At 47.5% G+C, this 144179-nt stretch overlaps 1 pseudogene; it reads right to left on the bottom strand.

Moving 5' to 3' along the window:
• Positions 1 to 62383: 62383 nt before the first annotated feature.
• Positions 62384 to 63520, bottom strand: LOC139055504 (ubiquitin-conjugating enzyme E2 Z pseudogene; annotated as a pseudogene).
• Between the last annotated feature and the right edge of the window lie 80659 nt (positions 63521 to 144179).

The raw sequence follows: 144179 nt of genomic DNA, 5'->3' as shown, positions 1-144179 counted from the left end.
TTCACATCAAGAGCTTATGAGATTTATACCCATAAAGTTTCGCAATTGATATCCATGCGCTCCATAGATTCCGTGGCCTCAGTGAGATGCCGCGGCGAGCCCGCTCACCATCAAAGCGCCCTTGAAACATTGTGCTCGGATGGGACTGGTTGGCGTTATGTGACTGCCGGTGTATGGGCGTTGCCACGAAATCCAGCCCGAGTTTGCAATCTTCGCGGTTAAATGTCTTTTCGAGCGCCAAAAAGACATTCTAGACAAAATCCAGAGTGATTTCCGGCGCCGGGGGTCGCTTTGGTCGGCGGTGCATGGACAGCACGAAAAAATTTCGGGGGGGGGCTGAAGCCCCATAAGCCCCCCCCCTGGCTACGCCCCTGCCAGCAAGTGCGCGAGTGCTTAGCAAATTTTGACCCTATAAGGTATAATCGCCGCAAACAGGGACACAGAAAAATATAGACGCTACGTTTCTAATAATATAGATTATTATTATTATTATTATTATTATTATTATTATTATTATTATTATTATTATTATTATTATTATTATTATTATTATTATTAACTGACATTTCATTTCACATATACACGCAATTCATACAGAGATGTATAATAAGATTTGATCTGCCCTGGTTATTCTAGTTTCAGTACCATACATGCATAGTACCGTGAGTTTCGTGACCTCACTTCTGTACCGTTATAATTTGGCTCCAGTGTAAAGATTGAGGAAGAGAGTAGCTCAGCAACTCTCTTAATCCATGTTCTACAAAGAAATAATAATACATTATTGATGGCAAAAATAATAAACAAATACTTTACAGATCCAACATCCATGCTGGAGCCTATGAGAAGCGAAGCTTTAGTGAACGGTTATTAAATTGTATGCAACTGAACTCAACGCGCCTAATTTAGTTTATTTTAATCCGATGCAATGATGATGGCTATGCACCACAAAAGATTCAACTATAATCTCGTGCAATCACTATGTTCAGGCGCTACACTGTTCACAAAAGCTACGCCCAAATGTAAACACCAGTTCAGGTGAATCCAAGCCATTAGACGTCGCCGTCTCGTCATGCCTTGTAGAAGTAAGAATAGTAAGCAGTGTGTCTAGAGAAAAAAAAATAAAAAGTATGCCTAAATGTAAGTACGGCTTTAATAAATGCAGTTGCGACCCGAATATTTAATAATAATAATAATAATAATAATAATAATAATAATAATAATAATAATAATAATAATAATAATAATAATAATAATAATAATGTTTATTGCCACACAATATACAAATCAACACAAGCAGGCCGGTCTAAGCCTTAGTTGGCTTGTAGGACCGTGCCAATGAATATGACAGACAAGGCCAAAAGATGTACGTAAATTGATGAGACATGAAGGAAAAAAATGTAAAAAAATAAACATAAAACGAAAGGCGAGAAATTGAAAAGAACAAGATAACATTTGTTTATCTACATATAACAAAAGTTGAAGAGTTAAATCATCATCATCATCATCATCATCATCATCATCATCATCATCATCATCATCAGCCTAGTTACGCCCACTGCAGGGCAAAGGCCTCTCCCATACTTCTCCAACTACCCCGGTCATGTAGTAACTGTGGCCATGTTGTCCCTGCAAACGTCTTAATGTCATCCGCCCACCTAACTTTCTGCCGCCCCCTGCTACGCTTCCCTTCACTTGGAATCCAGTCCGTAACCCTTAATGACCATCGGTTATCTTCCCTCCTCATTACATGTCCTGCCCATGCCCATTTCTTTTTCTTGATTTCAACTAAGATATCATTAACTCCCGTTTGTTCCCTCACCCAATCTGCTCTTTTCTTATCCCTTAACGTTACACCGATCATTCTTCTTTCCATAGCTCGTTGCGTCGTCCTCAATTTCAGCAGAACCCTTTTCGTAAGCCTCCAGGTTTCTGCCCCGTATATGAGTACTGGTAACACACAGCTGTTATACACTTTCCTTTTGAGGGATAGTGGCAACCTGCTGTTGATGATTTGAGAATGCCTGCCAAACGCACCCCAGCCCATTCTTATTCTTCTGGTTATTTCAGTCTCATGATCCGGATCCGTGGTCACTACCTGCCCTAAGTAGATGTATTCCCTTACCACTTCCAGTGCCTCGCTACCTATCGTAAACTGCTGTTCTCTTCCGAGACTGTTAAACATTACTTTAGTTTTCTGCAGATTAATTTTCAGACCCACCCTTCTGCTTTGCCTCTCCAGGTCACTGAGCATGCATTGCAATTGGTCTCCTAAGTTACTAAGCAAGGCAATATCATCAGCGAATCGCAAGTTGCTAAGGTATTCTCCATCAACTTTTATCCCCCATTCTTCCCACTCCAGGTCTCTGAATACCTCCTGTAAACATGCGGTGAATAGCATTGGAGAGATCGTATCTCCCTGTCTGACGCCTTTCTTTATTGGGATTTTGTTGCTTTCTTTGTGGAGGACTACGGTGGCTGTCGAGCCGCTATAGATATCTTCCAGTATTTTTACGTATGGCTCATCTACACCCTGATTCCGTAATGCCTCCATGACTGCTGAGGTTTCGACTGAATCAAACGCTTTCTCGTAATCAATGAAAGCTATATATAAGGGTTGGTCATATTCTGCACATTTTTCTATCACCTGATTGATAGTGTGCATATGGTCTATTGTTGAGTAGCGTTTACGGAATCCTGCCTGGTCTTTTGGTTGACAGAAGTCTAAGGTGTTCCTGATTCTATTTGCGATTACCTTAGTAAATACTTTGTAGGCGACGGACAGTAAGCTGATCGGTCTATAATTTTTCAAGTCTTTGGCGTCCCCTTTCTTATGGATTAGGATTATGTTAGCGTTCTTCCAAGATTCCGGTACGCTCGAGGTTATGAGGCATTGCGTATACAGGGTGGCCAGTTTCTCTAGAACAATCTGACCACCATCCTTCAACAAATCTGCTGTTACCTGATCCTCCCCAGCTGCCTTCCCCCTTTGCATAGCTCCTAAGGCTTTCTTTACTTCTTCTGGCGTTACCTGCGGGATATCGAATTCCTCTAGGCTATTTTCGCTTCCACGATCGTCGTGGGTGCCACTGGTACTATATAAATCTCTGTAGAACTCCTCAGCCACTTGAACTATCTCATCCATATTAGTAACGATATTGCCGGCTTTGTCTCTCAACGCACACATCTGATTCTTGCCTATTCCTAGTTTCTTCTTCACTGTTTTTAGGCTTCCTCCGTTCCTGAGAGCCTGTTCAATTCTATCCATATTATAGTTCCTGATGTCCGCTGTCTTACGCTTGTTGATTAACTTAGAAAGTTCTGCCAGTTCTATTCTAGCTGTAGGGTTAGAGGCTTTCATACATTGGCGTTTCTTGATCAGATCTTTTGTCTCCTGCGATAGCTTACTGGTTTCCTGTCTAACGGCTTTACCACCGACTTCTATTGCGCCCTCCTTAATGATGCCCATGAGATTGTCGTTTATTGCTTCAACATTAAGGTCCTCTTCCTGAGTTAAAGCCGAATACCTGTTCTGTAGCTTGATGCGGAATTCCTCTAGTTTTCCTCTTACCGCTAACTCTTTGATTGGCTTCTTGTGTACCAGTTTCTTCCGTTCCCTCCTCAAGTCTACGCTAATTCGAGTTCTTACCATCCTATGGTCACTGCAGCGTACTTTGCCGAGCACGTCTACATCTTGTATGATGCCAGGGTTCGCGCAGAGTATGAAGTCGATTTCATTTCTAGTCTCACCATTCGGGCTCCTCCACGTCCACTTTCGACTAACCCGCTTGCGGAAAAAGGTATTCATTATCCGCATATTATTCTGTTCTGGAAACTCTACTAATAACTCTCCTCTGCTATTCCTAGAGCCTATGCCATATTCCCCCAGTTCGTTAACAAACGTTCAATCGTTAACAAACGTTAACAATCGTTAACAAACGATTGCTGTGCTATCGTTTGTTAACGAAGATTTCCCTCAAGTCTAACTATTTTGAGGCAGTTTTTCGTGTGCGTATCATAGCCACGCACGCTTATATCGCCTTCCGTTTCTCTACCACGGGTGCGCTTTAAAACCACGGCGCTGCAATTTTGCTTTCCTCTCCTTGATTCTTAGAGACAAAGCAACAACGCGCGCATGTGATCCCATAGATGAGATGAACACATATATACATAGAAAATTATCAGTCATAGCTCTCGTAGTATAGCCCTCTGGGCCGTTTCCTTTTTTTTTGTTCTTTCGAAAGTAGTCCTATTAGGGTTATTATAATTACACGAAGATATTTCGCCCTCGTCAGCAGCAGTCCTTGAGATAGCTATTCTGGCGGCTAGCTCCCCACGCTATGCGTGCCGCCCTCGCACCTTTTTAAGCTTTTCCTAGACGCTAGAGCTTACTATTGTGCCCTCGCAACCTTGAGCGGTCGGAAAGCGCGTTTCCCCCTCTGGGCCGGTGGAGAAGGGAGGCTTCGTTCCGGCTGCGAAGTTTCCCCACATCTCAGAAAGATGCCTGGAGGTGGTCCCGTGCTGACGATGCCTTCTCGGTGAGCGCATATTTCCCCCCTCATCTCTTAAGAGGTTCAATACTTACAGGCATTTTTCTCGCAAACCATATTTTTTTCAAGGGAATTTTCCATGTCTCAATAATTTCTCTCGTCGTATTCTAGTGCTGATTGCCGTGTTATAGCTTGTTACCAAAGCTTTCCCCTCAAGTCTAAATATTTTAAGGCAGTTTGTCGTGTGCGTATCATGGCCACGCACGCTTATATCGCCTTAAACTGGCTCTTTTAACTACTACACGCAGAGACAAAGCAACAGCGCGCGCATTAGATCCCATAGATGAGATGAATATTTACAAATAACATTAGGGCTATAATTATATTCGAAGAGTTAAATATTGCGATGCAAAAAAAATGCTCAAGAGGTTAATTTTACTGTAGCTGCTTTAAGGAGTGTTTGAGCGTGCTTTTTGATGTCGCGTTAAAAATTTCTTCTGGCAACTTATTAAATATGTCAGGCACATAAGCATAGCGTCTGGCCGCGCCATACCTTGTAGCTGAACGCGGCACTGCATAACGGACATGTCTTCTAAGCTCCCTTGTTGCGGCACTTTTTTGTTTGAAAGCTGAATTCCAGAAATGTTTAACAACTGTTTCTATAAGTAATGAATGGAAATTCCGTAGACCAAGTTCACGGAAGATATTTGCAGATGTTACTATTGGGTAATTGTATGCAACATTTTAAAGAATTTTTTTTTATAATGCGGTCAACCCTGCATCTCCAACGATCAGAATAAAAGCCAAAGACTGTAATGCCGTACCTCAGCACACTGTAACCTACTGCATGTGCTATAATCTTTTTTACAGACAAGGATGCAATACTTTGATATTAAACAACAGCCACGCCACTGACCTCAGTTTAGAACAAATAAGTGATAAGTGATGTTGCCAAGATAAATTACTATCGAAATAGATGCCGAGATATTTCACACAATCCACGTATGGAATAGGCGCACATTTACAATGAACACAGTCTGACTCATGCAAGTAGAGAGGCATGTTAATAACAGTAGTCTTAAGTGGGGAGCGAAAACAAACAAGTTTTCTTTTTTGAGCATTTACAACGATTCCATTATTAGAGAACCAAAGCATTGCCTTGTAAACACCATTAATAATAATAATAATGTTATAACCTGAATCATATTTTTACTGCAACTTCGATACGAAACTTGAAAAAAATGCTGAAGGCACTGTAAGATATGTATAATACTACATGTTCGCTTTTCTTGTTTCTTGTATTTCTTTTGTCACTGATTTCAGCTGAGTTTCTGTTTTATTTTTGTGTGATAAACTTCACGAGCTTCTCATTTCTGTACATGTTGCCATTTTGACTTCGTTTGCCGACATGCCGGGCCAAGTCACGCAAGCCACTTGCTTGGCTTTGACGGGACTGCCTTTAGATGTACGATTATTGTAAGATGGCAACAACAACAACAACAACAACAACAACAACAACAACAACAACAACAACAACAACAACAACAACAACAACAACAACAACAACAACAACAACAACAACAACAACAACAACAACAACAACAACAACAACAACAACAACAACAATAATAATAATAATAATAATAATAATAATAATATTTATTGTTGCCATCTTACAATAATCGTACATCAGAAGGCAGGCCCGTCAAAGCCAACGAAGTGGCTTGCGTGACTTGGCCCGGCATGTCGGCAAACAAAGTCAAAATGGCAACATGTATAGAAATGACAAGCTCGTGAAGTTCATCACACAAAATGAAACAGAAAATCAGCTGAAATCAGTGACAAAAGAAATACAAGAAAAGAGAAATGCAGTATTATACATATCTTACAGTGCCTTCAACATTTTTTTCAAGTTTCGTTTCGAAGTTGCAGTAAATATATGATCAGGAAGATCATTGAATATTCTTGGGACATAAGCATACCTACTAGCCTTACCAAATCTTGTGTTGCAGTGCGGTACTACAAAACGCAATGTTTTCCGCAGTGCACGGGGAGCAACATATTCTTGTTTGAAATCAGGGTTCCAAAAATGTCTCACCACAACCGTTTGAGTGAACAAAGTTTGAAATGACGGAAGACCCAGATGTATAAATAAGTTCACATTGTCGGCCGAGGAAGAGTTATAAACAATGGACTTCAACATATTTTTTAGAATACTGTCAATTCGACAAAGCCATCGAGATGAGCAAAACCCGAACAATGTAATGCCATAACGTAACACACTGTATGCTAAGGCGTGCATGATAGTGATTTTTACAGGCATCGGAACAATGGATTTAATATTAAAAAGCAGCGAGGAAACACTTCTGAGCCTGCCGCAAAGATACGTCATGTGATCATTCCATGAGAGGTCACTGTCAAAGAAAACACCAAGGTATTTAATGGAGTTAACATATTCTACAGGGGCACACTGACACGATTGGCAAGTACGACAGTGTAGAAACAAGGGTAAATTTGTAACCGTTGCTTTAAGTGGATTTCTAAAACATAACAGTTTTGTTTTTTCTTTGTTTATTGACAAACAGTTGTTAGCAAACCAGGTCACTGCGTCGTACACACTCTCTTGAAGTAATGCAATTGCTTTTGAGTAACAGATATGTTTAGTTAAAAGGACAGTGTCATCTGCGTACTGAAATATCATACACTTCGAAACAGCTGAAGAAAAGTCATTTATAAATATGTTAAAGAGAAGAGGAGACAATATAGAGCCCTGAGGCACTCCAGCTTTCAAGGGTAGTTTGTTATTTATGAATAACTCGTTGTCTAAAGATATCACCTGCGAGCGGCCGGACAAATAGTTTTTTAGGAACTGGTAAAATGGACCCCTGAAGCCGAGCAGGTATAGTTTTTCAAGCAGGAGTTCGTGGTCGTAATAATAATAATAATAATAATAATAATAATAATAATAATAATAATAATAATAATAATAATAATAATAATAATAATAATAATAATAATAATAATAATAATAATAATAATAATTATTATTATTATTATTATCTTAAGCTTTTTCGCACATACCCACCACGGGGATTGGTCAAGAGTCGGTCATATCTTACACATGCGCTAAGTGAACAAAATTAGAAATCCATAATTTATATGAATACATTAAAGTGAGTAACACCCAACACGTTTAAGTAAACAGTTATTCTAACAGAACGCAGAAAAAGAAAGAAAATATGCAGACATATTTATAAATGAGGCAATGAGGCAAGCATGAAATGAATAATACGATGAACAATAAAATCGGTTTGATTCAACAATGAATTTCTCTATCCGGTGGTCGCATCGCTATCTTTATCACTATCGTCCTCATCGACATTTCTTTCTTTCTCGACTCCAGAATATATGCGGGCTCGCAGCAGGGAACCGATCGACGTGTCATCACCGGGCCAGCAAGAACGCTGCACCCTCCCCCGGCCATGGATTTCATCGCACTGCGAAAGTTTATTTATCCAGCCCCAATTAGGCAGAGACTGGGAGCGAGCGCATGCTGCCACTAATTGCGCATCTGCTTTCCACTTTCCTGTCCAATTAGGTGGTTAATACATTTCGCTGTGGTCGCGTGGGTCCTGTTGCACGTCCACACCACACGCGCTCGTTTTCTTGATTTTTCGCACACACACACACACACACACACACACACACACACACACACACACACACACACACACACACACACACACACACACACACACACATATATATATATATATATATATATATATATATATATATATATATATATATATATATATATATATATATATATATATATATATATATATATATATATATATATATATATATATATATATATATATATATATATGTATATGTATATGTATATATATAGTCAAGAAATCGAGCGAGTGAAGCGTCCCGCTGGGATTTCTCAGTAGAGTTTGTCTTTTGCATGACTTTGGTTTCGCTGCATTAACGGCAAACAACTAGGCGTAGTGGTTATACGTCATGCTGCGGTTTCTGCATCTGTTGAGTGAACTTGTGCAGAGCCACGCAGTGTGTGCTGTAAGTTATGAAAGCTGCAGCAGCAATCATTCCCCACGTTATAAAAAAGGAGAGAGAGAGAGAAAAAGAGATACCGTTATTCTACGGGAATAAGACGAAGTGCACGTTTTTACATCCTTGTTGAGAAAGTTACAGTAAGTTTTTAGTCACTGACACTCAGTAATTGAAAGCAATTAGCTATAGCCTTGTAACTTGTGTAGTAATTGCCAAAATGCCAATCAGGGGTTTGTAGAGAATCGTAAGAGAGGTAAAAATAGTATGTTTGAAAGGTGGTACACACTGCGTGCGTACTTTTCTTCTTTTTCGGCAAATAGAGAAAGCCCGCGAAGTACCAGATATACCACTGCGACTGCGAACCTGTGCGCACGGTTTAGCAACGCCGTCGAACAAGCAGTCTCAGCGGGAAAAGCGAGCCTCACGACAAGACTCCGAACAACATGCACTTGGCATTATTCACATAGAATATTCCGTCTATCTTGTTTTTTTAAACTCGGTGCATGATAGCTGGTACAGACTGCATACATATATGTGCACTGTACATATGCAGTGAGGGATTCTGGCCCACTTCGGCAACGATGATTATCTAAGTATGCGACTGGTATTCTCTTGATATGAAAACGAATGTATTGTACAGTCAGTCAGTATTTGTTGTTCCGTAGGTACAACTTATCCACTCTGTGCACTTTATTAGCAATCTACTTATCCATTGTTGTGTAATTGTTGATGATACGTTTTATATATTATGATGATTATTATGAAGAGCGGCACACACCCAGTGGTACAAACCTAGTGAACCAATTAAGTTGATCCGACGGTTCGTTTCAAGCCCGGTTCCCTCAGCACAGCATCCCGATGCTCTACGCACTGCAACCATGAACTAGCTGGATCCAACAAGGTTGGCTTGGAAAAGGTTATATATGGACAAACAAATATACTAATGATAGTTGGGTGAAGCTCCCCGCAAAATGCTCATCGCGTTAAACGTCATTACAACGGGAAACTTATTGGTTACAAGACGCATTCAATTAAAAGCGTGTAGGTGCTGAAAGTGCCAGAGTACAGCCCTGAACAGCGTGGGAATTCGTAAAACACATTGAAACGCATCCACACTCGAAAGTGAGGACCCCGCTACATGCAGTGAACAAATCCTGCACGAGCCCGTGTGCCGGTCATTATGAGACGTCACAGCTAGAAGCCCAATGAGCTGATGCCACGTAGTGGCATGACCTGTGCAGAGGTCTGCGCTTTCTGAAGGTCGGTACGAACAAATGGAAAGGGTCACCGCATGTTGCATATTTAGAGTAGAGAAGTGGACAACACGAACGCCGACTATCAACTGAAGGGAGCACTGAGGCGAAAAATGAAAGAAGACACAAAACTCATCTGCGCATGCTCAGGAATGGTAACACCACGTGTCAATCGGGTACACGTGCTGGTCTACGTGAGAGATAACTGTTAAGGCACTTAATCTCTTCCTTGTGTAAAGTAATCGAAGGCTGACTCACGCACGCACTTCCACCATTATAGATATGCCATGCCTCTACCATAAGACGCGTATCTTCATTCTTATGCCTGTACACTATCGCGCATTTATCTAACTCTGGCTTGCAGTTACAATCTCGGCAATGTAGCGAAAGATTAGAAGGCGATCCACCGGTTAACGACCTTTTATGCTCCATTAGCCTCTGATTGATACACCATCCCGTTTGCCCCACGTAGAACTGGCCACAGCTAAGGGGAATTTGATAAACCACACCCATACGACATTCAGTAAAACTGTTGTTCTTATTGTGCTTCACTGGACAAATATCTGTTCGTTTTTTGCCTTTAACCCGCTCCTTTTTATTCTGTACGGCAGCGCATATCTTACTTAGCTTATTGGGAGCAGTGAAAGCAACATTAACATCATATCTACTAGCAACTTTTTTAAGCCTGTGCGACACTGAATGAATATACGGAATAGCCACTACTCTTTTTTTGCGATTACTGCTCTCTGTAATTACGTCCGTCCCTCTCGAAACTGACTTCTTTAGGCGCTCAGCTACAGTGGCCACCGCTACACTAGGATAACCTGCTTCTAATAGGCGCCGGACCTGCGCATTAAAACTGGCGCTCATTTTGTGCAAGCAAGATCTTGTGAGGGAAGACTTAAGGCACGACATGGCAATTCCGTTTTTTACTAATTTAGAATGCTTGGATTGAAAGTTTAGCAACGGCTTCGAAGTTCTTGGGGAGTACTGCCAACAAACATGATTTTGTTCGAAGATCAAGGAAATGTCAAGAAACTGAATTACGCGTCGCTGAGGTAATTCCTTGGTAAACTTTAATCCTCCCCCATAAAGTTTAAATTGCTCACTTACCGAGGTAGCAGCAGAGTCTAATTCTTCTCTATTGCAGAAAATCAGGTAATCATCAACGTAACGAAATATCTTGATAACGCTATCACCTAAGGCTTTCTCTAAGCAGTTGTCAACCTTACTCAGGTAAATGTTGCTAAGAATAGGGGCAACCTTTGAGCCAATGCAAATTCCTGATTTCTGCAGAAAAACGCCATCTCTCCACCCAATCAGCGTCGACTTCAAGTACATTGAAAAAATTTCTAGAAAAGCTCCCGTGGAAACACCGCATCTGTCAATAAAAGCCGCCTCTAGCACTTGTTCTTTAATGCACTCATTTACGGAATTTAGCAACCCCTCATGCGGCAAGGAATTATACAGGTCTTCGATATCCATACTAAAAGCTGTACAATCACCCGGATTCTCCTCTCTTAAATAGTGAACTAGCGCCTGAGAATTACGTAGGCAAAAGGGATCTGAAAAGATTACTGAAGCTAGGCAGTTCTGTAGGTAACTAGCGACACAGACCTGCCACGTCCCTTTCTCTGACACAATAGCACGAAAAGAATTTCTTGTTTATGGGTCTTGGCCGAGAAAAACAGTTCTAAGGTGAGGGATTTAGCTTTCTTGACATTACAAACAAGCCTATCAAGATTATGTCTTGACAAGAGGTCAACCGCACGTTGCTTAACTACCGAAGGCTTGAGTTTGACTGGTTGCAAATTCTTTTCTATGGCTGAAATCGCTTTTTCTGAAAACACGTCATCTGGCATAATTACGAAATAACCTTCCGTGTCAGATATTACAGGTCTAAGTTTATGCTCCATAAGGTAATCAACTAACGGTCGGACAGGGTCAGGCGTCTTAAAATGGGAATTAGATTGTTTAAGGCTAGCAATGCAATCCGAAATACAGCGTGAGCGTTCTTCTTCCGGAACGAACCTGGTTATGCAGCGCGGTAAGCTTAAAACTTCAACGGGTTTTATGTTAGGCTTAAAACAGAGGGCCTAAAGCAAGGGTTCTTCTATGGTTATCACTTACTATGGCGTCTCCAAGAACCAGTACATTATTTGACGGTGAATTATTAGAAAGGTGTTTCCTCTTACTTTGTTGAAGCTCCGGAAGTTTCATCCTCCATAGGAAGTCCGCATGTTGCATGGCTAACTTATTCCAATCGTTGTAAGGGCGGTTCCAAAGGTGACCGTCTCCCAGGGCCGCGCAACGGACCCTTAGACACTCCTTGTAGAACCTAACTTGGCGCCATGATTCAGCGGTAAGAATAGCTCCAATCCTCCTGGCATGCCCAGTTGATGGTTGAAGAAAGCCGCACATCATTTGAACTTCCAATGGGACGACACGATTACGACTAAACCACGACATGCTTCTAGCGCGGAACATACATATCGCAATTAAGGAAGCTAACGAAGCAGGATTGTGCAGATAAGTAGGGGAACAAGGAAAAGGGCTCAGAGTACTAGAAATGAAGCTTAGAACGACAGAAAGCTGAGCTAGTTGGTAAGGATTCATAATGCAAAATTCTTCTGTCGTTGACGCGCTTCGCGGTAGACGAAGGCATATCTTGAGGGCTTGGGCTTGGATGCCTTGGATTGTATCCAGGCTAGTTCTGCGGGTGTTGAAGATAACCGGAACGCTCTATCGCAAAAGTCCAATAAAGAAGACCCTGCACAGTTACTGCATACAGATGAGATTGGCACTCCCGAGGTATTTCCTGCTAGGAACTTAGACATATGGGAAAGTCCCGTCAGACCTTTTCTAACCTAATTCACATGAGGGGTCCAGGAGAGATTTCTGTCAATAACCACCCGCAAAAATCTGACCCTCGTGCTGTACGAGATCAGCTGTCCATCGACGGATATCATGTATGGAGACGTTGACTTCCTTGTAAATGCCACCACTGCACACTTTTCACATTAAGTTTGAAATCCTTGTTCTCGAAGGTAGGATGATGTTAAAGTGCGCAGCGCGCTAAGCTGTAGTCGCAACAGGGTAGATGAGTTTATAGGCTGAGCAACTAATCACAATTTCTTAAATGACTTATTTTTCAACGCTGTGTTTTTTTTTACTGTGTTTTAATCTTCCTTTTTAACATCGTGCCTTTGCTCTTTTTATCGTATTCCACAGATGTTTTGGTGGTGTAGTTGACCGAAGCTTCAATTTGCAGAAAGGATTGCTTGAAGTTCCAAACAGGCTGTCCTATTTTGTAGTGCTCGGATGCCTGGTTATTTCCACGCTGACGCCTCTAGGGAGTATGAAACGCTTGAATATACAGTGAGCTTACTTGACTGCTGAAAGCGTTTGAAACCGTTTTTTCCTTGGGCTTGACCTCCTGATTGCTTTCGTTCGAATCTCTACTATTTATTCTATTTAGCGATGACTTTCGCATAAATATAGGTTTAGTCGAAACAATCTTCGTGTTCGAGGAAAGAGAATACCCCCCACGAAGTGCGCTGTGCAACGTGCAGTCAAGCATTTTTCATCGCGGTTCGGCACAAGCAATTTCGAATCATTAATCTTCGCAGGCGTGTCGTCAGAAGTCAGAAATAAGCTACCACTTTCGGTAGGCCACTGGAGGTTGCTCAAGCGCCCAATGCGGGACTTTGCGATGCCTTAAGGCGCAGTTAAGTGTTTACAAGGTAGCCATCACCGTGTGTCCGTTTTCGTTTACATCCACAGCGTTCCATCTATTCAAACTGTCAGTAATTTACGCACGCCCACTGAATAAGGTTACCGGATTTCATTTTACTGCGACAACAGTTAAGAACACGATGGCATGTTTCCTTTGTCGGTCCGTGTTTTATTATTCGCCTTTCAGGCATTTTCAGATATCTATCTATCTATCTATCTATCTATCTATCTATCTATCTATCTATCTATCTATCTATCTATCTATCTATCTATCTATCTATCTATCTATCTATCTATCTATCTATCTATCTATCTATCTATCTATCTATCTATCTATCTATCTATCTATCTATCTATCTATCTATCTATCTATCTATCTATCTATCTATCTATCTATCTATCTATCTATCTATCTATCTATCTATCTATCTATCTATCTATCTATCTATCTATCTATCTATCTATCTATCTATCTATCTATCTATCTATCTATCTATCTATCTATCTATCTATCTATCTATCTATCTATCTATCTATCTACTTACGCCGTCGAGATGCAGTCGCGGTCGTTCCATGACAATGTTCTTGATCGTCGTCACTTAAGATTCGCCATTTAGTCATCATCCCACCATCATCGTCGTAAAGGCTTCGGGATGCTCTCTAGTTGTCAGGCCATTGTGATACATTCGTCATCGCTCCGTTGTCCTCATACCGTTGTAATTTTACATAATCGTGATTTTTTTCTTCGTCATACAGTCGTCGTCATGGATTCGTTGTAACACCATCGTTATGGTGCAGTCGTGGTCGTTCTGTTGAAATTTAACTTCGTCATCCAATTCTCGTCATGCCGTCGAGTGTCACGCCAACGCCGTCAAACTGTCTTCGTAATCTCGCTTTCGCCGTTCCATCCACGACAATTCTTTTTCGCAATAGTAATCAAGCTGTCGTCATTCAGTCGTGATTAGTCCGCTGTTTGTCATGCTCCCGTCGTCCTTGCGTCGTCGTCAGGCAGTCGCTATCATGCTTCTGTCGTCGTAATGTGATCGTTATGCCAACGTGATCGCGCTTTTCGTCATCCCACGAGCTACGTCATCCGACTCTCGTCATGACGTCGTCTTCACGCAATCATTGTCACAGGGGCTTCGTGGTACAGTCGTCGTTACGTCATCGTTGCACTGCACTCATCATCCCATTGTCTTCCTACCATTTCGATGCCAAATGTCGTCACTGCGTGATAGATGATAAGGCGCGTGTCAACAATGCGAGTCACGTTCCTTCTCCCCGCGTGTCTTTACCGGTAAATATTGCAGTTGCATCAGCTGCTCCGGCGGGAAAGGGGCAACAGCAGCATACGAATCAGTAAATGACGTCACCAAACTTTATATATACACGGAAGACCTGCCTAGCAACTCGTTCAGTTCATTGCAAGATCGCTGTGGGTAGACCACGCAAACTTAAGACTCCCGAAGGGCAACGTGAATACCATGTGCGTTGAAAAGGGCAAAATCGTAGTGCTTAACAACGGCGTCGTGCTAATACTATGCTGGACAATAAAGCCTTTTATATCCCCGTCGACGGCATTTGGGTGGTTTTCTAACACTTTCGCCGGCCATCCCCGTTCGCAGGGTCGGGACGGTGAATCAATTTTTATCTTCGTCACTTCGGCAACGTCATTCCAGTTTCCTCACGTCGTCATCGTCATGCTATCGTCAATATACCGTCATCATTTGAGAACCGTCATCTCATTCTATTCATGCCGCCGTCGTCATACCACCTTTGACGTCCCATCTACGTCATTCGTTCGTCATTCCGTCGTCGTCACTGCATCGGTGTCATACGGTCGTCATACGGTCGTCTTACGGTCGTCATCCCGTCATGCTCATCAGTGACCTTGGCAAGCGAGTGGCATAGCTATCTATAGAACGATGGCGGAGTATGTCGCACACAGCCGAATCTATGGAATTCTCCGAATGAGCACGTACAGATGTTAAGTAAGCATGACTTCAGATAAATGATGTATCGCTACATAGCTCGAATGATTATCGCAGTACCAACGACAGTCATCGTGAGATGAGTTCTGCTGTGATCTGTTTTAGGGGCCGCAATAATATGTTGCGTCCTTTATTGCACCAAATAATGGCGGCTACCCTCCGTCTAGCTATAAGAACGTCACACTAAACAGCGTATGGACACCGGCAAATAAAGTAGCGCCCTGTGCCTAGCGACTGCCATGTCACACATGATCTTCATTTAGCAGCCCATCCTCGCTTAGCTCTTGCAATATCGAATCAAAGTATGCAAGTGCCACAATCCACTTCTTCGTAGCGGGATCAGAATCCCACAATAAAAGAAGACCTTGGGCACAGATAAATCTGGTCCCGTAACCACTGAGTGACTGCCATGCAATTTTACTCAGATCAAGCATATATATGAAATGAATGACTGATTTTCATGCCACTTCGCATTTCCTGGTGTCCAAAAGACTGTGGAATCTTCAACACGTACGCAAAAAAAAACGAAAAAAAAAAACGCTCGAGCTCCCGTTTCTCTGGGACCAGCTCATTTGCTTAGGACGACGCAAAATGCTTTTGCTGGGGCGCTAGCAACACAATGCAGTCGCAAAATTGAAGTGACTGGGGCTAACCGAGGACGTTGCAATCACATATCGCGTGCTCGGCGCGTGTCGTGCAGTCGCCGACCCCATTGCAGCGCAAATACTAAAGTGCACGTTCAAATTCTTCAGTAGATCGTCAAAAAATGCATAATGGTATTTAGTACAGTGCTTTATGTCAGCGGAAGGAACAGTCTTAAATAATATGCACGACAGACGCGCAGACGTAAGCACGTAGTGGCGATCAGACGACACGACGCGCCATCCGTACTTTACGTGGTTCAGCCAGTGTCCGCCAGATGGAGACTCCGCTCGATCCTGCTGCCAATAATTACAGCGACGCGGTAATCGACGTAAACGTCCGTGCGGTACAAATACGTGAAAAAAGAAGACCGACGGAGTGAACAAAAGAACAAACCCATTCTCGAATTGAGGCAACGAACATGCGCTCACAGTTAAAACATACAGGATGTCCCAGCTAACTTTAGCTATAGTTTAAAGATATGCCGATGCATTCTGAGGCGACGCGAACAAATGCGTGTTACTGACTGTTGTACGGAGTAAGTTACGCCACTTTTTTGTATTCTGCTGAAATGCATAATTAGTCAAGAATAATTAACCAACTTCGGAAGCAACTAAGTAAGACAAAGAAATTTCAATGATAAAGTTGTAGAGCACGTTGCAAAACGTCCGAATAAACAGTTTCTAACTTTCTATCCGTTAGGTGTTAGTGTTTTCCCGCTTACTGCAGATGCCCGCGAAATAAAGAAGAAATACCACGTGACATGCCCGTTTGCGCGTCATGATTGCAGCGCTCCCAACATTTTTCGTACAAACGAACACACCATCTAGCAGGGTGGGCTGCCGCTTAAAAGGCGATAGGGCAGTGACGCAGGCGTATATACGCTGTGCGATTCACGCCACCCATGTGCTTCCCTCGTGGCGGTTCATGATAGCGATAAGCAGGCGCAGCGACAGCACATCCAGCTAAGTGCCATCTTCGTTTTGTACTAGAAACGTTTGGGAGTGCTGAAATCACGGCCGCAAGCGGACATGTCACGTGGTATCTCTTCTTTCTTTTCTATTTTTTTTTGCGCAGGTATCTGCAGTAAGCGGGAAAACACTAATGCCTAATAGATAGAGAGTTCGAAACTGTCTAATCAGACGTTTCGCAAAGCGCTCTATAACTTTCTAATTGGAATTCTTTTGCCGAACTTCGTTACTTCCGAAGTTTGTTAATTAATATTTACTAATTATGCAATTAAGCAGAATACGAAATACGGTGTGACCGTAGTGAGGGACTGTGGAATAATTTGAACCAACTGGAATTCCTTAACGTGCACCTAAATCTAGAGTACACTGGTGTTTTCGCACTTCCGTTTACGTCAGGGGGCGCTGGATGTCTCAGCCCGCACATCGAGCTTCACCGCACAACTTTTTTGCAGTCGTTCGTTACACTAACAAGCCTGGATCTTCAATTACGTTGTGAGCCATCTCAACTGTTCCAGCTAAGCAATCATTTGGGCTGCATCAGCAGCCAAGCAGTCGAGAATCAGCCGCATCCGTCCAGCCATTCTTTGACTGAAGTGAAGCCAGAAAAAGAGAGAGAAGAAAAAATAAAGGTGAGGATGAATAAATTGACTTTCTGCAGGCATCTCACAAAACAAACAAATTTAAATTCTGGCTGCACTCCTCCCCCATCGGAATGCGATTGCCGCGGAGGGAGTAGGGGGGGAGGGGGGGGGGTTCGAACCCGACCTAGCCGCGCCCTCGGGCACACCAGCGCTACGCCATCTCAGAAAAAGTGAAGGCTTTCTCGCGATCGCATAGCTTCACTACTATAAACTCGTAACAAATAGTTCCATGGACCAAGAATGCCTATTGAAAGTATGTTTTGCCTTCATCGACAAGTGGTACGACGTCCGGCAGAGCGACCCGAAACGGAAAATATGTGGTCCATACGGCGTCACATGACCCTCTTGTGTGTACTGCGCCGAGGCGTGCGCTGGCATCTAGCCAACTATACTGCGCGTGTCCAGGAGATCGCCGCATTCATTAACGCAATGGGAAAGTTTACCGAAGCGGCCAGACTCTTCTTGTGGCCAGTGTGCGAGGCCTCCGGGAAACAAAGTCCCAGGAGGCACCCGCCGCACTGACACGCACCACTCGAATTGCTCGTTTCAGCTCGTGAGTACACACGACAGTTGTCGCATGTAGCCGTGAAAGAGTGCTATACACGGTGTACAAGGAGATGTGCCATAGAACGTTTGCTAGAAAAGGGAGGACATCGGTGCAAGAAGAGCCGACGTGGACGCTCGTACGGTCGATCTGTACACAAAAGGTTTAAAACACGCCCGATGGCGACGGCAGAAATGCGCCGGGAGTGTCCACATAATTGCTATGGAAATAAAAAAAATAAAGGAGGAAGCGAGAAGATAGAAGGAACGTTTAAGAGGAAGCTTTAGCTCGGGTGCTCCTATCTAAATACATGTAAAAGGAGAATTCGTTTTTCTCGGCAACCACTGCACCAAATTTAAAAACCATTTAAAACCATTTAAAAGAAAAAACTTAGAATCTAGTGACTGTTCGTTTCGAATTTTCGAGTTAGGTCGTCAATTTTTTATAAAAAATTGACAAAAATTGCAAATTTTCAGAAAACGAAACTATCAAGTTTACAACTCTGTAACTCAACAAGAAAAAATGATATCGCAATTCTGTGAATTGCATCTGACAGCACATCTAAAGCGGACAAAATTGATAGGTTACACATGAACCTCAAAAAATATAATAATATGTAATTACAACTTTTGCAGAAGCCTCGTAAACAATGTAACAAATTTAGGTAAGATGTAAAATGACATATAATCTTTGTCCGCTTTGAATGATCTAACGGATGCCGTTTACAGAACCGCGATATCTGTTCTTGATGCAGAGCTATTAGTTTGTAAACTTCATGCTTCTATTTTTTTCAAACTCTTGAATTTTTGAAAATCTTTCTAACAAAATTCAAGCCATAAATCGGAATTCTGCTTCCAACAGTCACTATAATTTATCTTACTCTCTCAAATGCAACAAATTTCATCAAAATCGGTCCAGGGGTTATCTCAGAAAAACGTTTTAGCGTTTTTACATGTATTTGAAGAGGCCGCGTCGGAGTTGGGCCCGAGCTAAAGCTTCCTCTTAAAACAAACAAAAGAAAATGATAAGGGTGCGGGGTGGTAATGTGACCTTGGAAGGGAGCAATACTAAAAAAAAAAAATCTGCTAGAACCCATCTACGATGATTGCTTAAGTTATGCGAGAGCATTCGCACGCTCCATATACATGTAGATTATTCGACATCCATTGAAGCCGATTGGGCGGAGCGTGAAGGTGCATCCGTTTCGCTTCGTCGCTTTTGTATCTATACGTACTCCACGCGCGAGCCTATACGAATGCGCGTCGATATCCTGACAGCCCGACGTTGGATGTGCTCTTTCGCTCTGCAGTCGCATTCGCGCATACCGCGCCCATTCTCAACTGTTGGCGTGTTTCCAAAGATATGTCTACTCGCTTACCATGATGCAGGCGCGGGTTGAAGTGCTATAGCAGGGGCTCGATCGGCTTTGTGAATTATTTTTACGCAGTTGTATCGAGCCATCAGCAACAGGGGTGTCCAAAAGAAGTGCTCTCGCATTTAAAAGAGTTTAAGCAATAAATGAACTCGTATAGTTGCGTTTGTGTTCCGCTCAGCGGAAAAGAAGATCCGACAAACAATGCACAGGGACTTATGTATAGTATAAATGCAAGCATACATTAAGTGGCGAGGATCTCCAGTAATCTGTTGCCCGACGCATATAGACAAGGACGTGTATTGAAGAGTCGGAAGACGCGAGTGTGGACCTTGGTTGATGATGCAGCGCATCAAGGGTACTGGCGCGAAGGGAAAGGCAAGGGGCTTCTTCTTGCAAGAGTGGGGCGACAGTGCCACGCTTTCCACATTTCTGGAGCGTTGCGGAGAAGGCGGCCGACCAGGAGAGGACTTGTGACTTTAGGACAATCTGTGACACAATCTTGTGACTTTAGGGTCTGTGAATTAGGACAGATTTATTGAACGTGGGCGCTTATTCGCGTGCGTATCATCGCGTGAGCACATTCCTGTCATTTAACAGAGATAGCTACCGAACATGTGATCTGCGGAAGAAGGAAAAGAAACGCAGGTGACATGTATTTGCAGGGTGTGCGGGTTTCATTTATCCTGCGACAGTAGCGACGCACCCTAAAACTATTTTTTTTCGCCAGAGAAGTAGGCCACGTGAAAATATATTTTCTTCATTGCATTTATCTTCGGCAAAGATTACTAGCAGTTTTTCGCTCTTCTATACTTACAAAGTTAAGTACTCACGTACGTACGTTGAAAAAATGAGCGTGTACAGCACACGTACGTGCGTACACGTTTGCGTGTGCACTTACATACATACATACATACATACATACATACATACATACATACATACATACATACATACATACATACATACATACATATATACATACATACATACATACATACATACATACATACATACATACATACATACATACATACATACATACATACATACATACATACATACATACATACATACATACATACATGCATACATACGTACATACATACATACATACATACATACATACATACATACATACATACATACATACATACATACATACATACATACATACATACATACATACATACATACATACATACATACATACATACATACATACATACATACATACATACATAACCCTCCGTGGTCGCTTATATATATAATGGCTACGGTATCGAGCTTCTAAGTACGAGACCGCGGGATCGAATGCCGACCACGGCGGCCACATCTCAGTGGGGGCGAAATGCGAAAACATCTGTGTACTCAGATTTAGGTGCAGGCTTAAGAATCCCAGGTGGTCCGAATCATTCCGGAGTCTTCCACTCTGGCGTGCCTCACAATCAGATCGGGGTTTCGGCACAAAAATCCCATAATTTATTTTGTTTATATGCATACATACTGTTACGAATGCATAATGGATTTATTTGCAATGAAAAGGGTAGAGAGGACATGGGACGGTCTGAAACAGGCGATGACTACAAAAACCTCGCGGCGCTTCTTCTTTCTCTTCTCCAGTGCGGCGTTACAATACATACATGTAGAACGTCCGGAGGCAATATACACGTGCATACGAGCACGTATACTGTTCACAAGTATACAGGTGGCACGGCGGCAATAATGCTGCGCTAACAAAAACGTGCGCACATATCTGACATTAGTACGTGGCTTTTCTTCACGTTTGCAAGGAACGTTTACCATAGTCATATTTTGTTTACTTAAACTCTGGTGAAGTATTCTGTGAACGCGCCGTGGTTGCTCAGTGGCTATGGTGTTGGGCTGCTGAGCACGAGGTCGCGGGATCGAATCCCGGCCGCGGCGGCCGCATTACGATGGGGGCGAAATGCGAAAACACCCGTGTGGTTGGATTTAGGTGCACGTTAAAGAACCCCAGGTGGTCGAAATTTCCGGAGTCCTCCACTACGGCGTGCCTCATAATCAGAAAATGGTTTTGGCACGCTAAACCCCATAATTTAATTAAAGTATTCTGTGGAGCATCATCGCATGTCCATTAAATTGACTTCAGCTCTTACACCTAGCTGTAAACGCAATAAATGAGCCAGCGTGATGTTTCGCGAAATGAAATTCATTTATGCTGTCGTCTTTTTGGCTATACATAGAAATTTCGGAGGCCCTAAAGCGAACAAACAGTTCATGTACTTGACGTGCTGGTTGAGCGAACAAGAACCAGTAGTGTGTACGAAATACATTAAATGAGCAATTAACCACTGGCCTTCTATACGTTCCCTTATTCTAATGTAACATGCAGTAAGACTCTACATTTTCGCCGTAAGCATGTATAGCAAATTAGCAAGTGTCGCTGTATTGATAAGCGAGGACGACTGCTAAGCCCATCGACGCTTGCAAAGCGAAAGTACACATTATAGAATTTGAATTTAAGTAAGAAATAATCGTATGATTTACGGCTCGTGAATCCCTATATGATGCAACGAAGGATGACGATGCAATAAATGTTTCATATTCACACGTCTGTCGTTAATAACTCATTCGTTTTACGTGGCAGTGAATGCTGCTCTACAGGCTTATTGCAACGTGTATTGCTATTTTTTTTTTGTAGTGGCCGTAATTTTAATGGTAACGTGTATGGCTTTTGTTTTACCTAAACGTAACGTCTAATAAAAGTAAACTAAAGAGGAGCCGTATCTTACACCGACAAAACGCTTGAACCAGGAACTTGCCGATGAAATTTGTCAGGGTAGACTGACTTTCCCAACAGTCCAAGTCAATCTCTCGCAAGAAGCCTTTTCTTCGCAGCCAGACAGTCGGGCCCGGTGCGATCACACGAACACTTACATCCCTTGTCCTCATGAGTGCAGACACACTTGAACAAATAAAGACAAACGCATGCACAGCCGTCGGTGGTAACAACCATGGCGTCTCCGAAAGGCGCCTCCAGCGCCGCGCGTGGCCGAGCTCACAGACTAATGGAATGCATTCCCCTGATGAATAGACTTCTCCCCAAAAGCACAGACGTAGCCTTCGGCCATCTCACAGGCCTTTCGCGTTCTTTATTTGTTCTCGGAGACGAGCAGAATTCAAGATAAACAGAAGAAAATGAACGCAGCGAGATGCAGAGCGCCACGGGCAATGCGGAAGGAGCGTGTAATGTCAGTAGCCAACTTTTGCCACAAAAAAGGATAAAAGAAGGGAAGTAAGACAGTAGAGCGAATGAAGACTGCTGGTCCGGCATTCGTAGCGGGTGCCTGGCTACCATGCGAAGGGGCGTGCAAGGATGTTTTTTTTTTGTGTATGTGTCTGTCTTTTGCTTCGTTCTGTGCTTGCCGTTCCCTTAGATGCAGTACCCTTCAACTCGGGAAGATTCCCAATCACGCGCGAGCAGTATTTATAGCGGCGCGTTGTTCCCCACGCAAGGCACGGGGCACTGCGCATAGTTGCCGCCGTCTGGCAACCACCTCCCTGGCGATGGCTGCGCCCTCTCACGGTCGAAATACTCTACTTGCACTGCGGCTCGCGCTGGGCGCCGCATTGTTGCTCCCGCTGTTTTTCCACGGCCTGCAGTTGAGTTGCCGCTGTACTGGAGCTGCTGCTGCTGTTCGAGCAGCAGCTATTGCTATACGCCTTCCGAACGGGGAGATCAAAATGGCGCGCTCGCGTCGTAAAAGTTCACGGCGGCGTGAACGGGGCTGACATATGCGAAAAGGGGACGGCGCCGGCGCCTCCTTCGCTCGTCGGCGAACCCGGTGAACTGAAAAGAGCGCGTGGACAGACGCCACTGCCTGATCAGCTAGAGTGCACCCCGAGGGACGAGCGTAGCAGGGCGCCCTCCCTGCCTCCGATGTCGTGCAAGCGTGTTACGCACCCAGTGTGTCGTGCCTTGTGTGCCTAGTTTGGGCGCAAGGGTCCCGGCGGGGTGTGTGCTTCAGCAATGCCAACGCTTTTAGCACTGGCCCAACATACAGCTACGGACCACCGCGGGTCACACACGGATCAAGAATGGTGTAACCCCACTAAGACGTGTCTCCGGAGCGTATTTTCGTTATGGCGTCGTACGCCTACGCTTTATCACGAATTAATTACGTTACATAGCGCAGCTCAGTCACTTTGACACGTCGCGCCATACGCAGAACATGAGCCCTATGGAGATGACTGTTGAGTCTTATATACCCGAGAAACATATAGTACGACTCTGGGATCCCTGTATAAAATTGGATATGGACTTCGCGGAAATTGGAACGTCGTTGAGTGCGATTTTAGAAAGATAGGACACATCGTCATCATCGTTATCATCATAGTTATAATCATCATCGTCGTTACTGCAGGACGAAGGCCTCCGCCAGCGATCTCCAACTGCCACTGCCTTGTGCCAGCTGACGCATTCTTATGCCTGCGAACTTCAGTATTTACTCGCGCCACCTACGCCCTCTGCCATCCCCGACTATGCTTCCCTACCCTTGGCACCCACCCATCCGCAGCTCTGATAGACCATCCTATATCTGCCCTACACTTTTACATGGCCTTCAAACATAAATAGCCTATATGGTTACATGATTATTATTGAACATTAGATCACTATGCGTAGCCCTTCGTGGATGCCTCTAAGCGAGCAACGTTCTTGCGTACTATATTAATAATTTATTTGCATGCATAGAAAAATCACGAACCATACAACTTGAAAAGGAAGGGGAAATATCAAATACAAGATGGCAAGGTATACGACATGACTTGATATCAGGGCATTGTTGCTGACTGCTATTCACGATAAGAAAGAAAAGTGTACAGACAACTAGACCTTACCCGCGCGTATACATATGCGACACCAAACTTGGAGATGAACAAAGAAGCCCCAGAAGAATCCAAGGATGGCGTAACGAGCGATATAAAGAAAAAATAATAGGCCTATTGTTAAGAGACAGGAAGACAATGGTGTGGACTAGAAAGCAAACGTAACTAGCGGGTATTCTAGTTGCAGTTAAGAGGAAGAATGAGAGTTCGGCAGGATAAATAATACCTAGGACAGATAACCGATGGACCGTTAGAGTTGCAGAGTGAGTGTCAAGGGAAGCGCTGTCAAGGACGGCAGAGAAGCAGCTGAGTGAGATGAAATTTGGAAGTTTGGAGGCATAAGATGGGGTCAGCTGGCGCAAGACAAGACAATGGGTATAATTAGAGATCGCGGAGAGAGGTATAGGCTGAAGATGATGGTGCAAGATAACAAAGTCCACATATCGGTAAAACGCACCGACACACACAGGCACATTTTATGCACGTATACGAAACATTATGCTTTCTATGCTAGCACATACACACACACGAGCGCGCAAGCACGTATGTGCCTGTTGTGCACGTATTCGGAAAGCTGTGCAGGTTATGTTATACCGGGTGTTTTTATGAAGACTTTATGTAATATAAATAAATACAGCAGTTTTGAAATAAAAAGACGGGTCCTTCGGGGGCATGCGGTAAGTGGTGGCGACCGCGGGGTGACGGGTGACACGTGCTAATAGTCGCTGATTAAAATAGAAATCTATTAATTACTTTTTAAACCCGTAGTTTCAGCGGGTTCACCGCAATTGGGAAATTGAAGCGAGGCTCGCCGTTCAAGCCATATCAACGTTTTCGACCTGGAAAGGTGCGATTACCCGCGGAACTGTGGCGCGAACGAATTTCGGCTAACGCGGGGGGCGCGCGAAAAACGGAGGCTGCAGCGAGCGCAAAGCCGCGCCCCTCGAGGCGACGTTCTGCTTACGTCACCCAGCAGCGGGCAGCCAGCGCTCTCTGAAAAGCGTGGAGCTGCAGCACGCTGGCTGGAGAAGCGCGTAACAAATACAAATACCGAAGGGGAGAAGCCATTTCTCAAATTTGAAAGATTTTGAGACCAGAAAGAGTGTTGCCAATCGATTCGGAACTCTTGTCAGTCTTATTTCCTTACATTTAAGCAAATTTTCGCTTATACTGAGCGTTGACATGCCGTTTCCTCTAATCCACGCACCATTCATATTTTACTTCTTTGCGTCTGAATGCGAACTCTCTGGCGGCGATTGTTAGGCGTTTGTACGAAGAGCCGGATTGCAAATGAGTACAGAGCCCGGCTTCGGGCATGACACCACCGAAAGATGAGACGAGTGCGTATGCTGCGAGATTTCGGTCGCATGCTCCACAAACGGGTCTCGCGGGCGACTCGTGACGCCTGCGAACGGCGTGGCTTCCGAGAATCTCAGCACTGGCGGCGGTGCTGAAGATCTCGGAGACCCGAAGGTCCCAGAGACTGACGTTTGCAGGAACCATGGAAATGAATTAGCTCGCGATGGAAGCGCAATGAAGCGCTGAGATCAATTGCTACACGCACGTGTACCAGCTCACAAATGTTTTCGCGAATGTCAGAACGTTGAAATATCTTGATTAAAATTCGGCGGAAGCACTTAAGACTGCTTACGTGTGGGAATGAGAAAGCATTGTACCGTTTGTAGAACTCGGTTATAACGCCGTGAACGTGCTGACGTTATAGACTCATAACGTGGCGCCACCTCCTACCCATTGGCTGCGCCGTCTTGTGCTCAATGGCGCGTGCGCTATAAGCCACGCCTTTAGTCAGGCAGATGGCTGCGTCGAGACGTGTGCAATGACGCACGCGATAGGCGCACCAATGTCAGCCAGAACCGCGGTGCTGCCGTGGCGTTGGGGATGCACGCTGTTCTCGCACCCCGGTGGCCAGGGTTGGATTCGCACCCACAATATTTACGCAAATTCTTTTTTCAAAGCCGTGAATATACTTACACTGTAGACAAAGTAAATCATTGGCTGTGAATACATTACAGGAGAGCTTTATAAGAACCTACCTGAGAAATTTGACGTCAACTTGAGTATTCCTGGCCCGTTTTTACTCTTCGCACCGTCGGCCGTTTTTGCATCATGTTTCGGTCACGCCGCCGACTACAACGGATTTTCGCGTAATGGGGCGTATAATGTTTTCGGATTAGTGAACGCGCAGCACAATATATCTATACATATAAGTGCGCGACGTACTTGAGGCTTGATAAACAACTGCCGTCTTAGCTTGCAAGGGGGCCACATTCTTTATACATAAAGCTTTAGACACTTCTGTCGACCCCCATTACTGCCCGCAGTGCCCGCATTTCTAGAAATAAGTCCGTTGGACGGCGGTAATTTGCTAAGCTATAGTGACGAGAGCACCCAAGCCACTTACTTCCTAGGGCGCATTCGCGCTACACCACGTGGGTATCACTCACCTCTCTGGTTTCATTTGTCGCGACCACTTACGATAAACTGACGTCAATCACACCAGAGTAAACATTGGCGTGTATACATATACGTGGCGATAACACAGCACGCGCGAGGCGTGGAAAGGCGCCAGCAAGGAGACCGGAAGAAAAGATAAAGAGGAAGCCTGTCTGCCTGACTCATTAGCTTCTTCCCATCTTTATACTGCGGGTTATGCAGGCAAGCATCGATGACTTGAAGCAGCCGCGATGGATCAACCAAAGCATAGCAACGGGAGAACCCCCTGCGAAAGGCATCAACAAAACGCCATCTTCCGGGAAGAGTGGATAGCACGGCGCAGCGCTTGCTTCATTATAGACGCGCGATGACGGAAGGCATTTCTTTTTTGCTGTTGTTATTATTTGCTCGGTGAAACAAGAAAGCTTCCTGAACGGGACCCGCGAAACTTCTTGACATATTTGCGCTGCCCCGCCGCGACAAGCCGCTGATGGAAGCCACTTGGCGGCTGTCACGCTACTGTTCTCAGGTTTTTCTCCTCTTTATAACTGCTTTCGTACAGCGCATGTACACAGCTAGACTGAGCCCCGCGTGAGCGTTTTGTACACCGTAGAGATGCCCCTGAGCAACAAAAACAAAAAGTAAGCTAAAAAAATAAACAGCTGTGAGTATACCCCCTCGCGTCAAAGCTATACAGAGCGACGTCGACACCTCCGAAATTCCACGTCCGCAGCCGCGGAACATCCAGAGCTTCTCCGCGTTATGATCCCTTCTCATTTTCCTTTTCTTCTTTCATCTAGGGTCGGAAGCAAAGCCATGGACGTGTAAAACAAATGAAAAGCATGTGATAAGAGTGATGCTCCCCCTATACCGCCTCTGCCTTCGCGTATCAATCGCCCTAATTTGGCCGCTCCTGTTTTCTCACAGACCGGCAGATAGCAGAGCATTCCCCTCCCCTGTTGGCAAACCCCAGCGGTTATCGGGACTCCGGAGCAGTGCTTGTGGGCACACATGTTCACACAGGCCGCGCAGCTCTGTGCGCGGCCTTGCGAGAAGAGAAGAAGCCTGTGGGAAAGCCAGTCGCGTCAGTTGGGAGAGCACTCTTCGCGTTTCGCCTTCGCGAATGGAAACGCGACAGGCGCTGAAAGGTTGCTTCGCCGAAGGCTTCCGCAAAACGAAAGCCGAAGCGCGCGCAGCGCTCCCGCTACGTGCGCCATTTTTCAAATCGCCCTCGTTAAAGCCTATGCCACTCAGCAGGGCTTCCATCGATACGTCAACAATGCCTGCACTACAGATCCCCATCGGCGGCTATCCCGCCTCTCCTGTTTTTTTCTGTCCCTCTCACCCTGCTCCTCAGTTTCTTCGCGGGGTTGTCGGGAAGGGCAGTGCATGCATGTCAGTTTGTGTACACGTCACGGCGGCGACACCCCGGCGTCTGCGCTGAAAGAAACGACCGGGTGCTTGCTCGGATCACGTCATACTCAAAACACATAAAATATGATCGGCGGATCGGATGACAGCGCTTGATTCTTAAGAAGCTCCCGTTGGCAAACAATATTAACGAGCATTGTCAAAAATGTGTGCGCAAGCAGGAGGTTCCATACGCCGCCGTAGCGTATCGTATGCACACGAAAAGAGAAGTGAAAGAAGAAAGCTTACTGGGGGATCGCGGTAGTTCGCGCGGGAACTCCCTCTCTCCCTCTCGTTCACGAAGAGCGTAAGCGGCAGCTTTAGCTCTTGCGCCTGGTTTTGCTGTTTTTGCTCGCACGGTATTCCACTGGCCTCTCCTCCCTCCGCTGACTCGTCGTCGCCATCCGTCTGCCTAGTTTCGGTTCCGGGAACGTCCGTTTCTCGGCAAATAATTACGCCGCAGCGCCTGTTCACTGTCCGCCGGCGTCCTCCCCTCTGTCGACGGTGTCCGCGGCAGCCTCATCAATACAGGATTTGCTGTTTGGAGATGGCCGATAGCGTTACTCGCTCGATAGAGGGCCTACAGCTAAGCCTCACGAGGGGAGCAGGCGACACCCGCGGCGCGCACGCTTTCTTCCTCTCCTGAGCGCCTCTGTGCGTGCGCGCGCTTCTGCTGTGGCTCCACGACGACGTCTGCTCATCGTGTCGTCTGCTACTTCTGGCATTTTCTTTTTCAAAGGTCTCGCGGGAAAGTGCGCGCCGAGGCGCCCCCTCTGGCGCTTTTGTTTTAGACTGCAGTCGCCTCGTCATAAGGGCTTCGAAGCTCATCCGTCTTAGTTCGGCCTTCTGAGACGTCGACGGAAGCGCAGCGTGGAGCAAGTTCGTCCATACTTCGCCCTCCTTTCTGCGCCCAAGCGCCACTTCGCTTCTTTCCTTCTTCCTACTGCCGTCCATCGCGTATCATCCAATGCTCCCTTCTCCAAACTCTGCGGGATATGAACACACGCTCACTTATGAAGAGAGTCGCTGCAGTGAGTTTCAGTAAGTAGCTGAAACGTCCGAGACGACGTGTTATCTTTTCTGGGAGCCAAACTCAGTGTTCTAGGTAAAACCCCAACCCCCTGACTAACGAGACAGCCAGTAACAGGTTGAAGACAGAAGACTTCGCATGGAGGCCGTTTGTAGCGCAACGGGCGATTGGACATCTTGGACTCGGCAGACATACTCACATAGTGAGCGAGTCAGCACTGTCCGTTCGGTTTCTGTCTTAGGAGCACTGTGAGGGCTTTCAGGACACACACACACACACACACACACACACACACACACACACACACACACACACACACACACACACACACACACACACACACACACGCACGCACGCACGCACACACACACACACACACACACACACACACAGAGAGAGGGAGAGAGAGAGAGAGAGAGGGGGGGTTAACCAGGTTGCACCTTATTTGCTGCCAATGGTGAAGAACAAGAAAAAAAGGAAACTTAAGGGAACATGACAAGAACAAGGCAAACGCACAGCAGCATTTACTGCGCAATCAAAGGCGGTCGCAGGGCCTAGTCGTCATCATATTTAAAGTGAAGCAGAGTTCTGTTAATTTTCCGTTCAAGCGTTGGCAGACTCAATTTCCATATCTTTTCTTTTGTGAAGGCTTTGCCTTCCAGTCGGTGTTTGCTGTCTTACGCCGTCAAAAGACGGAGCGCCATCAAGAATTACGAAGAAAGCCATATATATGCATAAATTAAGGAGCCCACCGGATGCAGTTGAGATTTGAGCTGTATATAACATACCGTTCGTTCTAATTCTAAACCTCACGCTTTATTCCATCTCGACGATGTACGCCAGTGAAGACAAGGTATACTGCAGTGACAGAGGGCTGTCCGAGCGATCCTTAACTTGATCACATATGTAATGTAATGGTAGTGTCATGTTTCCGCCAACGATAAAGACAGCCGTGACAACACGTTAGCGGACTAGCACGTTAGCAGACTTGCGCATGCTACTGAAAAAAAAAAAAGAACTATACGAGAGAACGTACGTAGCCACGTCACGCATGTAGTGCGCTTCGTCATAGCATAATTGCAATAAAACACACACAGCATGTTGGGTCGCACTAAGAAATAAAGGGGATAAAGAAGGTCGTTCTGATCACGTGTCTACAAATAACAACTGTAAGGTTTCTCTTAGCTACCCTTAACAACACGACCAGCCGGTTATGGCACCCGTATAGACTACGGCTGATGGTCTTTCTCAGAAGCGTGAGAACCCCAAATTAAACTGTTTCTCGTATAGTGGCAAATGGAACCTGCCGGACAATCGCCTCGATTGCCCGGCGCAATTATACTGCAAGAAATGAACCTCAAAAGCAACGTATGCTATATAGTAGTACGGAGGAAAATCAAACAAGAATCTGGCCCGTAAGAAACACGTTTTATCTCTCGCATATCGTTTATAGAGAGAGAGAGAGAGCCAGGTGTGCTCGCCATGAAACAAACCACGTACGCGGCGGCGTCTATACGCATTCGCAGATCGTACATAGCCGCGCGCTAATTGCCCCAGACGTACACGACTACCCTCGGACACTCGCTCGCACGCACTCACGTCCTCCACTCTCGGAGCAGATAACGCATGGTCGAGATCGTAGCGCGTACTCAGCCCTTCGCATAGTTTCAAGCGCGTCCACATTGCGTCGTAGGCGGCCGCATTATAAACGCTCTCCCTCGGGCACCTGCGGGCAAACACGCCCTACGCGAAAGAGTATATCGCTTATCAACCCCTAGCGATCAAAGCGTGGCTCTGAATGCACGCACACACACACACTCACTCGCTCACTCGCATGCACATTCACGCACATTCATTCGGCCATTCATCCGCTCCGTTCGCTCATACGAACAGACACACGTACGCACGCAACGGTTATACGTGCTTTCAAGGTTATACACGGACCGCGCCTTCGCTGAGCCCCGTACTCTATACGTCGTACGCACAGCTTCCAACCTGGAACGTGAATGAAACTTGGTGCGCCTTCGTTGTCGCTTTGTATATTTTCTTTCTTTCTTTTGTGTGCTTCTTCCCTCGGGAGACGATGCCAGGCAGGCCCTCCCGGGAGAGAACTGCCTGCCTCGGGCCACGGCTCGTCGTCGTCGCGTCCGGCGAGAGGGGGCGCTGCGAGCATTCAACCGCTCCTGAAAAAAAGAACGAAGGCGCCACGATGGTTTGAGCCGCCCGTCGCGCAGTGCTATGCTAAGTATGCACGCCCCCTAGAAAAAGAAGCAGAAGGAACTGTTGAAGCAATGGCGTCGCCGTCAACGCCGTCATCGAAGAACGCCCCACCTTCTCATCGGCTCACCTCCGTGCGCGGAAGGAACGCACTCGCGCTGGCGCCCCCCCAACCCCTCTCCCCCCAGTTCGTGCTTCAGCCCCTGCTCCCTATACTTTCCCTCCCTTACCTACACAGTTAAGTACGTCTGGCCGCAAAATTGAGGCAATCACGTCGTCGTCGTCCTCGCGGATGCGCCTGGTTGTGAAGCATGAGTGGGCGAGAGGGCTAGGTTGCCCAAGGTGTGTGCGTTTGTCTGTTCGTGACTGTATGCGTGTGCTTACGTGTGTACGCACAGTCGTCGTGTACGCTCCGTGCGCCGTCGTTGCTGTTGTGCTGCCGGCAAAAAGAAAAAAGAAAAGAGGAAGAGAAGCACGCTCCGCAGGAGGCGAGGGGAGAGCGAAGAAAACGGAGCGGATACCGAAGAAGACGAGAGGGTGTGAACGGCACCTCATTCATGGGGGTTCTCCCCTTCCACCCCTCTCTACCTCTCTCCGGGGCGATGAAATATGATGGGGGGCCGGCGGGGAGCTGCCACGCTTGTTTGCTCAACGAAGTGTGTGCTCGTGTACTACGGACAGGCGATTATACCTGTGGCACGGCCGTCTGCTGGCGAGGAGCAAACGAGAGCCATCGGCACCTTTCCGCCCCTTATACGCATATACTATTATACCTCAGGCTGGCAAGCGTATCGTACTGGCTGCTTGTTCCGCTGCTGTTGCTGCTGGGAGTACTTTCCGCGCCGTCTTCTTCTTTTGCTTTCACGGATCTTCCCATGTAACATTTCGCTCTTGCAATTTCAACGCAGCGCAGAGCTTCTACTCGAAGCCATATCAAAGTCTACGGCGTGTAGGTGCGACGAGCGTTTACAACAGGGACCCGCGCGCAGCTCAGTTTCGTATAGTGCTTACACAAGTCACATGTATATAAAGGGCAAGCGATATTCGCGTTGATTAGTACAGAGCCCCAGCAACTGACCACAGAAAGCTCAATAGTAGAGACCAGTAAAAACGTTCTTTCACGCAATAGTTCGCAGCTGGAGTTGGAACGAGCCATAATGAATCACGCAGGCAGAGGCGGAGGTATAGTACGCATACACGCCGGATTGTAGCCTGTGCGGCGGGGCGGAATAAAAGCTTCGTCACGGAGCCGCAGTTGTGCTACTACCGCTTCTTCGGCGAGGAAATCGCGAGCTACAGCAAGAGGTAGGCATGCAGGTTAGGCCCACACTGCACTGGAAGGAGGCATGCAGCGAGGGAGGCATTTCTGGGAAGCCCAAGCTCGCCTTGTCAGCGGGCCTGCACGTACTTACGCGAGAGAAACGTTTCGCGATAGACAGGAGGAGATGCGAACGTGTACCTCGAGGCGCGGATCTTGCGATGCCTGCGCGCCTGACGGCGGCGAAGGAAAGAAAGAAAAATACGAAGGACTCGGCTCACAGTTTCGCTCGGTTCTCACTTCTTCCCCCCCTCTCTCTCTTGCTCCGAAGCCCCCCTCCTAATGATACGTTGTGATCGCGCACGGAACGTGAAGGGTGTTCGAGGCTGGCGGACGCGTGCTGGGGCGAAGGCAGACGCGGCGGACGGAATTCGCTCGGGGCGACGCCATCGTCGCGGAACAAACTCCCCGCTGGTGTCTATACGGCGAGCCTGCTGCTGCTGCAGCGGTGCTGGTGGTCCCTTCGTTCCGTACTTGTTCTCGCTCTCTTTTCCCTCTCTCGAGCGTGCACGTACGAGAGCTCTTTTCCGACGCGTTATTCGCGCACGCCACTGCACGTAGAGTCCCTTCTTTCAGCCATGTTATGTATCGTACGGTGTACGGCTTATGGTTTCGACGAATGAAGGAGTGGGCAGGAGTGCGGGTGAGGTGGTGGCGAGGTCGCGGTTCTCGGCTCTTTAGCCAGCAGTGCGTACGCGCGAGCGTAAAAAAGCGCGCGGAAACCACCCGATTCGCCGCAAACGACTGGCATGGCCAGTAAGACCGTCCAGCCAGCTTTCAAACAATCTTCTAACACGCTCCCAAAAGCAACCTTTCCGCAGATTGGCCTGACGGATCGGAATGCGCGCGACGCGTTCGCGAAACTGTACTGCGTGTGCGATGCCGCTACCTGCGGTGTCATGTTTGATCGAGCAAAACGCGCGCTGCAGCCCGTCAAGGGGCGAACGAGAAGAATGCCAGGCCGGATGACGCACAGAACGTCGTCTTCCGTGCGCTTCGACGCGGAGGCGGTACGTCGGCCACCACGTGACGTCGTATACCCCTCAATGACGCCCCGCATCGGAGAGAAGAACTGGGGAGCGCAGAGGCCGACGCGGAGCCGTTCTGCCCGGCCCGCGTCCGATGCGACCGGAGCTTGCCGCGGACAACGTCGGCGGACCTAACTACGCCAGCGCCGTGGGTGGCAAGGCCGGGCATGAGTGGTGTGTGACGTGCGCTCGGAGAAGAAATCGGCGCGCGTCCGCCCAGCACGGTTCTTCCCGCCTGACCAAATCGCGGGTAGTTAAGAGAGGCTGACCTGTGTGGGAAAGGGGGACGGTGATGTCTTGCGTGCATCATGACCCCTTCGGTTTCTCGCGGTCAGGGGTGTGCATTGTTTGCCGGTTATGCACGACTCGGAAAGAAAGAGCGCTTTGGTGCTCGCTCACGCGTTGCTCGTGAAGGATCAGGCGTGCCTGGCCTGGCTGAGAAATATAAACGACGAAGTGATTGCGTTTCAGTAAGAGCATACGAATTAATTTCAAACCGCAATGATATTCTCTTCAGTCACAAAGTGTGGCTGCCCACAAATACATAAAAGTCGCATAATTTTATTTCCAGGCTCTGCTGACGCCATTGTGAGTTACGTCAAGGCGGCCGGATGATGCTTAACAAGTTCAGAGTTAATAAAGTATCGAGTTACTCTATAATCATTCACATCGCTTTTATTTTTTATAAAATAAACTGACTAGCTCGAAGCACATGAACCAACATATGCTTGGCTGCATCTTTAAGATAAAAAAGATATAACTGCGGATATCATGCTTTGTGGGAGTCGGCTTAAGCGAAGCTTTTGTCGGGGTTGGTGAGAAACACTGCTCTGAGCCACCGTTTCCGACTACAAAGCACCCAACCAAATGGCCGTCCGATTCGCCTGCACGACTCTGAACAAGTTCACGGCGGTGCACGAGAAGTTGGGAAATTGTGCAGCTTCATTTCTGTGGTGCCGGCACAAGGTGACACTCGAAAGGAATACCGAGGTGCAGACGCGGTGCAGACGTTATGTATTGGCCAACTAATGTGCGTCGAGTACGCAAGTTTGACGGTTTATATGTGCAGGTATGATCGGCTTCTGAGGCGTTAAGTGCACCCCACCGCTTACGTAAATACATATATGTGTGTGTAAGCGGGCTTTTAACGGCGCTTGCGCCCGCGTGCTGCGTCGTCTGCTGCGCTGCTGCTTTGCACCTTCACGTCTGGATCAAATTGGCACCGAAAGCAAAGAGGATGCAGCACAATCATTAACTAGTCCTGTATCGTTCCTGCACCTTTTGAAACGAACGGCGTGGTTCAGCGGGCGCCATTGCTGTACCGCTGTGCCGCTGAGAGGAATGGTGTATAGGGCGCAGCACCTCGTGAACTGGTTCAGGTGGTCCTGGCGAAGCGAACAGACCTCAAATGGGGAACATTTTCAGTGAGGAACGTTTCACTCAACGTGAGCTTGTGACAATACAACCTGAGTATCCCACGCATGCGCACGAGGGAATGACGACAACGCCACGGAGACCACGACGTGACGACACAGCAGTGACAACTGGGTGATGACCCAGCAGTGACGACGAACGCATAATAACGCATAATAATTGCATGATGACGCCAGCATGATCGGGCGTTGGATTGACGATAGCAGCACAATGCCGACTACATCCATGACCACGACGGAGTTACGACATTGCATGATGACTGCATAACGACGACTGCATGGCAACGATAGAATAAGGAGGGCAAATTGAAGATGACGAAATGATATTAAAATTATGGGGCTTTACGTGCCGAAAACACTTTCTGATTATGAGGCATGCCGTAGGGGAGGACTCCGGAAATTGCGACCACCTGGGGTTCTTTAGCGTGCACCTAAATCTAAGCACACGGGCGTTTTCGCATTTCGCCTCCATCGAAATGCTGCCGCCGTGGCCGGGATTCGATCCCGCGACCTCGTGCTCAGCGGCCCAACACCATAGCCACTGAGCAACCGCGGCGGGTGACGAAATGATTAAATGGCAAAGCAACGAAGGAATGACGATGATGACGGCATAATGACAGTGGGATGATGTCGATGGATTGACGACGACTCTTCTGGTTACCGCGTGTACCTGCATAAGGAGCAAGAAAGGTAGCATCCGTTGCTTTTTTTGCTTTATATGTCGTACCAATGGTCGCTTTCTCTTATACGAGTATATACGTTATACGAGTATACACAAGACCTCATTGTAGGAGACAGTTCAATTTCCTCTTGGTGGTGTAATCTTCCTTCATGTAATTGTCGCCTACTTGGCTCTCACTAATACTGCTTCACTTTCCGGCGAAAATGCAGCCTCTCTATCATTCTTGTTCTGCGAGTCCGAGTATAAGCGCTGCTGCGCAAGACGCGGCTGTCGATTAAAATTTCCAGCGAATCCGGCTTGGCCTCATTTCAGTTACTGAGTGAATTATACAGTGTTCCTCAACTACCATGCATGAAGACTTTAAGAAATTTCAGCTGCGTTACTCGAAGAAAACCAACCGCATATTGTTTCCAATAGAGTGGAGTAGCCGCCAGTAATTATTTCGTTACTGACATTTGATTCGGTAATTGCACTTGATTATCTAACTCGAGAAGTACTGCCCTAATTTCCAAAGTGTCAGTGAGGCATTTTTAGGCACCCCAGAATCACATCTAACTGCGTTGTTTTCAGCGACTTACTAATTGATATCATCACCTTGATAGTAGTGTGGAAGGAGCCCCAGCTTCGCGTCTTCAAACCAATTCTTTGCCCTCATTTCTGCGTCACACTTATTATCCGTCTCTTAACGCCGACTGACCACATTGATAACAAAAGCCCCTTGATAACGCAGCCGAAGGGCCGCTCTGACCATGCATGAAATGCGAAAGGCAATGTAATAAGCATAGAATGTTTAACAATCTCGGCATTTCTCGCACCGCATCGAAAGAGTGCGCGCGAAGCTATATTTCGCGCCAGAAACTTGTTTCGTACCAAAGCCAAATTAAAGCGACCGTTTTATTTTTCATGAAAGTTCATATGCGCTGCTAAAGCAGGTTTGTGTCAAAAAGTAAAAGCGAAATAAACAGACCGGTAAGCGGCCAACGTGTAGAGAAAAGGGAAGACCGATGCGTTCAATATACCACTTCTAAATGAGCCGAATTGGCAATCAGGCTGTCTGCACAAAAACAAAATAATAAAGAAGCGAAAAACATCAGATTTCAGTGTGCTCTTATAATCTATGAATTAGTAAGCTCCGTTGAACACCAACCTAGAGGACGTCTTCGAACAAGTCTCCTTTTGCAGCTCCACAGTACTATGTCCGTTTTAGCACATCTTCAGTGGCTTTCTTGATGGCCGACGCCGGAATTTCACGGCAGACATCCGTTACCCTTCCCTTGAACTAATCTGACGTCCGTCTCGATCATATGTAAGCACGATCTTTCACAAAACCCCAAAGAAAGAAACCGAGTGAAGGGAGGTCAGGTGACCAAGCCGGCCAATTTACAGGCCTGTGCCTTCCCATTTATACTGCGCATAAAAAATTCGCATCCGGTCAGCTACGTGCTCGGCTGCTGCTGTGTGCGGGTGCCCCATCTTGCTGATACCACAGAAGTGGAATACGTGACAGCGGGACTTCGCTGAGAAACTCATCCACCACTTATTCAAGGATTTCGTTCACGTAACGCTGTCGAGTTCAGTGTATGATTGAAGAAGATTGGACCGATTATAGCACCGGAATAGATTCCGAACCACATATTGAGCGACTACTGGTACTGGTGTCGCGATTGCGCTTTGCCCAGTGTATACATTGGAGTCCCTCCAATAGCGTGCATTATGCAAATTTACCAAGGCGTTTTGCGAAAATTGGCTTCATCTGTGCACATGATGTTGCTCAAAAAGTCTGATGACTCATCGGCTTTTGTGAGGACCCAATTCGAGAATTCTATAGACGATTCTACAGGTCTATATCTTCTAAGCATCGGTGCTGGTAAAGGTGGTGCGGGTGAAAGACCGTCATTTAGAATCCTCCAAACTGATGACCTGGGAATGGGCACCAATAGGTGGTCATGTCCGGCACGCTAGCATAAGGGTTTGAAGCCATAAATGCTAGAAGATTCGTGCGTATACGCTAGGACTTCAAGATGGAGTCTACCGCCGCTGTTTCTCGAAGCTGTCTGTTTGTCTCAGGTTCTCATAATTTTAGATGATAGTCGATGCGTTTGGCCTACCGCCACACTTCTATGACGGATACATATATTTGCGGCCTTCCTCTTATTGCCATTTGCAGATCTGAAGGCAAAGATCATGTTTACCTTCTGCTCAAAACGTCTGGGGCGAAACAAAATGCACCTTTACACCTGTTATCTGATTCGCTTTTGTAGTGATAGCATTTGTGGCAAAAAAAAAAAATCCGTGCACTTTATTTACGCTAAGACAACAGCTACCACAGCTTGTTTGCAATCAACACCAAACTCGACGTGTTACTTCGGCCGGGGCGCGGCATATAAGGCACTAGCTCGATCACGTTGTGCTTCTTTATTTCGTTCTGGCTAACTAAGAGGGAGCCTGTTCGAGGGCGCTGCTTTATGATCCGGGTGGGAGCGCAGTCACGTGGTATTCTCCATATTTCGCGGGGTTTATTTATCAGTCGGACAAAAAAATTAGCACGCAATTAGTACGTCGCTGAATATACCGCAGTTAGATGTCCCTTGGCTGAGCGTTCACATGTCTCATTTATACTTTGGTAATTAGGAAATCACGTCTCAAGGTAGATGATTAATTACAATTACCTAATTAAATCTCAGTAACAAAACATTTACTGAGAGCTACTTCACTCTACTGTAAAAGGTTTTCTTCGAGTAACCCTTTGCTCTTCTTTTAAATCTTGGTGCGTGATAGTTAATCGGGACACCCTGCGTATATTTGTGACCTTTGCATGCAGCTGATGATGTTTCCATCCCTAATAAATGTTGTAAATTATTAGAATTGTTTTTTTATGAGTAGTTAGCATTGCTTACTTGAAAGAGAAGCCATACTGAGACACACAATATAAACGGGTGTTTCACACACCATTGATAAAAGAAGGGATCTGCCGAAGGGATCACTGAAGTGTATGGGGTTTTTTCATGGTCGAAAAAGCACGCAAAGCAATTTGAACGTGATGAACATACAGCGACATATTCATTCTCTAGTCATAGGCTATCCATACCTTTAGAAATAATATTTAATTGACTACCTCCATCTTTTTCAAAAATATAATAATCTTGGTCTTGTGTGTATATTTAAATATATTGTGTATGTGCTTGGTGTTTAGAGTAGATATTTAAAACAATGTTGAAGTCAGAAAATACGGATGAAGCAGCCGCCGCTTATGCTACTAATGCAGTTGTCGTCCTACTGTCAGGATATGAAGAAATAAGGCAAAATTATGAGTTAAAAGCCATGCTCGTCTCCCCCAACAATGATGCAGTAAGCTGTTAGCCCCAGTAAAATTACAAGTGACAAGGTAGAGGAAAGTCAAAAGAAACCTCCAATGATGTGGGTCAGAAATCTTTGGTAACGACACTTTAGGTGTGTGTGTTGGTGGGGGGGGGGGCAGCCCGTATCGTCCGGGAGGGGTCTCAGCGCCCCTAGAAAAACACCGGAGAGGGCTCGGACCCCAGAGCCCCCCGTAGTCGAGGCCTATGTTTGTATGTATGTATGTATGTATGTATGTATGTATGTATGTATGTATGTATGTATGTATGTATGTATGTATGTATGTATGTATGTATGTATGTATGTATGTATGTATGTATGTATGTATGTATGTATGTATGTATGTATGTATGTATGTGCACATACGCAGCTATACGACATAGTCATGCCTGCGCGGTCGCGCGCGTGGACCTTCGCCAAGCATACTGGGGCGACACGAACGCGCGGGCGTCCATTCGCAGCTTGGACGTTCGTTTCGACTCGCGCGTCAATGGCATCCGGGTCGTCAGGAACAGAAGGCCTTATCTGCGCAGATTGCGCACGGGGTCACTCTGCGCGGTGTCAGCAACAGCAGCGGCCGGCATTCGCTCCCCTTTTCTCCCCGACCCCAATTCCCTTAACTTTCCCTCGGCCTTGCACGTATATGGCACAGGGACGCGTGTCGGTAACAGCTTGTCCACTCCGCACGCCATAAAGCGAAGCCCGCGCATGCAGTGTCGAATTTGGCACGCCGGGGGGACGAGAGACACGTGTGGTGCCGTCCCGCTTCCCGTTGTATGTCGCTGTGGTGACGCGGGTGCGCACACGTACAGGTTATACACACGCCGTTTGACGTGCGCATTGCGTGTGAGAAACGCGAGCGCCGCAGAAAACGCGGTGCTTGTATACATGTGTAGGCTCGGGCCAGTGTGTGTGCTCGGGCTCATTTGTGTTCGTTGCCTGCAGGCCGCTTGGTTTACGAGCTGCGCTCGTCTTCTCTGCGCATCCCTCGGGGTCGTGGCAATCTGACAAGAGTAAATGTCGAAATTACGGCGCCATAGCTGCAGACGGGGCCATCCAGCTGAAGCTTAACGAAGGGAACCCATATATCGGACACGCAGAGGCTCTCTGCAGTAGTAGTTGAAAGCTCTTAGCTGAACTTGCTGCGGCTGTCCATCCCTCCTTTTACTGTGTCATGTTCAGTCCGTCTCTTCATCCTCAGCATCACTCTTGCCATGTGGCGAAGAGAAATAAAACTTTGTGCACCATAACGAATGAAACTTGCGCAGCCTTGGTATACGTGGTAATTTTGTTCAGGATTTGTGCACAGCGCTGACTCTGAGAACAATGGCTCATGTTAACGTATTTCGTATGTCGCAGCGGGCAGTGCTGTAGCGGAGGAAGACTACGCTTTGTGCATCGCAGTTGTGATGCATTGTTCTTGAGATGATGGCGGTGCCCTCGGTTTTAACCCTCCGCTTTCACTCTATAAGATCTGAGTGGCAGGGAAATCCCTGAAATCCTGCCAATGTTTGATTTATTTATTTATTTATTTATTTATTTATTTATTGAATATGGCTCCGTGATACAGAACGGCAGATTCGAAATTTCATTTTTAAAAATTTTGTTCCCTCCGGCCGGTTTTCCGTGGTATCTCCTTCCGTCAGTGTTTGTGCAGTTCCAGCTACTGACGAATGATTCTTGCTTGCCTTGATAACTGGCCCAGTCCTGGTTATAACTCTCTTTGCAGGGGTGATTTCGACAGAATACTGTCATAACATTATACTCTCTGAATCGTAATTGTGAAACAGGGCATTGACCATAGTCAACACAAAATTACGTTTCGGGATCCTCAGGGAGATTGCGAACAAGGCATCCCTGCGAAACTCGAATAGTCGATCAGTTTGGACTATAGTCAGTGACGTGCTTCATTTTTGACAGCTCTGTATAGAACGACTTCGTCGCAAAAGCGGTGGTGCAGGGCTCAATCACCCCCGCTGCCGAATCAAGGCAAAATTTTGTTCACATGCGATGATTTCATTGCGACTAACCTCTATTGGTATGTTTGTGCGTATAACATGAGGCTCGTGTTTGGTATACATGCCAACATTACATGTCATAAATACTCCACCTATATTTTAGCCGAAGATCCATTTGACGCCGTGCGGTCTCAGCGCATCCATGCATTTTGCGCTCTGACACGGCGACATAAACGTGCACTGTCGTATTTGTACGTATTAGTGCATTATAGCACCCTCCAGTGCTATATGGTGCAAATATCGGCCGCGGCTATCGAAGTCTGTAATGGACACAGCGATACCTCGTCCAACATAGCTTGAAATGCGCCCGCTGTGCTTGACACGTGACAGTATAGCGCTTACCGAAAGCGTGAGACGTGACTGTTAGTACAAATGCACGTCCACCGAGAAAGTATACGGCTGACTGAAGATGGCTCTCCATCAAGCAGGGACTTTTAAACTTGCATGAAACACTGCGGTCGTAATTTACAGGAACAGGATCACTGCAACATTCTGGTTTAACGCGGCATGCGAGGATCGATCGACATAGTGTCATCATAGACTGCATCGCTGCATATCGAAGTCTACGCAAGACCTGTGAGTTTGTCAATGGCACGGTTGCATGCAACTATTGCAGACGCGAGCCTCTAGTTAGGTTTGCTGTGCGGACTTATTGACGTGGTAACTTGGAATACTATAATGCTACGCCACCAAGGCTGGGACACGAGAAGAACATCCATGCACGTAAAAACGCAGACACGGCAAGAACATAGAATGGCGCTGAGAGACATGAGCGCCTTACGTGCGCGTTCTAGTGCTCCTTTTGTGTCATCGTCTCGATTGCGCTGTATACTTCATATAGCATTCTCGAAATGCCTGTGGCGTTGCGAAATAGCAGGAAAGAAGTGATCTAGAAAAGGCAGGAAGGTTAACCGAACGAGAGCGTCCCGTTTGTTAACATGTACACTGCAGGGAGGGTATATAAGGCGAGCTAGGAAGATTAACAGAAGGGTGGCACTGTAAGAGCTTCCGATCTCCCGCCAACATGATCCAACGAGAAAGAACCGTGTTCATTCAAGTTCATTCCAAATTACGTACAGGCCGAAAGAGGCCTGTATTCTTATATAGCCCATCAAAAACAAACCACAGAGACGATAGTTATACACTCTGGAGCTCAACAAAAATTCTTTAAAAGTCAAGCAGTGGTACATGCGCAAGCGAAGACGCGGGAAATAAAGCAGGCACAACATCGCAAGATATACTGCATGCAACATCACTGGCACTGAAGTTCAGCAAAGTAACCCGCAGGGTTGCCAGCTCCCTCGTGGTGGATTTGGATTCAGGTTCTATATACACGTTGTGACGGCGGGCTTGTTCCCCCTGACCACTATGTGCTTGAGTGCATAATACTACTCTTTCCGATTCGAGTCAATGCGATAACGTAGTGGTGGTCTCTCGCGTCTCTCGCAACGGTGCGTGGTGAGTTCACCTCGCACTGCCCAATTTGCAATCGGACAGCGCATGGAGAGGAGGCCTACTTGCGAGCAATGTTATGATGACCCCCAAAATAGAACATTTACGAGAGGTTTTCTGTGTACGAGTGACGGCCGGCTACTCCAGCCGAGAGAGAGAGAGAGAGAACTAAACTTTTATTTTCCGAAACGGTAAACCGAGTCAGAACCCGGTTCACCCTAGGTGGGAGGATTCCTTATTCCAAGAACCCTCTGGCTTGGGCTGCCTCTTTGGCTCGGGCGACGAGACTGCGTTGGTCGTCCAGGTCATCGGAGGAAAGCTTGGCCTCCCACGTTTCGGTTATGGTATGGATCTGCGGTGATTTGGGGCGCTCTTCTTGTGCTTCTATGGGGCGGCTTTCTTTGGAGTCGTCTTGTGGAGCTTGTGAGGTAGGGTCTGTGGGTGTGCCACGCAGTGGGCAATCCTGGACCATGTGTTGCAGGGTGTCTGGAACGTCGCAATGGGGGCATATGTACGAGTACTGCGTAGGATACAGTCTGTGCATGATTATTCCGTGCACGTAGGTGTTGGTCTGTAGGCGGCGCAGGATGACTTCTTCCTCCTTGCTTAGATTCTTGTGTGGCAAAGCGTACGTTCTTCTGCTGAGTCGGTGGTGTTGCAGAAGCTCTGAGTACTTTAGGGCGATGTCATCAACGTTGGTGGCCGGCCTGGTGTGGGATTGCAGGAAAGCCCGGCTGGTATGCTCGCGGGCAGCGGCGTGTGCCGCCTCATTTCCTGTCATGCCCTGATGGCCTGGAACCCAGTCGATGTAGGTGTCGGGGAGCGGGGCGCGTGCGATGTGATTTTTTAGTATCTTGAGCGCTGTTTCTGATACGCGGCCTTTTTGATAGTTGCGAGCTGCTGCTTGGGAGTCTGTTAGTATTATTGCTACTTCAGGGCAAGTTGTTATTGCTAGAGCAATTGCCGTTTCCTCTGCAGTCTCAGGGGCTCTTGCTCGGATGGTGACAGCTGCAAGTTCTTTGCCTTGGTGATCCGTGACGCTTAGGGCAAAGGCGTTTCGTTTAATATACCGGGCAGCATCGGTGTACCTCGTATGAGGGTCTCTCCCGTATTTCTTGCTGAGTGCGCGGATTCTGCTTTGGCGACGCTCCTTATGATAATTTGGATGCATATTGCGCGGTATACTTGCAACGCTGATGCAGTCCCGGACTGCAGGTGGGATTCTTGCTTTCTGGTCTGTGTCTGCAATGTAGCTTTCACTGTAGTTGAGGTAGCGCAAAACTGCACGTCCGGTAGGTGTGAGCTTGAGCCGCTCTAGTTGGCTGATCTTATGAGCCTCTACAAGCTCTTCCCATGTATTGTGGACGCCGAGCCGGAGGAGTTTCTCCGTTGATGCCATGGGTGGCAGCGTCAAGGCTACTTTGATTGCCTTTCGAATGACGACATTGAGTTTTTTGATTTCTGCCGGCTTGAGCTTCAAGTAGGGAGTTCCGTAGGTGATACGGCTAGTTAGGAGAGCTTGAATTATGCTAAGCGTGTCGTGCTCCTTGAGTCCGCTTCTTTGGTTTGTGATCCTCTTGACGAGGTGCGTAACTTGTGACAGTGTGCGTTGGAGACGCGGGAGAGTGGCCGCCCCTGATCCGTCCTTGTGGATGTGAAGTCCGAGTACGCGAAGAGAGTCGACTGTAGGGATCTTGGTTCCGTTGAGCGAGACGCTAGGATCGGGTTCGATATAGTTAGGTGGTCTTCCTCGTGTCCGTGCTCTCAGGACAAGAAGCTCCGACTTTTCAGGTGCGCATTGGAGACCGCAGTCTCCGAGGTATCTTTCGATAATATCTACGGCTTCTTGTAGATTGCGTTCTTGTTGTCCAGTAGTAGGTGCTTTGGTCCAGAGTGTGACGTCGTCGGCGTAAAGGGCATGGCATAGGTTTGGGATGGCGTTCAGTTGTTTCGGTAGCTTGATCATTGCGATATTGAAAAGGAGGGGTGAAATAACTGATCCTTGTGGGGTTCCTTTGTTGGGTAGCCGAAATTTATCGCTGCGGAGGTTGCAGACGCCTACTGTTGCTGTTCGGTGCGTCAAAAAGCTGCTGATATAGTTATAGATCCGGGCTCCGCAGCCTGTATCTTCGAGGTTGCGGAGAATGGCTTCGTGGCTCACGTTGTCGAATGCGCCCTTTACGTCGATTGCCAGGATTGATGATTTGCGTCTGTGATCGAGGTAATCAAGCAAGTCTTCTTTGAGGAGCAGGAGTACGTCCTGCGTGGACAGATGCTGCCGGAATCCGAACATGGTGTGCGGCAAGTGTCCGTTGTCCTCGAGGTATGTTGTTAACCGGTCGTGCACCATGTGCTCGAGGAGTTTGCCCACGCAAGATGTGAGGGAAATGGGACGTAGGTTTTCGATGCGAAGAGGTTTGTTGGGTTTGGGGATCATGGTGACCTCCGAATGCTTCCAGGCTGCTGGTAGGTCCCCCTTTTCCCAGCAGTCGTTGTAGTACTGTAGCAGTGCTGTAGTGGCAGATTGCGGGAGGTTGCGTAAGAGCTTATTAGTTATTCTGTCCTTGCCGGGACTGGTGTTTCTAGTGAGTTTGGCTAATGCTGCGTGGAGCTCTGCCTGGGTGAATGGTCGATCGAGATCTGGGTTTGGTGTACCGCCGAACGCCTTTCGGGTGGCTGATGAAGTGGGCTTGTCGGTGCTAAGTTTTTGCTGAAGCTCACGAAGGAGATCATCCTCCGATCCAGCATGATTGTGGATCAGTCTGTGTAGATCTTGCCTCTGTTGCGTTTTGGTGCGATCGGTAGCTAAGAGAGCGCGTAGGAGATGCCAGGTTTTCTTGGTGCTGAGTGTCCCTTGTATGCTGTCACAAAAGGCATGCCAATTTTGCCTGCTAAGTTGCTCCGCGTAATCTTGGGCCTGTATGGTGAGAAGGGCGATTCGTTGCTTAAGTTTTCTATTGAGCTTTTGTCTCTTCCACCTCTTCAGGAGGCTTCTTTTGGCCTCCCAGAGATGAAGGAGATGCGGGTCGACTGCGGGGGTGTTGGTGCTTAGCTGGATGGTCTTGGTGTGGTTTTCTGCGGTGATGAGAAGGCCCTTGAGCCAATGGTCGATGTCGTCAATTGTTGTGTTGCCGCTGAGGTTGTCTCTGAAGGACTTCCAGTCTGTTAGTCGAGCAACTCCAGTCTTGTTTGGTTTCCGGTTGTGCGCGATGTCAAGTTGGATAATGTGGTGGTCGCTTCCGAGCGTCTCCGAGAGTCGACTCCACTCGGCCCAGTGGACGTTCGCTGTGAACGTAAGGTCCGGGCTAGTGTCCCTGGAGACACTGTTCCCGACTCTCGTGGCCTGCAATGGGTCGTTCCAGAGGGTTAGCCTGTGGTGTTGAGCAGTGTCGTGCACTCGCGCTCCCTTCTTCGTGGTGCTAGGATAGGCCCATGCTGTATGTGGGGCGTTGAAATCTCCCATTATAACAACTTGATGGCCTTTCGTGCGTTTCCTAAGTTCACGGACAAAGTGGTCGAATCCCGGAAGTTGATCACGAGGAGGGCTGTATATGCTGGCGATAAAGAGACTTTGCTGCGTTTTTCTGTCTGGTATGATCTCCACTAGGGTGCGCTCGATGGGGATGTCTTCTATTTCGTGTTCCTGCGTTGTGAGAGTTTTCTTGGTAAGGATGGCTGTGCGTTGAGTTTGTGCATGAGCGATGTATCCTTGAAGTCGGACGTTGTGGGTATTGGTTTCCTGTAGGGCAATTACATCAGGGTAGTCCAGTTTGACAAGTTCTTGTAGGTTTGCATACCGGGGACGGAAGGATCGACAGTTCCATTGCCAGATGCGCAGAGTATTTTGCGGGCTCTTTGTTGTGGTTTTAAGTGTCGCCATCATGAGGATCTTCAGCTTCACAGGCAGCATCATGGTTGGGTGAGATCGAGCGGGAGGCATTGCGACTGTTCGTGCGAGCCTTCTTTCTACCCTGCTCGGTCGTGTTGAGAAGGCTGTCGAGGTAGGACTTGGTGACATAATTGTTCTTTGCGTGTGCTATGAAATTGTTGACCTGGGCTGTTAGGCCGGTAACCTGGCTTGTGAGAGTGGCGACTTGATTCGCGAGGGTGGTCACTTGGGTGTTAAGGGTCGCAATCTTCTCGACGACAGGCTTGGTGATGTTTTCAATCAGGGCAAGGATGTTCTTTGTGAAGACGTCCTCGAAAGCCTGGAGGTGCTTTTGAACTCTAGCTTCGATAGCGGAATCAACTGCATCCGTGGTTAGCGCTGTAAATGATTGATTGCTTCCATGTTCATATTCTTTGCATCTTTGGAATAGTCTGTCTATGAGACTTTGTTGATTTTGTAGCTTGCTCTCGAGGGCTCTTACGGCTACCGCGTCTGCCGATGCGACGCTGGCACTGCCTGAGCTGCCGGCCACTTCAGCGTAATTCAGGCGTTTTCGGGAACGCGATCGCGATCTTGATCGTGATCTTGACGTGGGTCTGTTATTTCTTGCGGTGCTACTGCAGGCGTTACTTGAGTTGGCGGCGCGTGCACTGGCCACTTCAGCGTAATTCACGCGTTTTCGGGAACGCGACCACGATCTTGATCGTGACCTTGACGTGGGTCTGCTAGTTGTTGCGGTGCTACTGGAGGCATTACTTGAGTTGGCGGCGCATCCATTGGCAGCGCCTAGTTCAGGGAACTCATCGCGGTTGGAGCTCCATCGACTGTCTCGCTCTTGGATCCTGTTTTGCCATTGCTGTCTTACTTGGTAAGGCGGTGGGTTGGGCTTGAGCTTTTTCTTGCATTCTTTCCCAGCGGTTTCGTGCCCCTCTCCGCAAATCTTGCACGTGGGATGGCAGTCATGGTTCGGGGGTTGGTTTGTTTTGCCACATTTGTAGGAGAAATTTGGGGTTGGTTTTGGGCAAACGTCTTGACGATGTCCGAGGTTGCCACAGGTTCGGCAATACTGAACTGATTTGCGGTAGGGCTTGCATCGGTAGTCGCCGCTCTGATAAATGATGTTGTAGGGGACGTGTGGGCCCTCAAAATAGATGACCGCCGCCGTGGACTGTCCGAGCATGCGGGCGTTGAGGACTGTATAGCGTGCTGGCACTCGAATTCCGTCCATTAGTTCCGCACTGCAAGTCCCAGGCCTGATACCGTAGATAACACCTTTGCTGACATCTTCGGGTAGACGAGAGTTGGCTTTTACGTTGTAGATGTTGCCTCCAAGCTGTATGTTAGTGACCTTGGCTAAGTTTTGAGCGTAGTTCTTGTTTGCTGTACTTGCAATGATGAGGTTTTCTTCTTTTTGCATTTGTACTCGCATGTTGTCATGGAATTCTTTTTGCAATATTCCGCTGGATCTTCCGATTGCGTGAGTGACTGCGACGAGTGACCATTTGGCGAGTTCAAGGCCAGCTTGTGGGCGGTAGACAATCTTGATGTCGTCCAAAGGTAGCGGTGGCATTCTGGATTTACGCGGCGGTGGCGGCATGGCTGGCTGTTGTGTGGATTGGGTCACTGCGGGGGCTTTGATGCGCGTGATTTCCTTCTTGCCTTTCCTTTCCCATGTCAGCCATTGGTCGTTGAGGTCTATGGTTCTGCCGCTGTTTTTATCGTAGGTCCAAGATTGCGCGACGTCGGCTTCTTCCGCTGAGTCTGTATGCATTGCGCTGGTTTCTTCTCGTCGTTCGCTTGACGTCGCGTCCGTCGCGGGTGTTTCTTGGCTCATCTCAAAGTCTGCTTGTCAGCCGCAGCGCCTGCGAGCGCCGAGCCTCCTCTTCGGCTCACAGTGCACGTGCCACGCACGTGCGGCAGCGAGCGCTGTCGAACTCCTTCCACGCGCACCGTGTGCCTGTTGCACGTGCGACGGCGGTTCTCCCCGGCGGGCCGGTGGGGTCTCGCGCGGCGTTAGGCTTAGCAAGGCACGGGATGGTCGGTGAAGATAAAGCTCGAAATCTTGACCAAAACGCACTCACTTTTAAAGTAGGTGGTATCCGCTGGTTCCTTGCAGCTTGCCGATTCTGTCGGTGCAAAATGAAAGGGGTGAGTGGCCTTTCTGTAGAAATGAGCGCAAGACGCAGGAGCCCATGTGAGGCACGTCAGTACTCCACGGCCCCCTAGCGGAGACTCTACTCCAGCCGAGAAAAAAAAAAAAAGACGCCACTCCGGCTTTGCTTTTTAATTAAAGGCTACAAAATTTTATTGACCCCTGGATAGAAGGAAAGAACGCTCATTTCTTTTTTTTTCTCCCACCTTCTCATACATGCAATATTTTGCCTGTTTTCACTTCAACCATTTCAATGCCGCGTTAAAGAAATACGCCCGGTTCAAAGAGCAGCTGCTTCAGGAATTTAGTCTTGAAGTTGATTATTTCAAGTATACAACTCAGGGAAACGGGCAGCGCAATAGCGGCGCAAAGGCGGGTTAGCCCGAGAATAATTTAGCGCCTCTCCGACCTGTGGATGAACAAATGCGGCGGACGCTTAGAAGCCCCAGGCGTCCTTCGGAATAACGACGTGTCGTACGCAAGGGATGACTCGGCGGATTCGCGCGAGCAAATCGCATTACGCGGACAAAACCCCAAACCTCGTCGCGACCTTCGCTTGTGTGCAGTTAAATTTATCAGGCTGCCTCCGTCCGCGTATATAGGGTGTCCTCCACACGATCCGACTCGCCAGTTCCGTGCAGTCAGGAGTTAAATTTTGTCGCATAAAGTGCGATAACGCAGAGTAATTTAAGTCATATATAACGTATCAGCGTACTTTGCTTCTTTCTTTTTTTTTAGATATATAGGTAGAGAAGCTCTCGCCGTGTGCTAACGACAGATACTATTTTTCACGATGCTCGAATCACTGGTCCTGGCCAAAGGTTTCTTTGTCATATGGTGCGCTCGCTTGGGCAAACTACTTACCGCTCTTTTTTTTCCATGCAACGCCATTTCATGCAATTGAATTCCTCGTAACTCCGCACTGATGACAAAGCTTACTAAAAAAAAAATTATGGGGTTTTACGTGCCAAAACCACTTTCTGATTATGAGGCACGCAGTAGTGGAGGACTCCGGAAATTTCGACCACCTGGGGTTCTTTAACGTGCGTGCACCTAAATCTAAGTACACGGGTGTTTTCGCATTTCACCCCCATCGAAATGCGGCCGCCGTGGCCGGGATTCGATCCCGCGACCTCGTGCTCAGCAGCCCAACACCATAGCCACTGGGCAACCACGGCGGGTGACAAAGCTTACTAACTCGAATAACATGTGCACTTTTCGTGTGACAGGGTTGGTAGTTCATAACGATTACACGCGCATAAAGCTACAAGGACATTTAAGAGCACAATTCCGACGAAGATCCCCTTGTACGAAGTCGAGTTCTGCAAGCGCATGAAATTGACAGCCCTTCTGTCACTCTTCGAAAAGTGCCATCACTCTCACATCCAATAATATCGTATATAATATACGGAGCCATATACGTATGCATAATGCAAATTTTCTCTAGCAAACAATATATTAGCATAGTGTTTACTGAATACATTATTATTTCACTTAGCCACATGGATCAGGAGGCTGTAATTCATCGCTTGTAATAACGCGACCAAGTTTGGCGCTTACCTAACTAGAGACGCATGATTGGTCTAATAAACATGTACAGAATAGGACAGGATCGGTATACACATAGCGGCATGAATATTCTGCGTTGACCCGCACGCCTATAATTGTCTTGGGCGCTCGGGGCTGTAGCTTGCTTTTAATAAACGATACAGGATACGACACACTCGCACATACTAGATTCAATATATTGTATTCAAGTGCACGTTATTAAATGGCACTGTTTCACTACTCCACTTGACACAACCACGTCGCCCCGAATTACTCCACCATGTGCGGTCACTCAACTGTAACATGGTGGCGTGTAACCCAGGCGAGTGTGTTTGATCCAACGCAGTCGGCAAGCCACAGCCATGCTGCAGCATCGGGGATCATCAGCGCTTCAGCGAGTTCCCTGCAGGGGCTGTCGCTTCCAACCTCTTTTTTTCCCACAGGCCACAGAGACGAGCGAGACCGAGGGAGTCTCACGATCTCTCACACACTTGCGGCCGACGCGTGCGCACACAAAGCGGTGACGCTTCGGCCAAGGGAAAGGGAAGGTGGAGGGAAAGGTACAGCAGCGCACCACCGGGCGGTTGCGGCCTTGGGGCGCGGCGGAAGGGCAAACAGTTGGCAACAACAGTTTCAATTGTGAACTCTGACCCCCACCCAAGCGATGACCAACTAACCGTGTACGCGGCCGGGTCGACACCACGTGCCGCTCATTACGGGCCCGCCGCCACTGCGGCGATGTGTCACCGCCACGGGCCCGCGACAAAGAGCGGACCCCCCTTGTATGCGCGCGAAGGACGGTCGGTTCGTTCACCGTGCCAGAAGCAGCTCGAGTCGGCCTTTTACTGGCATTCGAGCCGACTGAGGGGGGGGAGAGGGGGGTTGATAGGGAACATATAGAACTAAAGGGGACAGTAGGGGAAGGTTAGGGAGACGGGGGGAGGTTTCCGAAGAAAAATGAAAGCGGGTAGCCCTGTTAGCGTGCGGAATCGAGGGAACGACGGGAAAAATGCATCGGGATAAGGAGCGTGCGGTCACCCTCCTCGTGTGTCCGCAACATGGCGCGCATTTTCTTATCCCGTTCGCTGCGCAGAGGTATGCGATTTTCAGGCGCGACCTTTCTCGTTATCTTTTCAGTGGGTATACCCTTATTAATCCTGAGGCGACGTGGGAAGATTGGAGAGCGAGAGGAAACATTGCCTTATAAGTACTTTTGTACGCGTGCTCGCGTGTAAAAGTTTTGAGAATAGCATATATATGGATGCCCCGTAATGCACATAGATAGTATACGTGATGAGAAGCAGGGGCATTCCTTGCATGAAAACTGCATTGGATGGCCTCGCAATCTTGTTTCATGCCACTATATACGCGTACGTTACACCAGAAAGGTGCTGTAGATTTTCGAGTGCCAATTAGAAAAATTTTCTGTGAAATTATAGTTGTCACTGTGTAAGAAATGAGAGAGGTCAATATATAACAATTAAAATTAAAAGAATAACGAAAATAAGTGTTCGACGGTTACGATACTCCCTAATGCGAAATCTGAGCACAGTTAAAAAATGTTTTCACTTCGCGATACATTGAGGGAAAGAATTTGACACCGAAATCACCGCACCGACTGGCAGTGAGCCAATGCCGTCAGCGCCTTCGGAGAGGGAGGGGCCGTATGGGGAGGCTGGCATGATGAGCGCCATCGGAGCCAGCTGCGGAAGAAGATGACGACGTACGCGCGAGCAGTGACACGAGCGCGTTAGCGCGGTCGCGGTGAAGCCGAAACTATGGATAATTTCTTTATAGGGTGTCGTAGGTTCAACGTGCATAGAAAACGACTTCTAGAAGGTCGCTTCCGCCAACTTGGATTAGCCATTACGCTACCTATCATTCTGTCTCTGGGGGCGTCGGCACTAGGACACTGTAATAGGAATGTATGTGATGCCATATATAATTTTATAATGGAAACAACGAGACTTCCATGCTCATTTTACTGCTTTATTTTCCAAAGCAAGAAACCAAAAATATTACCTTCTAATTTTCGGAACTATAGCGTGAAAATGATTCTTAATGATTAGAATTAATGTAATATCGCATTTTCAGTAAAAAAATCCTATTTAGGTATTTATTCTTTTTCAACCCACTGCCGCCCGATTCATGGCCAATACCCCGTAGTGGGTTGTGCTATAACTACAGGCACCAAACCAAACCAAACAAAGCTGAGGGTCACCGACGCTCAACCCAGGATGTCAATACGACGTGGTCATTGCATCCTGTAATTTTTGTTTTGTGTATTGCTGTTCTTCATCAAAGTCGGGCAATAAAGAAAAGAAAAACATAGACGGGTGCCTATAGTGAGAGCTGCGCTCTACAACTGGCAGGTATTACCCCAAAGTTGATTGTCTAAATCTAGCGACAGCTGCGTGATGAGACCTGCTGTGATGCCGCAGTTGTGCTTGACGACAAAGAGAAGACGACGATGGCATGGTAACCACGGCATAATCACGAGAAAACGACAATGATCGGATGGCAACGGAGGATTCAGGACGACGACATATATGACGAAATGACGACGATGGAGTGAGAACGAAAGCATCATATGCGAGAACAGCATATTTCTCTCTCTCTGTCCGCCTGCGTTCCCGCGATGCTTAGGTTTTGGCGGCGTCAATGGTTACACCACCTGCGAGCCTATAGCGCGCCTTTTGCAGGACCGATAAGGATTCCAAGCCGAAACGGAAAATTATGCAGGCGTAAGTTTTGTGGTCTCATGAAGGAATACGGTTAAAAAGAACGGCTGGCACAATTACTGTCAAGATCCACAACGCTAAGAGGATGATACAAGCTATGCCCATTAACAGACGCACACTCACTGCACTGTCGATCAGAACCAGTCAAAGTCAACGGGCCGCAGAGATAGCTTATGAATTATGGGCGCGAATAACTTTGGAGGAGGCGCGGGTGACAGTAAACAGGAAGCGGATATCTGACGTTTATACGAAATTGCGTACTGTAAGTCAATGTGTGACTACAGTGCGCACGTGTAAGTGTCCGACTGCTCGTCGAGCTTTGTCGAAGGAGCACCGTATTCGCTCGTGCACGCGCGCACGCGCACACACGCACACGCAAATCATGCACAACAAGCTCGTGGCAGGCAGGGGACACGCTTCATGCACACAACACGATGGCCACTGGGAGCGTAAGAGGACACCGGACAACGAGCCACGCCCAATGGCTGTGCTCCCGTGTAAGCATTCGCCCCGGCCCCACGCCGCAGCGCCGGCGGCGCGAAATCCCGGTTATGAATTTGATCTCGCATTACATCTCGCGATTGCTCCCCGACCCGATGGCGCGCATTGAACACGGCTTTGGCGCGTGGCGGGCGGCTGCGACCGCGTGCGTCGGCCCGACCCCGGAGCGGTGCCCACACGGACTCGAGATATGAGATGGTTGCGAGTGGGCCTACGACCCCAGCCTGCTGGCATTCCCCATCCCATTCCTCTGACTCCCTAGAGGAGGGGGGTTTCCCCGCTGAACATCCGCCGCGTTTTGTCTACAGCAAAGCCTAACTGCAGGACTTCGCAGAGACGAGTGGATGGAGTGGAAATCGGAGTGCGTGGTTTGGGATCGCGGGCTGGCGAGCCTCGGCAGGGATGCGCGTGTTTGCCATACTACGAACAAGGCGGGATAGCCGATCGAGAAACGAAACTTCGCGGCAGGTTCCAGTTGTTCTAAGCCGCCAGAAGATAGTTGAGGCCAGGACGAATCGGGCCGGTCTGTATGGATACAATTGGACGTCGGACTACAGGTCTACAAGATTCGGTAAAATTAGACCGCGTGTTGCATTTATGATTGCCTCTTCGTCATACTTTTCACTTGCATTTTCACCGCACGAAGGCTTTACTCCAACACAGAGCGGCCGCAATTCTTGCGTGTTAGCAGCCATATATATATACAAGGTGATCATTTTTAAGTTCTACGGGATTTTGAAAAATCGTCTGTGGCGTATAGCATGATTCCTGTTCTTGAAGATAATTATTCAAAGTGGCCGACATTACTAGAACGATAAAATCGAAGCACATATTAATTAATTTACAGCCCATCTTACAATTTACAAATTGTAGCGGTGGGAATTTGCAAGGCTTGAAATGAATTTCTAAGATGATCCCAGTTTTGAGATATTATTTTCCAAAATGTGGGACGAAATACATGCGTGTTACAGCGCCTTTTGAGATTCAATGAATAAAAGGGCGTCTTATTAAGTAAAATAAAAGGAACAGCAGTTTATTTTTACGGCGAGCTTTATGGCGCATATCTCGAAGCTGGTGTCATTCTGGAAATTTAATAGAAGTGCAGAGGCCTTGTAAACTCAATGGCTACAAATGTTAAATTCCAATATGTGCAGTACAGCAATTAAATAAGAACTTAATTTGTTAGTTTTTTTAATAAGTGTTTTGATTTCTCTCCCAAGAAATGTTCGCATGTCTGAATAATCAAGCTCAAGGATTAGAGTTATGCCAGATGCAACAGCCGCTTTTAAAATGTCCGTAAAACTTAAAATGATCACCCCGTATATCGAATCGTAGAGCACTTAATGCTAAGAGCCACAGTACCAGTTGTAAGCAGTTAGGGATTTCTAATTTTGAATTTCAAATTCGCTTAACGTGCAGACTGAGATTTCACCCTGATGTACAGGCCCCAATGTTTGTCATGGCTAAGGCGATACGCTTAGTATCATCAGTATCACTGACAAAAAAAAAAATTGTTGTGGGCACTGCCCACTGTCTACATACCACGCCGGCAGGGCTCGAGCGTACTTTGCACCAACACTGATGACAGAATTGTACTCTCCGGAATATTTGACTCGATAGTCTATACAGGAAGTCAATATGACTTTTTGTGTAAAGTCTAAATTGCTGATAGACGACCCGTAGAAAGCCTGTTTCACATGCAAGCGATCTTGGGTCAGAAACGGCGCGGCGCCCGTCGCGTGAGCAAGCCTCCTTTCCCAATGTCAGTTTTCCGAGCCGCGCGCGCCGCAGCGATCACGATCGAAACATATGGAAAAATTCGCCAGCGGCGAGAGTGGAAACCAATGGCGGAGCGCCTTGAGCAGTGACACGGAGGAAGGAAACTAGCAGTGATGTTAAGATTACGTGTCAGGGTCGGGGCCGAAGTGCGAGCGGTTCGGGGAACTCGCCCGCTCGAACAGACGGTTCTAGCAGACGACATTTGCAGCATACAACGTCCGCTGCAAGCTTGCTATATCTCGCGCGTTCTTGAACGAGCTGTTCATTACCCAAGTTGTGCAGTGTCCATTTGTTCGGCATGTTAAAATGAAAGAATTTAGAAACAAATAGAAGGATTCTTTGGTAAGAAATTGTGGATTGAAGCTGAAGACACTCGTCGTCGCAAGTGACGCGTACTTCCAGAAAGTAAATGTCGGCGTTGCTCGAATCGGTCATGTCCGTTGGTGCCTCGGAAGTGCCGCTGGGTTCGATGTGTCGTTTTCGAGTTACATCCCATGGATCCAAATTGTCGCGCGTGCTGTTTTCTAATTTTTGCTTCTTCTTTCCGCCCGCATAGTGACCCCATATTGGTCCGGACAGACGAGACGAAACAGCAGTTCATATTTTTCGTTCGCAGTGCATGTAGGTGTCTTTTTTCTTCTTTACAACTGCGAGGTAGCGCGTTCGTAGTTTTGTTTGTTCTTGTTTCCTCAGCTAAAATGTCACGTACCACGAACTCTACAAGGGCCGCCTTTCTATTCGGATGCCTAGAGGCGAAAAGGGACGCGAGCGTCTTTGAAAGCCGTCTATAGGCCTCTTGCATCCTGGTGGTCGAGAGGGCGCCCAAACGCCTTGCGGCATTCGAAAACAAGAGCCGTTGGCCAGTGGCGTAGCTAGGTCGTCTGGCACGGCGGGGCCCTTAGCTCTTCTGTCACCACCCCCCTCCCCGGGTGTAGTCGAGGAAGGCAGGGATATCGACAATTTTCGGGTGTCTTCAGACGTATATGACACCCCCGCCCCCCCCTACTGGCCCCGTGCACCCGGGGCCCACGGCCCCCCGGCCCCCCCTGTTGCTACGCCACTGCCGTTGGCAGACGTGCACGTGCTTCAAGCCCATGCAAACCGGGGAAATACGAACCAACCCATTCCTTCGCTTCCATATGACTGATTCTGTGTGCGTGTACTTAGCAAGACGTTTGAGCTGTTGCTTATAAAGAGCTGAAAGAGAACTAAATGGGAATAAGAAGCTTGTATTAGCAGTTCGACACTCACTATTTTTTTTTATTTCCTGCGAGGTTTGCAAGCGTTTAAGTGGAGCACGAATTCGATGCACCGATGAAACCCGCAGCTCAAGCGCGCCAAAACGTGGAATTGTGGAGCAAGACACCAATTGCAATGCATGCTCACTGTACTCTCATGTTGCTCGCATGCTCACTGTACTCTCACTGTACTCTCTGCACCTTCACCTGGAGAGGCAAAGCCGAAGGGTGGATATAAAAATTAATCTGCAGAAAACTAAAGTAATGCTTAACAGTCTCGGAAGAGAACAGCAGTTTACGATAGGTAGTGAGGCACTGGAAGTGGTAAGGGAATACATCTACTCAGGACAGGTAGTGACCGCGGATACGGATCACGAGATTGAAATAACCAGAAGAATAAGAATGGGCTGGGGCGCGTTTGGCAGGCATTCTCAGATCATGAACAGCAGGTTGCCATTATCCCTCAAGAGAAAAGTGTATAACAGCTGCGTCTTACCAGTACTCATGTACGGGGCAGAAACCTGGAGGCTTACGAAAAGGGTTCTACTTAAATTGAGGACGACGCAACGAGCTATGGAAAGAAGAATGATAGGTGTAACGTTAAGGGATAAGAAAAGAGAAGATTGGGTGCGGGAACAAACGCGAGTTAGTGACATCTTAGTTGAAATCAAGAAAAAGAAATGGGCATGGGCAGGACATGTAATGAGGAGGGAAGATAACCGATGGTCATAAAGGGTTACGGACTAGATTCCAAGGGAAGGGAAGCGTAGCAAGGGGCGGCAGAAAGTTAGGTGGGCGGATGAGATTAAGAAGTCTGCAGGGACAACATGGCCACAATTAGTACATGACCGGGGTAGTTGGAGAAGTACGGGAGCTCCTTTGACCTGCAGTGGATGTAACCAGGCTGATGATGATGATGATTATGATGACAATTATTATTATTATTATTATTATTATTATTATTATTATTATTATTATTATTATTATTATTATTATTATTATTATTATTATGAACATACAAGTTTCATTTGTAGTCTTCCCGTGAGCGCCCAATGCGAGGCGTTCCACTGACCTTTGGTTGCCATCGAGTGCTGGTTGTACCCCTGTTTTCAAGCAAATAACCGCATTTGCAAATGTAAGTCCTGGAACTCTTACACATTTCCACATACCCGGGAGCATCTCGTACCTACTGTATCCCCATGGCATTCTGTGTTTCATTATGGCCGCATTTCTCTTCCCCTTTAATCTCACTTTTTCCTGTGTTTCCGTTTATCTAACGACTTTGTTTATCCCTACACTAAGGTATTTATATTCTTTTATCCAAGGTATTTCCTGGCCCTGAAATGACACTGTCTGTTCACTGTTTTCATTGAATACCATAACACCCGATTTCTAACGCTAAATTTCAGGCCTAAATTCTCACTTCCCTGTCCAGAGATATTAGCCAGACGTTGCATATCGCTTTGCTTGTTAGCTAGCAATGCAATTTCGTCCGCATAAAACAAACCTGCAAGCTGCTGCTCTGCTAATGTACCCGCCCGTTTGTATGAGATATTAAACCCGACATTACTTCCCTCTAGCGCCCTTTCCATCCCCACCAGGTGCATCTGAACAGCCGTGGGTATAAAGGAAACCCCTGCCACGTTGATATCAACTTTCTTGTCGCTCCTGATCCCTTCCCAATCAACGCAAGCGGTATTTTCTAGGTAAATCTCTTTCAGAAACTGTATGCAGTCATCGCCTAAGCCTTCCCCTTCTAAATACTAGCGCACGGGGCGGCATTCCCGCTTAGAAAGCAAACTACACGACCATTGCCCGTCAGTGCGGAAATAAACGACGCCCGCGTACAGAAACTCACAAAATGTTCGAGAACACTGCGGCCGTTGCAGCGGGCTCGGCGGCTTCCGGGTTGGTTGAGGCTTGATGGCATTCGTTGTCGGTGTTCGACATGGCTCCACTTCCTCATTAGTGCGGCGCGTTATTAACAGGCACAAGTTGCGCGTTGATCCATGATTCCCGCATCCGCGGTGACCAACTGTGGAGCACATGGGAGCGAGACAACGAGATATTGCTCTAGCACCGCCACCTCAAACTAAACTGATCTTTTATTTCTTTGGTACCCAGCCAACTAAGCTCCCACGCCGTTCGTAGCATCGCCTGACCCTGTGTTCCTTCCTAGGGTGATCACGTCGATGCCGCTGACGCTTGAGTTCATTTCTTTGTTTCTTACCTTTTCTGTTCTTGCTGCCGCTGCTACCACCAACCCTACTTTTAATGCGTGCCGCATTCTTTGACGAGTACCCTAGAAATTTTGGTAGCAAAATCATGCATCATCGTGTCTGTATATAATGAAAAGAATTCACCGACGATTACGATTCTCCTTAAGGCGAATTTTAAGCGCGGCTATTTAGGTATTTTGAATTAGCGACATATAGGGTGCGATCTTGTACGCGTTCCAAACTCGAACGGAGGCGGTCCGTTCTTTCCGTCGCGAAATTGGCCGTCCGTTCCGTTCCGTTCCGATAGCAGACAACACGGAATGATTGACAGCAGATATCATTTCACAATTGACGTCATGGTGTTCGACACCGTTCAAACTGACCAAGCGTGTGCGGCTCGGTGGAACGGACCGCCTCCGTTCTATTTTGGAACGCGTACAAGATCGCACCCATAGTGGCAAAGAATTCTGTACGACAGGGTCCTCTCCGCGGCAGCGATGAGCCTCTTCTCAAGCAGCTCGTTTAGCAGCAGCGGCAGGCGAAGCATTTGCACTGGTTGCGTCGCTCATTGTTCAGAAAGAAAGCGCGAACATGGGAACGCGTGGCTCGCCCGAAGCGAATTCTGTAGCGGCGGCGGCGCAAGCGAAGTAGCGCATGCGCAGTGGATCCGCAGCCTTTGACAGCGCTTTTTTTCCATATATGGTATCTGTGGACGCGGATACAAAACATGCAGCCCTGAACGGAGGCGGTTCTGCGTTTGGGATTGGGCAGCACACATCGCGATCCACCGCTATCGAGCCGGTGCTGCGGCGACGCGCCATGGCGCCATCTTATAGTGGGTCACCACCGCGGAGAGGGGGTAGATTAGCAATTTAATGTTTCTTCTGAGGTGGTATGAGGAAACGGGTAAAGAACAGGGGTATTGAGTAGAGATCACGCGCTCGCTCACAGACAGGTTTCAATGTGGCCGCACAAGGTTGGGGTAGGAAATAGACGGGGACGAAACGCTACAACTGTCTTTCGAGTCACCGCCACGGCATTACACCAGGTAATGGGAGGTACAGGGCAAGAGTGGAAGCAGGAGAATGACAGCCAAGCGCAAATACTGCCAGAGGCGACAAATGCCACTGAGGAACGCGCGCCGCAAACGGGGAAACGAGAGGCGCGGCTGAGAGCCGTACAGCCACGCGACGCGGAGACGGAGGAGCGGGGAGCCGTGGATCATGCGTGAGGCGGCAAGGAACGCCCGCTGCCGGCACCGCGGCCGTGCCGCGACAGCGGGAGGGTGGAGTGGACAGCGAGGGTGGAGTGGACGGCGAGGGTGGAGTGGACGGTAGCGGCGAGAGTCACCGCAACGGCGCTGCGCGCAGGAAGGGGGCGAGAGGATAGGCGAGAACACGTGATCCGGGTTTGGAGGACACGGGGAGAACAAGGCTTGTGCCGTGCGCGAGAGATGGCGCGAGGAGCGCGCGCTAGAGCAGCGCGTTGGCCCCAGCTACGGAGATGGTTACGGCGAGGCACAACGGCGAGGCCGATGGCGACGCGAAACGCGGGAACGGGCTCCAACGAGCTGCGCTCTCAAACCTACATATAATTAAAGGCAACCCCAGTGGTTTTTCCGGCGAGGTGCTTAGCTAAAACAACTTTAGTGCCGTATAGCATATGCGTGGGGCGGGATGATTCGCTCGGTCGCGGGCGCCGGTGCCTGTACGCCGACACCGGCTTTTCTGCCACACGGGGCCCTGACGCTCTCGCGTTAAAGTATCAGCTGAGCTTGAGATGCGGTGCTGGGACAACGTCTCGTTGTTTCTGTCTCACGTGCTCCAAAACATAAATAAACAAGCGAGCAAGCAGGTAATTTGGAGTCTCTGTGTCATGTAAGTGCGAAAGTTCATGATTTTGACGATAAATGCAATCTTCCGAAAAATTAATTTTCGGAAGCGTTCATGTATTCAGATAAAAGACGTAGTGCTCGCGCCAAACTTTTGAACATATTTTGTTCAGTAGCAACGTTGCGACACATTCTAAAAGTTACATTGAAAAATATGATTAAGAAAGTAGTCCCAAGGCGGAGGTTTTCTCTGAGAAAGTATGCACGCACGAGAATGGCTCTCGGAACGAAATTAGTGCAGTGGTATTGCAGTAGCGTCACTACAGCCAAAAAAAAAAAAAACGCAGCAGCAAACCCTTTTAATAACTTAGCTTTCATATTGCACAACGATATATCTGCGAACACAGCCTGCGATCGTCGAAAATCTGATCTGCCAGTCAAGCCCGTCGGCTTTTATACATGAGTCAACGAAGTTTGCGTAGTAATCGCTGGTGCCCGCCTGTCTTCCAGAGAGTATTAGACGACTCGCATCGCGTATATACAATCAGAGCACACACGCTTTGAAGGCAAGAGAGAGAGACAACAGGAGAGGCACGACAGAGACGGAGTGTATAAGTGCCGGCTGGTTGCCCTGTGCTGGGGAAAGGGGTAAAGAGAATAAAAGGAGAAAGAAGAAAGAAAAACCAGAAAAATTAACACAGTAACGCGATGCTAGTGCTACAACATTCAGAGATGGTCGCACAATTCACAAGCCGTTAAAAACTTCAGCAAAGCCCTTAAGGCCATGAGTGCCGAAACCCGTCTGAACCACTGTCCCAGAACGTTTCCTTCTGTGAAGGGGTGATCGTCCAGTTTTTCAGTCATTTGGAAATGTTTTGATTTGTTTAACACCAGCTGCAGGAATGTGTTTGTATATTGGCGTGCTCGTCAACTACATTGTGCCTCCAGCTCGTCGCATCTTAATCAATGTGCGACATCCCGCTTGACAAATCGCGATCGGAGGTGCAAGGCGCTGGACACGCGCCGCGTCACTAGTTGCTGATGTATAGAATGATATCAAATACACCGATACGAGACTTGACGCTAAAATCACAGAAAGAGGGGGCAAAAAGATGCGGTTGCGATTCAACTTCGTCCCACATATAGACAGCACAATCCTCTAAAATAAAGCGCACATCAACCTGTATGTTTTTCCAGGACGAGGCAAGCTAGTTTGATAGGTATTTTTCTGATGGCAGCACAATCTTTCTCAAATATTTTACGCCTTCCAGTTACATGGCAGCAGATATTGGTGCCAGGCAATCAGAGTATTAGGGCGACTATGTATAGTAAAAGCGTTCCGTAAATTAAGAGGAATGATTCGACATTCTGTCGTAGGCACCTTGCCGTTGACGATAACTTGCGAAGTTAACCTGTCAAGTGGCTGTTGATGATAGCTGCAGAATGTTACTTGTTGATTCTTTACATCCCGAAACATGACAGTGGCAGTTGCGCAAAATCATCATTTCGAAATTTCTTTATTGGTCTCACACCAGTTGCTGGAACGCCGCTACACCCTCTAACGCGAATGATAATTGGCCCCACTTGGTTGCACCAGAAAGAACACGTGACAAGCCACTGAGCTAACCGCGATCTGAGGCGCTGAGGCTCGGACTCTCTTCGCTAGACTGCGCCGCATCCTCCTTTCCTTCTGGGATCCGACCAGTCCGGCTAAACTGCTCCTTCAGACGGTGGAGCCGCTGAAGCAGCCTCCGATGCTGGTAGACTCCCTTGTGGTGGCCGAACGGGTCCATCATGGCAGTGCCGTTCAGATGCATCTGATCGCCGACCAGCTTCTCATACCTGTCACAGTACTCGGGGAACGCCCTCAGGATTCTCCGCCTCAGGGTCGGCGGGCACGTCGAGCTACCCACGAGGCACGCCTCGACCGCGTCGCAGACCGCTACCCTGATGGTCTCGTGCCGTATGACGGCGTTGTAGCGGCTTGCGTCGCCGGGCCTCCGCTCCCTGTCGTACCCGACTTCGTTGAAGTACGGCTTCTCGCTCATCAGCGACTGTATCGAGATGAGCACGGTCTCGACGTTCTGCGTCGCGTTCCACGAAGGCCCGGGCCCCGTGCCCAGCACGCCGAGGCACACGTTGCCGCAGGCGTAGAAATTCGGATTGAAGCGCACCCTGCCGGCGTCGGTGGTCATGACGTGAACGCGCGGCGGGCTCACCGGGTAGTCGGGCGGGCACTTGACCAGGAAGTGGAAGAAGCCCCCTTCGTACGGCGTGCCCGGCGGCCCCACGATGAGCGCGTGCATCTTGGTGACGTTGTCCTCCTCGGGTTCGATGAAGATGCCGTGCGGCGGGCGAGCGTAGATGTGGGCGATCTCGCGCTTGACGCGGGCCAGGCACAGGGGCGTCGGCTCCTCGTGCTCGTGCGAGATGGGGTCCCAGGCGTGCTGGTCGAGCATGTACGGCAGCTTGGAAGGTCCGGATGTTCTCACGAGATTCATCTTCCACGCTCGAGGAGGCTTACAACGCAGCGCATGAACGAAGCCTGGGTCTGATTTACGCGTGGCAGCGGGAATTTTACTTTTAACGTCAGCTGTGAAAGACCGTTCTTAAACGAATCGTCGTCGGCTTCGTCTTTTCCTATAATGGATCGCACTGATCCGTGATAGCAGTGACAGTGACTTCTTCGCGGGGAAATCTATTTTTATTCTTTTCTCGAAGAATGACTGATGTTCCCAAATACAATGAAGTAGGAAAGAATACGTTAACACACAAATAATTCATTTGTTATAGGTGTGCTAAGCCTCCTAAGTGCAAACAAAGTGCTAGGTGCGGTGGTGAGAACGACAAAGAGGGAGCAGGGACGGAAGGGTGTGTGAAACTCACTAGGGGTAATTATTTCTTTACTATATACCCGTTCACATGAAGTTAAGCATCTTTCCTGCAGCATCTTAAATGGGTTCTTACAGATCATTTAAAGGGTCTAGCGATAGGTACCATCTTTGTTACGGATGCATCAAAATGCGAAGAAAAGTTGGGTATTGGCATTTTCTCCCCTGCTCTTTATTGGGCTTTCTCCCTCAGAATTCCTGATTTGATACTAGTGAATGCTTTCATCCTAGTAATGGGGCTGAATTCCTGTCAGTAATATTAGACCTGAGAAAACTAAGTCCACCACCTTCATCAGTAGTCATAACAACCGATTTGTTATCCTTATGTTCATTACTCACTGTCAATAGTGAATTTGACAACTTGCATACGATCCATCCTCTTGTGGCTGCACAAAATTAATATGACTTGTCTGGGCACCTAGACATGAGCGATTAGTTATGAATAAAATAGCAGATAGCCTGGCGAGAGCGGGCCTCAGTGGCCCGATTCCCTCGGTACTTCCAGTCTCAACATACATTTCTAAAGCTAGATTCAGGTCGTATGCAACCATGCTTGACGTCTTAAACTCACCTACAGCTAATTTTGCAAAGTACCGACACCTACTATTTCCTTGGCGCAGAAATTTGTTTCATACCCGTGAAAGTGGAGTTACTCTCACTCGATTACGATGTCGAATAACTTCCTCAAAATTTTATTATCAACACAGGGCTGGTCTGGCTTCCTCCCCGCTGTGTCCGTTCTCTGGTGCAGATGAGTCGCTTGACCATTTTCTTGGTTATTCTGTAGACGACTTAAACATGCAAGGAAGAGTATCTTAGAGACAACATTTAGAAAATTTTGAGTAAAATTCGTTATTCCGGAAATTCTTTCTCTCGAAGCCTCCTTCCCTTGGGCAATGTCACACGGATGCTTGCTCAGCCCAGTGCTGCCAAATCTATCGAAACTTCGCTAGACCTAGGGATATTAACGCTTGTTTAAGGTAATGGAGAAATTGGTTCAAATTTAGGGAAATTTCGCGCTGTGACGTTGAAAAAGCTGAACTGCTGACGTGAAGGCCGTGATTTTATTTCAGTCCCCGCAGACTACCTTCGCGTTAGCATGTAAAGGATGACTTGATCGTACAGCAGTGCAGTGAACATGACAATAAAACGACAGGGTGTAGTTGACCTGGGCCTTTTAACGAAGTGCTGCTAGCGCAATTTTGCCTTGATTACTTTTAGCAGTGTTGGCGATATCTGTACTCTGAATTAAATATTTATCTGTAAACGGCGAAACACTCACACATTATGTATGTATGTATGTATGTATGTATGTATGTATGTATGTATGTATGTATGTATGTATGTATGTATGTATGTATGTATGTATGTATGTATGTATGTATGTATGTATGTATGTATGTATGTATGTATGTATGTATGTATGTATGTATGTATGTATGTATGTATGTATGTATGTATGTATGTATGTATGTATGTATGTATGTATGTATGTATGTATGTATGTATGTATGTATGTATGTATATGTGTGTGTATGTATGTATGTATGTATGTATGTATGTATGTATGTATGTATGTATGTATGTATGTATGTATGTATGTATGTATGTATGTATGTATGTATGTGTGTATGTATGTATGTATGTATGTATGTATGTATGTATGTATGTATGTATGTATGTATGTATGTATGTATGCGACACCATTAAACAAAGCAGCACGGACACCACCTAAGCATAATTGGAAACATATACCTAGCACGAGAATGTGGTCGTTGTCCTGAACAGCCGACTATGCACGCGTATACTCAATATTACCTAGAACTGCCTATGGTCAGGGCAACATTGGGCAGAGTTCCAGTGTTCATTTGAATGGGCTAGCTTTGCTTTGTAGGAAAGATAAAAATTAGCTGCGCATTTTGGTGCTTCGGTGATAATGACGTCCATGTGGTGGTGCTAAGTCGTGCACAGCATGCAAAAAAAAAACAGCAAGAAAAGACATTCACATCATTTGCAGTGCTGTCGTGCAGTGGCGCACTGTTTCGACACTCGGGCATCTGTAAGAGAGGTCCGGAGCCAGTCTTACAATTCGAATAAGATTCCTCGCAATCATGGCACGTCGCTCCCGGCGCAAAACAATTTTGGGCAACAGCAAAGCCTGCACGGGCTGACGTCTTCTTCTGTTGTTATGGCTTTAACTATGAGGCCATGTTAGCATGACATGCACTGCGACATCATTTCGGGTTGAGTCCAGTGATTTCGTTATTTGACTCTCAAAACGAGCATAGAAATAAATACGAGCTAATGGCGGACTCATCGATGTGCGTTAAGTGCAAGTGTGAAGAGACAATCACTCATCGTCTGTGTCACTGCTCTCGCTTCGACAATGAACGTGAGACTCTCCAGTGTGCATTGAATAGACTGGACGACAGGCCATTTACAGAAGAAAAGGCCTTGGCAGTCCGGCTTCACAGTTCATCAGCCCAGAAACCATTCGACGCTTCTTCAGTTCATGAAGGCAACAGACCTTAGTGTCCGGCTGTAGACATGGTGCACCCAACTTAGTGCAAGCGAAAGTGCGATATAGACTCATGTCTGTTCTCTCTCTCTTTCTCTCACTTCCCCTTCCACCTCTTCACGTGTAGGGTAGCACGGTGTACTAGCCGAGTGCTACAACTTTATCTGTGCAGTCGTTGTGGGCAATTGCACGTGTGCTTGTGTCTACTGTCACTAAACACGTGTTGTCATAACTAGGCGTTGGCTGGTCGTACATAATTTCCATATAACCTCGTTATAGTGAAATAGTTGGGACCGCGAAGTTTCTCTTTGCTATAACTGTTAGTCCACGATATGCGGGCTCTCCATAACCAGGTTCTACTCTTAATCACGCGGAACCGCAACCGCGTCAAATTTCGTACTTCCTCAATTCAACCGCACACAGCATCTCAGTGTAGCGACACACAGATAATAAAACCAATAAAAAACTATTATTTTTCCCACGATTTGACCCTCGCGTTGTCGACATGCAGTCAGCGCACCCCAACATTCCCAGCCTGCAACCGGCGTCAAAGCCGGTTGACGCTTCGTTCGCTCACATACTCAACGCCCCGGGACGGCGGGCAGCCTCCACCGCGCCGAGGATGGGCAGCGAAGCCAACTTGTCCATCGCCACGGATTTTTTTTTTCCCCCGGATAATTGTTACACCACAAAACTGCTCACTGCCGCCACCAGCCGTATAGCAGCGCGATACAGATTAAAAAGGAAGGAACGAAAGCCGATGCCGCATTCAAGCAGAACGCGTGGCGACTCTGCCAAAGTCACGCGTGTGGGGGGCAAAGTAGGGATGCAAAGAGTGGGGAGAGTGTCGACATAGAAAAGGCATCGGAAAACATCCATCCATATTATATTCATAGCCATCGCCACCTCCCCACTCGAGGGCTATTGTGGACTTACAATGGCCCCGCAAAAACCACCACCGTCACGACCGCCCGATCGGCACTACGCGTTGACGGCAGCGGCGTTGGTGGGTGACAGCTAGTGCGAGCAAGGGCAGGCAGCCGCCGACGTCGCCACTTGTGATGCACCACTCTGAGGAGTCCTTTGAGAGCCCGCGTGTCTGTAGTGCGCGTCCAGACACAGCGCGGGGTGCTCGGGACTGTTAGAAGAAGGGGGACGAAGCAAGTTGGGGGACGTGCGCGTGTATGCGGTCGCGGGGTGGAGGGGGCAGGGGGGAGGGAGGGGGAGGTCTGCTCTACAAGAGGGGTGTCGCAACGGCTCGCAGACAAAGTGCCGGGAAGCTCGATGTCACTTGATGGATGGATGTATCATCCGTCCTCACCGCAAGTTGCGAGCGTGGAAACCAGTCGATCTCGTAATATATATATATATATATTTTCCTTTCACCGAACACTTATTTTTTATTCGACCGTTGTCTCTCTCCTGCTTGTGATGATACGCTAAGCGTTTTCGTTCGCTTTTATTTCGGCGTCTCCTTCACCATTTGCCGCTTCACGGTGGCCATCGGTTCTGTTCTTTACTCACTGACATGACGAGCGATTTTTTAAGCCAAGCAGGGTTCTTGCTGTTTCAGTTTATGTGCTTTAACGCAGTCCCCCGACGCGGGGACCAGCGGGGACCAATTCATTTGCATTCGCCTACGCGTAACGGGGGCGCTTTCGAGTGAAAAGCACTGAACTGGTCGCGATAGATGTGAAATTATACATTCGTGACGCTCCACTCGTTATAGCTCGTGCAAAAAAAGAAAGAATGAATAATAAAAGAAAGAATAGAAGGGCACAAAAACGAAAAAAAGAAGGCTGCATACTACAGTTCGGACTATTTGTTCTGTTAATGTGCTGAATAGGCTTAGTTTGAGTTAGTAGGACGGCTCCTTCGCTGAGGAGACATTTCTGAGTTATTAGCAAATAATAAATAAATAAGGAGAGAAAATGACTTTTACTTTATTCTTTTCACTGTATTTATTCTTGCCTTTGTTAGCACATTTCCCTTACTGCAAAAAACAAAGTCCTTATGCCCCATAACTCCCATATGCAATAATCGCATATGACATATGGGAAAAACAGATTCTAGGATTCGTCCTGCAGTGAACACAAATAGGCTGCTGCTGATGATGATGATGACGACGGAACATGTTGTCTTTCTTTTTTTTTCTTCTTCTTTTAGTTGGTCTGATTTTGGTGTGCGCAATGTTTGAGGAGGAAAGCGGAAAAGAAACGGCAAGGAGTGACTGTAAATTGGTTGGTTTCCACATTTTCGCTATACAATCAGCTCATAGCGCGAACAAAAGGAATTTATTGCTTGTTTGCTTGTTTATTGTTATCTCTGCGGATATCAGCTAGAAGTGCGTACGATTATGTGAGTGGCCATGAAACAGACATAACGAAAAAATTGTGAAAAAAAAATTCACATTCACGTCCAAAAATGTAAGCACAATGCATACATATATTTATTAAACTAGCTCGTTGAAAATAGAAGAGACTGCTTCATAAAAAGTTAAAAAAAATTATGGGGTTTTACGTGCCAAAACCACTTTCTGATTATGAGGCACGCCGTAGTGGAGGACTTCGGAAATTTTGACCACCTGGGGTTCTTTAACGTGCACCTAAATCTAAGCACACGGGTGTTTTCGCATTTCGCCCCCATCGAAATGCGGCCGCCGCGGCCGGGATTCGATCCCGCGACCTCGTGCTCAGCAGCCCAACACCATAGCCACTGACCAACCATGGCGGGTTCATAAAAAGTTAAGCCACTGATATTGATAAAACGATGTTTCTCTGGAACAGTATTACTTCTATGCAGAAATTGGTTGCTGCTTGTTTGATGTGCTTCTTTAATGCTATCAGGTTTTATGAAAAAAAGGCACTTTTCTATTTTCCGCTGGTGAAAAATTATCACGCATGGTGCAAGATCGGATAAGATAACAGCCCCCATAAAAGTATAGGAAATTTGCTATTTACATCCTATCGACTTCACTTTTTTTACAAGTTCCACTACAGCTTCCATAATGACGATGCCAAATTTAAATCTAGCTAGCTGCGCAGGACCAGTTTGATCCCGCCTGACCTATAGGCCACAATAATAATTCAGATTTAAATTATTTTTTGTTGAATAAACAGATCCTAAGTATTCTTTATATCCTGTATCCTGACCAGAAATGTTCTGAATGCAGTGCTATGAACAGTCGCATTGAGCAGATATGGATATCTCACGTTACGTCTGGTACAAACGGATATATCAGCCCATGAACGCTATATCATCACCGGTGCACTGTATACCATCTCAGCTGGCGAGACGAAATTTGTGCTTGCGCAAAGTAATGCCCTCCTGAACAGTGTACCATGCGCTAAGCCTCCCTGATAAGACCCTACAGCAAACTACATTAAATCGGCCGATGATGATAACGACGTTGACTTTCACTACAGTTTGTCGAAGTTGCACACGCGTTGTACCCTCCTTCTGTTGTCGTATATTTTCCGTTTTCTCTTCGCTTGTACTATGTCGTATCAACAAGGCTGAATTTCTAGGCTTCTGAAGTTTCACATGCAGACAGCATACAGTTCTCGTCCATTTAGCGCCTACTTAAATGTTGTTGCTGTGTTCCTCTTCTTCTTTTAATAATTAGGAGGAGTTGGTGTTACGAATTCATTCTGCTCAAGATGTGTGCCTCCGTACCCCGTGCTCCAACACGTCCCAAAGCAACAGAGAAACAAGATGTATGAAACGAGGAAGGAAGAGTCGCTTACGTGGAGTAAGAAACGCCGTGCTGAGGTTTCAGTCATTGACGTCGGTCCGCGTAACTCTTTCTTGTGCAGCACTTAGAGATTCCCATCAGTGTCCCCGTGCAATACTTTTCAATGCGAGACTCATTTATGTGGTACACTGCGTAAAAGGAAGACCGCAATTAATCACACACAGTCCAACGTATCATCTTTATTTTCTTCGCTGGATTCGACAGCTCAAAATTCTGCTTTAGGCTGGGGAAACTTCGAAGGCAGCCGACAGATGTCTTCCTTTCTTTCTTTCTTTCTTTCTTTCTTTCTTTCTTTCTTTCTTTCTTTCTTTCTTTCTTTCTTTCTTTCTTTCTTTCTTTCTTTCTTTCTTTCTTTCTTTCTTTCCTTCTTTCTTTCTTTCTTTCTTTCTTTCTTTTTCGGTTGAGCTCAGTTTTGGTCGAGGAGAGCTCAGCAAATCACTTAGTAATCAGTTGACTGCCGTAATTATTTTTAATCAATTCACATTTCATAATGTTTCTTTTTATACAGATGTGCTCTCGAAGACAAAAAGAAAACGGTGAACAAGTTGTTTCAATTTTCATTTATTTCGAACAGCGTTCTGGCTTTGCGGTGTTAATAAGAATGACCGCGAATGAACGATAAGAAGGTGTAGCGATATAGTTACACGCAAAGATTTATGTTAAATATTAGTAAACAGCAAGAAAAAAAAAGACAGTGAAAGGGCAGGGGAGGAGAGCGAGGCGAGCCAAGCACGCTTAATTGACAAATGTCCGACACAGACGCGCGCGAACGGAGGATATAGCTGCTCACGGATCGTTCGGCACGCGTCGCTCTGTGTTATTGCCGCGCATATGACATCCATCACCGCAACTTGTCGCCATCGCGGCGAGAACATGCGCACTCGCTTTCGTCGTCGACAACGCGCGTACATCGACACCCCCACCCGCGCGCATGCACACGCGACGGGCCACTCGACAACTCACGAGCGCGGGGCCCAGTGCGCCACTTTGCAGTATGACGCGGGGTTACAAGTGACACCGACCATCGAGCGGCAGCAGCAGCAGCAGCAGCAGCATCAACCGCCGCAGCTTGGGAGCTCGAGCACGGCAAGGACTGAGGCAGCGTCGGAAAAACCGACCTCTAACCATCCCTACATGCTATGTATAGTCTTCTTTCTTTGTTTCCTACTATTTTTCAGAGCGTCGGAAGCTGCGGGTCGTTCTTTTGCTTCTGCAGTGCGCCGGGGAATCAAGAGCAAGCAGCGCGGAGCACAATCAGGGCAATGCGACGCGGGGGCCAAACCCCTCCAACCCGGTTTGGCGGCGGGTCGCCCCGCAAGCGCGGCACGTGCAGCCGGAATTTTCCCAAAGAGGAAGACCGCGTGCTGCTGTCCGCAGCGCTTGCGCGTATAACTAGTGTGCGGTGGTGGTATAGTGGCGGTTGCACAGCACGCGCGGGTGCGGGTGGGGGAGGGGGTTGAGGAGGGGGGGGGGGGGGGGGAGAGCGTTCAGTCCCAGGCAAGGAGAAACCCCGCGTGGCGGGGGGAGACACCAGCCTGATGCAAGCGCCGCTCTCGTCTCGCGCACGCTCCGCGGGGCTACACACAGCCAGCTTACGTCGTGGGCAGAGCTCGCACGCGCGCTCTCGATGCGATGCGCGTCATTGTCGACCCCGTCTATAGTGTAATTCGGGCGCCGAACTCCCTCCTGGCGGCTTTCCAGCTAATTTCTCGCAGTTACACGCGTACGTCTCTTCTGTGCTTCGGCGCTGCGCACTTGCGTGTGAAGTCGAAGAGCGCGAGAGCGCGGGTTCTCGAGCCAGTGGATGACAGTTTCAGCGCCCTTCAAGTGCAAAAGTGCTCGAGTTCGTGTTTAACGATTTAATGCAGCAAACAGGGGTGTATACTCTGCTTCCATAACACTCTAGTGTTTGCGATTAAGGTACTTTGCGGTCAGCTGCTCGTCATATACGCACGCCTGCTTTCAAAGTCTGCAGTGTATATAGAACGAACCTGTCATTATCTGAACACGCCAAAAAAAATATGGTCGTATGAACGCGTTTGCCCAGACGTGATTGCGAGCCAGAACGTACACACACTGAACAATGACAATGGCAGACGATGGCGTTTCTTAATCAGGGCCAATCACTGCTATCTCTCCAGCGTCAATCGTTCCCTTCGATTCGTATTGCAGAACAGCAGTCTTCAAACATCTCAAACATCATGCGCACTCTACTGCAAGGAGGCTTCGCAGCACGGAAATTGAGAACACGGTAAATTTCCTCACCCCTTCGTCGCTCAGGCTGCGTCAAATTTATGAGTCGTATGTTCTGGGGCGTATTCACAAACTTAGTAGAATTTTTCTTGGCCCGCGGATGTCACGCTCTGACAAATTTCGCTGTAAATTATACATAAAGTAAACACAACGGTTTTCTGCTAGTTAGGCACGGACATAGAATAAAACGTTGTTCACGAGTGGCAACATCTTCCGACTTCAGCAACACCACCGCCATCAGTGTCGCATACCGATCCCCAAGCTTAACCAAAAGAACAAATGGCAAGCTCATTTCACTCGACGACCTTTATCCGGGGTGGCGTTGATACGAAGAAAGCGCGCTGTTGCCTCTGTGTGCCAACCCCCCGCCCCCCTCCCATCCTCCACCGACACCACCACGGTCCAGAACTATGTTCGCGCATGAATATCGCGTCTGATTTAGGGACGCACGCGGGGGCAACCCCGCGTTCGACTCTCGGCGCCAAACCAGCCGTACCGAACCCTGCAGTGCGAGACAGCGCACTACGGGTCGGCATCCAGACTCGTACCAGGGTTGCCTCGGAACGCATACTCGAATTACTTTCTGCGGCTGCCTGCATGGTGCCGACGGAGGGGGGCAACCCCTAGAGTGCGCATACTAGACGGCTTCGACGCATATCTGTCCAGGCTGCTGCTTCTGCTGCGATTCCACTTCTGTAATCTCTCTCCCCTTATTCTTCTCCCCGCAACCCATCTCTCGGCGTGTTTCAAGGGCGAATCATGCGCATCGATGAGCATGCGCATGGCTCGTTGCTCACGCGACAGACGCAGGGCGCTCTCAACAAGTCTGGCCCCCCACGCTGATGTAAGGGGGCCGTGTTGTAGGTGGCGCTGCGGGCGGGTGGATGTCGAGGCGTTTTTCCGGGCTGCTGGTTTCTCGCTAATTTCTGACGCGAGGCCGGAGGAAATGAGCTCTCTCTCTCTTCTGTGTTTTCTCTTCTTTCTTTCTCCTTGCCGGCATTCCATCTCTTATGTTGGTTTTTTCTTCTTTTTGGGTTGCCCTCCCCCTCCCCTCCTTTATTTTTTTTTCTTTCTGAATTATCCACGAAGGGCGCGTTATAAGAAAATGCTAAAAATAAATAATTGTTCGAGATCATATGAGAACGAAAAGCTAACTTTACCCCGCAGGTTAGAACACTTATGAGCAGCGCTGTCTCTGGCAGCGGCGTAATTTACATTGCAGCGTATAGTGGAGCAGTGTCCAGGCAGACTTGACGACCAAAAAGCATTTACAGTGTCGGACTGTTATTGTCGTATATTCCTGTTGCGTAAACAAACGGATTTTATTACGCTCGGTTCTCACCCTTTCTTATTCATGCTCTTTGGCGAGGTACGTTTTCACAAGTTCTTCCTCCTTTAATGAATCATCGACACAATGTGAGATAGATAGATAGATAGATAGATAGATAGATAGATAGATAGATAGATAGATAGATAGATAGATAGATAGATAGATAGATAGATAGATAGATAGATAGATAGATAGATAGATAGATAGATAGATAGATAGATAGATAGATAGATAGATAGATAGATAGATAGATAGATAGATAGATAGATAGATAGATAGATAGATAGATAGATAGATAGATAGATAGATAGATAGATAGACACACACACACACAGAGAGAGAGAGAGAAGCAGGCTTTAAAGGGGTTGGGACACCAAATTTCGAGGCTATAAAAAGCATGTTGTAGGCTGCTTCCGTATGCAAGGACACCCAGAACGAGGTATCAGACGCTGCAAACATTTCAAAATAATTTTAATTCAGCTCCAAAAAGTCATTAAAAACTCCTTCTCGTAGTCGAGACCCATCGCTAGCGCGGCAGCTACTACGTCACAGAGGAGGAACGAAAATATTGACGTCATAGCACACCAGCACAAAAACGTGACGTATGATGAGTAGCGATGAAATGCCGATTACGGAGCCTGCTGAGCCGAGCGACCGAGCATAGCCTCCACTATGACCGAGCTACAGGCATATAGAAATCCTTTCTTAATGCAAAGAAGGGGTGAGGCGTGCAGACACGGACACAGGAGGAGAGAAGTGGACAACACGAACGCCGCACGGCGGCCCGCGAATGGCAAACTGCGTGCAGCGAGTTGCCGTGCCTACGGGCCTTTGCACGTTTGAGTGTAAAACAGTAGCCGGCCGACTCCGAAAGGGACCAGGATATGCGGCGTTCGTGTTGTCCGCTTCTCTCCTCGCATAGTCGCATAGTCGGCAGCTCGGAGCGGTCTCTCCTTCGCTTGGGCCGTTTGCCGTTCGCGGGCCCCCGTGCGACGGCGGTTTTGCTCGCGAACGGCGAGATTTCCTAGCTGTAGAGAGCACGGGCCCGGGACCTATTTGTGCGGCAGCCGTACGGCGAAGCGGCCAATCAGCGTCCGAGGAGTGGTCACTCTGTGCACCGACGGCAGCTTCACCGCCTCTGATCGTTCGGCGCCGCCGATATCGTGGCTAGGCCTTTTCCGGTTCACTTCGAAGCTAAAGCTTACAGCGCTTCGGAATGAATCACCGACTCTCACAAGCTGCAATATTTTCTTACCGTTGTTGTCGCTCTTCGCAATAATTATAATAATCGCGACATGCACTTCGAATCGCCAGTTGACCTCTGCTGGCAGAGCACGCGTATGAGCGAGCAGACGATCGCAGCATAGTTTTACGTCACTATTTTTTGTGGCTCACGTGACCAAGCCATGTTGCGTTTCCTCCTCTGTGACGTCATAGGATCCCCCGGAGCCCAGAAACAGAAACCGAAATCGCTCGGTATAATAATGCTATTATTAAATTATTTATCGGATATATATGAATCCCGCTGTGTGTATCGTGCTCCCTGAAGCATGACGCAACGTTTGAATCAACAAACGCATGAACGAAAATTTTGATGTCTCCACCCCTTTAATGATATGCTGGAGATGTTAGCCTGGCTGTTAGCCTGGGTGGGTGATGATTATGATATATACAGTGACAAACACTTAACAGTACATTCAGTCACATATATAGATACACTATAGGGATATCTACAAAGTTTTGTTAAGGCTCGTGGCCCCTCAAGAACGTCAACAGCGCTTTCTTGGCATGTAGCGCACAGGTGGTGCTTTGCCATGGACCGAGAATGTGCCGTAGTGCCAAGCTCGAGTCCCGTTGAAGGTGTAGCGGCGCCTTCAAGGACTCTCTCTCTGGAGCGTGGTGTTAGCACTCGCACAGAACATGTCGCAGGTCTTCAGGAACGTCATATTCAGAGCACATTGGCGAGTCAGTGAGTTGAATCTTACACCTCAAGTAGTTTCTGTAGGCCACGTATAGTCTTATGCGATGAAGGCATGCTTGGTCTTGTTTATTGAGGTCTCGCGGCACGTATAAGTTACACGATGGATGTATTTTGCATAGGGTTCCTTACTGCTAGCTGGCATCTTCGCTGGAGACGCCAAGCGTGCGCAGATACCAGTGTCGCCGCGTCTTTTCTCGATAAAGGTACGTGGACCATTTCTCTAGAAGTGTCTCGAAGGCTGACCATGCTGACGAGGCGGACTATGACGCACTCCACCGTACCCACCGACCAACGAAATATCGCATCGACGGGCACGCATTTGGAACAACATAGAAGATAAAAGGAGGAAATTCAGGGTGGGTAACCAGACGCACGTCCAGTTTGCTACCCTGTATTAAGGTAAGAAGGGGAGGGGGTAAAAAACGAAAAGACAGACGAAGGGGGAGAGAGAAAGAAGACCTCTTGCGCTTACAACTGAAGGTGCACACATGATAGAAACGAGGCTAAATGACGTGTGAAAGTGTGTCTGAAAGTACGTAGTGTTACGAAGCCATTGCGCGAAGGAATAACAACGCTGCATGTGTCGCTCAAGCAAGTGGCACCACGCAACAGTTTGTTTGGATTTGTTTCCGTCTAGCCTACACATCCAGCCACGGCTGCCATCACAAAAATGCAAGGATGCCGAACGACCATCGGATTAACACGGACTTAACCAGCGCCGGATTAAGAAATTTCGTGGCCCGGAACTGAATTTGCCTCAGGGCCCCAGGGATGATGATTATTATGATGATGATGATGATGATGACGATGACGACGATGACTACGACGATGGCGACGACGACGACGACGCTCATGGTGATAGGTTAAGATGCCAAAATTCGAGTGTTGCACATTTTCCCCTTTGTTGACATGTTTATTATCAGATAAAAAGGTTACACGCATATGAACATACATACGGGGACTTCTTGCATCTTGATATCGCGTTTGCAACATTTCGGCTTTGAGAAATCGTGTTTTTTTTTTGTTCTTGTGTTAAGTTATTATCTAATGCTCATCGCCTAACGGACACGTCCCATACCGTTTAACCAGGAAGTTAGTTACAAATCTACGAACTTGTTCACCGACATCACTCAGGAAATAAAGACAACCGGCTATTATAGACCAAAAAACATTTTAGTTACAAATAGTCATTTTAATTTGCTCTGTATATGTGGTATACAATCTAGGCGAACAGCAGAAAGCCTAAGTATTAGTTGGAGGTGAACCCTTCTCTCTTATATGGGAGAAGGAAAGAGAGGAAGGTGGCTTCCGGGCACTGGTCGACCGAAGCACAGAGCTTCCATACAGCAAGGGCTGGTCGGCTTCCTTTCAACACACATCCTTTCCATTTAGGCTACTTCTAAAGCCTGTTCAATAATTCTTGTGGTATAAGGCTTTCTTGGAGGTCTGTTACAACTTCTAGCGTACAATCAAAGTTTTCGACAAAGCACTGGTGTGGAGCCCCTTAAAGTTGTTGAGGTGCTCGTCAAAACAACGTTTTCTTTTTTCTTTTTTTACAGGGGCTCCTAGCATTCATGGATGCGGGGCTTCGAGCACCATTGATCTTCATGCTCACGCAATCTTATTTTATCCCATGCCTCTGCTGCTGTGAACCACCCTTCCTTGGCAATGCCACATGTAACGATATCTGGGAACAAATGAGAGAAGATTGTTATGCAAAGAAAGGTTGATTCGCTTTTAATAGCTTCTCGAAAAGAAATGATGACTTTTTTTATAGTGAGCATACTAACCCGGAAAAAGGAACGGAACAAGAGTTAACTTAATCGTGGGACTGTAAGCGTTCACTTGAAACTAACGCTTAAACAGTCAATATTTACGTAACAGTTTTTCTCTTGTTTTTAATCTAGTGCACGATTTGTTTAAAGTTAAACACGGCGAACCAAAGCTCCTCCTCCTGACACTACCTTCACGGAAAGAAAGTGAAACGGAAACAGAAGCGTAATGGAAAGACAAATAGAAGGCCATTTGCCTGCCCATTTTCGTACCTCGTACCTCGGCTGTCCCACTCCCTTCACCATGAGAAACATAAACAAAGAAAAAAAAAACAAAAAAAAGCTCGAAGCGCGTCTTGTTGGCCCTTTCTCCGCTGTCTTTCCAACGCGCATGTGTCGACCATTTCGCTCCGGACTCTCCGGTTCTTCATTCTATTTCACGTCAGTCTCGTCGCCGCCCCCCCCCCCCCCCCCCCTCCAGGTTTCTCCCACGACGTAATGTCTTCGACGCTCGAAGACCATCCCTCTCTCTCCGCGGCAGCTAACGTCTTCGCATCAACCGTCGTCCCCACGCACTCCAACGCAGGCACTCCCGTCCACGATCGAGGCATCACACGCTCCCCAAACAGCGGCGCGTCCATCCGGACGAAGCGTTCACACAGGCGTGCGTCAGTCCGCAGACACAACACGGCGTCGCGGGCGCCAGACGCACACACGTACGCACGCACGCACAGACAGGAACACCCGCGGACTGCTCAGGGCGCCCGTTGCAGCTCGCGGAGACTTAATGAATAACTCATGAGGAAAGTTAAAAAATGGTCCGGTCTGTCCACCCCTCATTAATATGACAGGTTGTTTATTTAACGACGGGGAGACGCGCTCTCGCTGGGAGCGCGGCAGACGCAGGGAGAAGGAGGGGGGTGAGGGGAAGGAGATAGTGCAGGCGCTGTAGCGTTGCAGCAGGTCAGAAGAAAATTGCTTAAACCGCCAACATGACGGTGTACAAGGAACACAGCAGTGAAGTGGATGAAGACAGGAGAAAGCCGGTGGTGGCCACATGCGGAAACAAAGAGGAACTGGAACGATCGAGACGCCAAGCAGCCTCGAACGTATGGGAGAAAAGCCAGGGCGTGTTTCGAACCGCCTGTGCTAGCTCGCGCTCGCCGATGAAACGGCGCTGTAAGTAGTTATTTCTACACGAAGGGAAATGTGGAGAGGAGCCGCTGCTAGCCAGAGGCACAGTTTAACGAGACAGTGCTGCGGTTGGGAAACAGCGCGCCAAGCGAAAGAACGTATTAACCGAAGAAGTCTTTGACATGACGTACGAAGAGGAAGAACGGCAGCGAAGGTGGAAAGAAGGAGGGTGAAGCCTGTACGCAAGGCAAACAAGTCACACAAGAACGCAGAAGTCCAGTTCTTTGGAAAAACGGAGCGTGGTGGGAGGTGGAATGGTGTTCCTAGCTGCGGAGAGAAAGGGAAGGAAGACGGAGGGGGGGGGGGGGGGGGAGTGGCTGACTCCCACAGTATAGGCAACAGCGCCGAAGGAGCCCTCCCCCTTCCACCTTCCAGTCTATTGCCGGCAGGTCTAGGCGCCATGAGCTCATCTCGCCACATCACGCGCACTAACAAACTTCCAAAATTGTAAATGATGGATGACAGACGCTCCCGGCTTCAGCGCTGAGAGAAAGGGCCGCATAGCTGCGTGGCTGCGGCGTATGGTCCCAGCTATTTTCCATACTCTTCGCTTCACCATGCCGCATTTCTCGTCATCTCTCTCTCTCTCTCTCTCTCTCTCTCTCTCTCTGTGTGTGTGTGTGTTTCGCGCTTAACTTCTGCGCTTCCGTTCGGCCATACAACGCCTGGCCGGGGACGTACGTATAGGTACAATATCCGAATATTAGTTGTGCTTCGTGAGGTTGCACTCTCCGTAAGATAAAGCGCACAAAAAAAAGAGCATAACAGACATAGAAGTAAAAAAACAAAGACTGTGGTGAGCCAGGGCCTTCATCTGTCTGTATCTACCTCCCGGTTTTCAGCACCCATCGGCGGGCTGCCTTGCACGCGCGGAAGGTTGCCGAAAACCCGCTGGTAGCAGCTTTGACGGGGCATGATGTGGATCCGCGCCGGGAATTCGAAAGGAGGAGCAGCCTCGTTGCCTGTTTTCCCGTAATCTCACACTTTCCTACTCTTTTGACATTACAGGAATAAAGGACACGAAGAAAGAATAAATCAGTCGCACGCTTGTGTGAAATATATTTCAAAGCGCTGTTCGCAAGCCCTTGGGGGGAAACAATCTTCCGATTCGAAATTCCCGCTCAGAAACGAGATGTCAATAACGCTAGTTCTATACACGTTACGAATTACCTTGTCCTTTTGCCCATTCGGTTGGTTTATGAGGACAAGGTGTTGATGAACTTCAGTATGAAGGAGTGCATTCCTGGATTTCCGGCTAATCTATAGCCTGGCAAAAACTGCCGGCAACTGCCCAGTACCAGCGACACTAATCAATTGCCCGAAGGGATCTGACGCAAGTCATCCGGTTAAATAACACGAGGGTATCTGACAAAAGAAGGGGAACCGAGGGGCTTGATTTTGTTAATGATGACCACATAAAGCCAACAGAGAATGAAGCCAAGGAAAGCATCGGAGAAATTAGCTGTAGTTGAAAGTGCAATGTACAAAATAATGAAGAAAAGGGAAATTAAAGTGGACGAAAATAAGTTGTCACCGGTGGGGGCCGAGCCCGCAACATCCGCATTATGCGTGCGTTGCACTACCACTTGTGCTATGGCGATGGCTATCAATCCGTTCACTAACTTGGGTATTTATGTCTACTAGATCTACCCTAGGAGTTTTAGCCAGCGCCACTAAGAGCCATGGCGGGTGGATGTGGAACATCCTTTTTTTTTTGTGCCCGGTGGCGTCACTTAACACGTGATCTTAGGTGAGTAGGCACGTCGGTAATAAGCCCTCGCACGCTACCTAATGACATAAGGCTGCCAGATTCGAGGCCTTCGCAATGAATAAACGAGAGAAGAAAGGGAACCGAGGAGCGTTTGTTGGTCTCGTTCAGCTCGAGCCTCGATTCTGCCATATTGTGCACATTGTACTATCTGTACATATTGTATAAAATATAAAGTTTTGGACAGTCACTCCATTGCCACTGAAATGGAGCAGCTGAAGGCCTACTGCTTCGAACTTCTCCAATTAAACGCCATTTAACGCGACCTACCCCCCGCTAGACTCTCCACCGTCCCTTGAACAGAATGCGCGATCGGTTTTCTGCCGAAGCAAAGATGAGACTGAAGCAAAACCGTCAGCATTCGTAGCTCGAAGTGTATACAGTCCGCTCCGCTATTGGACCACTTGTATATGCACCACGGTGTGACGTGCACACATCTGCACCGCTGGAGCGATAGGAGTGGGAGGCACAACACTGCCCTGGATTCGTTGCCGAGTCGATTGAGCGCAGCGTAAGGAAGCGTACACGTGTCTTCCTCGTATTTAAAGACTAACGCACTGCAACTCTATGGAGACCAGCTAACCCTCCACGTCGATACCGCGACGATGGCGCTGACGGCGATGGCGCTGACGTGCCTCGAGCGGTCGTATGATTATTATGGAAATAATACGCATACACGTACGGGGTATTGACCACTTTCACGAATGAGTTTGCCCAAGCGAAACGAGATGGCGCTTACTGCGGCGCACCGCACGTTGCCTCAGCGAAACGCACGAATACGAAACCATTACCTCTTCTGTCCTGCTTCTGTGCGATCAGCTGTCGGAAATGCAACTTGGTTTTCACTAACGCACTGTGCTCCATTCATGCTGCAATATATGGAGTGGTGGAGCGAAGATGTGTGCAGTAGATGGCTGCGAAAACTGTGACCCGCATATTAAGGAATGGAATGAATCTCCGTGTCCGAGTTCACGGACCACTGCTACATAAGGACTACCTGTGTTGCCGGCTCTTCATAATGCACGTCTTCCCTCGACCATAATAAAAAAAAAATTCATTCATACTCCAACGTTGCAGCGCTAACCTGCAAGGACAGGACTTCAACCACTGAACGTCTGCACGGGTGAGTACCACTCGTTATATATACGGTGACAGATGGCGTAGCGCCGCTTCTTGGCATGAGGTAAGTTTCTCGCACGTTATCTACACACTCATCCACCCCAACTCGTCCGCGAAATTACGCCCACTATATCGTCAGCGTATCAACAATAAGTGAACGGGCGCACACCTGAATCAACGCACCGAAATATGGGGGACGGCTACTACACCGACAGCTAATAAATGTTCGAAGCTGAACGTTTCGTAACGATCCACGCAGTAAGCGATTGACTAGCGTGAATACGAATTTGCTACAAGCTGTTTTAACGTACAGAACATCTACGTTACAACCCTTGTGCCCAGCAAGAACAAATCTATCGCGACTCAGCACATGCACTCGCGAAAGATCAGGCAGAAAATAAACAATGAGATAGTGACCGCGTGGGGAACTCGATTGACTAAGAAACGTGGCAAGCCGCTGCCTGAAAGCATTAGCTAAATAAAGAGTGAAGAGCTAAAACACACCGGTACTCATTCAATTCATAGGCGGAAAGTTAGGATAGCTTTGAATACATTTTTAGCCCCGCTTTTATTACAAGCACCTCAGCGCTGCTCGCGCTGTGTGGACAAAGCGGAGTGAGCTCCGAAAGCGTTTATACATGTCCATTGAAGCTGTAGCCAAAGCTTCGAGTGTGGTCCGCGAGTCACCGTCTATGACATCCGCCGAAACATTGGCTTGCAGAGCGGCATCGGCGTCAGGCAGATCCATTGTAGACACAGAGGCAGCGGAGGGAGCTGAGGCAAGCAATGGACGCGTCACCACATGATGCAACATAGCAGCGCCCACGGAGCCGCCGTGAAAAGGGTCAAAAGACCTTTATGATCGGGCGAGGGGGAAAGGGCGTGCCGATTACGTGCCGAGAGCGTTTCCTCCTCTCTGGATTGTGCGAGCAGGCGCAGCGCTGCGGAAGGAGTTGGAGATGCGTTAGCTCGCCCTGCGTGAAATTTACGTGACGTCAGTGCACACGAGGTCGTCGAAGAACCACTGCGTGCAGCCTTTCGGTGCAGCAGTAACTAGAGTGCGTGGAAATTTCTCTTGGGTTCGCGAACAAGAGACGTGCATCGTCAGCCGCGGTGATGTACGTGTTGTGAACTATATTGGCTGTATCGGTTTTCAGTCGACGAACAGAACCGGCGTATGTGAATTTCCAGCGTGAATTGGGAAATCTTCCCAGTGTCTGACCGCTTAGCGTGGAAACTAAAAAATGAATGTACATGCTCGTGTACGGTCGACCCAACGCAACCCCGAAACATCAAAGCGCCAACAGTCATAAACTATTTACATCAGCCACCGGCATTATTCTCACGCATTTTAAGTCTTGTAGACTTGAAATCACAACTCCATGTCTACGCTAGTCAACCTGTGTGAGGCCGATGGCGTTACTCAACAAAGCGATCCCAGCTATTATTGGTGAAGCATGGTTCCAATGGTACATAGAAGCTTTGTGAAGAATTTCACAGCATCAGGTTTGCGGTCACTCAGCGCAAAATGGAAACAGAAAGGGGGAGGGGGCAAAGTGAGTGCTATAAAACTGAAATTGATGAATGTGAACCGACTAGCCCAGCAATCCGTACAACTGCTTTGTGTTTCGACATTGCCTTTTTGCCTCGTAAGGAGAAAGCGAAGAGGAAACGCGCTGTCTTCCGTCCAACGAAAAACCGTGGGGGGGATGGGAAGCGGGAGGAGGGATGCCACGTTGTGTTTCGGCAGCAAATGCGCATTAAATTAAAATTATGGGGGTTTTGCGTGCCAAAACCACTTTCTGATTATGAGGCACGCCGTAGTGGAGGAGTCCGGAAATTTCGACTACCTGGGGTTCTTTAACGTGCACCTAAATCTAAGTACACGGGTGTTTTCGCATTTCGCCCCCATCGAAATGCGGCCGCCGCGGCCGGGATTCGATCCCGCGACCTCGTGCTCAGCAGCCTAACACCATAGCCACTGAGCAACCACGGCGGGTCAATGCGCATTTCGCGACGGGACGCAAAGGGAGCTGACGATAGCGGCTCAATCTCGAGCGCCATACATTGAGGAAAGCGGGGAAGCAGCGTGGGAGGGAGGGGGGACGCCTCCGACTCCACCAACAAGTGCGTACTTTGCACGGCCGCGCTCCGTCGCGTGCGCTTATCTTGAAAATGATCTGCAGCCGATTGATACCTTTGTGCGCCATGTGTTCTAGCAGCTCTTGCGTTGAAGTGACAGACAGCACGAAGGTCACTTCGCTCCCTGGTGCTGCCGCGCTTGCTCACACCAGCACTTTGACAGCGAGTGTCCGCGCCAATAGAGCGTGATGTATGCATGTTTGCTTGCATGTGTTGACACCATTCTTGTTAATGCAGTTCGTAAGCGAATATTTCCAAGTTTATAAGGGTGATAAAACTATTATCCTTACTTCGTATAGCTGTTTACTAATTTCCTATCGCAATTGATGCGTCGCCTTGCGGGCGGAACTGCGACAGTTTGTTCGTGGGTGGAAGCCTCATTCAACAAACGAGGTAGTCGCGCAATTTATCTACAGATAACATTTTGAACCCCTGTCAAAGTAAAAAGCGCTACAGATTCCGTAACAGAACAGGGACCAGGCTGTTGGGTTCGGCATATCTTTCGGAACTATTCATTGCTGCTAAATCAGCTTAAAAGTATATAGAGAGAATGCTGCAGGTAAGGTCACGTTAGTGGAACTAATATTCAGAAATAGAAAACTGATGTCCGAGTTTGACTGTAGGCTCAAACACGAGTACACAGCGTCGTCTTGGGTGCTTCTACAGCCTCAACGCGGATGAAACTCCGGTCATGCCGACTTAACACTTCAGTATATGCGTCTCACAGAACTGTTCCCCGCGTGGAAGACGCCACGTTATACGAAACAGACCGCAAGACGCGATAACAACGATGAGAAACTGCTGCCTTGAGCGTATTATACCAGGCATACAACACGAAGGGTTCGCACGAGCCAGCTTGCCGACCGCCCGTAGATGGCGCCACTGCGTACGCAATATGGTGGCGCACATGATGAAACGGTCTATGCGTTACGTCCCCCCCCTTTTTTTTTCGCAACTTTATGCTTATGCGCAGCTGTGATGCAGGACGCTTTCTCTTTCTCTCACTCGTACGATCGCATGCACGAGAGGCCGCGGCGCAGATAACAACGAGCGTGTCAGATCGGCGTAGAGAGTCCACTGCGCGTCGCAGACGCATTGTGCTTCGCGCGCGCAGTTCCCGCGTACCGCGCCTCGCGACGCGCGCGGAATTCTTATTGGCGTTCTTGCGGGAGGGTTTGATAAATGACCCGCAATGCACGCATCGTGGTCGGTCGGCCACCGGACGCGCTCATATTAAAGCCAGCCGCGAGCGGGGTGCACTTATAGTGTGTGAGGGAGGACCCTCCCTCCCCCCTTACTTTCCCCTTCGCCGTTATTGTTTCCTTCCTTCGCGTTCATGTTGCGTAACGTGGTGGGACGTGATTAGGCGTGTGCGAATATTTGAAGCTTTCGAATAATCGATCGAATTTTCTTATTCCGTCTGCGCGTCGAAGAGTTCACATAAGCGAAACGCGAACATTTTTCGAATGGTTTTCGAATATTTTTGACCGTCAACTGTGCGCGATCAAACATGAAATTGAAGAAATGGTGTGAAGGATTTTACCCGTGCTGTCACGGTAGACAAAAAAAAAAAAAAGAGAGAGAGAGAGAAGTTACATAATGGAGCATGCTATACACCAATAGGGAAACGAGGCGTTTACGGCGGAACGGCTATCATTCGCAGACACCCAAGTGTCCTGGTCATGCGAACCAACTGCATATTTGTTCCTCATGCTCCACTGAGGCTTCTTCTGATAAACAACACTCTATAATGTTCAATACAATGGCAAAAGCTTTTTAACGTTGTGAATATAGAAGAATGTGAACTTAAGATTTATATTAATGACGAAAACTGTACTTGATTGTTCAAAAACTATTCGAGAAGTGCCCAATATACGCTCGATTCTTTTCTGGCACTATTAGACTTGCACTCGACTCGGTCTCATAAACCGTTGTTCGCATGCCCCTGGATATTATTGTTCTCCATAAAATGCTCGGTTACAACATAGCATCGCAGAATTTCTTATAAAAAATTATTGTAGACAACGATAACGCCTACGGGAGCAGCAAATGTATCCGGCTCTTCCGCCAACGTGGGAATGGCGGGCAGTATCAACTTAACTAGGTAGATCAACTTTAACTTCGTCCTTCTGACTTCAAACGGCCTTGTGACTTTAAAAACTAACCGGTTTGAATTAAAGATTAGGCTATACGCGCACCAATAGGTGGTGTCCAAATCGATGCCCAGGAGAAGCTAATCTCGAGCGCTGTGATTTTGCTAACGGCATAGGCTGGAAACGATTGTGGAGCCGAAAACACGTCACAGACGCCATGTTCTGGACACCACCTATTAGCAATAACATCGCATGCGCGCAGTCACTTATTGTCTCGTTGCGCTGAGATTACTTCTGGGAAATTTAGAAAGAAGATAAAGCTTAATACCCACAGATAACGCCAAAAGAGCGTCTGACGCCACGAGTAAGAAGACTAGACAGATCATGTGATATCTACCACTGCCATGGTAGCAACCGATCGCAGCGCCAGGCTTCCCCGCAATAATATTTGTAGGAAGTTCTATGTTTGAGCGAGTTATGGCGATTTTAGCAGAGCTGTAAATTTCCCGATAAAATTTCTCAAGAAACATTGGCCAAGTTCAATGTCTCGCCTTCATTTTATTTCACGAAGGATACGTGTGCCTCCATTTGTCGCTACTTCTGAAGAAATACCGAATAAGATCTTATTAGTGACGTATCCGGGTGATCAAACCTGTTTTATTTTATAAAAGCAGAGCAGGATCTTGACATTGAGGTGTCGTTTTAGAAAATCAGGTAGTCGCTTTCGCTATATATATACATGCAGACCGTTGCCCCTTGACTGCAGCAGACAGTTTAACGCTATAGTTCAAAAATATAACCAGCAAAACCTCCAGTAACCTTTAAAGTGTAGAGACAACTTCCCGGCGATTCTTCGCTATCACCATTTTAGGACTTCAGAAGTAGACGTTGCTGGGTTAGTCGATTCACATTACTCAGTAGACCATAAAAAAAAAAAACATGGTCGCTTAGCGCCAACAACTACAAAATCTGAAGAAATCAAATTAAAAACTTCATGTGTGACAACATCGACGGGTGCAGAACTCGCGGCACTCTGTGCTGCACTTGATTTTATTAAGCAGGAACCACCGCAACAATGGACTGTCTTTAGTGACTCGAAGGCCACCCTTCAGTGCATACAAAGCCCAATGCGCCACGGACCCAATGAACAATTGGCCTCAGAAATTCGACACATATGCATCATGACACATATCACAGCCATGACAAGGGACCCAACATAATCTTTCAATGGCTTCCAGGACATTGTAACATCAGCGGGAATGACCACGCCGACGAAGCCGCCCGATCTGCATATGAAAGTGGTCAACGAGTGTTCATTCCACTTTCGCGAACAGACGCTGCGGCTGGGCTGCGATTGATGTCCCGTGATTGTACTTTGCCCCTGTGGGACTCGACCGTTTACACCATGTGTCGTTTGCGTTCGTTGTCTCCGGTAATACGGATGCACCTCCCGCCTAAGTTACCACGACGTGAACAGACGATGCTGTACCGTCTGTGGCTAGGCGTTGCCTTTACGAACTCATATGGTTTCCTTATTGGAATGGCCAACAGTCCCACGTGCGACACATGCAACAGCGAAGAGACGCTCACACACATTATCTGTGCCTGCCCGCGATATAGTGCCCAGAGGCAAGTGATGTGCAGGGTACTGGACCAGTTGGACAATCCTCCACTATCAGAACTGAAAGCTTTAGGTCAGTGCTCTGAAAGAACATCCGCGTTGAAGGCCTTAGTCGCGTTATTGAGGTTCCTGCGGTCTACGGGGCTTAACGACAGACTTTAAGAACGCCGCCAACTACCACTCTATAGTGTACGCCCTTTGTTAGTGCTCGTCTCCCTTTCTTTCTATCTCCCCCTTCTAATTTCTTTCTCTTGTTATCTACCTTAACCCTTTCCCCCGTGCAGGGTAGCCAACCGCAACTACCTCTGGTTAACCTCCCTACCTTCCTCTATATTCTCTCTCTCTCTCTCTAGCGCAAACAAGGAAGGACGGGAAGGGGACAACGGGAGCTCAGGGTCTTCTTGCAAGGACCTCTTGCAAGGACTTCTTGGAAGGACTTCTTTCACCTAGGACTTCTTGCTAAAAACGGAGTGTCTCGGGCCGCCAGTCGGCGACATTACCCGATAAAAAAGTTGCCGACACCGGTCGTGCTCGCCGCGGGGACAATGCCGTCTCTCGCAAGGGCCACACACGCCCGCGCTTTACCATAGACCTTAGGGCGGGCGTCACGCCACAGGCTGGTGTAGTATATATGAAGAATGCGAGTCGCAACGCGTCGTGTATCGCGCGACCACGTGTCTGCACGCACGTATATACCGGCTTTTGTGTCGGTGGCGGGGCTCGCCGCGGTGCGGCATTGTTCCTCGAGCACGCGGGTGGCGGGTAACTTATGGGCGACCCGTATCGCTTCCAGAGTGGCCGGCTCCTCGCGTGGCTTTGACGTGTGCGAGGCATTATACACGCGGGCGCGTTGCACCGTCCGGTTACACAAGCGCGCGCTGATGTATGGACAGCTATACGCGTACAGCGCCGCTGCAGTGGCGTGAATGGCTGTGATGGATGGAAATGTCGACACACACAAACGCTGTACGGGTACGAAATAGAAACGGGAACGACCTGCCGGTCGGCTGAGCGTGCGAAGGCCGAAAGCGAGAAGGAAATAAAACTAAATAAAGGAAATGGCTGCGTTTTTAGTAAGCAAGTCTTGTAGAGCTAATGATAATTTAGAGCTTACGCGAGTTAATGACATCTCAGTTGAAATCAAGAAAAAGAAATGGGCATGAACAGGACATTTAATGAGGAGGGAAGACAACCGATGGTCATTAAGGGTCACGGACTGGATTCCAAGGGAAGGGAAGCGTAGCAGGGGTCGGCAGAAAGTTAGGTTGGTTGATGAGATTAAGAAGTTTGCAAGGACAACATAGCCACAATCAGTACATGACCGGGGTAGTTGGAGAAGTATGGGAGAGGCCTTCGCCCTGCAGTGGGCGTAACCATGATGATGATGATGATGATGATGATGATGATGATGGTAGAGCTTATGTAGCTTGAGTGAGAATAATACGTGGCTGTCACTATTTTATTACTGTGCTTTTTTATTATTTTAAAGGGTGAGCAAACGGGAAGGTGGGCCTCTTTAGGAACCGCTATTCATAATTATCTGATATACTACCTGGGCAAAAGTAAATGAGAAAAAAGAAAGCAACGAACAATAAAATCTGGGAACATACCAGACACGCGACCGGAAGTCGGAAGCTGGTAAAGAGCTACCACCGTGCGAGAATCAGCACTGAAAGCGCGGTCAAAAAACTTAGAGGACGCTTAAGCGAATAGAGCTACCGCGGCTCCATTGGTAAGAACATCGCACACGTAATACGAAGACGTGGGATCGTTCCCCACCTGCGGCAAGCTTCTTCATCCATTTTAATTTCCATTAATTTATAATTTCTTTAGTTAGTAAGTACAAGTAATTTCCCCTATGTTGTCCTTGCTGGCCTTGTTCCTTGGGTTCCTATCATATATGATAAATAATATCGGGGCACTCGGTCAAGCTCCTTTCTTCTCGTTGATCTCTAGACGTGGTACTTTATATATATTCAGGCTGTTCCACGTAACTTTAGACAAACTTTAATAAAACTGTGCGAATGCCACGTAGCTGGACAGAACAAAGGTAATGTTGTTTGCCGTCGATTGGAGACACCCAGATTATTTCATTCCGCCTGATTAGGTAATCAGTCTTGATTCATCAACTTCTCAAATGTTATAATTGCATGAAAAGCGTCAACGAGGAAAAGTGTCGAGCGACATGGAAAACTACCGATGCAGCTTTCTGTTGCTAAATGCATGCCACATAAATGCGTTTTTTTCTGAGCACGAGAGAACCCCGCGAATATAGGCAAAGTGCCGCGAAAGGCCAGCGGAGCGAGAATTATTTGTTTATTTCCAGGCTACATTCACGCTCGGAAAAGAAACCCTTATGGACCATGTATTCAGCAACAGAAAGCGGTATCGGCAGTTTTTCATGTCGCTCTACAATTTTCTCATTGACAGTTTTCATCTAATTAAAATATTTGTTAAGTTGCTTATTTAACTAAGACTGATTGTCTAATTAGGCGGAATTGAAAGCATAATCCGAGTATCTTCTGCAAGAGACGGCAAACAACATTACCTTGGTTCTGTCCAGCTACGCGGCATTGGCATATTTCTTGAGGTTTGGCCAAAGTTAGCTGGGACACCCTGTGCATATAGCGAAACTGACAGTGGTCGGCTCCGGACCACCATCAGTTACACTCCACACCTCAAAGAGGCCGCCTGACGCCTGTTCACTTAGCTCCTGAACAATGCTTTGCATTGATGTAAGCGCAGGAGTGAGCGAAGTTTACGTCACGGATCCGGGACCTAAGAAGCGCGACGTAATGCTAACGCATTCCTCTCGCATTTACCGCTAATCTAGCACAAGATTGTTTTATTATTATTATTATTATTATTATTATTATTATTATTATTATTATTATTATTATTATTATTATTATTATTATTATTATTATTGTTATTGTTATTTGATGCGACACAGATATTAAGGTACGTAGGGTGTACTCCTATGCGTACACCGGATCGAACGTGCTGCATGTATCTTCGTTCGAAGTGAACCACTAGGAATGCTTCAAATGCGCCAATCCTGTGCAAAATTGCATGCATTGCCGTTTCACCTTGCAGATCGAGTTTGCGCTGCAGGGGGTGAAGACCGTTCTTGATGCCCGATAGGAAGTGTACATCGACAAGTATATCGATCAATCGAATCAAAAATGAACTTCTCAAACAATTTAGGAAATGCGTATCGAAATACTTGGGTCAATAAGCCTGTGCGGCTAGCACCTGGTCCAATAGAGAAAACACGTATCACGTCAACCGTGTACATTATTTGCTCAATGAGTGTTAGCATTGTTTACGCGAACGAGCCTAAATTTACTAAGGAAGAGTTATTACATTTGGTTAGACAAGAAGAAACGCTTACGTGAGAGCTTAGACTTTCTCGTATACTTTTGTTTCCATTGGCACAGCGTTCCAAGTTATAGCTCCAAAGAACTCTATATCGTTCGCTGTATTATGTCGTGCATGAATACCCCGATATAAACGGCGCATTTCCTTTTACGCCACATAGAAGCAGAACAATGGCGAACCAACGAATAAACTGGGTCGCCAACAACTCCCTATACCTAAGCGCAGCCTAACCCTACCTGCAGCGTGCTCTTCTTCAGTTAGGCCAAAGGCCTTGTATAGATAACTAGCACATACACACTGCCCTTTCGTACGCAAGTCTTGTGATGAACATTATATATATTTTTTTTTTCTGAGGAGCGTTCCGAGCGCCAATGCCTGGCGCGGTGTGAGCACGCCGCAGGATCGGTCGTCCTCCTCCTCCTCCTCTTCCTCCTCCTCCTCCTACTCGTCCACGCCTACCCCCTCTCCACCCAAGCACCATTGCACCCTTATCCCAGCCAACCCACCTCGAAGCTTCGAGAAAAGTATAGTGCGTGCGCCTATATATGCGCGGTTGTCAGCGTCGCCGTTACGAGACAAGATTTGTGAGAGCTCGTCTCGGGCAACCACCAGGCACAGACCCCCCCGCATGGCACAATACGACTGACAAGTAGGCAGAAAAAAACAAAGAATCCCGAGGCACGAGAAAACAATAGTACATAGCAAACGGGAGATAGGACGCGTGCGAGCCTTCTTTGTGCAATATTTCCCGTTAAAGTTTGCGAGATTCGCACCGTGCACGCGATACTCGAAGCCAGTCTAACAGGGGTAAAAGAAAAAGAGATGGAGAGAGATAAAGAGAGAGCGGAAGAAAGTGACAGGAAGAAAAAGAATCGAGAATGAAGGCGCTCGTTGAGTTGGGGTAATTAATTGCGTCTTCCAATAACCAGGGCTAAAAAGAAACTCGCCCCCCTCTGTGATAGCGCCACTCTTGTTTTTCTTCGTAAACATTTCCCCCGGTTTTACGGCACGCCTCGAAGAGGTGTTGTTGGATGGTGTTTACTCGGGCTGCCTGTTGGCGCTTACCCGTGCATATATTCGACGAGCCAGCCTTCCTTGTGCGTGTATATATCCTCGACTCGGCGTCCTCTCTTTCTGCAGCTTTTTCATATCAAATACTGTTGCTGTTACCGCAGTTGCTGTTGCTTGTTGTCGCAGTCGTTGCGGTCATCGTGGTCACAGTCTTTTGTTGTTGTTGTTGTTGACACGGTAAAACGTGCTACTGTCTCCTTCCTGCCTAGCAGAAAGGTCTACCGATCGGCTGGCTCAGTCGGTATAGATCGTGAGACTTACCCCCGTATTCAGAAATGCATCTTAACTTGAAGCTCATGCTTGACTTGATTTAAATGACGCCTATCGTGAACGCCCCAAAAGGAAACGCAATGAGCGTCTTGGGCACGTTCACCTGAGGCGTCAGTTATATCAAGTCAAGCATGGGCTTCAAGTTAAGATGCATTTTTGAATACGGGGGTAAGTCTCACGATCGGGAGTTCCGAACTTCGGACCCACGTTGGGCGCCACTGTAGCGAGCATGTAATGCTGCTACCGGTGGTGATTGATGCATGATCCGAGGGCCCTAAGCAACAACGAGCTTTTTAATCGGGCTCGACCGCCATCGCACGCCCGGTAGGCGCATGCCGAAGGAATGCCGCCCAGCTGATAGAGATCACTTATGTAGCCTTATCCGGGGGCCAGCGGGGCGGTTATCGCGCAAATGATGCGCGCAGGTGCGTCTGATTAAAGATTGTGTGCTGTCACACGTGCGTGTATGTATACAGCGGATGTGGTGCGGCTTCCTCCTCCTTCCTGTAAGCTTATCGCCGTCTGAGGCCTTCCTCCCTTTAGACCTTATTTCTCGTCCAAAACTAATCTTCCCACATTACGTGGTTTCAATATATATATATATATATATATATATATATATATATATATATATATATATATATATATATATATATATATATATATATATATATATATATATACACATATATAATTATTGCCATTCAAGCACAAACTAAAAAGTTCACTAATTAAGAGTAATGAATTAATACGTCGTGATGAAAAAATACTGGCCTTAAGTACATACGACTAAGGCTACTATGCAGTCGGTACGATTTCTCTAGAGCTCTTGGGCATATTTAAAATCTTGGTCCAAGTTAACTGGGACACCCTGTATATGGGTGGATGGGATGGATAGATCACAGGATGGAATCCAGCGGAGGAGGATGTTACATCGGTTGCTTTGAATGGCCGTGCATTAGCAGGAGTGGCCACGATTTTCTAAACCGACACACTGGTTGTCACAGGGTGAGATCCAGTATTTCGTTACTTTCTTGTTCTTTGACGTGCACCCAAAAGCACGGTATGCAATATACGCTTTTATTTTTTCAGTTCTTTTTCACCAATTTCATCCCCACTAGAATGCGACCGCCGAGGCTTGGAGTCTGCTCAGCTACCGAACAAACACCACAGACACTCAGCCATCGCTGGAGATTGTCGGTCAAGATCGAGGAGAACGCGGGAGCCGGAGAATCAGAGACAGAGAGAGATAGATAAATGGAAACGTGAGAGCAGCGCCAAACACTACAGAAAACATTAAGAAATTAGTAGGTGTCAGCGACTGCTCCGCGGCTCTGAAATTACTTCCCGCTACAGACACACTTTCCTGCAGTATACACCGTCAATCTCTTTAAGAGGGCACTATGTACAGAGAAACACTTAAATGAGCTCAGACTGCTTTCATTTTCGCGTTAATTGGTTCAATAATTAGGAGAGAGAATGACAGCCAAAGTTCAATTTCTCGAATTTCGAGTGCGAACTTTCCAGCGCAGGCACGTGAGTGCGACGTCAAGATCTTCGAGCATGTTCTTTTTTTTTTCGTATTTCGGCAACGTTGGGGGCTGAGCAAAAGTCGCCCAAACTTGCCATCTTCTATCTTTTACACGTGTAGAGCACAATGTATTCAATTTTACCCATGAGCACTTAACGATAGGCCATATACCAGACACCGTCAAAAGCGTCCTCATGTGCCTTGCCTTTAGTGCGTCCTTTCTGGCTTACACCTGGCCTCTTCTTCGTGGTAATAGTAGTGGCGTTTTTTGTTGTTGTAGAAGGGTGATCTACTAATACCGACTAAATAATTTTTCTCCTTATAGCGTCCCCGAACCAGTCCTTCTTCAACTCCTCTTTTCTGCCATGCCAACAATGTCGTCTTCGTCCGATACAGTATACTGCCCGTTGTGGCTGCTAGAGTACGTACACCGACGATATGCTATACCGCTATAAGTGCGTGTTGCCCGCTAAGCCAGCCCACACATAAATAATCGCCAAAGCCAGCAGCGCTCTTGCACGCAGTGGTCAGTGCATCCAACTCACAACTGCACATTGTTAGTGGCGACTCGGGTTTGAATCCGTGTGGAGAAAGAAAGAGAAAATGCATTTATTTCATTTGTATTCAGATAAAAAAGAAAGCATACTCACACTTAGCTTTCCGCAAGCGGTCGAAGAAATATTTAACGTTCGGCTCCTCTCTTAAAGTTCTCCACGAGAGAACAAGGGCACGACTTCATTCGCAAACGGCTCTGTGCCCGAGATGTTAGCGCGGGTTTACCTTGCAGGTCGTGACGTGGTGACCTTGGGTTTAGACATTGCCTGGGCTACCCGAACGGGCTGCACGAGGAGCCACAGAGTATAGCCATGGATGTCTTTCTGGTGGCGTGGTGCACAGCTGACCCATAGGTGGTTCACTCGTATAAAGAGACCCGAACCGAGCTTCTCGGACATTCATATATAGTCTCCGACACGACAGAAACGCCTGTCGTCAACGTGCTGTCTTAGACCGCTTGCTGGCGGATTCGCTCAAACTGTATAGGCCACTTAACTATTGCAACTCTAAGCTTGAAGATACTTTTTTTGGCGCCGAAGCGACTGGGCATTTTTTTTTATTTATCTATAATTCTCGGTGCGGCAACGCGACGCTGGTTTGTGAAATCTCTGACACTTAAGTATATTACGATCATGTCACTCCAGGTGGTTGCTATTTAAATCTAACTAAATTGAATAAAATCGAATAAAATCATTTTATTTTTGACACGTTTGGTAACAGATAGTGGAGCTCCAGAAGAAAGCTACGCCAGACAGCTTAAATGAAGCCACAGCAGCTGCCTCCGCCCCCCCAAACACACTTCTTTTTTAATTAGCAGGAGCAGATGCATAACTTCAGAAACAAAGCTGTCGTTAAATGTAAGAAAATTAAAAGACAATATTATTTCTTTAAACAGTTGCGAATAATGGATCATCGTATGCGCGCAGATTGAGGCTTAACGCAGACAGTTTATACGACGTAATGAAAGCGTGAGGAGCGTATCTTAAAAGTGCAGTGACATGCACGACGCCATCGCTCCTTTAAAACGGTGAGCGTGTTCCAGCTTGATGTTGTAAATGGTATACAGCTCGGGAAATTCACTGTTTGTATCTTATCACCAAAGCCTTGGGATGGTTTGGTGTCTTCTACTTTGTATGAAGTGCTCCTGGCACAGTAAACTTTTTAGCATGTGATACAATTTCTCGTCGTTTCTCGCTTTTCATTCTTTCTTTCTTTCTTCTTTAAGGCCTTTTTGTACCCGCTTCCCATTTTCGAAACCATGATTAGATTCATTCTTTTCTCGTTGACACGTTGCACCTAGCGCTACGTTCGCAGCCGCTACGCCTAAGCATCCTTGCTCCCCCTCCAGCCCCTTCCTTTACTGCGTTTCTTTTCCTCTCTCTCTCTCTCTATTTGCTCAATAAATAAATTACTGTGTGTTCCTGTCGCGGCCTTTTGTCTCCACAGATCCTGCGCAATAACTTGCCACCGCTATAAGCATGTCTCTGCCCTCCTGTCCACACCGCTCGGTCCCCATAGGGACCATATATCCCCACCCCGCATGCTGCAGAGGCCGTGCCCTCGTTTCTTCGTTCAAGTTTGTTTTTCTTATTTCTCCACGCGCGCGTGCGAACGAAGAAGCATGCTCGAGAACCTTAGGGACACTTTGCGCGTCGCACAGCTATAGCTGCGTTAGTGGCGACGGGGGCGGGTTCCCTAATTTGATTTGTAATTACGTCAGGCTCAGGGATTAAAGCCCCGGTCCGAGGGGCCAGAGCGCACGTAGCGTCATAAACGCGCGCTGAGTGGGAGCCCTTGTCAACGAGCGCGAGGCCAAAGGTGCGATCGACACTCGCTCGCACTTGGGGACGAGCTGTCGAGCGGCGGCCACTCCCGAATTAGGGATCACTTCTCCCTCTCACCCTCTCCCCTTCATCCTTCCTTGCTCTCCCTAGGGCACGAACGCGCGGTGTGTCGTTAGGGAAGAGCAACGTGTACAGCGTTTGGCCGCTAGCTCGCTCCGTCCGTACGCACTTACCGAGCTCCTTCGGCGCAGCGCCGTAATGTGTTTGTCTTCACTTAGCGTTGGGCGCCATTATTTCCCGAACGGCCGTGGTGGGCTATACCGTGTTGTCGCTTCGAGTTTTCGGTCCCTCCCCAACGGGTGTCTTAAATTTTTTATCGCACTCCTTCGCACGTGTTAATGCGCTAGCTTGTTGTTCAATCAAGTGATTTGCACTCCCTCGGAGCGCAGTAGCAGTTTCATTATTTGTTTTTATGCGATATATATACAATGTGGTCTAAAGTTAAAGGGTACACTTGAGCGTAAACACGAGCTAATTTCTCGCTCTGCCAAGTACTCAATAAATAGCCCCAGCTTTGTATCACATGGATTGCAGTTCGTCAGGCTGGCACGTTTAAGCCCACACCCTTCTGCACTGACGTAGTGTCGTCCGGCACTTGCAGCTATGGCACCATAAAAGTGAGACCGGCATATTAGAGCGTTCCAATTAAGTGTGGACCGCACTGTAAACACGTGCCCTTCATGAAATCTTACATCTCTCGCGACAATACCACCTACTTTACGAACATCTTCCGTGGTACAATTCAAGGTGCGTGCTTGGCGGTTTCGTAAACGTTACGGCGTCGTACTTGACAGTCGTGAAACACTAACAGCGGCATTAAATAAATCTATAGTGCGTGGTATCTCAGTGGCTATATAGCACAGCACTGCTGAACTCGGGGTCGCTGGTTCGATCCCGGCCGCAGTAATGGTGTTTCGAAAGTGGCGAAACGCAAAAAAAAAAGGATACGTACTCCTTAGGAGCAGGCAGCTTTCGATCCGCAACGCCGCGAGCATAACCGAGAAAGATCTCGTCTACGCCTATGCTGCAGCCCGGGCACAAGAACAGGCTCGTGCAGCAGAGAGCCAGCAGCAACTGCGTACCAAGGATCCGGCAGCCTACCAAGCCGTCGTTTAATGAACCGTCGGCATTAACCCAGTGACAAATACTGGGGCCGCACTTTTCTGCTTGGCTGGTTAACCATCTGTACGGAATGTCTGGGCGGTGATTATTTATCTTAGTCGAGGCGTACATATAGTAAACTCCTTCAAGTCAGCTTATGGCTTTAAACAGTCATGGCTGTTTATGGCCAACCATAGAGTTTCAAACCAGGTCACATATATGTGGCCCTGAAAAGGCCACTTAAGCAGAGCGTCGGTGCTACCGATAACATCAAAAGCTGTTTTGCCGCCTGATCCATATGGCTACGCATAAGGGTGCCGTAGCAACGAGGTAATACTATCGACCAGCCGTAGCAACGAGCCGCAAAAAGAAGTTGTTCCAAAAGCTTTGTTTTGTAATAATAATTTGTATTAACTTTTGGCGGCCTTTTGCTCGCTTTTTCTTTCTTTTCCTTTCAGTAAAATTGTGCTACGATAAATTGTTCTAACATTAAAAAATAAATTAGCTGGTCAAGCAGATATCCAAATAAGCTGTACTTTACATTTACATGTGCCTGTTGCGTTGCGCAAGGCTTCAAATTGTGCGCATTTTTATGTTTACTTCAGTTTACTGTTCATTACCTTTCCTTTCCTTTCTTTTTTCTTTTTCTCGTGACATCCAACAGTAGCCACAGCGTTACTTTCGTAGGTAAAAAAGGAAGGGAGAAACAAAGCAGCATGTAAAATTGACGGCCACTTAAACACGTAAAATTAAAAAAAGGAGATGCTAACGTCACCGGGCTTCGCTTCATGACCCATGTGCGCACCAAAGTGCGTGGCCACACCACAGCGCGCCGAATTCATTATAATCGCACGACAAGAACCAGGGTGGCCTTACATTTATCACCTCACAACGGGAGGGGAGAACAACTTAGGCTCATATATAGCGCCCGAGCATGGCCATAACGTCGAGAGGACTCTCCCATTCAGCCCCGGGAATCGAAGTACAGCGAACGCAATTTGCATAACCACAAAAGGAGGCGAACGAGCACCACCCAGCGTAAAAATCGAGACCGGTGTTTGTGACCGCAACCGGAAAAAATTGAGCCAGAGAGAAAGGCGACCGCAGCCCGCATGGTGGGAGGGCATGCTGGGGAGGAGGAGGCAGGACGATAAATGAATTGGAAGAACGGTATAAAGGTTTGTGCACCACCGCAGGAGTGGGCGAATTAAGGGAGCGAATTCGCTTATATAACACCGCAGCCTTCTTTTAACGCGGCGCCCTCTTAGCCCGCTGGAGAGGGTGACCACCGGTTTGAAGTGGGAGTGTTTAGGTAGGACTGTGAGAAAGAAAGGGCACAGGGGGAGAGGGGGCGGGGGGTGAAAATTGAAAAGGCAAACGTGGGGTACTAACAGCTCAGCTGTTGTATATATATATATATATATATATATATATATATATATATATATATATATATATATATATATATATTGATAGCTACGTAATTCAATAAAATAATTTCAGTAAAGGAAAGTAAGGTGGCTGTAAGCGGCAACAGAAAGTAACTATAGGATGCTGGTGGCTAACAATAGCAGGTAAAAGATGAGTGTTGCCGCGCTGAGCATGTTGATCAGCTGGGCGGACGCCTGGGATTCATAAAAAGAAAGAAAGAAAGAAAGAAAGAAAGAAAGAAGGAAAGAAGGAAAGAAAGAAGGAAGTAAAGAATTTTAATGAAATGAGAAACACTGAACAGGAGGAACACCACAAGGGTATAGGGGTGTTCCAAATCTAGGGGGTAGACACACCAATATAAAGAAAACTAAGAGCTCGCGCAGCCATGGCGCAAATTCTTTCCTCCCGTTCGCCTGTTCTCGATCCGTTCCCGCGTGGAGCGAATAAATATTCGTCGGTTATACGCCGGCTATAAATGGTCCCCCTCATTTGTCATCGTACCGCACTGGCGGCTTGATCTCGTCACTTGTCCTTGCTTCTTTTTCTTTCCTGTGTTTATTAATTTATAACCGTGCTTACCTCCTCGTCTCAGCGCCTGGTGGGACCTTCAAACAAGAAGCGCGGGCGTATTGCCTTTCAAACAGTCATGGATGACGTAAGCCTTGTCGGAAAAGAAGATCAGTAAAAATATTTAAAAGATACATGTAATGCAACAATAGGGAGAGAGAGAGAGAGAGAGAGAGAGAGAGAGAGAGAGAGAGAGAGAGAGAGAGAGAAAGTGGTTTTGCGGTTGTGCAGTAACGATGACCCGGCCGCGAAGATAGGAAGGGGGAGGGGGGTGGGTGTATGTGGGTGGCGGGGCGGCTTCCGACTGGTATGTATTGGAGGGATGGCTGGAGATGCTGGTCGCTACCGTTGTAGCGGTCTGCGCTTAGAGCGTGCTGCGCTCTCGCCGTTATTATACATCGCGTGTCGAATGGCGAAATAACGGGGGAAGAGTCAAAGAGGAAGGGGCGGGTGGGGGGGGGGGAACTTGACTGATGACTTCGTTGAGAAGATCCAGAACACTGCCGCTGCCCGCCGCGACCCCGGCCCGTCAGCGAGACGCGGGAGTGGTGGCCATGTAGTCTACATAGACCCTTGCTGTGCGTGTGTGTGTGTGTGCGGCTGTGCCGGAGAGTCCTTGACGCTACGCACCCCTGGCGCGCGCGCGCGTTTCGAAACTATGTGTACAGCGCGTGGTATACACAGTGAGTATCGAGAGATGCAGATGCTCACGCGGTGCGTTTTTCCCCTGCAACACTCCATAACCTCCTCCCCCCGCCGTCCTCCCCTAAAATCGCCTCTCACCCGGCCCCGGCCCCTTCCTCGATTCTTTGTCTTGTTCCAGTCCCCGTGCGTAACATTTTCTGTATAGCTTCGCGGTTGCTGGCAAAGCTCGAGGGTATCCATCAAACGGAAATGCCGCGAGAGGATTTTCTTAGCAGTGCATCGATGCTTCGGCGGTGAGCCCATGGAAACTGTCTGTTGTGTTTTCCTTGTGCGTCCATCATGCAGTTTTGAGTGCTGCCTGTTGAACGCTCTAAAAAGACGAAAAAAGAACAAAACGAAAGAAGCAAAAGGAAGGAAGTTATCAACATCCCCAAGTCAATAAAACCAAAATTTTTACCCACTGTGAGCGTTCTTCAAGCCCCAGTACGAGGGGTGTGCTACCCTCAGCACCGTGAGATTGTTAAGGATATTTAGCAAGTAAACGTTTATATATTATATATGACGTACGTATACTGAAGCTTCTTCTTATAAGCAGGCCACGTGGAAACAATAAATGGAAAAGAACCGTCAAGTGCAAACAGGACCGCGATGTTGTAGCGATGCCTTTTCTGATGCTATATTAATTTCTGGTCAGAGCGACGCTGCGCCCCCGTTATCACTGGCATCAACCGGCCATGCATGACGGATAAGAAGAATGGCATAGAATCGAGCGGAAGGCATCGCTACAAGATGGCGACCCAGATGTCGTAAGTACGGCTGCCCTGACGAAGGCAAGGCCCGTTTTATAGACTAGTTAGTTTAGAGGTATTTCTTGTTCGACCACCCTTCATCCCTGAAAGGTGTGAGCCACTTGATTCTCAATAACTGTGGACCTCTGTAGGAGTGGGCGAATTAAGAGAGCTCGCTTATCCACTCTTATACGCCAACACTCCCTCCCCACACACAATCTTCCCAACTCTATCGTGCTTTCTTTTTTGAGATTTTGAGCCTGCTGTTTTCGCATCGGCATGGTGGACAGTGCCCTGTGCAACGTTTGCGATTGCGACCAGACCGTAGCAGCATATCCTCCTCTATTGCCGTCCTTATGGCGATGAAAGAGAGGATTTGATTGTTCTTAAGCTGACTGGATGACACCGTTTACAGAAGGAAATACATACAGACCATAGACTGGACCGTCACTCGCACATGAAGCCACCTAAAGCACTGCTTCACTTCTATAAAGACGTCTGGCTTGTGACACCGGTCTCGAATTGCGCAGTGAACACCGGTTGCGTACGCTCGCACGGATAGACCTTCTTTTCCCTTTCATAATTTTCCGATTAGAACCGCTTGCCACTTCCCAATCGCAGAGTAGCAAACGAGCTGTAACATGGTTAACACCCCGTCCTTTCCACCTCCTTCGGAACCGCTGCGCAGTTTCGGAATGTTAAGCATCGTAATTCGTTTACTTTCTTTTTCTCTCTCTCACTTCCACCCGAATGTAGGCCCACCGACAACACAACGTATGTCACTACTTTAGAACGTTTGCTTGTTTCGTTGACTTCGTGATCATGCATGGGATCCTCTTGCCGTCTACTATCATGTTTAACGGTGAAGGAACAGGAATGACGTGAGGTCCCCTCTGTACATTCATAACTGTCACTACTGCCGCAATTAATCGATAAAATTAAGGCGAACAAGCTCCGGCCATGAAACCATTGTCGGAGCCTTGTCATATGAAACAATCAGCAGTTAAATGAAGATTGGCAACAAGCCTTCGGATAAATCACAAAGAAAGATCTCGCCTGATCTCGCGCAAGTGGCACTCGGTAAATTTATTTATTTATTTATTTATTTATTTATTAGAGCGCAGCTCTTTGGCGTCCGTTCCTGGATTTCGCGTCGTCGTCGTCGTCGGCGTTGTCGTCGGCCTCGTAACCAGCTCCGCCCCCCTTCGCTGGAGTGGGAGACGAAGGACGCGAGCCGCGAATGGCGGAGACCAATGAGAGCGGCCCCTTCAGTGACGTGCGCGCGCGATGCTGGTGTCATGCGGACCCTCCTTACGGCTCGATACGCACTCGTGTCTGGTCTCAGCCGATCCGCTCGTTTCGTACTATCGTCTGCTCGCGCCACAGCTCTCGCCCGCGCCTGTTTGGTTCTGTTGGGTCGGTCTCGTTCGCGCTTGTTTTGGTTGTTATTGTGTGAGATTGTTTCTTAATCTGATTGTATGCGCTATGCGAATTGTATAGTACTTTCTGGAAGCCATGCGGCACCAGCGATCACACTGGAACCTTTGACGAGTCATGTATAAACGCCGGCTCGCTTGATCCGCAGATCAGATTTTCGACCATTACCGACTCTGCTACATGTCTCTCCCAAATTCTTTGCTTCAAAATATCGCGAAATGGAAACACGTATAGAGCTGCGCTCAAATTTCGCATTAGGGAGTATCGTAATCGTCGGATAATTTTTTTATTTATTTATTTATTTATTTATTTATTTATTTATTTATTTATTTCATGTGCCCTCTATCGCCGAACCATTATAGAGGAGAGGTGGGAGAACTGAGCAATAACTTTACGAAAAATATTACAGACGCAGCAAAGTAGAACATATACGAAAGCAAACAACAAAGGCACGTAGGGTTACATGTGCCAAAGATAACAACAAAAAAAAAAAGACATCAATGAATCATACGCTACACGAGTGGTACCACGATCAAAAAGCTTCAATCAGGGTCGCTGCTACGAAAAATGGAAACAGTGTGCCTGTAAAGTGAGCAGTCGGTTATCGTCACGATATCCACAGGTAGATGATTCCAGTACTTCGTAGTGCTTAGTAAAAATGAATTTAGAACAGTATTAATATTGCACCGAACGTAGCAAACTTTATTTTGACGGTCAACGCGGAATGAACGGTAGGCAGGCGTCGTGGGCATTTCGTTGTGTAAAATGGCAGGGTAGTGAAAGACTTGACAGCTGTTGCAGTTCTACTGTTGTTGGAAAGGATGAATCGGACAGCATTATTTTCTGCTAGTTCGACTGCATTACTTAAGTTGGCATGATTTGAATCCCATACAGGCATGGACGTATTCTACTTCGCACCATACTAGCGTTTAGTAAAGAAGTAATTTGAGAGAAACAGGAGTATTTCCGTAGTTGCGTCGAAGATACCCTAACGTGCGATTTGCGTTGTAGTGTACTCGGGGCATGTGAGGTACACGAAATAATGGTTCTGTTAGTTCTAAGCTTGGAGAACAGTAAAGAGGTCACAGATTCAAGCTGCATGCTGTTGATTGTGTAGGTTGAGTGGCTGACGCCTCGGCGAGAGAGGCAGATTTTCTTTTTTTTTTAGCACTTAGTTACGTTTAATTCTATGCGCCACTTTTCACACCAATTGCGATTGCAAAATTTTCAAGATCCGATTGCAAAATTTAACACGATTTCCAAGATCCGACTGCAAAGTTTACAAATGTCCCCATCAACCATGCAATCATCATCATCATATTTATTTATTTATACCGAAGCACATCCGCCAGGGTAGCATTAAAGCAATAAAGGTGGTCTAAGCAGTTTTTTCGAGCAAAAGCATCAATATTGCAATAAAGTGTAACAGGGCACAATCAAGCACATTGTGCTTACAATGTGCCTGATTATGGCGCACATAACTCTACGTGGGATAAAATGACGCTGGGCAGGTCGTTGATTTAGATTAAGAAAAGCAATGTACCTAACGCGGACCTTTGTAGAACGTTAGAATTAACCTAGCTATATAAACCGTTAACTGAATCGCATTGCGATGGATTAGTAAGGTTAGTTCTGATCAGCAGTGTTGAGTGCAGAAAGCTTCAGCAATTAGTATACTTGATGGCATACACTGTCAAATGCCTTAGCGAAATCCAAGGAAACACAGTTGGATAGTGAAATTATTGTTACGTATGGAGTGCCAATGATGCCTAATTAGAAGTAATAAGTTTCACACAAAAATGAACGTCGACACTTGCGTTGGGCAGGAGTAAAAGAGGAGTTATGTTCCATAAAGTAAAAGAGATGGGTGTACAACTCATCTTTCGTCATTTTAGAAAGGATGCTTGTTAGGAATTATGATAGGGTGATAGATTAAAAGCGACTGTTTGTATCGGATTTCTGGACTGGAACTATATACTCTACTAATTTTCCATTGATACGGTAAGATGCCATGATCAAAATATCGCTAGAGATCGAGAGAGGGAGAGAGAAGAGAGAGAGACAAAAGGGAAGGAAAGACAGGGAGGTTAGCCAGTGTAAGTACCGGCTGGCTACTCTTTGCTGGGGAAACGGGTAAAGAGAATAAAAGGTGAAAAGAGAAACAAATAAAAATAAATAAAATGAGAAAAATCCACACAATAACGTTATACTACGCGTTGCAACTAGATTTTAGCTAAATATACGAAAGCTTATAATTTTGTTTGTTTTAGATTTTTTTCACTGATGTTATCCACACAGGATGATGTGATTTTCAGATTATCAATGATTTTCATGAGACCGGTAGGCTCAACGCCGCAGGATAGCATCGGCAATAAATTGCTATATACATGCAAGCTCATAACGCCCATAAGAGTTGAACGTAGAAAAATTCTTAGAAAAATCATTGTTGGATGCCAATGGGCACTCGACAAGCGCGATTGGTAGACCGTAGTTATTATACAAAGATATCCGACAGTCTTTGTTTCCATTTATAATATTCCAGAACAGGGCGCCGAAGGAGCACACGCTTATTGGTTAGATTGTTGGACATGCATTATGCAAAACACGTCTCAGTTTTCTTGTACACTTCGGTGGTAAAGTATGGCAAAATACAGATCAACATAATTGCTAGGTTGCTCATCAACGACATCGTAATCTTTCCGTGGTAATCGTGAACGAGCGTAGGTTTTCCAGTGTCGCGTATGAAAGACAGTTTCATTTCAACATAGAGTAAAGAATGATCACTGAAACCTGAATAATGCGTCGTTTCGGAAAGGCATTCTTGGTTTGTCCTAAATACCAAGTCTGCTCGCGTTCATGCAGTGGTCTTAAGGGAATGGACGGTAAAAAGGCCGAACCTCAAGGTACGCGTAATATATTTCGTTGGACTTTGACGAACGCTGACCAACGGGGAACCTTCTAGGAGAATCTTCGAGGTGCGACGCTTGCAACGACGCCAGCGGCGCACCTCACCAGGCCAGCGTTCTCAGACGCCCGTTAGCTGCTAGGGTAGCTCTTTCTGGTGAGCTAAAGCACTTTCATCGCTTGCTGCGTTACACCAAAATGACGCCTCCCCCCCATGTATTGTTGAAACACTTACCAAGGAGTTCTAATGAAATGCTAGATCTTGCTGTCAATGCTTTGCGCTTCGGGCAGACCTCCCAATTTTTTGCTTAGAAAGTACACGAAAAGCACCACGACTTTCTCCATAGTTATCTCTGCGCCCGCTGCTGATGGGTGCGCCAGTGATAATGTGCCAAAATTATGAAATCGCGACGTACTAAACGTTCATTACGGGCGAACGTCAACCGACCGCATCTCCGATACGCCAGTAAGACCTTATTTATAACACCAACCGAAACGCGGAACGCGAGCGAGACACTTTAGCCCTCACGGACCACTTAACAACGTCGCAGTTCAGAGGCACAACCCGGCTCCGAGCACCGGCAGAACGGCAGTGCCTTTCCGGCGGCTTCATTCAGAGCCGCTGATTTAAAGCCCAGCGCGGAAGAGAATTACGACTTCGGTCACCGCGAGCCGCGCCGCCGAAGTCGCACGGAGTCCACTGACCAGAGCAACCCTATATACAGTCACGCAAAGGGTCCGGCGCCGACATTTGGCGGCGGGCGAAAGAGACAGAGGAGCTGCATCGCTACAGGGTCCGCATAATGACTCCATTACCCCTTTTTTCTCGCGTTCCGCGCTGTCTGCCGCTGCTCGAAATCGTTGCCGTAAAGGGCTCCGCGAGCCGCTTGGGGCGAAGCGGCCCGTCCGGTCAGCAGCCTTTTATAAATCACTTGAGCCGACAAAGCTGGGCCGCTGAGTGCCGCACAATGGATCGCGGCCTCCCGGTCGGGAGGACGAGCGACTCTCTCGACGGACAGTGTGTGCGCGAGCACAAGGACAGGCAGGCTCCAGGCGGCGCATATACGTTACAACCGCTGGGTAACAAAGTGAGCGTACAAACACGCGATACTCCCTCCCACTACCCTGGTATACAGCAGTTCTATAGAGGCAGAAACGCAAACAGGCACACACTCGCGCGCGAGAGCTCAGTGCTACAAGATATCGTGCGGAGAGAGAGAACAGTCGGGACGATGGTGTCAGGCGAGCCCCCCTCCATCCCGTTTCCCGCTGGGATCTTAAGCACGGTTTAAAGAGACTCAAGATTTATGTGCTCAGGCGCGCCTGGCTTCGGTGCACGCGGAAAGGACACAAGCTCTGCGTGTCGCCCAGCTCCTCTTCGGGCTTGCGCATTGTCGCACGGTTTGGGACCCCGCCGCGTCTCTTGTGTCGCGCCGACTTTGGCGCGGCGCCCGTTCGGGTCTCAATGGGTTGCGAGGGGGAACCGAGGCCCGGAAGAGTTGCGGCGTGGAGGAATAGAAACAAGGCGCCCGGGTTTGTCTCGGGCAGCGTCGTTGTAACGGCGCGAGATCGCGAATAGGCGCAACGACCTCACACATGCACGCTCGCTGTATACAAGCACACGGCACACGATGCCACGCTGCCAGTTCTGAGAGCTTCTGTGCGCTTCTTCTATATCTACCAGGTTATCTAGAGTCCAACGACCAGCGTGGCCAAGTCGCGTGTTATAACAGCGACTTTTAATATTGCAAATAATTTCTTATTTTTTTACTAGTCCTTTGCGTTGACAGCAAGGCGTCATATGTCTTCGTAATTCATTGCTCTTAGTTGCCATGCAATTATTAGGGGGACAAAGAGTACATCAAAGACGGGGCAGTGTTGTTGTTATTATGTTAATATCGTACAATCTTTCAAACAGCAAATTAAACAAAACAGGAGCAATTGCATCCTGAAGGCGGAAACAACACCCGTTGGCTTGGAGAGGAGGAAAATAAAGGAGGTGAAAGAAAAGAGACAGACACTGCTCTACAAATCCCATCGCGCTTAGAAAAAGTTTATGAGCACAGCGAGCGAGTTAGCTGATGCTTTTCTTAGCCCGACTCGACGCGCAACCGCTGTCAGAGTATGTTACATTAGGCCCTTGGTGCGACTGTAAATCTATAGCTTTATCCAGGCCTTACTCTATATCTAAAAAAGTGCGCATCTGGATCTCGGTGGTGTGAAAAGACCTGCTTGTCACGTGCTCCGCCTCTTCCCTGTGTCGTCATCCATCTTGTTTCTATATATTTCCCTCTTTCACTTTCCCCACCGCGGAAATGCTGGCTAGAGTAGTGTGCGTGCCTCTGTCCGACCCATCTCTGGCTTTCTTATCACCACATCTTTTCTCTCTCTCGAGTCGAGAACACAGACACGACAAGGCTTCGTTAAGACATGGTTACGAAGCGCCTTCAAACGTAGTCCCACAAAGTAAACGAGGCCGCCACGTATACGGTACGAGACACTCTCGTTCCCAAAAAAAAAGAGCCTCGAGATCGGCCCGCCAGATGCTCGCGACGTCGTCTCTACATGCCACCGTGCCGCACACCCGACGCCTTGCAGACACAAGCGTGAATAGTTCGCCGACACACGCATTCCGGACGAGGTATACGCGCCGGCTCGTTTGAAGCGCGGCATTTCGCCCAATTCGGCGGCGCCAAGGCGATCCTTGTCGCAGGCGCGCCAGGCCGATCGCCGCGCGACTTGCGGAGTGTCTGCGTATGGTATACGTGCTCAGAAGCTGGCGTGTGCAAGCACGCGTGCTGAAGGATGTACGCCGCGCACCCGACCGGACACGGGCACGAGATGAACGAGAGAAGCGCGTGCGGTCAGCCTCGCCGCGCAAGAACGCCGCGGGCGCCCACGGGTCTGGCGCGGTGTGGTCAGCAGCAGCAGCAGCGCGAGACACAAGAAGCGCGCGTGTCTTTTGTGCATGGCGCTCGTGGTTGTGTTTGCGCCCTGCGGAGGAATGGACCGGCAGCGCCGGGGAATGGCGCCTTCCTTTGAGGGATTATCCGGGGCCGCCGCCGGCGGCGGCGGCAGCGGCTGTCCGGCATCTCCGGACGCGCGCCGCCGTCGCAGTGGACGCCGCAGTTGACCACACACTCTCACGGGTGGTCCCTGCGTACTGTGCCTAGGACATGAAGGTGCTAAACGCCTCCTGGAGTGGACGTGATGCGCAGTATACACGCGCGATGCATTGCAATTAAGGATCGCTATTTCATTCTCGCAGTGAGACATTGACGACTACATTCTTAAGACAAACCCGAAACAAAGGGATAACAGTTGTCAAGCGTTCATTTTAAACGCGAGACGCGTGCTTCAGACGCGTGCTCCAGGCTTGACAGAGCGCTAGCTTCCCTTATCATCCTGCATGTATAACCTCCCCCCACCTTTAGCCCCGCCTTCCAGCAATTTTTTGGGGCAGAAAAACAATCGTGCACATTTAAATTAAGTCAACACAAGAATACGTGGTAATGCGAACACCGAACAAACGAAAAGGTTGCAGAGGCACTATAGCTTGTGAAGTACACACACACACAAGCTGCGACGAATACAATACATAACAAAACCAAGCTCTAAAGTAACACGATATAAGAAAACACAAAAATAGTTTGCAACATTGTAGGATTCCTGGTCAACCATAGCAATTCTTTCCGTCCGATAACAAAAACTGCTAAACAACCAAAGCTAATTGCTAGTTTCACGAGAGAGATTTAGAGAAATAACCGTACAATCTTACAAGGGACGTGTTTGGATGACTATCCTACAGGAAGGTAGTACAAAAGTTCGCAAGACGACAATTAACCCATGGCCCTCAGTCCCCAGCAGCTGCGGAGCACCTGACCAGGGCAGCGGTCAGACGTGTAACGAAGCAGAGGGTGCCAAGAATCTCTGGATCCGAACAGGCCACCAATGGAAACTGACCCTATCAACCTTTAACATTCGAACTCTGTCGAGTGAGGCTAGCTTAGCAAGGAGGAACTATCAGACATTCTTTGGTATATCATCCGTCTTAGTGAGATTAGAAGAACTGGAGAGGTTTATACAGTGCTGACTAACGGCCGTGTCTTCTGCTATAGAGGTCTCTCAGACAAGAAGTAATACGGGATAGGATTCGTAATCCATAAGGACATAGCGGGCAAGACTCACGAATTCTACAACATTAGTGAGAGGGTAGCAGTAGTCGTAATCAAACTTAATAAGAAGCACAGATTAAAGATAGTACAAGCCTACGCTCCAACATCGACTCGCGATGATGATGAAGTAGATCAGTTTTATAAAGATGTTGAATTAGCAATGAGAAAAGGACAAACTAAGTATACTGTACTAATGGGCGACTTCAATGCAAAAGTGGGGAAGAAACGGGCTGTTGAACGAGCAATTGGCAAGTACGGCGTCGATTCTACGCTAGAGGAGAGATGCTGGTAGAATTAGCAGAAAGGAATAAGCTGCGAATAAGGAACACCTTCCTCAGAAAGGGTAGCTACAGAAAGTGGACCTAGAAAAGCCTCAATGGTGTAACAAGATATGAAACTGATCTCATACTTTCTGCCAATCCCAGCACAGTGCAGGATGTATAAGTGTTAGGTAGGGTAAAGTGCAGTGATCATAGGTTAGTGAGGGCTAGGATACACCTCAATTTGAAGCGAGAAAGCGTAAAATTGGTCAAAAAGAAACAGGCAAACCTAGATGCAGTAAGTGTAGAAGCAGACAAATTCGAGCTGGTACTTTCAAACAAATAAGCAGCCTACGAACAGAGAGATGAAGATGACATAGATGTAATGAATGAAACCGTAACTAGGCTAGCATCAGAGGCAGCAAATGAAGTGCGAGGCAAGGCACCAAGGTAACCAGAAGGCAAGCTCTCCCAAGTAACAGAGGAGCTAATAAAGAAACAACAAAGAATGAAAGTGTCCAACTCAAGAGATAAGATAGAATTCGCGGAACTGTCGAAACTGATCAAGAAAACGAAAATAAGGGATATTCGAAACTATAACATGAGAAAGACTGAGGAAGCCGTAAAAACATGAACGCAGCCAGAAATAACTGAGAAAGAAACTTGGCACAGGACAAACCAAAATGTACTCACTGAAAGATAAGCAGGGTAATATAATCAGCAATCTCGATGGTATAGTAAAACCAGCGGAAGAATTCCATACTGACCTGTACCTGTGACCAGAGGACCCACGATACCTCTATTCGAAGCAGTAATGAAGAGGTTGCAAAGACCCCTCCTATAACTAGTGATGAGGTCAGAAGGGCCTTGCAAGACATGAAATGGGGAAAAGCGGCAGGAGAAGACGGAATAACAGTCGATTTGATCAACGATGGAGGAAACATAATGATTCAAAAACGTGCGGCTCTCTATACGAAGTGTCTATCGACATTAAGGGTCCCAGAAACTGGAAGAATGCAAACATTATACTAATCCACAAAAGAGAGACGTTAAAGAATTGAAAAATTTTAGGCCCATTAGCTTACTCCCAGTATTATATAAAATATTCACCAAGATAATTTGCAATTGAATAAGGGCAACGCTGGACTTTAGTCAACCAAGTGGACAGGTTGGCTTCAGGAAGGGATACTCTACATGGATCACATCCATGTCATCAATCAGCTAATCGAGAAATCTGCAGAGTACAATCAGCCTCTATATATGGTTTTCATAGATTACGAAAAGGCATTTGATTCAGTAGATATAGCAGCAGTCATAGAGGCATTACGCAATCAAGGAGTACAGGGTGCCTACGTAAATATCTTGGAAAATATCTACAGAGATTCCGCAGCTACCCTAATTCTACTCAAGAAAACTAGGAGCATTCTTATAAAGAAAGGGGTCAGACAAGGAGACACAATCTCTCCTATGCTATTCACTGCGTGCTTGGAAGAAGTATCCAAGCTATTAAACTGGGAAGGCTTGGGAGTAAGGATCAGCGGTGAATATCTCAGCAGTCTTTGGTTTGCAGATGACATTGTCATGTTCAGCCACACTGGAGACGACTTAGAACAAATGATTGAAGACCTTAACAGAGATAGTAAAAGAGTGAGCTTGAAGATTAATATGCAGAAGACGAAGATAATCATGAACAGACGGGCAAGGGAACAAGAGTTGAGGATCGCCAGTCAGCCTCTAGAGTCTGCGAAGGAGTACGTTTACCTATGTCAATTAGTCACAGGGAACCCTGATCATGAAAAGGAAATTCACAGAAGAATAAAAATACGTTGGAGCGCATACCGCAGCCATTGTCAGCTCCTGACTGGAAGCTTACCATTATAATTGAAAATGAAGCTGTACAATCAGTGCATTTTACCGGTGCTAACGTACGGGGCAGAAATTCGGAGACCTACAAAGAAGCTTAAGAACAAGTTAAGGACCGCGCAATGAGCAAGGGAACGAAGAATGATAGTCATAACGCCAAGAGACAGAATGAGAGCGGTTTTGATCAGAGAGCAAACGGGTATAGCGCCGATATTATAATCGACATTAAAAGAAAAAGAATTGAGCTGGGCAGGTGGCGTAATGGGTAGATTAGACAACCGATGGACCATTGGGGTTACAGAATCGGTGCCAAGATAATAATAATAATATATGGGGTTTTACGTGCCAAAACCACTTTCTGATTATGAGGCACGCCGTAGTGGGGGACTCCGGAAATTTTGACCACCTGGGGTTCTTTAACGTGCACCTAAATCTAAGTACACGGGTGTTTTCGCATTTCGCCCCCATCGAAATGCGGCCGCCGTGGCCGGGATTCGATCCCGCGACCTCGTGCTCAGCAGCCTAACACCATAGCCACTGAGCAACCACGGCGGGTTCGGTGCCAAGAGAAGGGAAGCGCAGTCTAAGACGGTACAAGACTAGGTGGGGTGATGAAATTAGGAAATTTGCAGGCGCTAGTTGGAATCGGTTGGCGCACGACAGGAGTAATTGGAGAGACAGAGAGAGAGGGAGAGGGAGAGGGGCAAAGGATAGACAGGGAGGTTAGCCAGAGATTATCTCCGGTTGGCTACTCTGTACTGGGGAGGGGAAAGGGGATGAGATAGGTGAGAGAGAGAAAATGATAAAGAAACGAACTACACACACATAAGCACACGTACATACGAACTGTTTCTGTGGGCACTCTCACGCAGCCTGTAAAGGCGTTCTTAGTGTTACGCAGTGTTGCGTCACACAGTATACAATCAGAATTTGTCATAAAGTTTCGTGTCTTTTAAGTACCGCAGCAGCGCCTTCATAGCGGATCGCGCTGATGTTCCCGTAGGCCAGTTTTCAAGGATGTTGTTTTCTGTCATAGGGCGCTTGTCCAGTTTGCCTAGGGTGGCTGAGAGGAGTGCTCTTTGCGGGTTGAAATGAGGGCGCTGGCAAAGAAGGTGCACAATTGTTTCATTGCATCCGCAGAAGTCAAAAAGTGGGCTGTTGGCCATTCCAATAAGAAAGGAGTATGCATTTGAAAATGCTACTCCAAATCATAGAGGGACAAGAAGGGTGCAGTCACGTCGTGGAAGCTCGGGCGGAATACGGAGCTGTAAATTGGGGTCCAGGGTATGAAGGCGTGCACTTGTGAACGCGGATGACTTCCATTGAGGTAACGTGAGGTCACGCGCAAGCGGCGGAGAGTTTTTTCGCTGCGTCAGCTCTCGAAAGAGGAATGGCAACGCAGCTGACGCCGTCATGGGCAGACCGTGCAGCTGCGTCTGCTCGATCATTTAATTCGCGTAATTGGATATCGCAGGGAGAGGGCTTCGTCCTGCAGTGGACATAAAATACGATGATGATGATGATTGTGATGATTATTATGATTGTGGTGGTGATGATGATAAACGGGATAGCACGTTCTATAGTAGTATGGGGCTATAGTATATAGGTTCCCATATACGTGGCCATGTTTCGTGGAGTGCGAAGAATATCTTCTCAGGAATACCAATTAAGGCAGAGGATGAATGACATGCATTTGCGGAAAAGTGCTGTTATATATGTGTGATAGATTCTGCCCTGTGAAGGTCCGAGGTGAATGTGCTACCAAGCTTACGGTGTCACGCTAAAAATACGGCAGAGGGAACTCTGGCGTTAGTGTCTACGCGAAGCACCGTTATAGTTATTCATCTAGAATGGGAATGATGGCTAGCGATTATATTTATGTAAACTTGGCCATTCTGGCTTCGGACAACCAAGTTTTCTGTATGGGGATAATTCGCCTCATTCGCTGCCTACTTTTAAGTTTCTATCCACAGTCTATACTGATTTCAGAACACTGCAAACAAAAGTAGCTCTTTGAAACAGTCGCTTACAGTGTGTGTCACTACCTAAATGACATGTAGATCTCACACGACATGTCTATGCTCCAGAAGAGTCCAGACGTATTTACGCATTCAAACATACGTAACACAGAAGTATCGCTGTCAACGTCTACCGCTCCACTGCTCTACAGTAATGTTGTGCGACTAAAGCAACGCAGCTCAACCACAAAGAAAAATAAAAAAAGCTGAAGTTTGCTTTCTCGTCGAAGTCGTGCGAGTCAGAACAATCTAAGCACTTTTTATTCCTAATTATCATAGTAGTCGAGCGACCTCTAGCGCCATATATTTGGCTCTATAATAATGTCAGTACGAAACTCCGTGTCACCAAGCTATAGTTCTTCTTCCCTTTCCGTCGCGCCTTCTCTTGGCTCTTAAGATTATGCGCGTTCGCAGAGCCACCTGCCCCCACATTTCTGGAGCCAACAGCACAACGTCCTGCATACGTATCACGTCTAACCCCCGCAGGAGGGCTACATACCAAACCTCTTGCTATTTGACCGCAGATAAAACAGTGCAGCAGCGCTATGCTGTCTCCTATATGCACACGGGTTCATAGAGAGGGAATAGACGCTACCACAGAAGGCTTCATATGCGCCTCCATGTTAGAGATAAGTTGGTAACAGGTGCCTCTCAATTGAACTGACGAACGCTAAAAGGAGCAGCTGCAGGTCTTCTAGAAGCCATTTAAAAGGTTCACAAAAGTAGAAATATATGTACCTTAAGCGGCGTGGAAAGGGTCTTTAGGAATCTAAAAACAGTCCTGGGCAGGAAACATTGAAACTGTGCTTTAATGCTGAGGTGTAGCACACAAAAGACGAAGGACACAGGCAGTGTTAAGAAACAAGCACATTACAGTCATAAACGATGAATCGCTAGCAACTTGCCCAGCTTTCAGTCCTATTAAAATGGCGGTCGCGAGCATAGCGCCGTCACACAGATCCAGTCTGGCAGCCCTGCCAAGCCGCGACAGAATCGACCCAGGAACCGTCGCCGCATGATACGTGTGCACGAGAGCACAGATGTATGGCTCTCCCACGATATGTGGAAACAGTGCAAGCGCCCTTCCGACAGTCGAGTAACCTCCTCGCGGACCTCGCTGCGGCAGCTGATGACACCAGAGGGCTGTAGCCATTTGACGTCACCGGCCAGAAAAAGAAAAAGTGCAAAGGCATACAAGTCTGGACGGCATAACTATACACTGTGACAAACCCTGTCGCCGCCTCCCATACCGCACGTGGAGGTCCTCGGCTTAGGCCATGTAATCCCTGCTGCCCCCGCTTACCCGTTGCTTTCCCCTTTCGTCTTTTTGCACTTTCGATGCACACCCGCACCGTATGAGAAAACATTTTGTTAATGGCACTTCCCCAGCGTTTCGGTGTCGGCACGACGGCAAAGAAGAGGTACTGCCACGCCTGCCCTGAGTATGTGGCCTAAAATGTGTACGCGTTCGTCTTTCGGATCGGTGTCCATTTGACCGTGCTGAACGGGGCTTTTGGATGCTCCGTACAACGCGTCTGCTTTTGACGATGCTAAGGCAAAGTAATGTAGGGCAAAGTTAGAGAGGCGTCAAAACAGGCGGTATGAATTAAAGAGCCAATATTCAAATTGTGATTAAGAGGGAGAGGAAATTGATATGGGCAGGTGATGTAATACGAGAGACAGATAGCCAGTGGTCTATTGGAGCTACATAATGGGTGCCAAGAGAAGGAAAGCGCAGTCGAGGAAAGCAGAAACTTAGGCGGCGTAATGAAATTAGAAAGTCCACAGGCATAGTGTTGAATCGTTTGACTTGAGGCAGGGGTAGCTAGAGAACGCTGGGAGAGGCCTTTGGCCACGCAGTGGACTGTGAAGTATAGGAAACTTAGATGTTGATTTCCTTAACTCCGTCAAATAATACTGTGTGGTGAAATCAGCTGCGATATTGAGGTGGGCGTTCGCAAACAGATAATTCTTTTGTATAATTAGCCAACATTCACTAAAAAGGTGAGAGAATTTACGAGGCCATGTGCAGGCGAGGCACATGCAAAAAAAGAAAAACATTAGCAAAAAGGCATATCAACAGAGGTCATTGTCAGGAAATAGCTTCACGCACTCGTTGAGAAAAAAAAAGGCGATTTTATTAAACCCCTGCCTTCGCTATCAAAGAATGAACGGTGAAGTGTGGTACGTCCACCATGTCGTCAGCACTACAACAAATCAACAAAAGATCCGAAGCAAAACAAGAGCCGGAACCTCCAGGAAGTTATTGATATGGGGTATGTGGATGGGGCTGTGTCGGCCATGTTCCATACACACTAAGCGTAATTTCATCGTAGTGTGGTTCTAGAAAACGATTATATTTCTCGTCTGCGCACGCCCTGGGCCGCTGTCGAGGAGCGACCGTGCCAGATGAGCGGCTTCCAAAGTACATCGCAAAGTTCTGATTCCCTAGATAGGTCGACACCAACGCGCCAGTCGAGTGCGTTCACGGTTTGCAGGATTTCAGAGTAGAGTGCAACCACCACCGTTTAGGTTCTGTAGGGCTTCACGAAACAACAAACAACGCGCGAATCGCCTGATCTTCTGCGTTCTAGGCCGCTTGCTTTGAACAACACTACGGTACTAGGTGACCTAAAGGGACACTGCAGGTGCAAGATTAACACCACCTACCCCATCAAGAATGCTTGCGGTCGCACTTTAAGAAACACAGGTCTTAAAACAGCCATCAGCAAGGGGCAATGAGCAGTGATGGTGGCTACACGATTCGCAAAAGACACTAAGATCTGTAATAAAAATAATCGAACTTCATCGATAAATGTCACTCGCTATTAAATACAACTCAATACTTCTTTTTTTTCCCTCAGTCCTGTTCTTGGCCATTGACCCGTGCGATACAAAGCGACAAGTGACGGTCTGGGTTGACGGTGTAGCTACAAGACAAAGACATTAAGCAAATACCAATAAGGGCCTCTCGCAAGTCTGGAAAGTAGTGCTGTCCTTCGCTAAACAGGAACAACAACATTCTTTCTTATAAGTTTGTTAAGCTACATACTTAGGTTCGGTGCTGTGCTGTTCACCATATCAAACCAATACTGTCTGGTTCACGTTACAACTTTCATGGACACTGCGCTGGTATTCTTTTGCTGTATCTTTTCATTCTCTCTCTCTCTCTATCTCTCTCTCTCTCTATTTTCTTTCTTTTCTGCTTTGAATCAGCAGCTTGAAATTTTTTGGAGCACTATTTTTTTTATTCCCCACTTAATCCTAGTTTCTCTCCTATATCGGCTAGTTCAGACTGCTTCAGGGCAGGATGATTAGTCGATGGTGCTACTGCCTCAATCAAAACACCCACTCTGCAAACTCTCGGACGATAGGGAAACAGTGGCCCTGGTACGCGCCCGCAAATCTGCAACCGTTTACCATCAAGTTTTACTATTCTACACGCAACACTTCTTTCCCTTCTTTCGCCTTCAAACCTTTGCCAGTTTATTTCGCTCTTTCACTGCAATCAGCTAAAGCAATGTGAAATAAGCGCAAAAGGGACAGTACTGAGTGTGTACCATAGACTAAAACAAACGCAAAAGAAAGAACTGTGGCATAGGGTAAACGTGTGGGATTGAACAGAAGGGGTGGGCGGGGGATTTGGATGTTGGCCGGTGCAGAAGGAAAGGGCGGGAGACCGGGTTGGTGTGGCGCTGGCGGCGGTAGTCGCACTCAGACAAGGAAGTACCCTCCCCCCCCTCTTCCCCCTCTCCCTGCACTCCACTATTTGACATTATATATTGTCCCGGCACGCCCAGAGGCTCGTGTAGACACAAGGCTCCGCGAAGCCGTTGCTAGCAGGAGACCTCAAATACAAGACCTGATCAACTTAAAGCGCCGCCGGGGCCCGCGGCTCTGGCCGCGACCGCCCGGGGCGGCGACTATCTCTCAGTGTGCGTGTCGCGTGAAACAGAGAGAAAAAAAAAGGAAGCTGGAGCTATAGACGGCGTGCAGAACCGGAGAAGTACCAAAAAGAACTCAAACGAGAGAAAGAAACAGACGGCGAAAAAGTGGAATCAAGTATTTCAGCGAACTCGTAGCAGCGCCTCTTCCGGCGCCGTCTGTTCGCAACTCCCATTGCAATCAGTCGCGAGTATCGTGTTGATTTTCGAACCCGTGCGCCGCCTTGCCTCCTTGCCCGTTCAGTAGATTTTTCTTTTTTTTCTGCTTCTTCTCAGTCGGTTTGGGCTTTCGGGGGCTCCCGGTCAATTCGGTGAACGGGGGAGAGAGAGGAAGAAAAAGGACGGCTAAAGGGAGCCAGTTGTGTTGACACAAGCAGCGCAGCCGTGCGACGGCCGCCGCCATTGCCTGCTCCTCGCCTCGGGCGTATCCCGCGTTCAGCGCGGCGCGGCGTGGCGTGGCGTGCCTTCTGCTTCGGCGGCCTCGGCGTCGTCCGCTGTGCTTCGTCTCACTTAATTGCGTGCAGCGCTGTGGGACTTCCGTTCCAGCTCATCCAATCAGAAGAGCGAGGTATACCCAGACATGCTGGAAAGTAGAGCAAAGAATGAGGATAAGTGAAGAGCAAAAGGTAGTGCCTCGGTCCTATCGCCTTTCTCTTTTCCTCATTTCTTGCGCTACTTTTCATCATGTCTGCGCACCAACTACTTCGAAAACTTGCTCGAGGTATACCCAGTTCGAAAGATGTACACCTCCTTAGTCACAAGTGGCATTTTCATGGGCGATAACGCTGCTGTGTTGACGAGTGTTATCGCACCAGTATTCTTCGCATCACCATACTCTATTCCTCCTTCTTTTCCTTTTCCCATTATCCTAGTGTAGAGTAGCAGGTTAAAGTAAATGACCAGTCTGCCGTTCTACAAATAAATTATGCTACTACTATACTACTACTTCATCAGTGATGGATGGATGGAAGGAAAAACTTTATTGACAGTCCTGAGATGACTGATGTCAATATATTTCTCGGCACATAGCTACGGCAAGCCGCTGTCTGTAGGGCATCGCTAGGTCAAGAAACATTAACAAAAATGTTTGCTCATAACTCTTAATGGGCCCAGAATGGCAAGTATGCTCCCGCGATGCCAAACATGTCGCACGTCTATATACATCGCGTCTGCTGGCTGCAACGGCACGTCGCTTGGCGACAATGTGACGGATACCATGAGATGGCTTCCGCATTCTTAGTTAGCGACACCAAGAGCCTGGCTATATATTGCAGAAAATTGGGCCTTAGAACTGAATGGAACATCGTGTCGTCCAACCAAAACGGGTAGATATAATTTGTTACAACACGATCCTATAACATGCAGCTGCGAAGACAGTCGCGCGCCTCGTTCGCGGCCAATGCAGTTTCTCGCCGTACTGCACGAATTTAGCGAGGCGTTGTATACAGACGGCTCTGTTCTCTCTCGTCTGCTCTATCGTCTGCTTCTACTCGCGCCCGTCTGCTGCTGCTGCTGCTTGCGCTTCCAAGCTCCTCTGGGCAGAAAACGTTGCCGCTCCTTTTGTGCCGCGAGGCGCAGCAACAATGGCGGCGGTCCCCTCTTTGTGCTATAGCGGGTTGCTGTACCACGCTCCGCTTTGCAGTGTTTGTTTGCCGTATCCGGTCGACCGGCGCAGTGGTGGCGCCCAGCTTTGTCTTTGTACTTCCCTCGTTCCAAGCTTTGCTTCTCAGCAAGTGAAGCCCGTGCTTTTACGGCACTCGGGTACTCGGGCTTTGCTCCCGGCGTCGACTCGTCTCTCTTTTTCTGTCTCTCTTTTATGCGCGTTTGTGATTGCAGAGACAGGCGAACAAAAATTGTGAGGTTTAGCAATTATGTCTCTTGCGAGATCGTAAACAGATCGATTTGCTAGGGCATTCGTAGGATCATGGCACCACGGTTCCTGCTGTTCACAAACAACGCATTAGCATAGCAGCTGACCTGCGGTCTCTCTTGTCCAGTTTTGAAATTCGTTATCGGGTTCTTCGGCGAAGTTTTTTGAAGAAATTCGTCCTTGTCGTTGTGCCACGAAGGACAGCAACAATATCTCTGGTCCCCTGTTTGTGGGAGAACGTCCGCTATCAGAACCAGAAGTTGTATAGGCTAGTCCTTCCCCAAAAGAACTCCGCGCTGCTCGATTTCTTGGGGTCTATATACAGTCCTACGTGACAGACCTTAAGAACGCTGCCGGCTACCCCTGTATAGTGTACGTAGTTTACTTAGTTTGTAATATTCTCTCTGTCTCTTTTCAACGGCGAACACCATTTCTCCCTTTGTAGTGTAGCCAACCAGATCCACCTCTGGTTAACCTGCCTACATTTCTATGCATACTTTCCTTCTTCCGTCCTGGTCACAATAGTGGGGTCTTGCACACCAAAATAAACGATAAGTGAAATGTCAACGAGCATGTCACAGCTTTGATCCGTAAGGAACGCACTGAAATTCTTCGAAATTCGGTTTCAGACCCGCCGTCGATTTTGAGTTTGTGCGTGTTTTGCGAGTCCATTCACGGCAAAGTACTTTTACCACACCACTTACTTGTTGTGTGGCGAAGACGCCGCATAGCTGGACATTTGCTATATCAAGCACCGCCAGCAACAAGACTCAAAGCACGTGCACAGCCCTTCGTCTCGAGACGGTAATGAAGGGGAGATGCCGTTCTGTGTACGAATGTGGTCTTTGTGTGGGAAAGAAAAAAAAAATATCTATTTTGTTCTTAGGCGAACTGTGCTTGTTTCTCCTTTTTTCCCTTTCTTTATTTCTATGTCAAGTCGAAACAGACCTAATCTTTTGTGACAAATATAACGACTACGGTATGGCGATGAATTGCGGTTTTCAGTTGTGCTACTGCCAGTAACGGATGCTAGTTACATGAGTGAAATCAACTACTTAAAAAGTTTCTAGTGAACAAAAATGTTTATGATCGAGTTTAAAGGGAATGTGGCCTTTACCGCACCTCAACGAGTGAATGAGTATTCGAAGATGTCTATTCTGAAGAAATCTGAAAATGCGGACACGCGTAAATAACGGAAATGTATTGTTACTGATAATGCAGGTTTTATTTAGAGAGAGCGACAGAGAGAGAGAGAGAGAGAGAGAGAGAGAGAGAGAGAGAGACAGAGAGAGAGAGCAAACGGTAAAGGAAAGGTAGGAAGGTTAACCAGGACTGAACCCGGTTGGCTTCACTACACTGGGGAAAGGGAAAAGGGGACAGGTTTATTTAGAAATGTGAAATGACTAGCAAAGGTTATAGACTACTGAAATAGACGCCGTGATCTGCCACTCGCTTGACATCGTTCTCTGTTTTTTCTTCAGCTCTTGTAACTTTGTCTCTCTCATACATATATATATATATATATATATATATATATATATATATATATTACGTGACTTTGGGTTAAAAGAGGGGCCACTAGGTCATGCCATCCGGAACCAAGGCTGACGAATGAGCACAGCTGGCCTAACACAGGTAATCAATACTGTACCCAGTAAAATATGTGTTCAGTGCGTCTGCGCAATCTATGGCGTGATAACTAAACTGCACGTACAGTGTATAGAAAAAAAAAGGCATTGGCGAAGGGATGGACTTGCGCGCTGCTGGCGGTACCTCTCGATGGAAACAATCGGCAAACTCGGTTTGTATGTTCATCTTGGCAAATATACCGGATATAGAACAAGATACCCTTGATACGCGCAGGCTTTCGCGGAGCGCTCAAACCATCCACAATGGAAATCTGCAAGCCCCACTGGCTCCCTTCAATGAGCTTGCGCAAAGGAGCCAATAAGGGTCGTGGATTTCGATCGTATATTCAGCCTCAATTGTATTTGAAGGTGCGCGTCTGACAGCCTGTATAAGACTGCGCACCAATGGCGACCCCTTAATATTGAGGCTTGATTGTACACTTACAGGACAGGCCTTTCGCGTCCGGCCGCAGGAAGCAGCTTCGACCGTGACTCGCAAGCAACAGAGAGCGACATAAGACGCTGCACACGGGCCCCGACTGACACCGACGAAGAGCAGGAGATACGAGAGAGAGAAAGACAAAGGCCGGAATAAAGAGAGCCAGCGTCCGGAACCTGCTCAATATCCGATCAATTAGCGGCATGATCGATGCGCCAGGTCACGGGGACGGCGTGCTAACTTCATTACGAGCGTCCGCGCAGCTCCACAGGCGCGCACGGCGCGCGCCGCGTGGCACCGCCGGGCGTATTATACGCGTCTAAAGCCTTCGCACACGTACGGAGCGCAGCGCCGCCTGGGGACGAGGACAAACGGCGGCGGAGCGCAGGGGATCTCGCGCGCGCCTGCAGTGTCTCTGGCGGAGCCGCCTCGGGCCGACGCCATTGTAATCGGGTTACAAGAGCTGCCGCTGCACAGCCGCACGCACACAGTGGTGTCCCCTGGCTGTCCATGCCGAGGCTCGGCCGAACTCGACACTTGCGCTGTTTGTAGCTGTTTTGCTGAACGCACGCTTGGCGAGAACTTTTTGTGCCGTGTTTGGCTTTCCCCAAACACATTCTTGTCTGGGAGGAGGGTCGCTCGCGGGCTTTCTCATCGAGTGATACCCGTACACGCTTGACGCACAAACTCTTTCGGCGTGGCTGTGTCGTAGGAGACACCGAAGGCCAGAAAAGGAAGCTCGCCAGCGTCTGATATCAAGCGCACGACTTCTGTCAAGACGTCACCAACCGACAATAATCACGCTTCTGGGAACCGAAAATAAAAGAAAGAAAGAAAAGAAACAGCAGATCCAACGAGTTGGAATCTACATACAGTGAAGCTTTGTGTGAGGGCGTAAAGAGTCGAAGCACGAGTTTGTGTTTTTCTGGTTCTTGATTTTTCTTTGCCTCGCATTGCTGCCGCCGCCTCTGCCGCGGATGCGCGGAGGCGAGCGCCATCTGGAATTGGTGCAAGGAACCCAGTGGCGGTGACGTCCCGTGCGTCCTCCGCTGGGATTGGCTGTCCTATTCGGCAAGAGAACAGCCACGCAGCACTCACGGCCACGAAAACCCGGCGAAGTTCCCAAGGAAAAGCTTCGCTTTTCATAGTAATAATGACGACTGGCAATGATCACGATGGACCCCTGCAATTACAGAGTGGATCTTTCGTTATGTGCTTTGCGGGGACCGCAATAATGATTGATCATTTCCTTTTATCAATGACGATACTTCGTGTGCCATTCAATTCATTGCAACCGCTCCACTTGGCATAGCCAATCAGCGAGCACAAGATGTCAGAGCCACTACATCGAGTAACAACTTATCGAAAACGCAGCCCTAGGGTGTGGATTCTCAGGCCGAAGCTTGATGTACAACGATGTGACAAGATTTACTAGGCTGTATGCGGTATCACGAAGTGTCAGTGTTGATTTATTGATGTGTGCGTGCGTGCGCGTACATGCACATGACTGTCTACAACTACGAAAACAGAAACATTGAAATCATAATGACAGATTGGTAAGATTCCTCTTGCCTTAGGTTATAGAGACGCCGCTGCATTACCTATTCGGAAGATAACTAAATGATTCTGATATGGTTAAACTATAATCAGATCTAGATAACGTCAGCACCTGGTGCTCCCGCTTGCACACGAATATTAACATTTCAAGATATAAATTCATGCTAATCTCACCCAGTGAAGCATTTTGTTCTAGTTACTGTTCTAACAGCTTGTCAATTGAATCAGTATCATGCCGTAGGTACCTAGGACGGAACATTGCTAATAATATCTCATACAAACGACATATGGAACACATTACGCCCAAAGTTAACCGTCTGCTGAGATACCCGAAGCGCAATTTACCACTCGCACATTGTTTTCTGATAAAAAAAACACGAAAACAAAACAAACAAACAAACAGACACGAAAACTGCTATATACTACCTATGTTCTACCTAATCTAGACCTACCTAACACATCGTCAATATGGGACGCTCATCAAATAACATTATTAAATCTTGGGAAGCCGCGCAGAATTGTTCGGTTAGTTTCATTCTTAACGATTACCAGCGCACAGCAAGTGTAACTAACATGAAACTTGCACTCAACATATCTCACCCTACCAAACAATTTCCGCACTCAAGCCACGCTATACGGAACCAGCCTCTTTTACTTCGGCACACTCGGTCCATCGTCATAAGGTGAACATCCCACTTCAAGAAGCGTCTACACACGGCCATACGATTCTTCGCGAAAACATGTCAGGAGTGGATTCACCTGCCGCGTCCGCTATTGTGTTACTGGTTAACATCCATGCCTTTCTACATTCCTCTCTCTGTCCTTTTCTCTCACTTACGAGCACCGATCACTTCTGTCAGGTTCTTGCTAACGTTACCATGCATGATATACTTTAACGTTCATGTATTTCGAAGCAGATAGGTTTTCTTGTCTCCATTCCTGCTTACTTCATTTCCATTGTAGTATCTCCGTAAACTACAAATAGTCTGCTTTGTATTATGCATAGCTTACTGATCGTTATGTACTTACATCGCCCCACTCTAACTTGCATTATGTTATTATACTGTACCGTGCATAATTATCTGTTTGTTATATGTGTCTGCTATTGTGAATAGATAGATATCTGCCCCTTCCATCTGTAGTGCTTGAGCGTACTATAAATAAATAAATAAATAAATAAATAAATAAATAAATAAATAAATAAATAAATAAATAGACTGTCCAAGTGCGATATCCCGCTCTCTGCATATAACTTAAATCATCGGCAAGGGCACGTTACGTTAACCAGCAGACTGTTGCGTTTCGCGCATTCACCTTGTCCTGTTCGTGTTCGTTTCCTCCCCGACTGTACATAAAGTGCGCTCTTTCGGCAGTCGCTGTTATACGCAGATGGCAAAAGACGTGATACTCGCGCTCTGTACGCATGCACGCAGAATTATTGCGCGGTCTCTGGAAGGCTCCCCCCTGACTACAACGTACGGACGGATGGCGTACGTTACAACCTCAAACGAGCAATTTCGTTTCCTAAGGACCCGCATCTGCAACACCAGCCTGCGATGTTCCCTCTCTCACGCTGGTGACTACTGCGCACCCGTTGTAGTGGCTTCTGCGCATTCAAAGCAAAGAAAGCAAAGTGACGCACACCTTTCTCTTATATACCGGCGTTCCTGCGATGCAAGGTGGCATTGTATACTGTTTTTTTTTTTTTTCAGGACGTTTGCGTCGCGCTGCCGCTGCGGCAGGCAGAACGCTTCCTGTTCGTGACTCAGGTCGACGTTTTGAGACGTTCCGGGCAATGCGTGTGTGAGACGCTCGCGTCTAAAACGCGGCTGCCACGCGCCGTGAGCTGGAAAATTCAATTACGCTAGGTTCCCACGCGAGTCCGCAAAGTTATATCGCCTCCGTGTATATACGCATGCGAACAGCGTACACTGACGGGCGGGAATTACGGCCACCGGAAACCGCCTACTTATATTCCCTGACGAACCTTTGTTTCGTCTAGCCGGGACAAACACAACAAATGCGGAACCGCCATGTTTCTGGGCAATTTTTTATAAACGACTCTGGGAAAACGCGTCCGCACAGTTGGAGGTCTCGTCTCTCGCCTCACAAGACGGGCACGAAAATGCAGTAACCATGATCGCGGGGCCGTTATTAACAAAAAAAAAATGCCAACAGATATGCAACATCTACAGCACATCCACAGAGGATCTCGCGCAAGAGGTGTTTCCCTCGTTCACTTTGTGTCGAGACTTCGCAACTCAGCACGGCACGCTAAGCAAAGGCAAATGAAAAGACAATTTTTAAAAAAAGTAATAAAGATACTACGCTAACGAAGATTCAACAAGTGTTTTCAAACACCGGTGTCAGTTTCCGACATGGTCTGACAGCGCGTGCGCGCAGCCGCCACCGGAAGGTCGTCGATTTCCGAACACCACTTCCGGTAGCACTTCCGGAACAATGTGGCGAACGAGACACCGGTAATAACAACGTATCGCGGGGGAACAGAAAAAGTCATGCCACCAGTAGCAAGTTAGGAAAGCAAACGTTAAAAAAAGAATATCGCTTTTTCAAGCTTAACGAGAACGGGAAACTGAGCGCCCATCTCCATGCGTTGAGACCTGGTACCTCATTCGCAAATAAACACACACACAAAAAAAAAACAAAAGAGAACGAAAAAGGACAGAAAAGGAGGTTTGACCAAGTTTTGAGCGAGCCAGGAGCACGAAATGAACGCCCCGCTAAGTGAACTGCTTCCCTGCGAGCAAAAAGTCATCAAGCCTGCCAGCCGTGCATGTGTGCGTAAGGATACGGGCTACGCACTCAAGCAAGGAGGCACAGCTGGCCCGCAACGACTGCTTTCTGCTTCGACTTGCGAGCCTGCACGAAGTAGTGCGTACACATGTACACTATACACCCATCATCCGCGTTCGTTACTAGCCGGGGGTGAGGGGGGGGGGGGAGAAGGAGGGGGTACCTATACACCTTCCACGTGTTTGCGGTCAGCCAATCCAACGAAGCGAAGAGCTCTGGGAGCGAGGAGATCGCCGTTCCACGGGTATAGAGAGACGTCCAGCTACGCAAGGTTGTATGCTATAGACGTCGAAACGGACCAGCCAACCACACACACCGTGCGTCGCATTCCTCTTTCTGTTGTTCTTGCTGCGGTTGCTGCTGCTGGGCTTGCTGGTGCTGCCATGGGGGCCGCGGACTCAGCGAGTACGCCATTAGCAGACACGTTCTGGAGCAAGAAAAACGCGAAGTCATTCAGGGACGAACGCACCGCTGCGCCAGCTCTGTCGACTAGCGACCCCTTCTTCCAAGCGCATCCGCGCGCAACATTCGTTGAAAGACCGCAGCAAACGACTCTTTCTTCTCTTACTCTTGTTCTCGCGAAGGAAAAAAACATATTTCTAGACGGACGGAGTGGTGGCGCAGAACGGCGCCTTTCGTGAACACGAGCCAGCCGTGGAGAGCTTGCATACAAACACACACACACGAGAGACTAAGGGCCCGTACATGGTCGCTCCGCACGTCCGTTCCGCCCTCGTCCGGTCGCGTGCGGATAGCTCTCTACTGGCGAGCGGAGAGCGGACGCAAGTTTCCCGTCCGGCCGCCTGCTCGTCTCTCATTGGCTGGTCCGAGGCGGATGGTTCGGCTGTCGTCACAGCAAACATGGCGCGTGCTCGAAGCGAAGCGAAGCAGGGACGCAAGGCCTAGGCTACAGCCGCGTCAGAAACAGTCTATTTTTTTCTCCTGTTTGTGATTTTTACCAGAGATATGTGGCACCCACGGAGATAGTCATCGGAAGAAGCAAGCCGGTGTACGCTTCCAGACCTCATCAGTGCGTGCGATCGCCAACAGAAACAGACGGAGCGCAGGAAGTGTGTGTTGTGTTTACGAGAGCGTCGGAAGAAATATTTCAAGCCGTCGACTTCGTGATTTCTTGTGCCATGCTTCGCGTGTGCGTCGCAGACGAGAACTCCATCACATACACGTGCATTCTGAGCAGCACACACGTTCAAGTCGTGGCGAAATAAGTAGCGTCCGATTTGCGCACCCAGCGTACACGTTTGGTTTCTGCTCTGTGTATGCCGATCGTTGCCGTGGTGTGGTGAACGCCAGCCCTTCGCAACTTACCAAAAGTAACGATACGATCAGTAGCGATAAGTTTTTATCGCCTAGTTATCGCTGCCATTCTGCGTGTGCTGTACTGCGTATGAGCCGTTTTGCCGGCTGCGATGCGCCGTGGTGACCGCGACGTTCGAGCTGTGCTCTTGCCGTTATGAAGTGCGTTTGCGAGCTACAAATCGTGATATATATGTGCGATGTGTTGCAGCGTTACTGGGTGTAGAAGTGGTCGTACTACGCGATGTTCGTGTGCTCAGAAGTGAGCTGAGCATAAGTGTTGCCGATTGCGTTTTCTTATGTAGTAGCCCGATAGAGAAGCCCTATCACACCGGCCTTTTCTGCTTCGTACATCTATCGTTTGTTTCAAAAGTTGTTACTGCACGGTTAAAGATGCTTCTATCGGTGGGGGGAAATTAGGGAACAACATTATAATTGCATACGTCAAGACGTTCAGCGCTGTCGTGAAATGTGGACGCGCCTGAGAGCACTAATGTCATGAATGCAATTAAAATTTCCCGAGACAGTATGAAGAGAACGGTTAAAAAGAAAACATATGAGAAGGTAAGCACAGCAGCTTGTGAACCCGCTCCTATAATACCTCGACCCGCGTCTGTTTGTAAATGTATGTTTTCTTGCGTTTGTCAATTTTTTTTCTATTTCCCAGATTTCTTTACGTTGGAGTTCTTAGTTCTCGCATTTGTGTGTGAATATGTGCCTGTTTCCACGCGTGCTTGCGCTTACCATTATTTCTGTCCTTTTATATTATATTAGCATTTGCTTTTGCTAGTTTTCTTTCAGGAAAGTCATTAGACATTTTCATAAACCAATCTCATTCAAAGCACTAACTCATGTACACGGCAGGGCAGGCCTCTTCCATCTCATTAAAACCTTTCTCACTGGTCTACCTCGTCTTCTCAGTCTGCCTACTCGCTGTGTTTTCTGTCCTTGGTTCTTGTGTTGTTGCTGCAGTGTGATTAACCAACTTGCTCAAAACAGATTTTCATCGCCTATGAAAACAGAAAGGTTTAGAGATAGATTTTCTTAAAAGCGTCATGGGGGTTGCACAGCAACTTAGCCTCTTACCTCAGTTCATGTTTATGCATCAGTGCATGTGGCAGCTCGCCAGAAGTGCACATGAAAGGGTGCCATATTGTGAAACTACACCTTGCTATGCTGTTGCATTTTTCATGCAATCAGTCTTAGTAAACGGATGGTTTCGCTGCCCATCACATATGATGGCAAAAAAGTTCAACACGAATAACATTGTGCAGTGGGGTGTCATTTCCTGTCTGATGCTTTTGTCGTTGCAAAGACATTTTTCAGTAAATGGAGCCCAGCAAAGCAGTGCACTGACAGCTTTTGCAACTTTCACCATTTATTACTTCACAAATGTCATTGTTTGAACCTGGCCGTCGATCACTATGCCGATGGCTTGTGAATTAAATAATTGCCTCAATAAAACACATTCAACTTCCCTCAGAATTTTTTAGTACAAACAATGCTAGCAAAGCTATTCAGGGTGAATAATTGTGCTTACATTGGTGTTACTTGCCGTGAGATAAACAAATACAACAATGGCTGCGACATGACTGTGATTTGACGTGCAGACTGCTAATGGTGCATTTCAAGCGTGCCCTCGACTACTGCTATTAATAGTTACCCGACTGAGTATTTTGGGCCTAACTAAGCTAATGATGTTTGATAATTGTTCTCCTATTCGCATTACTTGCCTTGGCCAGGTAACCAAAATATACAATGCCACCACATGAATGTGTGTTTGCATGCAAGCTGCCAACAGTGGCTGTCATTTTCGCATTGAGTGCTGCCGTTTCACCAACAGTGGCGACGACTTGCCTGCGCTTTCACGTGCAGACTGCTAATGGTGCCTTTCAAGCGTGCCCTCGACTACTGCTATGAATAGTTACCCGACTGAGTATTTTGGGCCTAACTAAGCTAATGATGTTTGATAATTGCTCTCCTATTCGCATTACTTGCCTGGGCCAGGTAACCAAAGTAAACAATGCCACCACATGAATGTGTGTTTGCATGCAAGCTGCCAACAGTGGCTGTCATTTTCGCATTGAGTGCTGCCGTTTCACCAACAGTGGCGCCGACTTGACTGCGCTTTCACGTGCAGACTGCTAATGGTGCCTTTCAAGCGTGCCCTCGACTACTGCTATGAATATTTACCCGACTGAGTATTTTGGGCCTAACTAAGCTAATGATGTTTGATAATTGTTCTCCTATTCGCATTACTTGCCTGGGCCAGGTAACCAAAATAAACAATGCCACCACATGAATGTGTGTTTGCATGCAAGCTGCCAACAGTGGCTGTCATTTTCGCATTGAGTGCTGCCGTTTCACCAACAGTGGCGCCGACTTGACTGCGCTTTCACGTGCAGACTGCTAATGGTGCCTTTCAAGCGTGCCCTCGACTACTGCTATGAATAGTTACCCGACTGAGTATTTTGGGCCTAACTAAGCTAACGATGTTTGATAATTGTTCTCCTATTCGCATTACTTGCCTGGGCCAGGTAACCAAAATAAACAATGCCACCACATGAATGTGTGTTTGCATGCAAGCTGCCAACAGTGGCTGTCATTTTCGCATTGAGTGCTGCCGTTTCACCAACAGTGGCGACGACTTGACTGCGCTTTGACGTGCAGACTGCTAATGGTGCCTTTCAAGCGTGCCCTCGACTACTGCTATGAATAGTTACCCGACTGAGTATTTTGGGCCTAACTAAGCTAATGATGTTTGATAATTGTTCTCCTATTCGCATTACTTGCCTGGGCCAGGTAACCAAAATAAACAATGCCACCACATGAATGTGTGTTTGCATGCAAACTGCTAAAGTGGCGGTCAATTTCGCGTTGACTACTGCTGTTTCACCTACAATGGCTACGACATAGCTGCGGTTTGAAGTGCAGATGCTGAAGGTGTCTTTCAAGCATACCCCGATGACTGTTATTTCATGGTGTACTTGATGTACACAAACGTGTACAGCTATTATAAAAATTAAAATAGCCTATTACAACATTGGCTCATGTCATTTAGAACATACTCAAAAATTTTTAGAAGTGGAAACAAAGTTTCCACTTACCATATGCTCATCGGATACAAAGGCTCAACTCTTTGTATCCCAGCTGCAACACATGTTGCCATTAGGAAGAGCTGCACCACAACTTCTGTGCTGTAGTTGGACCCCACTGAAACACGTGTTACATCAGTGCTTTGATACAGCCACACAGATTGCACAACCTGAGGAGCAGTTACCCGCCGTGATTGCTTAGTGGTTGTGGTGTTTGGCTGCTAAGCATGTGGCTACGGGATCGACTGCCAGCCACAGCGGCTGCATGCAGAGGAAGATGATTTATGTATGTAACAGTTACTCATCCCTTGAAATGTGAATGACCCAAACCTTCGCGAGCATATCAGTCGCAACCATCCAGCAGCACAAGTGGGAACACTTGTGCTATCACAAACGAAAACAAGTAGAATAGTACCACCGTCTCAGCTGGTTTGTTGTGATTACCTTGCCTGCAAGTTTCTTGTTTATATTGGATAGGCTTCCTACAAATAGCTTGTATACATATTTGACCTGCACCACAAAGAGCTGATGTGACAAAAATGTGTACACCGTAGTGTTATGTTGCTTTTCATGGTGTCTCAGTTTACTTAATACAGTTTTGAATTTACAGATTGCTTCACATGTTTATAGCTAAACACCACTGAAAACTACTTGCATTGTGACTGCGAGGTCACAACACGAGGATTTGTGTGGTATCCCTCCTGTTCGTCGGTGTGTCCTTGCACTATAAATGTAAAATGTCACACCTGCAAACCTGAGCATCCACCCTTACATTTCAAACACTTTTTTGAATGCTCGGCAGTTATGCTTACAAGCACATTGTGACAGCAAATCTACACCACCTTAATTTAAGTGCGATGTAAAGGATTGTTTGTGCATATCCAAGCTGTTCTAGCGTGCCTACAGGGATACAGCATTGTCCAGTGGCACCGTATAGTTCAGGCGTAACAGTGAACTAGTAAACAAAACGGCTGATAATACTAAGCTGACCCATATGTAGGAGCATTATTTTTATCTAACCCACACGCAAAGTTGCTTTCAGTGTACTGAATAACCGCAGCTTTGATTTACCAAGTTATATTACTGCACACAAAGAGCGCTGAAGCAAAGTCTGTACAATGGTGAGAAATGTGCCAAGGAATGAAAGATTACTTGTGATGTGTGGATTTGAATAGCAGATGTGAATGCATACCCAATTCACCAGTATGCATGTTTTCTTTTGGAACACTTTTACATTTGGCACAGAGGCTGAGCCACTGCGGCCTCTTGACTGCAAATTTCTGTGCTCTCACAGTGCTAATGGGAGTATCGTTCATTTGGCTACCCAAATAGTGTATAGGTAATAGAGCACTACAATCTTTCAGTTTTACGCAGAACACCTTGTGCATTATTCACAAAACTGAACCTAAGGAACTATTCGCTGGTTTGTTATGGAAATAAAAAAATGACAAAGAATGTTTCCTCGCTTTTTGTGTGGCCCTGTCTTCTGCCCTACGCACCTTCATTTCATTGTCATGTGCATGTTAAAACAGCAACTAAGTAAGAAAGACAAACACAAAACTACTAACTACATCAACCTTTTCACACCACAAGAGGTCACTGAGCTCACTGCTAAGCTACACTTGATAATGTCGGTTTTCTCTCAAATAAATACAGGCACTAGCAAGCTGTTTATGTTATGCTATGCATTTTTCATTTTCCTAAAATATGGCTGTGCATGAGCTAGCAAGGTTGTTACTACATAAATACATAAACAACATGCAGCTCATGCCCAACTAACTCATATAACCTGATTAGAGCTTATTTTTTATAAGTAGAGTAATCAAAATAGAGCACGCATGTATGATGCCGACAGTATCAAACAATCTCGAGTCGAATATCCTTGTTTGGTGCCATGGGTGAGAGAGGGAGCATGCCTGTCAAGGTACTGCTTAATTTTGTGTGCTTTGGTAATGTTTGTACATTGTTGAAATGTTAAATTAGGTATGTTAAGTAGTAAGCTGGCAACATATTGGGTAGCCAGGCTGGCAAGAAAGAATGCAATTGTTTGATTTCACTCAAAATAAGTTTTCCTATCAGCAATGTAAATTATATGCTTTCAAATAAGTACTCCCCTTGGAAACATATCTCATGAGTATGCATATATCTGCATAAGGTCACCGCTATACATACATATTGCTTTAAGCCAGTCATAATGAATTGTAGATTCACTGCTTAACCTTCAATTCCTTCACTGCTTAACCTTCAATTCCTTGCTGCATGAAGTTAACCACTTATGCATAACTTTTTTTTTTTGCACACGGTGAGAACTTCAGTCATCGCTGAGCAAATAATTTAAGGAAAATGCATTCCATGAATCCAACTGCTTTAAGCACTCTCTTAAAATTGGCAGAGTGAAAAAAAAAAGCACGAGCAAGCGTGTCAGCAAGCTGTACTCGGAGCCTCACACGCGTGCTCAGTGGTAAAAAGGTGCGTCTTGGCGACCTACGCAAATGCATTCCGCGACAGATGTGCGTGCGTTCCGTATTCTTGCAAGCTGTCACTAGCACTACAGAAACCGCGCCACCGCGCTTCCGGCGACACTCTCAGTTTCGCGTGACGTAGAACGCATCACGTTGGATAATTAGAGAGGTTTTGTTCAACCAGCCAAGGCAGCGTGCACTGAAAGTAATCATCCGAGAATACGTCGCGTGCTGCGACGTGATGCGATTGCAATACATCTGTAAAAGGTGGCGCAGATAAGACGACTGTGCAATGTTTCGAAGAAGGATGACGGTGCCAATGCAACACATACGGTTGAAGAACAGAATGCGGCAGCCTAGAGTCGCCTTTTCACCGGAACGCGGAAACTTGAAATCAGATCTGCAAAAATATGCCAGTGTCGTCTGCTGTCAAAGGTCGTTGCCAACCTTGAACACCTTTGCTCCGCCGAACGGTTGCCAGCTGTCAACAGGCCGCGTCGCCCAATAGGAGTGCGCGTGCGTTCCGGTCGTGCGGATTGAGCGTGCATCGAATTTTGCGACACCTTCCGCCTTTCGGGCTTCCGCACGCGGCCGGGCGAGGGCGGAACGGACGGGCGGAGCGACCATGTACGGGCCCTAAGTAGGCGATCCGGCGCCGTTCGACTGTTTCCTCCTCTCCTACGCTAACCACAAAACACTGCCTGCCGACCCCCCCCCCCCCTTTTCCAGCACCCCCTTCCTTATCTCCGCCAATTCAGCAGTCCCGTGCGCTGGCACGGTGTTTTCAATGAAGCCCTAATTGCGAGGCTTCGGCAGGACTGGCGGTGTAATTTTACGCTCCGCTAGTCGAACATGCATGCTCGGTCAAAACCGACCTGTCTCGCTCTCTCTCCTCCCTGACTAGTTCGCAACCGTAGCCACCCCCCCCCCCCTTACTCCTTCCCCCACTCGTCGTTTACTACGTCTCTTGGTCCATGCACTGCCTCCCCATTGCTGGCGCATTTGTCGGCTCCGCTTTGCCGAATGGCTCGAAGACATATGTTTCCTGAGCGTCTCGACAAACTAAGTGGGCGGGCGCGCAAGCGGAGCTCGAAGCGGAACACCGAACGGAATGGACTGCATGGGCTGGCCGTAGTCGCCCCCCTCCCCCTCCCCCCGCGAGGGCGACGCGTAGAAGGCGAGAGCCCTCACTTCGCTCTTCCTCACTCATATTTTCCCCACTCATCCTGTATGTTTCTTGTTCATTTTCTCGGCCTCCGACTTCGTGAGTACTTCTCTCTAGTTCTCTCGGTAGTTGGCTACGGGTTACGAGCGGACGACATGACGCAGGTAGGCAGGCAGGTAGCCGAACTGAAGTGACCCGGAGACACGCCTGCTTTGAAGAAATCTTTCACGGAAGCTCGTTCCGCGGTCAGAAGCTCCGGCCCCGTAACGCGGTCTCTGCGATAACTTTAGAAAACAAGAGAGAGCGAGAGAAAGAGAGAAAAGTCATGCCACCTTTCTTCTTTAAGATATAGCTTCTGTTTTGAGTTGCTTCCGTTTCCGTTCACGCTGGAAATCTCGGGAAGTAAGTTGTGACCACGGTGCCAGTATCTAGGACGGGCTAGAGGTGACCGGACCTCGGCCGTAAATTTTCTGCTGCGGTGGCTGCGGGCAGACGAAGAATAGCCATGTCGTGTGAAGATTGTTGTTGCGACGTTAAGTGCCAGGAGCAGGAAATGCGTTGCATGCGTTGACATTAAAAAAAAAGCAAGAAGTCTGGTTCACTTCACACAACGTCCTGTAGCGATAGTGGAACATATGCTTCTTATGAAATAAGTACTTTGGACTTTCATATTTCAGTCGGCTTGTTTGATCCGGCCTCAGAAACTTAACGCCCAGACATAACCAATTTACCGATGAAGAATGCTGATGCAGTGCTGCCGGAAGCTCTGGGACAATGCCCTGACGTTCGCTATCATCGGAGTGCCTGGTGTCACACAAGGCTGCAACGCCATCAGCTGTCGCGGCCAAGCCTTTTCAGAAACCAGAAAAGGAGGCGTGCCTCGAATAACTGAAATTGCCATTGCACCATCGTCGCCGTTTTCACTGTGCCTTTTGATACACGAAGTTGTTGCGTACGAAATTGTCACCGAAGGTGCCGTGCCGTTGTCTATAGCTCCTCAGTCTGAACAGACCGTGCCAAGACGGACGAATTTATACTTAACCGCCACGTGACCTCCCTCTCCGCCGATCTTGTGAATCGGCCAGTGCTGACGCCACGTGAGAGGTTACCATACATGCCATCCAAAATAGGCGGCGCCACTCCAATTTTTCATTCTCGTAATTTTCTGGCTTACAAATTATAAATTCGTCATTACAGAAACTTTTACTCCATATTACAAGTCGTTTGCAGCACTGCTAAAGGTACGAGGAGTACAGGGGTCATGGTGGTGGTGGGGGTGAATTGTAGCAACAGGCGGGTTTAGCCTGGCGAACAAGGCCGGCAATTGCTCCGCCCGAGCGTCTCGCACAATACCGCTGATGGGTTTCACCATGTGTCCTTCAAACCAGTCTCTCTTAAAAACTCGATGAGGAGACGTGAAGTTTCTTTTCGGGCTATAACTGATCCCGCGGGAAATATAAGGTGTTGCAGGCGCGCATGCGGAAGGTTCTTGCTTTGCAGATTCTTCAGGAGAGTGTCTCTCTCATCTTGGAATTGCTGGCAGGACCACAAAAAGTGCTCAATGTCTCCTGTCTCGTTGCATGCCGTACAGTTCGGAGAATTGATTCGCCCCGTTTTAAATAACCAGGCCGGTGTGTTAGCAGATCCTGTCCTTATACGATATAGAAGTGAGGCTTCCTCTCGGTGCAATCTCTTGGTTACGCAGGGCATATGCGGTGGAACCCAAAGCGACGCAAAGTGATTTCGAATTTCAGATTTTTGCACGTGGTTACTCTTTGGAGCCTTGATTTTGGGAGGATGATAGAGTGCTGCGTATGCAAGCGCATCAGCTTTTTCGTTTCCTGAGATACCAATGTGGGAGGGAATCCACTGAAATTTTACTGAATTTTACATATCCTTGCACAGCGGAATACAATTCTGGGTGTAACTGCCCGCTTAATGGTGGCATGCTAGAGTTTCGTTGTTACTTGGTACATGGTACCTTACAGCGGTGCGTGACATGTTAGGACATTGCGCCGGCACGTCGTACACTGGGAATTCAGTAGCCGCTGAGCAGACGACGCGGCGCGGTTGAACACATCTCGTAGGGGCATTCGGCTTTCCTATTTGGTTAATAAGTCCGGCAGCTTCCACATTGCTGCAAACGACTTGTTTGATGCCGTATACGCCTCGTGCACCGCCTATAGAGGCGCCACTGAAAGCTACCTAGCGGACGCTTCCAGTATATCTTACAGTGTAGCTCAAGTTTATATATACATATATATTAGAAAGACGGAACCAGGTGATACTGCGATGATGCGATGCGATGTGATGACTATAATACAGAGATGAAAACGATGAGGTGCGATCACATATACCAAATGAAAATTTCTTCGGATCCAGTTGTTTCAGAGCACCAAAAATTAACCAACGAACGTGCGAAACGTCGACAGAAAATAAAAGTTTCTGATGCTCGCCCGTTCAATTTGGTTGTTTTATATGTACGTACATATATCCGCGATCAACGACGGTATGAAACAAGTGGGAACAATTTAACTTGTTTTGTTCGAAAACATACAGTGACATTAAAGAGAGTAAAATCTCTAGAGGCGTTAGGATTAAGGTCAGGCGTGCCCTTTGTACCCATAGTTTCGTATGCGAGGGACGTTCCGAAAGCAACTTTCGTCACTTTTATTAAGGGGAAGATGGTACACTAGCTGAAACAAACAATCGCGTTGAGAATCCACGCCCGTTGCTGGTTAAACGACGGAAGGAGCGTCAGCGAAGGAGGAATGACGCATGCGCAGAGCACCGAAGAAGACAGAGTATAGCAGCAGACCGGCGCGCGCGAGTTTATTCGAGCACAAATAACGATGGCAGACAGACGTATGCTGTCAACGTGGTCGCCAATGGAAGTGCGTGCTGTTATCTGGTCTGAATGGGCACCTATAACTTGCATTGAAAGCGGCGCTCTCGGGTCGTCACTTCTAAGACAATGCCGAGGGGGAGCAAGCTGTGCGACAGTTCCTTGCATCGTAGGGCAGCGAGTTTTACCAGAGTGGTTTCTTCAAACTGATTGCACGCTACGACAAATGTCTCAATGTCGGTGGCGAGTATGTGGAAAAATAGCGCAAGGTGTATCATTCATGGTGCCGTGGTGTGTGTGTGTGCGTTTTTTTGGCGATAAACTTCCCGTGTGAAAATAAATGACGAAACTTACTTTCAGAACGTCCCTCGTACATTGTTGTCCTTATCACAGGCAAGCCACAGGCAAGTGCTCCTGTCAAAGCGTCTGATGGAGAGAAGTCTCTTGTTCGGCAACTACTTCAAGCGTCTGCGTTCCTGTGAACCTCTGTCTTTGAATTGACTTCTGGGGCTTTGCGTGCCAAAACCACGATTTGGTTATGAAGCAAGCCGTATAGTGGACGACTCCGGAGGTTAATGTTGACCACCAGGGGACCTTTAACGTGCCCCCAATGCGCAGGGCACCGACGTTATTGCATTTCGGCCCCATCGAGATGCGGCCGCGCCGCGGCCGGGATTCGCTCTCGCGACCTCGTGTGCGTAGCAACGCTACACCATATTGTCTCTATTTAAGTGACCGCGGCGGGTAAACCTCCGTTTCTCGAATTACAGTTATTTAGTAAAATTAAAACAAAGGAGCGCGCGTAATGAACAGCCGTGCAGATGTTGTGCGCGCGTGCTGTATAGAGAACGTTAAAGGGCGCGCAATTACGGCGGACGCCATTATAACGACATCGTGTCGCAAAGCGATATTTACCGCGCAAAGTTGATCGCACGAATCGAAAGCTGAGAGAGAAGCATACGGGAACAGCGGGTGCGTGGCTATACATGGTGCGTCTCGGTGTATATGCTGAGAGCCTGCATTCTTCCGAGCACGCTATATACGAGAAAGGTGTGCGGCAGGCATGCGCGCGCTGAAGGTGAAAGGAAGGGAGAGAAATGGAGAAAAAGAATAAATGAATGAGTAAAGATAGATAAATAACCAAATATTTAAAGAACGAAAGAAAGAAAGAAAGAAAGAAAGAAAGAAAGAAAGAAAGAAAGAAAGAAAGAAAGAAAGAAAGAAAGAAAAGCCATAAATGGAAAACGTGGTGCGATGGCTGGGCGCATAGCCCGGATTCGTGGGAATCAGCACAGGTGCTTGCGTGACTCGCGAAGATGAACTTCGCTAAAGAGAACGTGGCAGCCCTCCGAAAAGAAAAAAAAAAGATGTATTCCGCTTGAATGTTCAAATCACGGGGCATGGTAAGATATAGGGAAACGAAACTAAATGCCGGCAAATTTTGTCGATGTCTCGAAGGCCCGCGGTGGCGCTTTAGCGCCGGAAGCAGCACACGCAAACGGGCTTGTGATGAACAAAAAAAAAATAATAAGGTGGTTAAAAAATAAATTCCAGCTGCACCAGTCGCGCGATTACTGTCGACGTTCATGCGATTGGCGTTCAAGCAATATGTAGCGACGTATACCCGGCCACAAAATAAAACGGACCATGATATCTGAGAAATCGCTGATTATCTCCGCAACCCCACAACGCCGCCTGGTATTTTCATTTCGGGCCTCGACTAGAATATGTTAACAAGATTGTCGTATACAGTTTTACTGGCTACTACTCAAAGCTGCCCGGGAATTTAACGTTTTCTGAGCTCTCGTGGTCCGTAAACTTTTGTGGCTGTGTGTACAGTGCTCACGGATTGAAATAGGACACGGAGCATTTAGTACAACCCTATATATGTGCAAAGTACGCGAGAGCACCATGTCATGTCGCTAGGAATTTGGTCACCAAAGGTGACGAGGACTCCGATGTAAGTGTACGCGCTAGAATTACGTCGATTTGACACGAACTGCAGCCGGTTGAAGCTAAAGTATGCGCATTACTTAGCCCTAAATTGACGCGTTTCATTCCGTGACCACTGTACGTACACAGCGCATTGCCACCGCCGAAGGGCGTCACGTATGAGCTGTGGCACTGCAGCTGGGCCCCTCCCTCGCGCTTCCCTCTGAACTCGGTGCGCCATCTGGCGGCGCGCCCGCAATGTTCGCGTGGCCTCCGAAACGCGTGGCGCGCCGGTCCATGCCAAAAACTGTCAAGGATTAACCCCTCGCTGCCGGCGGGCGTTCGTGGGGAAGCGCTAAAGTGCCGGGCGCTGCTGTGCGGCGCTGCGTTTAGAAAAACCACAAGTGCTCGGCAATTCAGAGACCTATAGGGTTATGAATAACGTGAAAAAGAAGAAAAATGTTTCAGTCACAAGCAAGAAACCTACACAAATTCATTTACTAACCCTAATTTTGTGGTACTACTGGAACGACCGCAGCGCGACAGTTCCTTGCAGAAATTTTTGGAGGAACTCGACTTTATGGCTAAAGGAGTGGGGTACGGAATGACAGTGGCGACAACTCGCGGAGCAAGACACAACCGCTAGTATAAATCTTTCCATGGGGGTTCACTTGTAAAGCATTTATTTAACGCTTTACTTAAAGGATGGGCATATTTTTTTTTTTTCGGGACTGTTGCACGAGCATATAAAGTGATCGTGCTGCTGCTTTCCCCAATACTTTGAGTAAGTACTCCCGTGGGCTCAAACGGTTCACAGAGCGTTATCGAAATTGCTCGCTCGGGGTCGATATGCAGTGCCCAGAGAAACCACAACGGTAAATGAAGTAAATAATCTCGTGTTTATTGCAGGCAGACAGGTTGCCAGCAGTTCTGTGCGGTAGTTTAGTATTTTGTGGAGGTGCGCGGCATCACTATAGTTGCTGTCAGATGACGTCTACTGGACGCAGAGAGCTTAGGTGTCGAAGGAGTAACGGATATTTTTGACCGGCAGCAGGCTGATCAAGAATAATAAATGGGTGAAATATGAGACGACGCGTGTTCCACGAACACATACTCACGCCATACGGAAAACAAGAACACACGCTGAAGTAAATAAATAAATAAATAAATAAATAAATAAATAAATAAATAAATAAATAAATAAATAAATAAATAAATAAATACATTTTATCGTTTCTGGTACACACACACACAACATTCTATCTTCATACAGGCGAAACCCCAGAAAATGAACGCAGTTCGTCAATACTTTCATCAAGCAGGCTATATAGTATCACATAGATGCTTTCGTCGCACTCAACGCCCTGACACAGTTCATCCACAAGCACGTCGCACGCAGCTGAAGGTGTCAGTCGCGTCGACGAGCTTCGTCAACGAAACGCCACGTACGTGCAATGGCGCTGTGATTCCACATGTCCTCGCAGCGCTAGCAACTGCAATCTTTACAGGCCTACACTTGAGAAACGCTCTCCCGGCTGCAAAGCTCGGGCAGACCAAAAGAAAAAAAAAACTTTATTCAATTTATCGCGCACGTTAGAAGAAGCCAGGTGCCCAAGAAAAACAATGAAAAATGTGGGAATAAAGTAAAGCAAGAAGAACAGTCTATAGGGTGGGCTAGCTAACGTTAGCCGAGCCGTCAAAAGAGAAAAAAAGGAAAGATAAATTGATATGGGTGCAAGATGCAATAATAACAATTACGGTGTCGGGTATACATAGTCAAACATCTGATGACCGAGTACTGCTTGCATGCACTGTTGTTTTTCATACATATATGTTTTTCTCTGAACAGCTCGGCTAACGTTAGCTGGGACGCACGGCACAAGCCAGCTGCGTGTTAAGCAGAAAATCGCGCTCACCTACATGCGCAGAACAACAGTGGGTGGTTGGCTCTGCGTATATGTATGTATATATATATATATATATATATATATATATATATATATATATATATATATATATATATATATATATATATATATATATATATATATATATATATATATATATATTGTGGTTTGCGGGCGGGCGGGCGGCTCTGCGTAGATATCTAGGGTGTGGTTTGCGAACACAGGAGAAAGAGAAATGGGGATGGAGCGAAAGCGCGGAGTGGAACCGGGAGGAGTCCCTCACAACGGCCGCGCGCCGGGACGAATGAAGAAGATCCGGGCGCAGACCCACCGAGTTCCCTCTCCTCCCAACGCAGACAAAAGAAGTCAGAAAACAAAGGGCGTTCTGGTAGGGACGGACACAATGGCACCGACGAAGATTCCCCCGTGTCGCCGATACAGCTCGTCATCGATGCACCATGGGTTCGCCTAGCTGGCGTCGCTGTTTCCACTGTAGGATCGGCCGCCGCTCTCCGGCAGTGTATATATGCATAGAGAAATGGTGCATGCGCGACCCAGAATGCGCGAGCCGCGCCACCTACCGCCAGCGTCGCTGCGATCTGGAGACTGCGAATACGAAACACATGCTTTCGCCGAAGCTTCCCTCCTCTCCTCTAGAATGAGGGGTGGAGCCGCGAGAGAGGTTGATGGAGGCTGAAAACGCGAGCCCCGCCACGTGAAAGGCTTACCATTTCACGAGGTGTTCAAATCGACATGAAGGACATAAACAAAAGGAAAAAGTGAAAATACGGGGAATAAACAAACAAATGAAACCAAAACGGCTAACAAAAGGACGAACAATGTGAGTCCTGACTTGCGTAATTGTACCAGAGCTAGGGCCTTCTTGGGTCTCCCAGTGCATTTATGTCCCAGTGCCCTATAAGAAAGAACGAGTATGTATTTGTCCTCATAACTGAGAAGATCGCTGTATCAAGTCAGCAGATTCATTTCTACGGGCAAACAAAAAAAAATTTAGCTTGTCGCTCCGCACCTTCAAACTGCGCAAACTGAGTGCCGCAATATTTGACTGACAGAACACAGGAGAGAAAAATCCACTATATTTATCCACTTCGTAAGTGTTGAAAACTGTCTTAATATGGCGGTGGTAACTGGTTGGATGGATGGAAAAGCTTTATTGTGGTCCATCGGAACGTGCACCAGCACGTAGCGGGCCGCTCCCACATCGGGACAGAAAGACCTAGCCTCTGCGCCACGTCGCGGGCCCGTTGCACTGGACTGAATGCTTGTCAGTTGGCTACCGGACAAAAAGGGGTAGAAATCAGCTCACTTCTTCATTCGGGCGGGTACACCGCCGTCCGCTATCAACGAAATACTTTATTCTGATGCGAGAGCATCAAATGGCCTATTGAGCGAAAAACGCCGGCGTCTGTCATCCGGACAAGCGAAAAAGGGCACCTAAATTCCCATTGGCTGCGGTGCCACGAAACCAGTGCGCCTCGACGGAGCAGAGGGGGCGAAAGGGAACACCTGCTGCCGCCTTAGCGCGCCAGGTGTCGCGCGATGGGGAGAGGGCATTCGTGCGACGCCACGTCATCCTCGCTCTCGGAAGCATGCGTTACCCGCACGTTCGTCGTCCGCGCAAGCTCTCGCCTGCGTTTTAACTTGGCCTCGGTGCGGCCAAATCAAAACGCGCCAAGCCAACTGTATACGAGGCGTTGGCCAAGCATCTCCACGCGCTCACTTGCCCGAGAGGAGTTCATAACTCGAAGGACTGCTCAGCATCCTCAGTTGGACATTAATGCTTTCGCATTCACAACTCATAACAAGTGCTTAGGTGTGCTCGGATTTTTCTTTCTTTCGCAGCTACACTGACACAAAATGACAGCCCCGTAGGTATGAATCTTCACTACCATAAAATTATTTGAATTGTATTCTAAGGACGGGAAAAACCGCGCCATGCAGCCATAATATTTTATTGCTCCCATTGTTTGTTACCGCTCTTTCAAATTTCCATGCCCTTATCTAAACTCAGCAGGGCGCACGACAGAAAGATATTTATTGATGCATTGGCTGGGAATTATATGTGAAAAGATACTAAAGCCTTTCATCACGGGAACGACTTACGTGGAGCTGGACCATAAATGTTCGGTGCGCCGAAAAACACTCTGCAGATGCTTTCGCGAACACCTCCTGGACGAAAATAATAAGCGCACCTAAAGTGACAAACTTTTAATGAAATTTCTCCAGTGCCCAGCAAAACAAAAGCTAAGGAGACCATCCACAGCCGAGCTGAATTCTCATCTCGCCTACTTGCGCGGCGAAGTTGCTGACAAAGGCTGCCTGAAGGCTCCTAATCTAGCCGAAAATGTACAAAATGTGAAGGAAGGTGAAGAAAGGAAGCGCAACATACAGTGTTCATAGTACTCATCTAGCGTGCAAGCAGTTCGAGAAAAAAAAACTTCTGCCAGTAACACGACTCGCATCAAACAGAACTGGTAGTGCTCATTTTGCAATAAGTTGTGCAGCAAGCGAGCACCAAGCTCCTTGTAGATTTAATGTAGAATTTGCGGCGAGTGGACCCACGAAGCCCTCTTGGTGGTACGCAGGACCTACAATGAGTGCCTCTTTTTGAAGTAATGAACTGCGTTATTTTGGGGGGCACATCTCATTTTGCCCCATGTCTGGGGGCAAGACGAGACGTTTCAAAGTTTTATAAAGTAATGTTTTCTTTACTTAGCCTAATTTTGGTGCCATTTATTTTCAGGCGAGGAAGGCAAAGGTTCAAGAAATGTTTTCATTGTATTTTGTTGCAGTTATAAAAAAAAACGGAACAATCAGGATGAAATTCCAAACTTCTGTTCCATTTTCGCCCGCCTTACGATAATGCCTAGGCCTGAACATCGTCGGTCTGTTGCACAATGCGTACTTTTTGCATGAGCATGTTTACCGGGGGAAAGGGGGCACTTACCCTCTTCCAGAGTTCGAAAACATTGGGGAAGAGCAAATAGTGTCGTTTTACACCGCCCCCCCCCCCCCCCCCACACACACACATAGACATACGCTTTTCAAAGTGGGCAGGGTCACCTTCACAATGTCAATTAAAAGAAAACGTGTTTTATTACGTGTCGCCTGCTTCCGCAGCGAGGGTCGTATTTCGTGCTTCGGAGCGGCATCACTTGACTTAATTAAAAAGTATGCTAGTAGTTTCCTAGTGGCCGTCTAACCATCTAAATGAATACGCGAAAACAGCGTTGCTATACTTAAGAGCCGGAGAGAGGTCCGCATAAAATATCATTTTAGCGGTCCTTGTTAATTCACGATGTATGACTGATATTTTAACTATGGATATACGTGCCACTAATACACTTCAGCCTCTTTGTATCAATACAACGGTAATCCACAATGCTTATATATATATATATATATATATATATATATATATATATATATATATATATATATATATATATATATATATATATATATATATATATATATATAGAGAGAGAGAGAGAGAGAGAGAGAGAGAGAGAGAGAGAGAGAGAGAAAGAGAGGTAAGATCGCTTAATTGCCCCATTCGCACGCTAGAGTAGTCATTGATACGTCATTGAAATTGTATCACCGACTAGGTGGCGTCATGAATTTGGGAAACTCGCAGGCGTAGGATGACGACAGCTGACACCCGCCAGGGGTAATCGGTGATTGCACCAGCGGTAAGGCATTTGCCCTGCAGTGGACAGGGCGTAGGCTGAGGACGACGACGATAAGGCAGAAGAGTGAGCGAGAGAGTGATATAAAGGAAGGAGGTCGATCAACCAGTTGCGCATCCAGTTTCGCATGCTACCCACCACCGGGGAATAGAGCAAAGTGGAGGAGAAGAAGAAGGGATAAAGAAAAAAAGAAAAACAAGACAGGCAGTGCGCGGGGTGCCCTGAGTCTGCAGTCGGTCAGCAGTCTATACTACCAGTTATTGTGGTGATGTCTGCGTCGCGTTGTAAGCCTGGAACTCAAGAAGCCGCGGTCCTTGATTCCATGTCTCCGAATA

This window comes from Dermacentor albipictus, chromosome 2 (genome assembly GCF_038994185.2).
Source record: "Dermacentor albipictus isolate Rhodes 1998 colony chromosome 2, USDA_Dalb.pri_finalv2, whole genome shotgun sequence".
In the NCBI taxonomy this organism is placed as follows: domain Eukaryota; kingdom Metazoa; phylum Arthropoda; class Arachnida; order Ixodida; family Ixodidae; genus Dermacentor; species Dermacentor albipictus.
This window is presented reverse-complemented; position numbering and strand designations above follow the sequence as displayed.